Raw genomic sequence first — 144179 nt, forward strand, 5'->3', positions numbered from 1 at the left:
AGCCTGCGGAGCTTTCATGCAGCATCTGTCCTAGAAAGTGGTTGTCGTACTTTATGATCTTCTGCGTGGGCTGAGCGGGCAGCTTCATCGGCCCGTTCATTGCCGATGATTCCGCAGTGACTGTGTAACCAGTGAATTGTAATTTGGTGCCATTTCTCAGTAAGGTAGTGTATAACCTCTGTTATCTCTAGTACCAGCTGCTCGTGTGGTCCACGGCGTAAGGCTGATAGTAGAAACTGCAGTGCCGCCTTCGAGTCGCAGAAAACAGTCCACATGCGTGTAGGTTGATAAACGAAAAATTGCAACGCGGCATGAAGTGCTGCCAATTCTGCTGCCGTTGATGTTGTTTTGTGAGATGTCTTGAATTTAATTTGCGTGGCCAACCTTGGTATCACTACTGCTCCGGTAGAGCTGTCCGGCTGAACCGATCCGTCAGTGTATATATGTGTGAAGTCTTGGTATTCCTCGTACAAGAGAAGTAGTGTGAGCTGTTTAAGAGCCGGTGACGACAAATTGACCTTTTCCTGGACGCCAGGTATGTTAATATTATTCATTGATTGAGCGAGGCACCATGGCGGAGTCACAGGTCTAGCGGCAGGGGAGAACGAAACTGGGATCGACTTGCCATGTGCGGTCACTGTTTTGCAGTAAGATGTGCATGATCGGTCCACTAGTAGAGAGGCTAGGTGATGTCGAGGAGTTCAAGCAAGGTGTCATATATGTGTCCTTGGCACTTCAACATTAATGTGGGTCTTCATGAGGTGGTCCCTTGGGATGGCGATAGTTGCCGCTGTTGATGTACGTTAAGGCAAGCCTAAACAAATCCGGAGTGCTTGAGCCTGGACACTTTGAAGCATTCGTATGCTTGTTTTACTTGCGTTGGTTAACGCAGGTAGGTGTACCGAAGGAATCCAAGAAAAAGAGTCCTGTATAGTCGCAACGTAGCAGCTGTGTGCATTCCCCAGTTCTTTTCAGCGAAGAGCTTCAACAAATGACAGATGCCTGTCAATTCCCTTTTTATGTATGATACATGTGGGCTCCATGAGAGGTCTCTGTCAATTTTAAAAACTAGGAACTTGTATGATCGGAGGTGACGTATCCTTTCGCTGTTTATCAGAACGCTGCAATTCTGCATTGGTTTGCGCGTAAATGCCACAAGTGCACATTTCTCAGAGGAAATTTCCAGACCTCGTTGATGGAGGTAAATAGCAACTTAAGTGGCAGCTCTCTGAATTCGCACTCGCAGCTGTAGACGTGTTACTGCAGACGTCCAAACGCAGATGTCGTCCGCGTACATTGACAATCTGACAGTACTTGGCAGATGCTCATTGAGAGCTATTAACGTCAGGTTGAATAGTACAGGGCTAAAGTATGCCACCCTACGGTGGCTGTAATGTAGCGAACTGTCACCGTCCTCGGTTCTCACGAAAAAGGATCGCTCAGAGAGATAGCTGCGTAGCCACTGAAACGTCCGACCACCCACTCCTACCTTCTTGAGAGCGGTGAGGACAGCTTCATGTGTGACGTTATCGTACGCCCCTCTAACATCAAGAAATAAAGAAGCGCAGAGACACTTGCGGCCTTTTTCGTGTTGCACGTAGCTGACCAGGTCTATGATACTATTAATTGAAGACCGGCCACGGCGAGAACCCGTAATAGCATCCGGGTAGATGTTGTGATGCTCCAGGAACCATTCTAGCCGTCCTAGTACCATCCTCTCCATCACTTGGCTTAAGCAACTAGCCAGTCCAATCCGGCGGTACAATGTGATCACCAGTGGTGACTTGCCAGGCTTCAGTAATGGAACCAAACGGCTGGTCTTCCAGTTAACTGGGAGGGTGCCCTCTCGCCACGAATCATTGTATATCTCGAGGAGGGCACTCCTCGAACACTCACCAAGGTGACACAGTGCTCTGTATGATATTCTATCAGGCCCGGGGCTGATGTCCGTTTACGCAAAGGCAGTGCTGATTTAAGGTCATGGATAGAAAAAAATGGTCCATGTGGTGATCACGTGATGTCGTGCCGCCACGTGAGAGCGTAAAGATGTTGGTCTCTACGAGCTGACCAGATAATTTGGCACCGAACTCTTCTGCCACGTCGACCTCCGATCTCTGTTGAGAGAGGGCTAGAGCCTTGAATGGAGACCACTGAATGGGAGCTATCCAGAGCCCTCTTATTGTCCTTCACAAGTGTGATAAAGGCTTCCGGGGATCTAACGACGCGCAGAAGGCTGCCCAACGTTGTGACTCTAGCTTGTCTATGCGGCGTTGTACCTTCTGAAGACGTCTAGCGATTCGTAAATTGTCGATTGCTTTCGTGCGTCGGTACATTCGTTCCACACACCGTCGGACAGCCCGAAGTTGTTCTAATTCCACATCAAATTCGGTTACTCTCGAAGAGCATGTGAGGATGCACACCGTGCCTGGCACTGTGAACTTGATCACCTCTTATAAGTAAAGTGAGGTGTTCTCTTGACAGTGTTCTTCCATGAGAGATTTAAACTTGGTCCAGTCCACTCTTTGGATAGTTTCGCGTACCTTGCAAGGTGATAATCCTCTGATCTTGACATATGTGGGAATGTGGTCGCTCCCATGTGTTTCTATGTCCGCAAACCATCCGGCACATCTGACAAGACCTCGAGAAACAAAAGTCAAGTCAAGGCAACTGCTGTATCCAGGGCCACGTAAAAATGTTGGGCTGCCATCATTTAACAAGCACAGCTCGTTGTCTGAAGCAAACGTTATCAGACTTCTACCTTTTGCGCTGATCTTCAGGCTCCCCCATAGCGTATGGCGGGCGTTAAAGTCTCCGATGATGACCCATGGGCCAGGAATGGATGATAGGATGTGTCGTAGTCTTCTGTGGTCAAATCTACTTGATGGCTACAGGTATGCACCGACAACAGAGATAGTAAGACCCTTTTTCTTTACTGTTAAGCATATATATTGGTTATCGTTGTCAGGTGATACAGACCGAAGAATGTAAGTCAGGTAACAACGAATAAACAGCAGGACCTTGCCGTTTCCACTATAACAAGACGACATAAATGATTTGTATCCGGAGAGTCTGATAGCGCTAGATAAATTTGGCTCGCAGATGACGATGATGGGAAACACATTGGTGAAAACAAACCGACGGAAATCTGCAATGCGTGATGTCAGTTCCCGTGCATTCCACTGAAAAATTGTTGCTTTTTTGACCTCTTCACTGAAAGACAGTAGCTGGTGGGCCATTGTCTACTCAAGAGCTGCCAGTACTGGACTCAGAGCGTCCAATACTGGCATAAAAATTATGCATAAACTTATGCATAAAAATTAAGCATTTTACTGCAGGACCACGCAAGGTATCAGAGTTTCTTTTCTAGTAAACCCTAATGTACATGAACCTCAATTGTGGTTCCTGTGCTGGCAATCTAATTTTATGAACATTACATATACACTCCTATGATGCAGTCGTCACGTCGGGTTATTGTGAATTGTCGTTAGGTGTCATGCGCTGAAGTTTATTTATGTAGTAGTGTCCAGGGATACTATCCTCACCAGCCCCACAGCTTTATATCAGCTTATCACTTCTGCTGTTTCTAATACTCATGTTGCTGTTCGCATGGTTGCGCAAGTGAAAAACAATGGTTATATAAACATATACAGCTGTTCAACTAATGTCTACGCGAGCCGCATTTGTACCGTAAGTTTAGCCTCAATTTATAACCTACTACTTAATAAACAAATTACAACACGGTCACCTTAGCGCCATATAATTCGCATAATGTCAATTCCTAATGTACGTGGGACCTGCCAATACTTTTTTTTCTTTGATGGTTTTATACAACGTATTATATATATTTTTCGTAGTTAGCTCGCCAAGTTTGAGCAGCACCAAGGTAAATTTTCTTTTTCCACTCTGAGCTTTTCGATGACCTAGCCCTATATTCAGCATCAGTTTCAACATTGATACTGAAGAGCTCGAAGTATAACAACGAAAATGTAAACATAAAAAGATAAGCAAGAAAACCCAGTTTTGTCGGACCGGAAGGCTGGTCTTTCGCGCTGCGAATGCGAAGCTTACAGAAATCGGAACTCGAGAACAGTTCCTGTGAAGCCGTTCAATTTTTGAAACGCAACGAAGTTCCTTCTTTCCACTGAGACAAAGTAAAGTTAAGCACGGTACCTGAACGGAATCAAAGACGGTCAGGCAACTTCTCTTCAGAAAGATGTGCCCCTACACCATCTTGTGACTCGAGTGCTTGGTGCTCATCCTCTTTCATGGAATGAATTCTGCTACACAATAAAATGAACAGAAAAAAATGCAACAGGGAGGATGAGAAAAACCATACTGATTTTTATAATGAAAAGGTTCACCCAACGGCAGGAATAAATGGCCACAAGAGTAAATAACTTTATGCTTGTTTAGCCCTGTTAATGTGAAAAGCAAAAAAAAATAGCTGAAATAACTTTTCTTCATTTTCGAAACACAACCCAGTTGTAGAAAAGCGTTTTGCTGCTGAACCGAACGCCATGACTATAGAATAGTGCTATACAATCTTTTCCTACGTTGGCAAGCTTGAATTCAACGAGGTTACAGCAAATTCACCATAGACATGGTGGGAAGTAAATGAAACTTCCTAGTTTATGGTCTGTTCGCCAACAATTCTCTGTTTCATAAGCGCCCCTGAATCCTTCTGCGTATACAAGGAAAAAGGCTCGTCGTGCTGTCGCAAAAAGAGGCATCACAATGAGGTAACAGTTCAACACTTTCAGCATCTCCTGTGCCTGTTAGCTTAATCTTCACGAAACGCCAATTTAGGCAAAAACCAGAATAATCGCGGCAAGATACAGTGCGACAACTGCTATATTCTTGCCGAGTACATGCCTGAGTACCTTTTGTTTTACATGGTGTTCAGAGTTAAGCTTCATGGCGATCTCAAATTTAAGTCCCGGGAAGAGCGTGAAAATAATTTTTGCAGATAACCTACGTATCCAGGGGAACACAAAGTAATATAGGTGGCCGAAATAACTAAGACTTATTATTTATTTTTTCAGTGGCTTCATAAAGCAAGTATACTTGTATTGAAAAGTTGGAGGCACTTGTGTTTCTACACAGTCACACATGGAATAATTCTTCTGGCATGTATGTTCTCAAAAATATCCTGTGGCAAAGTTTATTTGTGCAGTGCCTTACTATGCGTGCAAGGTGGTGAAAATCGGCGTAATGTTCCTCCTTGATGTCAAGAACAATCATAGCTTGCTATGGCCATCCGGTAGTAAGAGGGCAACCGTTATCATCTTTGTCAATGCACTGGTCAATGCCTTCAGCCCGTTATCAGATTAAACGACGGCCGCTACTGCCGCTGCCCATCGGGGAGGAGCTTCGGGCCAGTGCTGACTGTTTTGCATGCGTAACTGATCATGCAAGATACACTTTTCCGTGGGACATCTCGGAGCACAAATATGCTAGAATGATTTTTCAAAGTGGAACTGTGTAGAAACGCCACTGCCTCCACCTTTTCAACACAAATATGCCCGCTTGCTGCAGTCACTGAAAAGTTTATTAACAAATTTTAGTCACTGACAGCCATATTTATTGTCTAACTTTGTGTTCACGTGGATCGATATGTTATCTGCAAAAATGATTTTTATGTTTTTTCGTTTGCTTAACTTCAAGAAAACCATAAAGCCTAACAATAAATACCTGGTGAATTAAGTAAACGCCGCTAATGAGTTATAGTCAAGGTTTTTGATATTGACCCCCAGCAGACATATTGACCAAATATTCGCGTTGTATTCATAATATTTATGGCTGAAGCGCCTTTTGCAAGCGTTGTGGACAATCTCAGCGTTCTAATTTTAGCACACCTGGCACCCTCTTGTGCGTGGTAGTCCTTACTCTGACGACAGAGCGCGTTCATGGAGCTGGTTAATGTTACAGCCAAGTTATTTGTTCCATTTTTCACTTGCCGTAGTCATCCTAAAGATCTGCTAGATTTGTAATGTGGAGCACTCTTACACAACACGCGCACAGTTCAGTAATGAATAGGTAACCTGGAACGAACCCTCTATGAATAATGATGCACGTGTATGCTTAGTTCTTTGCCTCCTCTGTATATTCACACTAGCAGACACTGGTAGACATGAGTCTTTCGCTTTGATTTTTTCACCCTGAAATGAGGTAGGCAAGTAGTTAGTGTCTGAAGTTATGTGGTATGCCACAGACAAGTTCAGTACGTGAGACTTTTTTTTTCTTGTTTGCGATGTGACTCAACATTAGCTTTTTATTATTTATGACAGCATATTTTCTCAAAGCCTGATCGGAAGTTTCATCCTCTATTTACTAGGTGAAGTTCGAGCAGCTACTTGAGAGTTAGCTGGAAAAGTATGGATACTGAGCAATTTCATGGTTGCTATAAGTAGAAAATCTTTCCTTCCCAAAACAAACAAATAACAATTTTAAAACTTCCCACATAAACTGTTTCGAGGACAAACACAGCGCAATCATGTACATGCCATATTTTGATTTCAAACTCTACAAAGAGAAAACGGAGCTGAAACGACTGTTCAAAAACAGTGGGTTTGCACAGTGATTTCATGACAACATATGCCAGGAAGACAGTAAGCTGATATATTGAAGAGGGAATATGTTCTCCAAGAAAGAAAGCGTCTTCTTTCTCAAAATAAAAGAAACCATCAATCAATTTAATCAATCAATTTTTTATGTGCCCTAGAACAACCATTTAGTGCAGACGCGCACAAAAATATTACAATACAAATAAACAACACAGTATAGACACTATTCAAAAAGAACAGGTAAGGAGAGTGAAAACACAAAGACAAACAGAAATCAGTGCAAACTAGGAACAATAAGAAGACAAGACGAGAATGATAGAATCTGGTTAAAAAATAAATAAAGGGAAATAAGCACACTGCCGCGGAAACCTTCCCGAAAGACAAAAAAGAAAACAATCTGTACCTTGTGAACGACCATCTTAAGACAGTGCAGAGCTGGGATGAAAACAATGAAAGCAGACTGTGAAAAACAACAAGAATATGAAAGCTAAATGTATAGAGAGCTTGTATTCTGCGAACAGTGGAACATTAAAAAAAGTTGGCAGGTACAGGAAATAGTCTATTCTCTCTCTAGTCAACTTACACGGAATCCGAAAACTTGCACAGCTGAGAAGTAAAGGGCAGCATATCCTATCGTGAACTAGTTTTTAAAGAATATCTGGCAAGCCGTCAGCGTCTCGGTGAAGACGAAGAAGTTGTGCTGCAGCTGCTCCAAGTTTTCGAGCCAGCACGATGCCACTGATGTGCCGGATATCACTCGTGAGCTCCGATATGTAGGCAGGCTGGCGGATATCACGTGGGGTGTGGGCAGAGTTGGCAGCGGTCGATTGACGCGTGCGCGGCTTGTGATCGGTGAGGATATGGAGCTGCCGACCTTCTAGGAACTATTGAAAGTGCTTGACAGCCAAATAGGCCGCGAGCAGTTCGCGACTGAATGTGATATAACGACGCTCGGTATGTGAGAGCTTCCGTGAGAAGAAAGCGACCGGCTGCCAAACTCCGTCGACCAACTGCTGCAAGACTGCTACTATGATGACGTCGGAGGCGTCCGCTATGAGTGACGTGATGGCGTCACTCTTTAGATGTGCGAGGAGCGTTGCGTTAGCCAGAGCTTCCTTGCTGGAACTGTAAGCTGTTTCTGCATAGGCCGTCCAGGAGATGGAAGCGTTGGGCTTCGTTTGACCGGATAGAAGTGCGTGGAGTGGTTGCAAGATGGCAGCGCAATGAGGAATAAACCGGCGGTAATAGTTGGCAAGCCTGAGGAATTCACGTAGTTTATTCGTACCTGTTGGTCGTGGAAACTGCAATATAGCTTTAACACGCGCAGCCGGTGGAGAGATCTCACGCGAATCTACGTGATGGCCGAGAAAGTCCAGTGCGGAAACGCCAGAATCGCTCTTTGATTCGTTGACGACTAGTCCATATTTGCGGAGTCATGTGGAAACCTGACGCAGGTGAAGTTCGCGATCTTCTGCAGTGGTGCTGAAGACAAGGATGTCGTCGAGGTACGCGAAGCAGAAGGTCAAACCACGAAGTGCTTGGTCCACGAACCGTTGAAAGGTTTGTGCGGCGTTTCGTAGACCGAAGGACATACGCGGGTATTCAAATATTCCAAAAGGTGCTATTATGACAGTCTTCGTACGTCGGAAGGCTCGACAGGTATTTGGTAGTATGCCTTTACAAAGTCGATGTTACTGAATACGGTGGAACCATGCAGCAATGCCGTGAAGTCCTGGAAGTGCGGTATCGGATAGCGGTCCGGTACCGGCACTTTGTTTAGGGCGCGGTAGTCACCGCATGGTCTCCAGTCACCTGAGGTCTTGGGAACCAAGTGTAGCGGTGACGGCCAGCACCAGGAGAGGGGCGGACGTATCCGAGTTCAAGCATGTGCTCGAATTCTTGGCGTGCAATCATGTAGCGGTCAGGAGCGAGACGACGAGCCCATGCCAACACTGCCACTACTATTGTCAATATATGATGAGTGACATTGCGGCGTATTGAGTCTTCAAGATATGGAGCACGAAAGAGGTAGGAAAATTTTTGCAGAAGAGTAGAGCACGGCGGGGAGACTTTGGCATGAGCTTGCGCAAGACACAAGGGTGGCAAATTTGATATCACGCCCTGAACTGTGAGGGGGGTCTCAGAATTCACGCGAAGGCTATGTCGTACTAAAAGCTTAAATTGCCTAAAAAATCCGCACCGATGATGGGTACACGCAAGTCGGCGATTAAGAAAATCCACCGAAACGTGCGTCTCATACCGATGTCAAGCGTGAAAGACCTCTGTCCGTGGGTCCGTATGGTCGAACCATTGACCGCGGTGACAGGCGGCTAGGTCGGGCGTCGTCAGCAGTCCTTCAACGTAGGAGGAACAATACACACTTCGGCACCTATGTCGATGAGGTAGCGGACTTTGGTGACGCGGTCCGTCACGTGGAATAGGCGGCTGTATGTCGGGCCTGAAACACTGGCCGCCGTCAGTGCGTGGCCCGTGCGTTACCCGCAAACTGGCATGGTTGTTTGCACTGACGAGCTCGACCTCCGTATCAATGGTGGTACCAGCAGACGCTGAAAGGCAGAGTTGGCGATCTTTCGCGGCTTTCGCGCCGTTGTCGTGATGCGTTCTGGCGGTGGTCTACCTTGAGCGCGCTAAGTTCAGTGACCAACTCATCCACCTTGCGCTTGAGCTCCTGGTTAGCTTGAAGAAGGTGGTCCAAGCGGTCGTCGCGTACCGGTGCACAGAGGGTAGATTCACGTGGTCTTTCTATCGCAGATATGGACGGCATACCGATATCCATAATCTTGTCAGCCATCCGTGCTAGCGAGTCTAGGGTTTCTGTAGACGATACACTCAAAATCATCCGCACCTACTGTGGCAGTAGCTAAAATAAGAGTTCGCGTAGGATGGATGCGTCCAAAGCAGAAGAGTAGTCCCCGATCAGGTGTCGCATGCGATGCAGAAGCTCCGCAGGCGTTCGGTCACCGAGTTCTTCCGAAGTGAGTAGCTGCTGCAGCCTATGCTGTTCCGACTCAGTTGTCCGGCGTATGAGCTCCTCTTTAAGGGTGTCGTAGGTATTGTCAGGAGGTGGAGAACGCAGAATGTCTCTTACGGTGGCGATTACAGCAGGCGGTAAAGCGCCGATGACGTAATCGTACATCGCTGTTTGCGACGTTACGCGGTCTCGTCGGAAGAGTGGCTCGACGCTCAGAAACCAGAGTTCCGAGTCCGCTTGCCAAAACTCCGGGAGCCTGAGGGTAGCGACGACAGGGTCAGGTACCCTATACGATTTGGCGTGGCGTCGCTGTGGGGAGTGGTGTCCATAGTCAGCCCAAATGAACGGGGCTGAAAAGCAGAGTTGGCCGTGATGCTCGGTGAGAAGTGATCGTTATGATAATAATCTGGTAGTGTTAGAACGAGATCAAGAATCCTATCTAGCGAAACGATGATTGTAAATGTCACGAATTTTCTCTTGATTCGCTAAATGGTGTCACTACCATATTTAGCAATGTCGTTACAGATCACACATGCATATTCAAGTTGAGAAAGATTTATGACGGTGTACAATTTGTGGGAGGCTGTAGGAGAACTGAATTCTTGAGAGATTTTGCAAACACAGCCGCCAGAATGAATTTCATGCATGTCAGCACGTTTAGTGTGAGAGTAAATATTTAGTATGCTATCAAAAAACACCAAAATTACTATATTCTTAAACCTTACATTGATTGATTGATATGTGGGGTTTAACGTCCCAAAACCACTATATGATTATGAGAGACGCCGTAGTGGAGGGCTCGGGAAATTTAGACCACCTGGGGTTCTTTAACGTGCACCCAAATCTGAGCACACAGGCCTACAACATTTCCGCCTCCATCGGAAATGCAGCCGCCGCAGCCGGGATTCGAACCCGCGCCCTGCGGGTCAGCAGCCGAGTACCTTAGCCACTAGACCACCGCGGCGGGGCGTTAAACCTTACATAAATACATGGCATTCACCGAATATGTAAATGACACGATGGAAGTTTTGTGAGATATACTTATGAATTTGGTCTTTGAGGTATTTAGGGAAATCTTATTGTTGCCACACCATTCGAAGAAACAACACAAATCTGACTGCAGGAAGCGACAGTCGTTAACATAATAAATTTCCATAAATATCTTGGTTTCATTGACATACAAGAGAAAAGAAACATAATCAATTTCAGAACAAACCTTGTTAACGTAAATTAAAAATAAGAATGGGCCTAATCCCGACCCTAGAGGGACTCACTATTGACTGTCTACAAGGAAGACGTTTAGCTATTTACGGCCACATAACACAATCTATTAAGCAGAGAACTGAGCAGGAGATTCAAAGAGATGAGTCAGCATCAAAGCTTGCAAGTTTGACGAAAAATAGTAATTGGCTGATTACGTCGAAAGCCTTGCTCAGCTCACAGTAGACTACGTCAACCTGTCTTCTCTGAGAAATATGTGGGCACATTTGCGTCATGAAACTAGAAAGATTTCTGGTAGTTGATCGGGCAGAGGAAACCCGTTTTGACACGGAATCAATGAATTTTCGCTAACATTAAATATTTCTGGAAGATCTAGCTCAAGTATATTCGATTTGCCTCACAGTAAAGAAAGAGGGCGATAATTAAAACATCAGTTTGGCAGCCTGATTTGAAAAAAAAAACGTGCAGATTTACATATTCTAGAAAACATGTAAGCATTCAGGCAGTTATTAAATATTGTAATCAGTACTGGGGCAAATCTAATATCTTAAGCCTTAAGTATGTCGGAGGGAATGACATCTGGGCACCATAATAAGGATGGTTTTAAGCGTCTAATTCATGTGCAGATGAGCTTTTCTTCTAGCGATAGGCCACTAGATGTGCTAACTGCCTTGGTCTGTTGTCCAGAGTCCTCGAGTATGAATCCTCCTGAACGAATGAAAAATGCATCGCAAAACAATCTGCAGTGGCATGCACAATGACACCGTCCGAATCTGGTAGCCTGACGGACTCCCCACTTTTGCTAGACAGTTTGCGCAAATTTGTCGCATGCTTGGTGTGTTGCACTCAGACAGTGTTAGACTGCGAGCCAGTCGACGAATCTGCCTCGTAGAGTCCGCTCTTGAAAGCGGAACAGAAAGCGGAATTAACTTGACGCTTCACCACAACTGCGGCCTTCTCCCGGCCTACTTCGACGTGAGGCTTCGCATCTCTATCGCCTTTGACTGAAAGCTCGTACATCGGAATGACTGACAGTGCAGCATGCGATGTTTGCGGCACCGATGAAAACATCGAACACCTGCTGTGCAACGTTCCTCGATTCGCTCCAGAGAGACAAGTACTTGCCAACGCATTGCGGCGACTGGATGATCAGCCTCTTTTTGTGCAGGAACTATTACAGCACCGTCAACATCCCTCGACAGCCCACAATGCAGTGAAAGCCCTCTTGTGTTTCTTGGGGCAGGTGGGTTTATGTGAACGCCTCTGACTTGCGGCGGAGTTCTACACTCGGCAGTGAATTTACTGTCTGTCTCTGCTGTATTTCTTTTCCTTCTCCTCCCTCTTTTTCATCTTTCTTGTCCCCTTCCCTTGGCCCTCAGTGTAGAGTAGCCAACCGGATGTCTTTCTGGTTAACCTCTCTGCTTTTCTGGCTTTTGTTGCTTCCTCTTCCATCCTTGTGCACATACTCAGCTGGCTTGTCAAAAGTAGTTTATTGCGATATCAATAATATGGACACTCTCGGCTGGATTTTGCCACCGGCGTCGGCATTGGTTTGGGTGTCGACGGGGACTTCGGAGTCGTGCACTGTTGACGTATATGTATCGATATATAGAAAAACTCAAGAAAGAAACGAATCCAGAAAAAAAGACTCTAGTGCGCGAAATAAAACATGGGATCTCCACGTCATGAAAATGGGGTGTTAACCACTGAGCCACCGAAGGGGGCCTCCGTCAACATTTAAACGGCAAGCTATTTATATGTACCGCCTACCGCTGTTGGCGGGCATCTCGGGGGAAGGTATCGTGTTTTCAGCATAAACTGATAGATGGAACAATGAGCGCGCGGCGGCTCTCATCTCTCACACGTAGTTTGGCCCACGGAGATCAGGGGAGTGGACGATCTCTTGCTCACCCTTATCTGCCGGTGGGTATGATCATACATCTTGGCTGGCGTTGGGTGTGCATGGAACAATTCTGTTGTAGTTACTGGGCGCACAAAGCTCACTGCGATTCTTGCACAGCCTCCGTTTGCGAAAAGGGCCCGCTTTTCAGACACAGCGAAGTAAAAACTGAGACGCTTATTCGCGTTCATCTGTACCTGTGAGTAGGTTTCGTGTGTCGTTATTGCGTGAGAAACTTGGGGCACGTTTTGATCCGCTTTCCATTCTGCGCGTGACCTTCTAATTTGTTGCTATCACGTTCATTGCTTCGCCTTTGCGGCAAAGCTGTGGCTTTTTATTGCGGGGGCAATTATATGGCTAACTCGTCTGGATGTTGCCGCGCTGTTGTCAGCATTGGTGACTGCCGTCATTGACCGCATATGTATACGTATCTATATAGGAATATGCAAAAAGGAAAATTATAAAGAGAAAACACCGGTACGCGGAATCGAACGTCTCACCTCTCGTGAGTGCGTAATGTTAGCCACTGAGCCACGAAGGGGCACCTCCTTCAATGCAGTGGCAATCTGTTTATATATACCATTTACTGCTGCCCATGGCGATCTCAGGGAATCACCATAATTTCAGCATTATCAGTGAGATGGCGCACAGAGCGCGCGTCGCCAGATTGTCACAATCTGGTGACACGGGCTGTAGCAATTATCTCCCACGCATACGTTGTGCCGTGGAGGGGCAGGGGGGTTGACGCTCACACGGGCGCGCACTTGTCTCGCTGTGGAAAGAATCATATGCCTTAGAATTTCACCGGAACTATTCTGTTGTTATAGATATCGGGCGCACAAAGGTCGCTGGATTCCCTGCACAGTCTCCGTTAGCGAAAAGCGCCCGCTTTACAGATACTGCGAATAAAGACACCTATTCGCGTTCATCTGTACTTGTGAGCACGTTCAGTGCGTCATTTGTGCGTGAGCAATGTGGGGCGAGTTTCGATCTGCTTGCCATTCTTCGCACGGCATTACAATTTGTTGCTATCACATTCATGCTTAGCCTTTACAGCAAAGCTGTGACTTCATTATAATAACGCAATATGTCAAGTGTGGTCACGTAATAATGATAATATTATTGACAATATCTTATTCATATTATATCAAAATAATAATAACAGCAATAGTAGTAGTAATATAGTAGTAGAATAATATTATTACGCCAATTAAAGGTTATATTACCAATATTATCTTGTGAGATGCCATGCCCTAAAACCAGGATATGATTATGAGAAACATCGTAGTGAAGGGCTCCAGAATTTGTGTCCATCTCGCGTTTTTTCACGTGCACTAATATATATATATATATATATATATATATATATATATATATATATATATATATATATATATATATATATATATATATATATATATATATATATATATATATATATATATATATATATATATATATAAGCTTTGTTACCACACAACGGGACATGCTTCAAGAGGATAATCAGTCCGCCCACAAACAATGCATGCTTACTGCGATCTGCGCTTGGTAATTACCTTGCTTCTGCCAGAAATCTTGTCGCTCTTCCACGGCCGTAAGAAGAGCTGCGTGTGGGAGAAGCAGCCGCGTTGCTACTTTGGAATGCACATCTGTTTACCCAAGCAATCTCGCTTGGGGAGGACCACGTATATATGGGCGTCTTAATGACGCAAGAAACGTGTGCGCCATGTCTCAGTGTAATTACTCGACGCTACCGCTTTCTGGTGAGCCTTGGTTCCGGCAAGCACTGTAGTATGATGTACAGCTGTTTCAATGAACATCTCGCAATACGAAGTCTGGTTCTCTAAGGCAATCCTCAGTTGAGCTAGGTCCATGCGGATTTCGCAATCGATCATCCTTCATAGAGACTTCCTTTTAGCATCTCAAAACTGTTAAATACCCATTTATCGCATATTTTATGGCATTTGCCAATTCTGGAGGCTTTTCCGCAGATTAGTACAAATTAACAAAGAAAACGATAAACACTAAAAGAGGAATAATGAATTAGTTGTTTCAGGGCTAATGGAGCGTCATTTTATTGGGGTGCCAGAAGTTTGGAGCCACGAAAAGCTCTGCATGTGTTAGTTTCAGGCGTTAAGAGATGAGAAATCTCTAACAGGGTTTTCTGCTCGGTGTTGGTACCTTGTGCGTGCAGCGCCATGATGACCAAGAAGGCAATTTACAATGAATAATCATCAAAATTGCATATAATATTACCTTCGCTAAATATTTCATTATTGAGGTGTACTGATACACAGTTTGCTGGTAACTTCCATCGATTCTGTGAGTAGACTGTGTGATGTTTTTTTGTAGTCATCACCCAAAGCAATCGAACTTCTGGCAACTCAGCGGCGTCAAACATGGGAGCTCTCGAAATCGATGACTGGTCTTTAAAACATAAAGTATTTTCGAAGTCGTTGATGAATTCGAGATATACGAGATAGAGATGCCTACGCCCATTATTGTTTAGTTCATAATGACATCAGTTGCTCACAAATCGACTCAAAATGGTCTTGTCCGAGAGCCATTGCTTCAGTAGAGGCTGCTGCATTCGTCTGATTCAAAGCTTTTGTAGCAGGCTTCGAAGCTGCCACTCGATTTGAGAAATAGCACTCCAAATGTCAAGCCAAGCCCAAACAATGTTTGAGCCTCGCTCATGCGCAATGGTCTTTGCGATGTTTCTTCGGGGCTCCAAAGCAGCCCTGTTTCTTGAAAACTGCCTAATGTTTCTAGTAATGTATGCCGTAAAGCCACTTGTTTCAAACGTGAAAGGAGTAACCGACACGGTATCAAGCGAAGCTAAATACGCGAACATGTGGCAGAAAGCTCTTGGGAGGATTTAACGTCATGAAAGAGAGCCAACATTACCCTCATGGAGAAAAAAGCAAAAATGATTAGCGGGCGTCAAGGTGGTGAAAGGGTCTTACGAGCCCGACTGTGGATTAGTCGGATTCGGCTCCCTAAGCTCATCGTTATTCCTCGTAGGCATAATTTTTGCTTTTTTCTTCTACGTGAGCAGAGCCCAAATAGTGTGGTCTGTGCTTATGTTACCATGTTCCTTCATTTATTTCGTTCACCTAAAAATTATGGCCGTCAGTAATTACGAGCAACTTCCTACACGTATGGCACCTAATGCCGACTGCGAGAAAAATCTTGAGCCCGTATTTGAATAATTATAACACTTGCCAACAGTGCTAACTGCAAAATGCTGATACACCTCTTGATGCACGTTCTAAACAATTTTCATCTGCCAAAATAAAAATATCTTATGGCAAACACATGAGTTGATTAGCAACGTGGTCTGGGCTACAGTGAACGAGAAAAAATATACTTTGTGAGAACAATTGCTTTGAAAACAGGACAACAACTTGCAGCCGTCAAGGCCCCTTTACCTTGATATTTTTTAAGCCTATCGCAACTTGTTTTTTTTTGTAAACGATACCAGTTAAACTTCTTGTGTAGGTGTTTTTCAGTGACAATTCCACCTTGTTAGTAGATTAATGTATTACGTGGTCACGGAGCTGCATTTCTCCTATATCTTCCCTCGTGATCTTCCTCCGCATCTTTTTTTTCTTCTCAGCAACATCAAGCCAGTATCCTGGCCGATACGCAAAAGAGACAATGCGGATGCAACAGATCCAGTGGGGGGCACAATTTGTATTCAGTGTCTCCAAAAGACATTGGCTACGCGCCATAGCAAAAACCTTGAAACCGCTACAGACAACGAAATCAAATGGTTCAGCATCAGCCTCACTTTCTTCGCTAAATGCGAAACGTTCCTGAAACAACCGCGCGTCCGTGACATGGTAGTTCTGTAGGCCAAGACACAGTGAATCAGAAAGAGTCCACAGAAGCGCTATAGCACATTTTTGTTTGTTTCTATTTACAGAGGAGCAAAGAATATGGCGAGTTGTTTTGTGCTTATAAGATTGCTTACTGAAAATGAAAAGTTTATTATGGGCTAGTTCTTATTAGGCAACACAGAATAAAACCAACAAATTATGAATCTAAGGGAGGCCGGGTCTCAGCACTGTTTGTAGCATTTATTGTATGTGTACTTTATAATCTGCGAGCAAATAAAGTGGACGAACAAACAAGTTCCTACCGGTGTGGACCGAACCTCGACCTTTTATATAACGCGATCAATGCTCTGCAAATGATCACTTGTCACTGGACGCCAGCTACTATAAAAGATTTTTACACACTAGCTCTCACGGCTACGTGTAACGCTGGTTAGCACTCTTAGGATTACACACGCGGAAATAGAAAAAAAATAGAGGTAAAAAGCACGACCGGTGCCGTACCTCAATCGCTAGAGCACCGTATACGCGTTTATTGATTCAGCGCCTATCGGCTGCAAGTAAAATTTTCATTCACTTAATTTTTTTTTCAAGTTTGCTTAACAATGCTACAAATATTGTCTCACATTTCTTCCTTGGCATCTCTGTTTTTCAGTCCATGAGGTTATGTGAAACACTTAGACTGTTTATTGCACGTTTTCTTTATTGTGAATGCTCGTAAGTGTAAATTACAGGAGGTACGTGGGAAAAATGAGCAAAATAAGCTCGCGATTCCAATGCGGGTCATTTCAGAGCTAATTAAAAAACATGGCTGAAGTCTGACGAAATGAGGAAAGATAAAAGGGATATATTTTGAAAAATAAACAAGTTTTAGACACAGACACAGTACTAAGTGCGTGAAATGGTAGTCGCACTTGTAGGGGGATCCAATGATTGTTTCGGGCTTTCTATTAAGCCTCCTAAACCGTTCTTTAGCCATCTTGTCCTCCACTTAATATGAGGTGAAAGATCATAGTGAAAGGCTGATGAATTAATGACCAATAAAATTTAATAATAATTGTTAAGAAATTGTATATATCGCTTTATAGCTAATGAAATGATAGGGCGGAGGTTCAGGCGACAGAATCCCATGGAGCAACACCTGACACCTCGTAACTTCGGAATTCACTATCGCACCAAAAAATACCTCAGTGACAACTAACCGAATGTGATGCAAGGAGAAGTATAGCGGATGGAACTGGACGTACTTGTGCTGTAAATGGGAAGAAAGTAGAATGGAAGAAACGATGATTCGCCACCGACAAGATCCGAGCCTGCTACCTACATATAACGCGCCGGATGCTCTACCACTCAGCAACGGCAGGGGTCATTCCCTCATCCACGTGTGTTAGGGGGTCCTGCTTTATTGCAGGCCTGACGAGAATTGCTTCTATGCAACCACCAGACCCATACGGTCTAATCTCCAACGCATATACGAGTATGATTTCTCCCTTCACAAGAATTGCTTCGACAGTGGCCTTCGTAAAAGCAGCTTCATCCAAAGACGAAAATCCTCCTAAAAGACTTCGTGTAGACTGGAAGTGCCTGTGATGAGCAGCTAAGTACCGCTACAAATGAAATAATGTGCTGGTATGTGCACTGTGAATAAAACTAGGAATGTCCACGTGCGACCGTTTTTTTTAATGTGAATTCTTGCAAGTGAATAATACTGCGGATGAATGGATGAATGGATTTTGTAGCCCTTGAGAACACGCATTAGCACGTTGGGCTGGACTCATGACTGAAAAGAAAGACCAACTCTTTCTGCTGCATCGCGGGTTTGTTGGACTGTCCATAAGTCTCCGAGTCTGCCGCTGGTGATAGCAGCCTCCTATTTGGGCGGCGTTATGACGTCACCACCAGGCAACGCGGAGCGCCGCCAAAGCATGTGTTCTAGAACAACATCATGTTATTTTTATTAAAACATCTATATACATTTTAAGAAGTTGTTTATATTTTATCGTTATACGTTCATTTTTTAGTGTTTGACAACCACTTTCTTTCTTAACTGGAGAACATGTAGCAAAGAAAAAGTGAGGTGGTATACCAGTAAAGAAAGGTCACTGTATTAATTTCTTGTGTACTAATTCATTCAACAATTATCTTGCTCATGTTTTGCGTTTGCGAGTTACTCTAAGCTATAACAGAACTTTGTCACCACAGACGTCCTTCGACTCTGCACCGCGCGCTTCATCAATAATGGACGTACGTCATTCTCAGCGCGGTTCCATAGTTGCCCCTCCCCTGCTCACAGTTCACACTGAAAAGCCCTCCAAACATTCTGGAACGTTTTCCTGTTCTTTTTTTTTCGGGCTTAGCGGCTACAAAACAGTCCGCACTCTCAGCATGAAGTCTAGCTGTCATTATTCAAAAACCACGACTTTGGGGGCTCAGAGTTTAGAACAAATGAAGGGCCCGGGCATGTATCAATAAAATGGCAGCACGAGTGAAAAAAAAACAATGACGTAGAAGTTGAGAAACTAGAGCGGAGCTTTAGAGGGGGAGTGATAGAGTGGAAGAGAAAAAGAGGAGGGTGTGAGAAGGGGACCACCTCCTGAAGAGAACCCTGTCAATTCCAGAGACACCCGATCGAGCCGCTTTGTTACTTCAATCGCCAGCATTGAACGAAGGGAAGGATCTATAGTTCCTCTCAAGACACACTTCGGCAAAAACGGCAGCAATGTCTGCGCGACTCTTAAGTAATGAGCGGGACTCGCGTGGCACCACCAGTATTAGCAACTAACATTTGTAGTGTACTCACATCCCGTATCGGGCAGATTGAGAAGTATTAAATGGGCACAGGCACGCGCTCACAGACACCGTTGCCGCAGTGGCAGCAAGCGATCGATGCCGAATAGCCGCTTTGCGGAGCAGTACCACTCGACGGCGGTACTGCCAGGCAGGCGTGGAGGTGCCGTTCGTTGGCCGAGCGCTACCACCAACGCCGCCAGCGCTCTTCCCGCGCTGCGACAGCGCGCGAGCGCTCAGTCGCTCTTCGGGACGCGCCGCCGAGAGTCGCTTCTCCGCAAGACACCGGCGTCTATTGCTTAGCGCGCCCTGAAGCGCTCAATAGGACTTCTTCCAGACCTCCTCTCTTTCTTCAATAGATGACTCGCTGTGGTGTTCCTCCTTTTCTAGAGTCTTCCCCGTGTTAAGCTTCTTCTTTACTAATCGTGTGTCGGTGAGAACGGCAGCAAGAACTTTTGCCCACTTGGTCTCGACTGCTGTTTTCTCATCGCAATTTGTCCGGTCATGTTCTTTAGAGATAACAGAAGTGTTTCTTCGCTACTTCAACGGCTGCATTTGCGAAGACCGTGGCAAAAAAGGAGCTCTGAACTGACTTTTCTCATTTGGCTCGTCGTGCTCAGTGTGATGAGCACAGCCCCGCGACCGGGATATTGTTTCGGCGATGACCATTTCGGAGGAGGTAAGCTTGTGCGTTTCATTACAGCGCGAATTTTGAGACTATATTTTGCACAACTTTTCTTCGATATCTGCATGCTAATCGAATGCCTAGTTGAGGAAAAACACTTGCTCATTTCAGGAAAATTATTTCTTTCTGCCATAGGCTGCACTTTCTTACGCCAGTTATCAGCACTAAAACATTCGTTTTTTTTTAAGTATGGAACTTTTGTAAACGTGTAGTGAGGTACATTGTTTAAAAAAAAGCAAATTTTTCGTCACCGAATTCAGCAAACGTTAATGAACCTATTGTTACGCAAGTCGTGATTCTAAATAAAGATCATGTGTTCTTTCATTGGGTTTTGAAGTCTTCCTAGCAGGAATAATAGGGTGTAATTTTTCCGTTTATGTAAATGCATTGTAGAGCATAATCGGCTACGATAAAAAATTGATTTATATGTGAGGTTTGACGTCCCAGAAACTACCATATGAATAATGAGAGACATCTTAGTGGAGGATTCTAGAAATTTCGACCACCTGGGGTTTTTTAACGTGCGCCCGAATCAGAGCACATGGGGCTACAGCAATTTCACCTCCATCGAAAATGTAGCCGCCGCAGCCAGGATTCAATCTCGCGAACTGCAGGTCGGCAGCCGAGTACCTTAGCTACTAGACCAACGTGGTAAGGCAGCATAAGAGGATGCGCAGAACAACATGCGCAGATGTACCACCTATGCCTGCGCTGTAATTTAGGTACCTTTGCATTATATGGCTTGAATTCAGAGAACAGAAGTCATAAAATTGTGCAACGTCGTTTTAAGGTTTCTCGCAGTTAACTGCTTAAATGCAAAAAGGGCAGAAACATTTATTAAGTACCTGTTCACATTAGTTGTAAGGGCACAATTGTCATTTTTCATTACCCACAATGTTCGCTTTTGTTTTGTAGCTCAATGTTTTATAAACTTCATCTATTACTTTGAGTGAATAAAGTGCAGCGTGCTTAAAAACAACTTTGCCTTGATGTGCTCAATTATAATTTTCGATCTTGACGGAAAATGTGACATTCAGAAAGCGCATGGTTAAGCAGATGGTATGATGTGATCAGCTGTGTTTTTCGACCTTACCAGCGTGATCTTCCTTGAATAGTAGTGCCCCTTGTACACGTTGCTCGGGAGCGTCTCAGTTGGGCGTTATTTTTCTTATATATAAAGTGTTATTGGGAAAGCCAACACTAATGTCGCACCGCAAGTCCTGTCCCCTCGTCGGAGGGAGAAAAAAATTAGCTCACGCATAACTTCAGGAACACAGTATTAAAATATGCCATTAGTAATTGAAGAGTCATTGTTACTGTCCTTTAAACACTTACACAACATGAATACGTTCTGGTTATGTTGCGGTCTAAACTGCTGCCTTCAAGCTGCTATAGTTTTTCTATTACGAAAAAGGTTTAATTTTACGACACCAATTGGCATCTTTATAGCAAAAGCAGATTACGGTAGCTTAAAGACAATTAGACAACAAAGTTAGGAAGCGTTAACCAGACAAAGTCGAAAAAAAGTGCTTCATAGCAGTAATATTCATTCATATTATCACATTGTGTGTTCCTACGGTTGTTCAGTTTACTGAAACTGTAACTCGTTAAGCTATATTGCATATTAAACACAAGATACATAATTACCAAATTTTTATGGGTACAACATAAAATAAAATATATGGTTGACTCTGGTGTTTTAAAAAGTAAATACAGAATGGTGTTTTAAAGAATAAATAAAGAAGGGTAAAGAGAAAAGAAAGGGGTTGAAGTAATATGCGCGTGCGTAATATGTTCTTGTATGTCTCAATTATGTCACGGAGAATTTATAAATAAATGCGGAAGTGCAAGTTATGTATGTAATGTGAAACACGACACCCGCCAGTTGCCAGATAATATGTTAGGTACGTTTGCTAAAATAAATGTAAAGCCGAAAAGAAAAGAAAGCTTGTAAAGAGAAAGGGCAAATTTATTATCGAACAATATTTAGCATTTTAAAATGAAGGCCCGGTTGCTTACACAATTAATCAAATTCATTAGTAGCAATGAAAATAATCAAGTTTCGTCTGAGGTAAAATTTCGCTCATTTTCTTCCTAAAGTTAGCTCTGCAAAAAAATAGTAAAAATGGTCAGCGTTTTCTTACTTCATCATTGTTTTGCGTGCCGTTTACTTCTGTTGTTTAATGCTAGCATACTTATTTAGGATATTGCGGAGTATTTCACTATCATGTTGGAAATGTCCAAAACTCCGTCTATTATAAGCTTCATGATAGGCATCCTACAAGCAAGCACAATCAATGGTTCATGCTTTCACAGTTCTTATTGTTTAACTGGGTATAAGAGAAAAGGTGCTTCAATGAACGGGAAGCTCTTCAAGTTGGAACAAACTTGTTTTCGAAGAGGGTTCGTAAAGGATAATATTAGGCCTCATTCTTGCCTTTTCCACTGTTTAACTTATCAATAATTTCTCTTCCACAACGTAGTGGCCTACAAGTGTTGAAGAACCGCCGAGTCGGTTTGTCGTATTTGAACTAGTATAGCGCATTACAGCCAGTGATGTTCCGTGCAGAAATTGCCCCTTTTTAGGGAAATTTTCACCTGTCGTATTGAGCCGAAGGGAAAAGGGAATCTTCTTAATATTGCAGAAAATCTAAGGAATGGGTTGATTCTTCTTTGATGACCGATAATTAGCAGTCAGAGTGCGCCTTCATCTGCTGTAATCGGTTAAGTAAGCATGACCTTTGAGATTTGTTTCTGATATTTACAAGGGACAATTTCTTGTTTCCTAGTGGTGTTAGACTTGAAGCCCACAATAAGCAGTGTACTAACAGTACAAAAATAATAAAGTCAAGCTTTTGTTCGACGGCAGTGCAGGGGCTAGTCACGATTTCAAAAGTCGCCATACGTGAGACACATGTAATTATAGTATGCGTGTGCGTGGAAGGGGGGGGGGGGGAATTAGCTACTGTTGTGCAGGAAATTTCACTGGTAATTTCGTCAACGTTTGGAGGAGAAAATCTCAGAAATCAAGAATTTTCATGCCTCTGAAGAGGAATTCTGCGGCATAGTACGGAACATCATTACGGCAAAGGAATAGCCGAGCCGGCCGACATAAGGGGACATAGTGCTCGGGCAAATCTTCTTTGCCGTATTAGTTCAAGTAGAGGTTTAGACCTCATTTGTGATAATAATTTGAAAGGTCGTTTTTATGTAATTTATTTTCGACGCGTGCATGGACATGTATCATTGGGGGGGGGGGGGGGGACTCTTTAACACACTTGAATATTTTTTATAAGCTCCTGTGCGGCTGATTTGTAAATGCTGTTGTTTTACGTGTAACTGTTATTTGTAATGAAAGCGCAGTCAAAGTGATGAGTGATAATATCATAGTTTCTATAGCGAGGGTCACAGTATGCGAGATATTTTAATTTGAATGAATGTTGATTTCTTAATCTATTTACAGATAACAAACACTTGTCGGGCCTATAGCCAAAGTCTAGTTGAAGGTCCGAAAAAACAATACCTATAGGAATATTCTCACAGCGCGGAGAAAAATACAAAAAATACTACGATAAATTTTCAAACACACAAAAAATCAAGATTATTTTATGAAATAAATAGTAAATATACATATGAAACAACAAACATCACAGAATAGAGTGCCTAAGAACAAAGTATACGGGCTACATACAGATACAATAAAAATATGCGATTAATAGCCGTTTGTTCACAGCTACTGAAAAAGCCAAGTAATAGTGAAGATAAAATATTATTGTCATTACAAGGATAATGGCAGCCTATATTAAGGCCGACTTCAAGCCAATTGTTTTGTGCAAAAAGCCATGTACTAAGACCTTATAAAAATTAGGCGACAATCAAATAAAAAAATTAAGTAACCTTCCATTTGCTAGATGTTGCGCCGAGGTTCGACCTAAGCTGACATATATGGCCTATATAATCTTTCATAGCATGTCATAAACGCATGATAGATATGCTTTTATCAAGAAACCTCCTGGAAATAGTGTCATTTCGACCGGATAGCAAACCTACGGACTTCTATTGAAATGCATAGCCACCGCAATAGGTGAAACAGTGAATGGTGCTGATAACAAGAGTTTAATATTTTTATTTATTAATATTTCAAGTACACCAGTATGAAGTTTCCTATAAACGATGGGCTGCTATGTGCTAAAATGACTCGATAAGCAACTTAAAAGCTTGCGGGTTGGATTGGAGCACAGCATCTCTGAGTAGTCGGTTCCAGTCTCTTGCTGTGTTGGTAGACCACTTTATGGGGTAGACCACTCTGGCGTGATTCGTGTGCCTACTGCGATTCATGTACCTATTAATGTACCTATTCTGATTCGAGTACCTAATGCACGAGGGGAGTTCCCGTTCACCTATATTTAAATAATACAAACGCGTTATATGTATAAAGGATATATTGTTCGACTGAGAAACACCAAATTTCAACCAACGTTTTTTATAGGAGTCATTTTTTTCAAGTAACCATTGTGCCAGGTCCCATAAAAAATTAGGCAGATCCCACGTACCTGCGAATCTACGTAATGCAAAGCTTGCGTAGTAAAACATGACCGTGTCGCAATTTTTTATTGAGCGACACATCATGAAATGACACCAAATTAATGTACAAATGTCGCACGGACACACATATGTTGAAGAGCTGTAGATGTTTATATAACCAGTCGTTTGCACTTGCGCAACGATGCCAACTGGAAAATGCGTATTAGCAACATCAGAAGCTGATATATAAAGCGCTGATGCTAGCGAAGATGCTGGCCCTGGACACTGCTACATAAATCAACTTCAGCGCATGGCAACTAACCACATCTGACGTTAACCCGACGTGACGGCTGTATCAAAATAGTACATATGTAATGTTTATAAAATTGGGTAGGCAGCAGTGAAACCGCTATTAACGTTTCACGAAGATTAGCGTCTATTTGAAAAGTAGTTCCGAGACCTGGCGTAGCTCTGTTGTAAAATCCTTCATTGGCACCTAGAATACTTGGGTTCGATTCCACCTGGGACTCGTCGGGTTGACGCTACCGACGTCGGGTATTTCTTAACACTCGCGCGTTAAATTTGCCCGAGCGTGTTCTTGTCGTTCCTCGGCAGATACCAAGTGTCAATCACCTGTGGCACATACCCGCATACCAGCGGCACATGCCCGCCCGTGGGTATGTGCCCCTGTCTGGCGGGAAGTGTTTGACGACGTACGCGATGGGATTGTGACATTATTCATGTTTTGACAAGCACGTCGTATTTGTCAAACCATCTTGCCCTCCCATGCGAATTATGGTTCACGCCAACTTAATGGGGCGACCACGAGAGCACCCAAACGTAAGCGGCTAGATAGATAGATAGATAGATAGATAGATAGATAGATAGATAGATAGATAGATAGATAGATAGATAGATAGATAGATAGATAGATAGATAGATAGATAGATAGATAGATAGATAGATAGATAGATAGATAGATAGATAGATAGATAGATAGATAGATAGATACGCTCAATGTCGCCGAAGTTTGCTAGTTAGATTGTTGGGGAAGGAGAGCGGAACGTTGGCTCATGAAGCCCACGTAAACACTTGGATGACTCTTTCCGTGACCAAACAACCGGTCGCCAAAAGAAATATTCCCCGGGCTAGTCTACGAAGTTCCCCGTGCTGGTTGCTAGTAACTTACATTGGCGACATGAAGGACTTCAGTATAGAACACCCCAGTAGCGTACACGGCCTTCGAAATTAATGGAGATGGCACCAAATATACAAGAGCAGCGGAGGTAACGACGGTACACAGGGAGACCAGCGATCACTACTAAAAAGCGCTAGCTTCGAAGCTAGTCGATCAGTCAATCTTTGAAGAACAGTTCGAACGGGCTTTGACACGTAGGGTTAGTGTTTTAAAACTAAACCTGAAAAAACAAACATCAATACCAATTACCCAATAAGTTCCCTTTAGGAAAACGGTACGAATTTTTTGGCCTCCACTGTCTAAGTTTATCCAAGCCTCTCGAGCACTGCGCATAAGTATATCACCTTCCAAAAGATTAGAACCCAGCTCCTACATGCCCCAGTTAAGTCTGATCAACGTGTATTTCTTATGGCTATTACTAATGGTACTAAGCAATGATCACTAAATAAAAAAAGGTGGAGATTGTTGTCACTGGCAATCCGAACTAATTCTAGTGACAAATAAGCGCTATCTAGGCGTGCCTGACTGGAGCCTTGAATACGTGTATACAGGGTTAGTCCTGCACTAAGACACTCTGAGACATCATCAAGATCAAAGTCAGTGATTAGGTTGTTTCACACTACCATGCTTAAGTTTTTAAAAGCGGTGTCACTTGTTTTATCACCGGCACTGACAACACAATTAAAATATCTTATTAGAATAACTACGCGATCGCATTCACAATAAGCACAAACATTCAAAGGGTTTGGGAACATGGCGGTACTTTTGCTGCAAAGTAACTGGTTTGGTGCAGTGCATGCGAAAACACGAAAATATTTTGGGTGTAGGTGTGTGTGAGTGTGTGTTTATTCGAACTTGTTTTTCTTGGCGGGTTATAACAGTTCTGCAGTCCCTGAAGTGATAGAAATTTCTGCAGAAATTGAGTGAAATTGTTTCTGGCGATTCCCCACTCATGCACTTCGAAAAAAATTTCTTTATAACTTCGTGATTTTCTTTGTGCGTTATGGCAATCCTTTCTAAAGCGTTTGAAGCATCATCCATTTCTGCTCAAATGTAGTGAAAAGCCAGTAATGTTTTTTCAATAAATAAAACAATCAGTCATTTACTGCTTTTCAGCTTTATTGAATACCGTATAGATAGAATGCACAGTGACATTTCAATTCAATGAGACGAAGTAGAAGTGGGAGTGCTCTTGGACCTAGAAGTGTATCTTGTCGACAAACACAGATCATAAACTGGCTTAGTTCAGGGTCATCATGTACAATCATTCGTCGTGTTGGCCTAGAAAAGGTTTGTCGAGGGCATGGATTGATTGATATGTGAATTTTAACGTCCCAAGTCAAGGGCATGGAGCCGATTCACTTTCACGAAAGGAAAAGCCACTTTTCCGGCATTGTTCTTCTATGGCATTGGAAGGAACACTGGCCTAGTGCTCGAAACTTTCAGTAGGGACATTGCTTTCTTTTCATTCTTTAGGCTCGGGGACAATCCTGTCATTTCCTCCTCTTTCTACAAGGCAAGCTTTTACCATGACTCTTCTTCGCTGCGTGATTCAGTCCCGTCTGTTCAATTCCCGTGTTGCTCTCTTCAGTGCTTTCGGCGGAAAAAGGCACAAAACAGACAGTCGCGGGAGTCTTTCGAAACAGTGGAGTTCTTTGTTTTTTCTCCCAACTGTCCATTAAAGTACGGTTGTAGCATGATGGACTCTTTCCGGCAGTTCTGGCACTGGGTAACCAAATCTTGCTCCAGGTCAGTCCTTCGGGAATTCATACACTTTGTTCTGATTTTTCTAAGATCAACAATATTTGGTGCTTTTATTTGGCCTGCTTATGCGTCTCGTAACGCGAGATCGTTCTTCTTGGTTTTCGATTGCTGCGTCGCTGGAACGTCTCCCGCAAGTTTGACAGTTTTTTGTTGCGTGTACATCGAATGATGCGGTGGGGCAAGTTTTCTGTGCGCTGTGACTGTGCGGTTTGGACTGCACTGAGGTTTCTAAATGCTCAGCGACCCAATAGTAACACCTTTATCACAATTTATTCTGTATTGAGTTTACGAATAACTGCAAAGCGATGTTGTTATTTATCACAACAAGTAAATGAGTGAAAAATAAAATGTCTGAAAGGAGAATGATGACGAATCTACGCACTATGTGTGCATACTGGAACAAGTGACGCAAATGCCTTTTCCCTCTTCCTTTCTCTCCTTCTCACACTGTACATGGCTATGCTCTACTTTACATTTTTTGTCTCTTTTATCTCTCTGTCTCTCTCTTTCTCCATCTTTTTATCTTTCACTCTTTCTACCTATTTGCGTATTTCTCTATTTTATCATATATATATTATATATATATATATATATATATATATATATATATATATATATATATATATATATATATCACTGAAAGACAACACTACGCTTCTGTGAGTAGTAATGATCTCAAGTGAACTTCAATTTCAACCAAACTGTATCCGCAACGCAATAAAGAAGAGAACGCCACGTTTAAGTACTTCAAAATGCCATCTGCTGTTGTGGCCGTGGTTCAATAGAAGCCACATTCAGTGTCTGCTAATCAGGAGCTCTATTCTGAGGAACACATAACGCAAGACATCTCTTTATTCTCCGAGAAGTTGAAGTCGCTTTCACAACAGCAAACATTCGCACATCAAAACTTGCGATATACTCTAGAAAGTGCGTCTTCACATGCATTTCACTTCCGCAATCTGGTAGAGGCTCATGATACAATATCGATTTAGAAAGTGTTGTCAAACTGAAAAAAGAAATTCCTATTCATGGTGCTAAGGTTAATGACAATAGAAATTTCGGTGACGCAACGAACGCTTTGAATAAGTTGCGATAGCGTCTATATACAGCTTTTTTTCCTTTATTGAAGCCTACACGACGACGCAAAAAGAACGTAAAATGTCTCTTGTGATTTCGTTCTGAACGACTTGAATGCGAATGCCATATTCATTCTTTATTAGTTCTAAATAGATATGTCGTTCTTAATCTATCCCTCCTCAAAATGTTTTGCTCCTAACGTACTTTAGCACGGCCTCCATGTTTGGCGCACTTTTCAGCAAGCGACGCTTTCATGCAATGCCGACCTTACAAGAACGTCATGATGCCAGCACAAACTATGAGTATCTGTGATGCCAATAGTGACGGCGTCTTGTGGTGCTTTTTTTTTGCATCCCTCATGTTGATGCCGCGGACGCACGACGCCGACACCACCGGTGATAATTTCTCGCACTTCTTGCATTTGGTGAACCATCCTTTTTTTCTTCTTTGAAGAAACTAAAACGCTGCCCTTATATATTATCTACGTTTCACGAAGGTGTCCATTGCGTTGTGTAATGTTAGAAGTTAAACGAAACTTCTCGCTATCGCACAAGATGGTGTTAGAAAGACAATCTTTCTCAAGCCCAAACTCTTGTTTCGCGCAGCAATGTTCTTGCGCTATAAACAGTCCTGCGCGACCTGAAATGGCAAACGTGCCCGGGAAAAATAACTGGCTCTGTAATGCCCTCAAGGACATTGCTACGGATTTAAGAGTCGTTTTTCTTTTTCATGGCGGGCCCTAAATATTTCGGTGAACATTTTTTATCGTTCTTCTATTAACTGTTTATTTTATTTTTTGAAGATTTTTTTTAGCTGGCCACGTACCAGCAGCAGCCAACGAAGGAAGATATTACAGCGGCTTTTGAAAAGGAAGTGTTGTACATTTCAGAAGAGAGACACGATGAGACGGAATGACCCACAGTTTTTCTCAAATCAGAGTTTTAAAGACAGGCCGTTACGGCAAGACATATAGCACGACGAAACCTAAAAAATGTGAAATCAGACGATGGTTGATCCAAAATAAGGAGAAAAAATGTAAATCTATATAGGGTCAATGGCAAGTCGAAAAAACATTCCCAAAGCCAAGGCACCAAGAAAAAGGTAGGTTTACATATAGGAAATGACCATTTAAGAAAATATATACTGCCCCAAGAGCGTCAAATTTATTTCATAGAAAGCGTATATAGACGGTGTAGATTGCATGACATGTTCTCCCAATTCCAACACCGTTGGAACATTTATGGTTAATTTCATTGCCTGTTTAAATACCAGCGTGAAACGATGTTTCTAAGTGCGAAAGATGCATAAACTGGTTTTTATAAGGGCAGTTCCAGCTGCAACAAATACTGCTGAGGCAGAAAAGCGTGGAGACCCCAGGAAACCGTTTTTTATTACTTGCTACTCCTTCATGATAATTAACCTATGCAAAGCATAGCGTGACTTGATTCTAGGCAAACCAGTTGTACAATAAACCCAACGGCGAATGCCATCTTAAACAAAACGTACATCATATTAACCCTTCCGCCAGCTTGCGGGCCTTCGCTCAAGTTATTTGTATATATATATATATATATACAAATATTATTTGTATATATATATATATATATATATATATATATATATATATATATATATATATATATATATATATATATATATATATATATATATATATATATATATATATATATATATGGCCAGCCTTCCCTTTCTGCGGAGCGAACATCGCCTTCCCGGCCGAAGTAGTCCGTATACGCCCTTATCTTCCGAGCAAACAAGGAAGCGGGGCGGGGGCGTTATGGTAGCCATGCTATCGCGGCAGCGATCATCGCGCGGATCTTGCCACCCCAGCAGGCAGGAGCTTCTACGGGCTGCGCTCTCAACACGAAAAAAACGGTGCCAAAAGTGTACCTGGAGCGGTCGTTCACATATAGACGTGCTCTACACATAATAAAGAGCCATCAGCGGCGACACACGATGCATAGCCCCTAATAATAGCATACGCTGCCCGCGGGAGGTGCTTCTCATCAAAGTCGTCACTACGCACCAGCCTTTTTGTGGTCATCTACTGGGGCCGCACCGCAGGAAACTTGGTTATTTATCAAGCGCATGTTTACTGCAAATATATTGCTCCTAAAATGGCCAGCCTTGTTCGTAAAACATTTGGATATGTTTCTATCGCAATAATCGCTTCGCCCTTTGGGTGGAACTTTGACTTTTTTTAAATTGAACGACACGTTACGAAAGGACGATAATTTAGACGTACAAGTGTTGTACATAGGAACATATGTTGAACAGTCGCATGTTTTTATATGACCAGTTGTTTACACTTGCGCAGCGATGCCAACAGCAACATGAGTATGAGCGACCCTAAAAGCACTATAAGCGGATATGCGACACTTGTGCTGGCGAGTATGGTAGCACTGGGTACTGCTGCCTACACCAGTTCAGTGGACAGCGCTTTATTACAATTGATGTAAATTCGACATCACGGCTGTATGATAGGAGCACGTATGCACTGTTTGTAAAATTTGATAGCCTGCATTGCAACCACAATGAACGTTTCAGCAACATTATGCATGAATAGTGTATATTTCTAAAGCATTACGGAGACCTGACGTGTCTCTGGGGTAGAATACTTGATTGCCCCGCTGAATGCTTGGACTCAATAGCAGCTGGAGCCATCATATTCATTCTTTGCATTTGTAGGATCTACGCTACTGGCAGATTTTCTATTGCCTCGCCACAATGGTGTAGTGACTATGGTACTCGGCTGCTGACCCGCAGGTCGCAGGTTCGAATCCCAGCTGCGGCGGCTGCATTTACGATGGAGGCGCAAATGTTGTAGGCCTATGTGCTCAGATTTAGGTGCACGTTAAAGAACCCCAGGTAGTCGAAATTTCCGGAGCAATCCACTACGGCGTCTCTCATAATCATATGGTGGTTTTGGGACTTTAAACCCCACATAACAATCAATGTCAGCTTTTTGAACGCTCTTCTGTTACAATTACGAATGTCTGTTCCCATCATTCCACATAAGCTGTCAATCAACTGTGGCAAATACCCGCCCGTGGGTATGTGCCCCACGTCTGGCGAAATGGATATGATGACGTATGAGACGGGATCGTCCCATTCTTCATGTCATGACCACCACGTCACATTCGTCAAACCATCTTACCCTTCCATACTAATTTTGATTCACCCCCAGTCAACAGGGTTCACAAGAGCACCCAGATGTAGACAGACAGACAGATAGATAGATAGATAGATAGATAGATAGATAGATAGATAGATAGATAGATAGATAGATAGATAGATAGATAGATAGATAGATAGATAGATAGATACATAGATAGATAGATAGATAGATAGATAGATAGATAGATAGATAGATAGATAGATAGATAGATAGATAGATAGATAGATAGATAGATAGATAGATAGATAGATAGATAGATAGATAGATAGATAGATAGATAGATAGATAGATAGATAGATAGATAGATACCAACACTACCTGCAATATACACAAAACAGTGCTATCGCATTTAAAAGGGTAAATGGACTTCAAGAAAGCTTGCCGTAACTCGGTGCCTAGCAAGCAGCTTTGAGTTGACGGATGACTTGTATAACTACGTCATGCATGAGGTCCCAAGCCCGCAATACTCAGTCATCGCGGTTGTTGCCTTTGTGTCGATTTCATGGCAGCCTGCGTGTGTTTTAAATAAAATTGGGAATGTAGTGTCAGGCATGAACCCCCCCCACCCCCACCCCCACTCCTACGGCCACTTTGGTGATGAATTTACAGCGGTCGAACCACACGTCCCATCGTATTACGTCCATTTTTTGGGGAGAAGCTACTAACTTACAATAGCAACGACCTAACTTAAATTCCTAGTCTCTCAATTCATCATCTTATGACTTTTCTTCCTATGCTCATTCGAAAAAAGTGTACATATAAAAACCTGTCACTTGCGTCTCGGACCTCGAAAATACTTTTAATAACTTTGTTAATAACGTATGAGTTTCAGTCACTATCGCTCTTTTTCTTATTGCTCATTACTTCCATCGTAAGTGGCACGTCTCCTGCCAACATAATTCGCTCATTGGTACTTCGTTTTTGTCGGCCCGAATGTATAAACTGCATTACTTCCAACTTCTTCACAGGCTTGGGCAAGAAAAAAGAACACTACCAATTTTATAGAATTTAGCTGGCGTTCTTAGCGAAAACGAATGTTTCTAATATTACGTTATTCAGTTTACTTCATCAATATTACTTTATACAATAATTACATTATTCAGTTTCCGTGTGTACAACAAGTAATAAAAGTACTTCGTTTTGTCGTTGCGATCGCATCTTGCATTTATGCAGAGTGAGTGGCGTATTTTGTGGTGCAAAAAAAAAAGAAGCAGCTAGAAACATGAGAAAATTGAAGACTATTTTTAAAACCTTTCGAAGACGGTGTATTCGTGAGGCTAGCATTTCCAATATTAAACATGTCTTTTTCAAGGCTGCAAATTATGAGTGCCAACACTTTCTTCAATGGGAGTTAAATTCATGAATAAAAGAAGCCCGCTTGCTGAGGCTCCAGTAATATGGGACTGTAGGGCTTTTTATTAAGCAATAATATAATGATATCCAACGATGACGCTCAAGTTTTTTTTCCCCACATGTGACGCTTGGTTGCGTGGTGATGTCACAGCCCCAGTTATTGATGGCGTGGGTCACGTTTTATGTCTACGCATGCTACTCTATCCCCCCCTCAACTCTTTTTGCTCCTACGAGGTCAGGCGCGTTTTTGAGCCAATTTATTCGCCTGTTATTTTTAGCATGAATTCCTCGCATAACGCCTTGAGGAAAAGAAGCGATTCTTTCAAGGAACCACAAAGACAAGCTATCCGGTGATCCTATGGTGTTTAAAGTAGACTTTTCAGGCACCTTTTTTTTTTGGTAGCTAACCGGCGGCGCTCGAGAAAAACGGAGGCAGCACAACGCACTCTTGTGGAAGTCTGCCGTCGCGCGTTACGTCAAGAGCGGGTGCGCACAAAGAGCACTCAAGCATGAACATATTGATTACACCAAGTGACGTGCTGCTACGGAAGCCTCTAGGCTCTTGAACCTAGTGCCTCGTTGCTTGAACACAGCAAGCATAGAAACAACATAAAAAGAAAGTAGTTAAGGCACGAACGCATCAAGCACACCCACACACCCAAAAAAGCACACCAAAAAGTATTTACTGGCAGGCTTCTATAAATCCAAGTGGTCGCGAGAAGCAGCCACCGTAGGAGCCTAGGCAATGCTTAGGAATGTCTGCTTTGAAGCGAAAGTGCCAAAGCCGAATTAAACCGCATGGGTTGATGAAGAAAAAAGTGTCACGTATCCGTGACGGGAAAACACTACACCCAAATAGTTAGAAAGGCTAGCATATTGGTGGTTGCATCCTCGCGTATTTAATTTTGTCGTGGTTGGATTAAAAAAATTCTTTCGAGTTAACACGACTAAGAAAAAAAAGAAGCTGCACAGTCAGCCATGCACTCACCAAAAAGGTCGTCTTCTTGTTCTTTTAACAGATAAGCTGTTTAGCAAGATGATGATGATGATAATGAAATAACCGCAATGGCTCATACCCACTCAAGGGGATCAGTGAGAATTGATTACTTAATTTAGTGAGATTTTTTCTGTATTCAATATCTATATGCCCCCCCCCCCCCAAAAAAATAAAAAAACCCCTATACTCCGTTTCATACATCAGGTGCTACGCAATGCAGGCTATGCAAGGAGTTTGGTGCGCAAGGTGTTTGACTACACGTGTCTCGTGCTTGGCTTTTATTGTCGTAAACGCTCGTGCGAGACAAGCACGAACGTGCTCGCACAACGTCGTGAAACATCAATAAGTGAAAACAAAGAGACGCTAAGTGATCCTGAACAACTTATAGGCGGCCGTATAAGGAACGGTTCACGCTAGCGACCCAGACGGCGTGGTGCCGTAGACCGCCGGCCGGCACCGTCCGCAGGAGAACTCCTCCGACTAACATGACTGGCGTTCCGAATGCTGTTGTCGACCGCCTCGAATCTATCAAGCGACCGCCGTGCGCTATGTAGCTCGTAAGCTCCGAACTGATGCTTCCATTTGCTTCGGTACTCATGTCCTTTAGCTTCGACAACACAGTACTGGAATCAATTCGGCATCGTTTTTGAAAACCACACTCAGATAATTGATGTTCCAGGCCTAAGCAATCCTTCCTAAATCTCGGAGGGCATACATTACACGTTTGCTATCTTGTTGGTAACGCTGGATAGCCGGCGTTACTTGTCCAAACGCCTGCTTTGAGTACGTCATTTTAAATTCTGTGCGTTTTTTTTTTAAATACTGGATTGGTGAAATGCTCTATTCACTGTTGGAACGTAGTCTAGGAACAACACGTAACACATGCCGTGAAAACCGTGGAGCAATAAGCAAGCAGATCGAATTGTCCAGTGGCAGGTGCAGACAATGCGGAGAGGCGAAAGCAGGCGACGCGACTCAGCCATGTCACTCCTTCGTCGCCGATTGGTTAAACCACTCTCCGGTAAATGGCAAATGACCCAAAAATGAGTCTTAGACCCGTTTTTCAAGCGGTGAAGAACGACAGACGGGCGCGAAGCAAACAGCCGCGCACGGCTGCTTGAGAACGTCAAACGCCAAATGGCGAGGCATGCTTGCCGCTAGTGTGAACCGGCCTTAACGGGGGGGGGGGGAGACGTCTTTACCTTCCGACTATCACATCATGTTTATTTAATATAAGACCAAAGATCAACTAAAAGCATGCCTCAGATGGAAAAAATTATCACACTATTTGTTAGTGCAAACGCATTCATTGCGAGAAGTCTCGCTAGCCTCCACAGCTTTGCACCTGATCTGCAATAAAATCTGCAGTAAAAGAAAACCAAATTAAAAGCAGAGTAAGTGGTAGCTGCGTCAATTACTTTTTTTCGGCGTTGTTTGTATGCTCTGTCCACGGGGACGCTGATCAAGGAAACCACCATGGCAGCATAGCACGTGTGGTGTCGCGCTGGTATTCTTGAGGGCCTCGGGATAGATTAGCGACCACGGCGGCCACACCTCGATGGGAGTAAAATATAAAAACACCCGTGAACCAAGGTATATAAGCGCATTGGAGAACCCCAAGCAGTCACAATCTTGATACGCACACTACAGCGTACCTCAAAATGATATCTTGTTTGGCACCTGAAAGTCAAGCAATTATCGATGCCGAACAGACACCTTCATTTTAGGCGGTGTACAGACAAGTGGAAAAACTGAAACTGTGTGTTAAGCGTACTAAACCACGAATAAAAATCGAAGACATTTGATACTTTTCTAGCAAGGCATAAATTTCGATGTTACTTAGCCATGGCAGGCACTGACAAAAACGCTGACCGCATCAGCTCACTCCAGAAAGCGAAGCTTACAATAGTCCGCTGTTTTTTTTTTTGTAACAAGAACCTTGTTTTCTGCCCAAATTAAGACATCTCGGCATCGAGTGTTCACCGCGAGAGTATCTTTTACAGCAGCTCAGAGGCGTTTGTGAAAGTGGCCCCGCACAAGTCTTGTGGACAAGGCAGGTAACTATCCTTCAAACGCAACTGTTTAGAAAAAAAAAACCTACCTGCCTATCGCATTCTTCACACAATGGCATCAGATGGAGTTTGGTGGTGGTAGTCAGATGGACGGATGCATAAAAAGTTTGTTAGTCCTGAAGTGCATGACTCAACGCTCAGTGGGCCAGGTGAAAAAAGACCTTACATACGTCCTATGTTGCATAATACGCTCGTTTTATTTCCGGAAAAAACGCCATGTGAACTCGACTGTTTGGCCCTGGTTTCCACTGGTGGCTGTCTTCGAATAAATATAGCAGACACACGGCTTTTCAGTTCAGAAACGAGCCCGACAGCACTAGACAGGAGACTGAGAGCAGCGTTTTCCTCGCCTGACCGCTTGGATTCAAAGCCACCTCCTCTTTCTACGTCCTCCCTCTTTTTATATATTGTTGCACTTGAATACGAAGCAGTACCGCTAGCGCCCTTTAATTTTGTTACGGCGATGCGCGCACGCACTCCCTCTACCAGCCGCCACTCACGTCTGCGGGAGCAGCTGAAAAGTGCGCGCTCTCACCGCCAGGGTGGTCGTGGAAACTCCAGCGCTGGTTCTCTCTAGCGTTGCGTAGCCTCCGGGGTCAGTTTATCTTTATCAAGTGATTATGTCACGTTTACCTCGTCCGATAGCGTAGCGACGATGCCTTGAATTTAGTGATTTGTAGAGCACTATGACATCAGTTCACAGATGTGTTATTTTATAAATGTATCCACTGATTTGCGCGTCATGATATTGAACTTTCGCGTAAACCCCTGATGGAGTTTAATTCACTTTCAACTTTTGGCTTGTTAACCTGGGATGTACCAATTTTTGTAGCAAACTACGCAGAATACAACGTAAAAATGAACAAAAAGAGACCGAATAGCGCAAACTCACAAATGATTTAACAAAAACGACTGTCTCTTTCTTTTTTTGCATTTTTTTCTATGCTGCTAAGTTTGCTAGTTGATGAACCTTTACCAACTACCTCATTAAGAGACAAAAACCATGGAAGCCTCCAGTGCAACCCATGATGTAGAGCTATTGCATCTTTAGAAGTGAATCAATAGGTAAAGTACCCGACATCAGAAGGTACAACACGGAGAGAATTGAGCAGGCTGTATATTCTGGCGGAAGCCTAAAGGCTGCGAAGGCAAACCTGTGCATAGAAAACAAAATAGGATGTATGCATGAAGGGACAAGGAAGGCAATCTCATAAGTTCATAAGCAATGTGGATAGCATAGTTGAGGTGGTGGAGGAGTTATACAGAGAGCTGTACAGAAGCCGAAACAACTAGAATTTCGTAAGAGGCAATTATGGCCCAGAAGAATTCTACATCCTACCAGTAACGACAGAGGGAGTAAGAAAAGCCATAGAAGGAATACGAGGAACAACAAGCCTGCTGAGAGATGGCGGAGAAATCGTTTTAGAAAAACTGGCCACTTAATATACGAAGTGTCTCTTGACGGGAAGAGTATCTTAATCTTGGAAGAATGCCAGCATCATCTTAAACCATAAGAAAGGAGACGTCAAGGACTTGAAAATTCTCAGCCGATCAGATTACTGTCCATTCGTCACACACTATCACAAAAAGATTAGCTAATAGAATTAAAGCGACAATAGAGCTCAAGCAATCAAATCAGCAACCAGGATTTCGTACAGGCTTTTCCACAATAGACTATATTCATACTATCAAGCAGGTAATAGAGAAATGTGCGGAATACAACCAACCCTATACATGGTTTTCATAGATTACGAGGAGACGTTTGACTCAGTCGAGACATCAGCAGTAATGCAGGCACCACGGAATGCGGGCATCAATGAAAACCACATAAACATGCTGGAAGAAATATACAATGAATCCACAGCCGCCACAGTTCTCCATAAAGAAAGTGACAGGATCCCCATAAAAAGTGTGTAAGGCAGAGAGACACAATAACCGTGTAATTACAAGAGGTTGGCCCTATATTTAGAAGACTTAAGAATAATAGGTAATAAAGAATATCATAGTAACCTGTGACTTACTGATGACATAGCCTTAATAAGTAACTCAGGTGACGAATTACCGATGATGATTACTGAACTGGACACGGAAAGCAAATTGCAAGGACTGAAATTTAATGCGCCAAAAAGTAATTTAATGTGCAACAGCCTCGGCAGAAAACAGCACTTTTCGATAGGTATCTGGCAGTTTTTTTTTTTCAAAAAACAAAGCGCGTGGCTTTTAGATGGGTGTGCTCGCCCGCCTCGGAGGTGATAAGATGTAGAACGCAAGACGACGGGTAGGTGCCACCATCGTCTCGTTTTAGCAAAGCGTTGCAAACACTCGCCTTTCCGTGCAAGCGTTGGATGGTCAGCGTGGCGCGATAAGCGCTGCGGTGTTTGAAATTACCTATGTATGCCTTTTCTAGTAAAATGTGCACATGCAGAATATATACGGGTTGTTATGGTGCCCCGCGCAATACACGCGCAATAATTGTTATTTAATCGACAATTGCGCCAGTATGAATGCTGAATCTTGAGCAACATAAGTGGGCGCTGCGGATGGTGTCGGCCGTTTCAGATACCCGACGCTGTTAAGAGTGGACAAACAGACAAATGTACAGACAGACAGACAGACAGACAGACAGACAGATCAAAATTTTTGCGTCAAAGGTCCCCAAGAAAGACTATCGTCTTTAAAAAACACTCCGGGGTGCAGAATTGAACGTGGGACTTCTGCGTCATGCAAGCGAGGCGTTATCCACTGAGCCACCCCGGAGCACATCCTTCACCGTTCAAACGGCAAGCTCACGAGCATCTCGGGGGAAGAGGGGGATTGTGTTTTCAGCCCTACCTTCAAGATGGCGCAGTCAGCGCGAGTCACCACATCGCGCGGCGGTACCCGCTTTGATCTCCTACGCGTACTTTGCCCGGCTTAGAGAACAGGAGCGACGCTCCTTCACGTGCCCTTATCTCACGGCGGTGAGGAAGGGAAGGACGTGCGCCTTGGCTGGCCTCGCGCTTTACCTGGAACGATTCTGTTGTAGTTACCGGCTGCACAAAGGTCACTGCAATAATTGCAGTCACCGTTTGCGAAAAGCGCGTGCATTTAAGACACAGCAAAGTCTCCAGTGAGACGCTTATTTGCGTGCATCCGTACCTGTGAGTATGTTTTGTGCGTCATTTGTGCGTGAGGGACGCGGGGCATGTTTCGATCTGCTTTCCATTCTGCGCGTGACCTTTGAATTTGTTGCTATCACATTCATTGCTTCGCCTTTCTATCAAAGCTGTGAGTTTTTCTTTTTTTGGTTGGAGGTTTGATATGGTGAATCAAATAAACAGAACAGTAGATTATGATCTCCTATTTGTTTTCTTTTTCCTGCGTGTATGTCTCGAATTCATATGTCAGATGAAGTTTATAGAAAAAGCGTATATGTGAGAGGCTGTCGTAATAAATTACACCGGCGGGGCCTCCTTTGGGCGACGATGTTTTTTTTTTTGTGGCGACAGGATTTCTCTGTTTTTTTAGCCAAGTTCATGCAAGCAGTACGAAAACTTCGCATGGCATAATTCCTCACAAACGGTCAAAGCTACATATGTAACAAATTTGCATCTGCTCTCTCGCGTAAAAAGAGAAAGAATGAAATATAACAGATCGATTAGTTGCGTGGCTCCAAACAGGGAGACGTTTCATCGTCTTTATGGTCTGCGCGGTGGCCGAAGACTGTCTCGGCGAAGCTGTCGCCAACCGCGCCCTCGCTGGTCGTGGTGCAGCAACCTTTATCTCCCTCTTTTGCTCTCTCATCCGTCAAACGAGAGCGTTCCGATCGCACCGCGTAGAATGCGTTCTGTCTGCCCAGTTCGCGATGAAGCCATGGTTACGAGGCTACACAGAGGAGGGGAAGGAGGGACGGTAGGGAAGACAGGGAAGGGGGGGGGTTAGAAAATAGGGAGTAACGGCACTGCCGAAGACCGTGCCGTGGCTTTTCGCACCTCGTATAAGAAAAAGGTGCTGCTTTTTCTTATCGGGACGTATTGTGGGGAGAGATCGAGCGGCGGAGATGCCCCCCCCCCCTCCACGCAGCTCCGCAATGCAATCTGCCTCCGTTTCAACGGGTCACGTCGCTTCGCCGAGTAAGGCCATTCTTATACTCACCCTCCAGGAAGGCCCGGTGTTCAAGCGAAGCTGAGGCTTTGCTGTCGGAAAACGTCACGGTGAATTTCCGGGCAACTGCGCCGAAATTCTCTATTTGGATCAGTTTCAATGCAACGTACGCGGTGATGAGTGGGAGTAGCCGAAATATTTGAAAGCGCGAAGCGCCGGAAGTTGAACCTGTATTACGTTTTTTTCTTTGTTTGCTTCGTAGTTGCGCATGTAAAGTAAAGCACGTTACATTAGCGCAGACGATCCATATTCTTAGCAAAGATGGTTTAACCACTCGTATACCTAGAAATATAAATACGTTTGCTGAATATCTGGACAAGCTACACGCACTTTCTACAATAAATACAGACAAGCAAAAAAAATACCTAAAGGAATGGGACCAAACAGAACCAAGAGAAGGATGATGAAGAAGAAGAAGAAAATGTGGGATGGTCAACCAGAAGCACGTCCGGTTTGCTATCATACGCCGGTACTAAGAGAAGTGAGCGATATGCACACGCGTTCAATGCCGTGAGGTAAAAAAAAACGAATGTGAACAAAACGAGTTGTACGGTGGAAGAGGAAGAATTCCACTTTCAAGCGCAATCCTTTCGCCAGCCACATAAGCGTCGAAGCTCGCCAGAAAGTTCTACAGTATCACTTTCGGGAGTGTTTTTGAATATTACCCGAATGTTGGGTCTCATGAGAGCCAACATTTGGGTATTATTCTTCAAGTGGTGAAGCATACACCTCTGCGTGAGGAGATCAGAAGGCCTATGCATCATGGTATACTCATATTAATCTATCTTGGGGGCTCAGGAATTCACAGCCACATGTAGTTCCCCCTAAACATTTTAAGTGAGTAGGGAACGTAATTAGTGCGGCGTTCTGAACGATAGCGCAACCTTTACTTAAGTCGATAGTGGATCGCAGTAAACGGTGAAGGACTAGAGCAGGAAATGTTGCTGTGGGCCTCATCAGTACATATTGTCACGCGCTAAGAGCTCGAACGAACGTACAAAGGGACGCGACTGTCCAAAATCTCAGAGACAAAGAAGGACGTCTCCGCTGGCACGGGTTGCTCGTCTTCGTCTTCCTCGTTCACCGGCACAGAACTGACCCACTGTTCACTGGCACAGAACACCAGGTGGCATTACTCCTCCTTCCAAGAGAGCATCGACCCGACGCTCAAACAAAGTGTGCACAGCAGTAGGTCAAAGTCGGTAACATAAAGAAACATTAAACAAATCAGTGCACGAGAGAAAATGCGTCCTGGGCCCGGCAATCGGAAATAAACGGCATTCACTGTTCACATGAAGAGTTCACTGGCACAAGAAGAAAATTCGCATCACCGCGTAAAGTATGGTTTTAGACGGACTACGTGTACAGTCTCTGGGCGTGGTAACCTGCGCTGGGATGATGGCGAGCCTCCGTCTGAAACCACTTCGTAGTTCACGTCGCTCACACGTCTGAGTACTTTGTAAGGTCCAAAGTACTTCCTCAAGAGTTTCTCACTGAGACCTCGCCGCCTAATGGGTGTCCAAACCCAAACTTGGTCACCAGGTTCATAACTTCTCGATGGTGGGTGTTGTACCGCCGTGCATCTGCACACTGTTGAGTTCGGATGTGCACACGGGCCAGTTGACGTGCTTCCTCAGCGCGCTGAATGTACTCATTGATGTCGGGGGCCAATTGGTCGAGCTTGTCGATGTCCTCATATGGAATCATGGCGTCCAGCATAGTTCTAACATCTCGACCATAAACGAGCCGGAATGGTGTGAAGCGCGTACTTTCCTGCGTTGCAGTGTTATACGCAAATGTTACGTACGACAGGATGTCGTCCCACGTTTTGTGCTGCACATCCACGTACATAGAGATCATGTCAGCTAGCGTTTTGTTTAGCCTTTCTGTTAAACCATTACTCCGAGGGTGATACGCAGTGGTCTTTCGATGGGTTGTGTAACTCAACCTGTAGATATCATCCAAGAGTTTCGCTGTGAATGATGTCCCTCGATCAGTGATAACATGTGACGGGGCGCCATGCCGTAGCACAATTTGATGCATAAAAAAACTGGCAATTTCAGATGCGGTCCCTCGTGGCAACGCCTTCGTCTCAGCGTAACGCGTCAAATAATCGGTTGCGACAATAATTCATTTGTTGCCAGAAGAAGACAAAGAAAACGGGCCTAGGAGGTCCATCCCCACTTGTTCAAATGGTGTACGTGGTGGATCGATCGGTTGTAGATGACCTGCAGGCTTTAAATGTGGTGTCTTGCGACGCTGGCATTCACGGCATCCCTTCACGTAGCGTTTGACACAGGCAGACATTTTAGGTCAGTAGTAGAGTTGTCGCACCCGATCCATAGTTCTCGAGTAGCCCAGATGGCCAGATGTGGGCTCGTCATGTCAAGCTAATAAGACGTCATCGCGGAAGGCTTCAGGCACGACGAGAAAATGAGATCTGTGACCAGCACTGGCGTTCCTTTTGTATAAGACGCCATTTCGTAGGCAAAATGATGGCAACGTTCGCAACATCGGACAAAGAAAGGGCGCAGCGCCACCTTCTAAATGATCTATTATCATTCTTAGATTGGCGTCATTTCGTTGATGCGACATCAGATCCGGTCCGCTGACAGTTGCCACGAAGGCGCCGTCCTCTTCTGCGCTAGTACTGGCGGATTGAAGAGGTGCTCGTGATAGCGTGTCGGCGTCTTCGTGCTTTTTGCCTGACTTGTACACGATGATGACATTAAATTCCTGAAGGCGCAGACTCCATCGTGCTAATCTTCCTGAAGGGTCTCGTAGATTGGTCAACCAGCACAAAGCACGATGGTCAGTCACCACTTTAAATGGTCTTCCATAGAGATATGGCCTAAACTTTGTAATTGCCCAAATGACCGCGAGACATTCTTTATCTGATGTGGAATAGTAAGATTCTGCGCGAGACGGTGTGCGACTTGCGTAGGCTATCACCCGTTCAATGCCATCTTGTCTTTGTACCAAAATAGCTCCAAGACAAATATTGCTGGCATCAGTGCGTACTTCAGTGTCAGCATCTTCATCGAAGTGGCCGAGCACGGGAGGGGAAGAGAGTCGGTGCTGTAGTTCCGCAAAGGCAGTCTGCTGTTCGTCAGCCCAGACAAATGGTGTGTCATCACGCGTGAGGCGTAATAGTGGCTCCGCAATGTTAGAGAAATTTTCAATAAAGCGCCGGTAATAAGCCCACAGACCCAGAAATTGTCGAAGACTTTTCTTGTCAGTTGGAGGTGGAAAAGTGGTGATGGCAGCAGTTTTGTCAGGATCAGGCCGAACACCAACGGCGCTCGCGACATGACCAAGAAACTTTAATTATTCGTAGCCGAAATGACATTTCTCAGGCTTGAGTGTGAGATCGGCCGATCTAATGGCTTCGAGAACATTCCGAAGGCGACGAAGATGCTCGTGAAACGTTTCTGAAAACACAACGACATCATCGAGGTAGACGAGACAGCTTTTCCACTTGAGGTCTGCCATGACGGTGTCCATCATTCGCTGGAATGTGGCTGGAGCGGAACAAAGGCCGAAAGAGAGCACTTTGAATTCATAAAGGCCATCCGGCGTTACAAAAGCGGTCTTTTCCCGGTCACGTTCATCGACCTCTATTTGCCAATAACCGCTCTTCAAGTCGACAGACGAAAAATACTTCGCGCGTCGCAGCTTGTCCAGAGAATCATAGACTCTGGGCAACGGGTACACGTCTTTCTTTGTGACATTGTTCAACTTTCTGCAGTCGACACAAAAGCGAAGCGTGCCATCTTTCTTTTTCACAAGAACGACTGGTGATGACCAAGGACTGCTTGAAGGCTGTATCACGCCATCCTGAAGCATTTCCTTAACTTGCGTTTGAATCACGTGCCGTTCGGTTGGCGAAACACGGTAAGGCTGCTGCCATATGGGATGCGCGTCGTCGTAGGTGATAATACGGTGTTTCGTTATCGGTGTTTGACGTATCTTTGAAGAACGTGCAAAGCATGAGTGGAAATCCAGCAACAGCTCGCTCAAACGCTGCTTGTTCGCTTCAGAAAGCGTGGGATTGATGTCGACGCTGCGGAAAGGCGCTTCAGGAGTGACGATGGCCTCGGAAGCAAAACACTCTGTGACATTGGCTACTGGGTCGGCGTAGGCGATGACAGTTCCAGGAAAAAGGTGCTGGTGCTCGTAGCTGAAGTTTGTGACAAAAACGTTGCAGTGATCATCACGAAGGTCGACAAGGCTTTTCGCTACGCAGACACCCTGAGACAGCAAAAGCGAGTGATTACTTTCTACGACTGCTTCCCCGTGCATCACTCCGTCCCATGCCACCTGAACCACAACATTTGCACGGGGTGGTAACGTGACAGCGTCGTCGACGACGCGAAGAGACACTCGGGAGTGGCTGTGGTTGGCGTAAACTGTTGTGGCGTTTGTGGTCGCGAAAGTGACTAGACGTCGTCGAATGTCAATTATAGCACCATGCTCCCTGAGAAAATCCATGCCAATGATCAGGTATCGAGAACGCTGCCGGAGAACGCTCAAACTGGCAACAAATGTACAACCGCGGACTTGCAGTCTTGCCGCGCACATACCGAGTGGCGTGACGATATGCCCGCCAGCTGTACGAATTGGCGTTCGGTTCCAAGGCGTCGTTACTTTCTTGAGAAGGGTGGCCAGCTTTTCGCTAAATATGGAATAGTCCGTACCAGTGTCCACTAAAGCGCTGACTTCGCGACCATCTAGCAGAACAGGAATATCTAAGGAAACTCTTCCGCAATCAGCCGGTGGTGTCGTTGTCGATGTATTGTCGGTATCTTCAGTCCGCCTCGATAGGGGGTCTTGAGTATGACCAGTCTGAGCGGCCTTGCCCCTGATGGTCGCTGAGGCTAGTTTTCCCGACGCGGGCTAGGTGACCGGCCCTGCACCATGCCCGCATAGGCGCGATGATTCGGCGGGAACCGCCGCGGTGATGGAGAGCGTGAGTGGTGCCTAGATGTCGATCCGCGCTGCTGAGCAACGTAGTCAGCGATTTCCGGAGGCCGCTGGCCGAACCAAGGAGGTGGGGAGTTGGCAGAAAAACTACGAAGTCCCAGCTCTCGATAAGTGCACTGTCGGTAGATGTGCCCAGGTTCACCACAGTGATAGCAAAGGGGACGTGGATCGGGGGCCCGCCACACGTCCGATTTTCGCGGAATCGGTCGGTGGTCACTGAGGTACGGGCCCGCTTGGACTGCCTGAAGCATGGCTGGGGCTGTGGTATAAGGTGGACTGAAATGTGGTGCAGGTGGGCGCAGAGTTTGATCTGCCGGAACCACGGCAGGGGCCGCGGTGGGAAGCGGAGGCAAAGGTGGTGCTGGCTGGAGCAGAGTTTGCGCATACGACATGCGAGGGAAGTCATTTGGGGGCCGCGGCTCTGTCTGACAGGACGGTTCTCGTAGTGCCTGCTGAACTTCATCTCGGACGATGCCGGAAAAAGAACTGACAGTGGCCGCCGAGGGTACAGATAACTTCTGCAGTTCTTCGCGAATTACAGAGCGTATGAGCTCTCGGAAGAAGTCGACGTGGGCCCCAAAACCACCCATGTAGTCCGTAGCAGAAGCAAAGTTCACTTGTCGCTCGTACGTCTGGGTCCGTTGCCGAAGCGCGCTTTCAATCAGGACGGCTTCAGCAAGAAACTCTGACGTAGTCTTGGGGGGGGGGGGGGGGGGGGCTGCGTACAAGACCACTGAACAACTGCTCCTTCACTCCACGCATCAGGTATCGCACCTTCTTCTCTTCCGGCATGTGAGGGTCGGCTCGTCGAAAAAGACGCGTCATGTCCTCAACATACATTGCTACGCCTTCATTTGGCATTTGCATACGGCACTGGAGTTCACGTTCAGCTCGCTCTCGGCGATCGGGACTTGCATACGTTTCGAGAAGCCGGGGTTTGAAGTCCACCCATGACGTGAACACACCTGCCCGGTTTTCGTACCAAACACGTGCCCCGTCATACAAACTGAAGTAGACATGTCGGAGCTTGTCTGCGTCATCCCACATGTTATGAGTGGCAACGAAGTCATAGTGGACTAGCCAATCTTCAACATCCTCATGGACAGCACCATGAAAAGGATTCGGCGTTCGTGGTTTGAACAGTGTATATTGCAATGGCGTTGCGCCTTCCATACCGGCTGTGTTGGAGCCGCTTGGGACGGCGCTGCCTGGAATAGTTGGGGCCGTCGTCTCTTCTGAGAGAAGTCCGAACTCAGGGTCCAGTCCACGGATCCTGCGGCTAGCACGGTGAACAGGCGTAACCACCGGTATGGGGCTGGAGCTTCTTGTACTGGGAGGGGTTCGGTGCATCGGGTACCAAGTACCTCCACCAGTTGTCACGCACTAAGAGCTCGAACGAACGTACAAAGGGACGCGACTGTCCAAAATCTCAGAGACAAAGAAGGACGTCTTGTCTTGTCTTGTCTCCTAGGAGATCTTGGCTCATACCCACATGGGGGATTGGCCACACTGTACCTCATAATAGATCATTGTTTACAACGCAAAAAAATAAAGATTGATTGATTGATATGTGGGGTTTAACGTCCCAAAACCACTCTATGATTATGAGAGACGCCGTAGTGGAGGGCTCCGGAAATTTAGACCACCTGGGGTTCTTTAAAAAAAGAAATTAGATGGGAACAATAATATTGTTCCTTTGAAGAAACGTGAAATATTGCAGAAGAATGCGATAAACCAGATTATATAAAACAAATTAACAAGAATGAGGAAAGGGGAGAAAGAATGGCATATATATGGCAGTACCACTAGCAGCGTATCCTTCCGGTTGCCTGAATGAATTTATGTAGCGCTGACAGAATAGCACTGCGGCCCACACCCAACTGACTGGCTCCAAACGATAATAGGGTGGATGTATTGACTGGCAATCCGAGCATACCAATCGGTCTTTCAAGAATTATTCGGCGCAGTGAGGCGAAGCGGCGGCATGTGAGAAGAAAGTGATCTATTGTTTCTGGTTCATTGCAAACTACACATAGGTTAGTTAATGAAAATCCTGATTTGTTGAGATAAAAATTTAACAGAGGAATTCTACAGCGAAAGCTTGTGAGGGTCACCTCACATTGGCGGGAAAGGCATTTTGTGGTGTTCCATGTGAATTGCAAGTGGCGAAATTCTTCAGATTGTGGAAGCGACGTTTCGTTGATTTTTAAGATTAACAGGCGTTTGAATCGTTCGGCAGTAATAAAAGGAAACTGTGGAGCTACTAGCACCACCGGGAAATTTAATGATGCCGAAACGAGCGAATCAGCAATTTCATTTAGTTCAATTCCAGCATGCCCGGGGACCCAAATAAACCGAACTTCCGATAGGCTATGCGGTACGAGAGACCAAAATATCCTGAGAAGAGGAGAATTCTTTGCGGACGTGAGATGTGTACATACAGACAAAGCATCCGAAATAATAATAGCTTTTGATTGCTGATAATTTAGTTTTCGAAGAGCCAATGTAATAGCCAGGAATTCTGCGAGATAAATTGGTGTGAAGTCAGGCAATCGGAGCGCAAAAGACCAATTAAGCTGATGAGAAAAAATACCTACTCCAGCCTTCTGAAGATTTTGCGTTGCGTCCGTCGAAATTACTACGTATTTAGGAAAATGACTGAGATGGTCTTGAAGGAGGCCCTCCAGAACATGCTTTGGAAGTAAGTTGGCATTTTTCGGAAAAATATCATCGAAAATTAAGTCAACTGGCACCGAGCATTAGGTTTGGGGGGTTAAATGCCGTAGGGAAACGTGAAGATTCGATAACAGAGACTCGACGAAAATGACTTGGGGTCTTTGATTACGAAACCACGGGCGCTGAAAGAAAGAAACTGGATGTTGGATGAAAACTGTCTGTGACCAGAAGAAGGGTGCATCGTAAAGTTTTAAAAATGTTTGCACAGTAAGCTGTCGAAATCTAGCATCAAGTGGAATGATTCTAGCTTCCAAATAAAGCACGCTATTCGCGACACACCTAGGTAGCCCGAGACACAGCCGCAGAACTTGCCTTTCTAGCAATATAAGAGGTCTTCATTTGTACTCAGCACTTCCAGAAAACAGAACGCAGCCAAACTCCAGAATTGGGCGTACGTAAAGTTTGTATATCATAAGTAACGTATCCCTGCGCATCCCTGACTTCCTATTGCAAAACCGGCGAAGCAATCCTACGGCACTTTCTGCTTTACGGGTGTTTGATTCTATTTGTTGCTGCCAATTTAAATTGTCCACGTAAAAAATACCAAGATTTTAGCGCTGTTACTTGTGGAATCAGATCATTTCGATAATGCAGTGAAAGAAATACGGGAACGGATAGAGGGAATACAAGCAGAGCTAACATTAAGTGAAAAAGACAGCCCGCCAAGCCATACCTCAAGCTCACTCAAATATGACTGTAAGATTTGATACAAACTATTGATATCTTGGGATGACGAGAAAAAAGCAATATCATCGGCGTAGACGTAAAGAGGAACTTTTTTATGAACGGGAATAGATGATAATAATATATTAAATAGAAGAGGTGACAGGACTGATCCTTGCGGAACACCTCTTGTTTGCTTATATAAAGCCGAAGTAATTCCCTCGTGGCAACAAAAGAATTGTCTCTCAAAGAGAAACTCCTGAATCCAAGATATAATGTACTTGGGAACCTCACAGTCCACTAATCTTGAAATTAATGCACTGTATTCCACACTATCGTAGGCTTTTGCGATATCTAACGTGACTAATGCAGAAAGCTCACCAGATACTTTTGCAAGGCGAATTCGGCTTTCCAAATCAACATGAGCCGACCATATAGAGCACCTCTGTCTAAATCCTACTTGCCTTGGTGAAAGGATGTCCTGACGAGCGATGAATTCACTGAGCCTTCTATGAATAATTCTTTCAATTATTTTAACTAGGTTTGAAGTAAGCGAAATTGGCCGAATGTTATCCAGGACATATCCGAGGCTTGGATTTTTTCGCAGCAACACAACTTTAGCAATTTTCCATGCGCTTGGAATCCATGCGTGCTGTAAGGAGCAGTTAACAATAATCAAAAGCTCCTCGGGATGGGTATTAAATATCAATTTAATCATAGAGTTTGTAATCTGATCTGGACCGGGAGCCGCTTGCTTTACAGTTAGTATGACATATGCCAGTTCAGCCATAGTGACCTCCCGAAAGTCCGAGGTTGCGCTTTTTAATGTCGCAGGTCTCAAGCATGACGAAGCGAAACGCGCTTGAAGTCCTTTCCGATGCCCTCTAACAAATCTGTTGTCTCTTTAGGAGACAGCACTACTGAACGCGAATGTGCTGGTACCGGCGTCGATTTTTTGTTCTGGAGAAACCTGTACAGGGCAGATCTTTTATCAGGTTTTGATAAATGCGAATGTAAGTCAGAATTGTGTTTATCTTTAGCTATTGCAACTGTACGTTTAAACAGCGCTGCGTGGAATTTATAGTCTACCCAATTTTTCGGAGTATGGTTGTGGCGTAAACGTTTCCAAGCAGCCTTACGTCGCCTATACGCAAGCGTACAATCTTCATTCCACCAAGCTGAATTTGACGGTGTGCTGCCGTACTTAACAGTAAACTCTGCCGGCTGGACAAACTCACTTAGACACTCTACGACTGAAGCAGCTCTTTGCTGTCCGACGCGTCCTCTCAATGACGAGAGCGCGGAGTTTAAAACAGTTTTATAAATTTTATAGTTGGTGAACCGTTGTTGCCGGATAGCAGAGGTAAGTTGTGGTAGCATGATTTCATAGGTAATTGGTACATTATCACTACTTGTCCTATTATCAAACGTTTCCCACGATGAAATCATAAACTGGCAACACGAACATGTTAGGTCTAATGTTGATGAGCTTATCCCGCGTAGAAAGGTAACTTGTCCAGAGTTATGACAGCGAAAATTATTATCCTGCAACCAATTCCACAATCTTTTGCCACAGCCATCTGTTTTAAGCCCCCAAGAACTGTGATGCGAGTTAAAATCCCCAGCCAATAAAATTGAATTTGACGAAGAATTCTTGATAACGCAATCTAGGTGATCTGTGCGTCTTACTCCATTCGGAAAGTACGCATCAATCACTGTAATCCTGTTGGAGTCAGGTAACAAACAATCTATTCCTAACAATTCACAATCCGGACATATGTGTTCGAAAGTTACAGTAACATGATGACACATTTTTGAAGATATTAGAACCAATAATCCACCTCCTCTACCTGGCCGATCCAGTCTAAAAGTTCGAAAATATTTCAGAGTAAATGTTTGGTTTACTGAAAGCCAAGACTATTGAAGTAAAATTATATTAGGATTTGTTTGCTGTATGAGATAAATAAGATCTGTGTAAGCGGAAGATACGGAACGACAATTCCACTGAAGAACTTTTACAGGCGCTATGATGGACTTCTCCGCTGGCACGGGTTGCTCGTCTTCGTCTTCCTCGTTCACCGGCACAGAACTGACCCACTGTTCACTGGCACAGAACACCAGGTGGCAATATTTTAGGTTTATAATGGTCTCGCGCTGCCCTGAGATGCTGTATGTACCTATGCTTGCAAGTGCTAGAAAAGACGTTGGCGTCCTGCGCTGCAAGTTATACGGTTATGTGGGGGGGTTCAACAGGCTTAGCGAGCTGATTTGGCTGGTAGCATTGTGCGAATGATAAAACTACGAAGGCTTTATGGCTGTCACTGCTATCAATTCCCGTGCTGCCCATTTAGGATGAAACGTACTTTTTGCCTGCGTGTAAACTCTTTCTGATTTGAATATTCTATTATTCTGTTTTTTTAAGGGAAGTCGCACTGCTATAGCATATAGAACATTGTCCTCGAATAAAATTGTAGCTGCATATGGTTTCATTGTATGTTCCCACCATAAGCACTTATGCTTTCACTTACTTAAGCCCTTTGTTCATTTCTAAAACTACGTGAGCGTGTTTTATTTGTTTACTTTGGGAAATCGTGCCATGCTGCATGCTTAGCCTAGTATGTTGGTGTGCCATTTGCCCAACTTGTCGTGTTCATATGCAATTTTTTCTCTTCTTCACCGACAACTCAGCGTAGCCTACAACAGTTGAAGATATATATGTCGCAAAATTTTTGATATCAAATAATTTCCTATATTTGAAGTTTATTTCTACTTATTCAGCATACTGAGTGCATATACGAAGCTGTGCCATGAATTTTTATCTGCAGAAATGAAGTCCACATATGGTTTTCCCCGCTACATTTGTTAGTATTCAGAACTGCACTCACAGCTTTCGTTCCCTGCTGCATTACTTGAACAGAGCACGCATTTTCCACCAAAAGTGCATTTGTTCTGACTAAGAATTCTAAAGGGAAAGCGAGATTCTTATCAAAAAAGAAACATAGACACCTCAACACATCTACATAGAAAAGACTATTTCAAGTACAAACAATGAAGAAAGACTGCATTTACGCCTAATATCTCTGCAGAACACTTTAATGCACTTGCGAAAGGCGACTGCGTGGCGCATCTATTTTTAGCTCGTGCGGGTACTGGACCTACATTTTCACCAGACTTTCCATATGTTTTTTCGATTGCGTTTTAGGGGCCAAGCTTCTTATAGCGGAACCCGTTCGCCCCTCGGAGTCGTAGTCGTAGTCGTAGTGTGTAACCAGTCTTACGTTTTGACCTGCAATGTGGTGCCAGTGGGAGATTTCTTCTGTGCGTTGTTGAACAATTAAATATTCCAAGCGTGCGCGTTACTAAAAGCCGAATTCTCCTGTTTCTCATTCCCCATTAGCAGCTGTTGGCATGTACATTGAGCACTATCTGACAAGAAAGGGTTGCTACGTTAACTCGCTGGGCATAACCTCCTTGGTTTTAGAAAGGTTTAGCGATCGTTGAGCCGCAGTGCCATATATAGTGAAGTACTATATGCCATGAACTCAAGGTGGTTAAAGATGGGAAGTAAGTACGAAGCGCAAGCCGTAAGAAAGTAAAAGCTGGATTCCCCTGTCTCTCATTCCCCACTAGCAGCAGTTGGCATGTACATTGAGCACTATCTGACAAGAAATGGTTGCTACGTAATACTAGCAGGGCGTAACCTCCTTGGTTTTAGAAAGGTTTCGCGAGCGTTGAGCCGCAGTGCCATGAATACAGTGAAGTACTATATGCCATGAACTCAAGGTGGTTAAAGATGGGAAGTAGGTACGAAGCGCAAGCCGTAAGAAAGTAAAAGCTGAATTCTCCTGTCTCTCATTCCCCACTAGCAGCCATTGGCATGTACATTGAGCACTATCTGACAAGAAAGGGTTGCTACGTTAACTCGCTGGGCATAACCTCCTTGGTTTTAGAAAGGTTTAGCGAGCGTTGAGCCGCAGTGCCATGAATACAGTGAAGTACTATATGCCATGAACTCAAGGTGGTTAAAGATGGGAAGTAGGTACGAAGCGCAAGCCGTAAGAAAGTAAAAGCTGAATTCTCCTGCTCCTGTCTCTCATTCCCCACTAGCAGCCATTGGCATGTACATTGAGCACTATCTGACAAGAAAGGGTTGCTACGTTAACTCGCTGGGCATAACCTCTTTGGTTTTAGAAAGGTTTAGCGATCGTTGAGCCGCAGTGCCATGAATACAGTGAAGTACTATATGCCATGAACTCAAGGTGGTTAAAGGTGGAAAGTAGGTGCGAAGCGCAAGCCGTAAGAAAGTAAAAGCCGGATTCTCCTGTCTCTCATTCCCCACTAGCAGCCGTTGGCATGTACATTGAGCACTATCTGACAAGAAATGGTTGCTACGTAATACTAGCAGGGCGTAACCTCCTTGGTTTTAGAAAGGTTTAGTGAGCGTTGGGCCACAGTGCCATGAATACATTGAAGTAGTATATACCAGGAAGTCGAGGTGGTTAAAGGTGGAAAGTAGACATGAAGCGCACGCCGCAAGAAAGTGTGCGTGTGCCACCTCTCATTAAGTCCTTGGAATGCCCGCTGGATGGCGGTGCTTCTATATCGGGAATATATGATGAAAAGATGCGAGATCGTGGTACTTGGAGTGTTGAATAGATGGACAAATGGACACACAGACAGATGCATGGACGGACTCACGGGTGCCTACACCGACGGATGGACGCGCGGACGGACGCAGGGGAGAATGCATAGACGAACGCAGGGACGGACGCATAGATGGACGTGAGGACGCACGAACAGACGCACTTGTGGACGGGCGAATGGACGCACGGACGGGCACACAGACGGTTGCATGGAGGGACGGAAGCAAAAACAAATAAACGGACAAATGCATCGCCCCACTCTCCATCATTCACACCGTGAATATGCTGCCATTTTTTTGATGCGAACTAAACTTGTTCTTCTTTTTCGTTGTGTGCATGGCTAGGCTCCTACAAAAACATGTATTGTTCCCCAGAAGAAAATAGTAAGCGACAATCTCCTGAGACTGACGTTAACGAGGTCATTTATCGAACTTACACAGAGAAATATTGTTTTAGCACTGCATCTTTCATATTTGTGTTGCGACAACTTGTTCACTACCCTTGTCCAAAAGGCGCATTTGGCGATTTTTTGTAGTTCTATATGTCGGCATAAATTGTGGTGTTCGGCATATACTGCTATCACCAGCACACCTTTAAGGAACACACTGACATTTAGAAAAGCCGTTTAGTCGAAATCTTGACGGAATTATGCGGACGTTGTAGAGAAAGTCAACCGAAGTTTGTACGGAATAAAGAAATTACAGGGAAACAATTTATACATAATATGTGATGTAAAAAATAAAATAAAAATCTCATTTCTGATACTTTCGCCGGAATAATAAAGTGCACTCTGGTTACCTTAATCTGTCATTCTATTCCTCTAACCCGTCCTAATAATGAGCACCTGCAAACGTTATTAAACAAGTTCAATGAGTTCCACAGCATGGCACACGAAGCATTAACCAATTTGAGAGCTGAACGTTCCAATTAGCCCTCATTTTGCAATATCTTCGTCAAAAAATGCCGCAAAAATTCCTGCGGGAAAATGAAGTATTTATACAATACTTGGGGTCTAGAACGAGAAGTTCAGTCTGCATTCCCTCTCTCCTATAAAGGAGGGATAGACGTTAGTTGTCGTATTTCGAGCTGCTCTGAAAATGCCGTTGAGCACACACAAAAACTGCACCGCTATGCGTTTCGTGTGGGTCGATATGAAGGTGTGCTCCAGAAAACGTCGCTGATCAAAACTACCGTGTTCAGTTAAAAGAGAAAAGTACGAAATTGTGCCTTCGTGGCATCGTCTTTAAAAGCGAACTCAAAAAAAAAATGACCAAGGGCCTAGTGCTTGTCAATTCAGGAAAACAAAACAGGGTAAAAATTGGGACCTGCTTAGGATCACTAGAGGAGCGTACAAGAAGAAAAACGTGGCCCTCTGCGCGAAGAAAAAAAAAGAAAAGGAATGTTGCAGCTGCTTCGTTGCTGTGAACTCACCGTTCACAAAAATAAAAAGATCGAGGCTTTCACGGCATCAGTTCGATTATTTTTCTTTATTTTGTCAGTGTAAGACAACAGAAGGGTTTCGTTTTCTACCTATATTTTGAATGTATTTAGCGTTTAACGTATCTTCTCTTTCCTGTAGTCTTACCTGGCAAGATCATCGTGACATCAAGTATCAACTATCGTGCAAATGTCAGCGAGCAGGAAGGCGATTTTTGATTGTTTTCCTTGACACTGCTTCCTTTTCAATAACCCGCCAGAATCCCTGCTGTCACATGAACGTGCCTTCGTGTGAATCTGAGAAAAGGAAGCCATTAGGCTGACACGGCACTTCCTAAGTGAAAAAAAGGTTTGTGGTCGTTGCGACTTCTCTTGCAGCGAAGGTACGATACAGCAAAACTGTTATATTTGAATCTCTTTATTTTTTTTCAAGACATCGCATATTTCATTATGATTATTCTAATTGATAGTGTTTGTAAAATTTACTGAAAAGAAACACAACAGAGAAATCTAACTCGCAGCATTTCTTTCACTCTTGTGCCTATGACAGCAAGAGAAAATCGAAAGAGAATCTTGACACTATTGGGTCAAAAAGAATACCCTGAGTAATTTTTGAAAATAAGCTTGAAACTTACAAGGCATGCGTGAATCAGCCAGCAAGCAAGCAAACAAACAAGCAAACAAACATGCGTATTTCGACGAAATATAATTATAAAGCATATAAATTTATCCACACTTTTCCTTTTTTATAATGTTTCCTGACCCGTAGTGTTAATCAGGCGAAGACAGCAAGAACAGACAAAATTCAGGTTAATGAAATCCTGTCTGGTCAAGAGAGGGTATTGAAAAAGATGAAACACCGACCACAACAAAAAACTTTCAAACGAGCCTTATTCTCAAACCGAAATTGCGAAGAAAGCTCTCCTGTTAGAGTCTAACCACCTGATTTCGTTTCTCTAGGTGTATTGATTAGGCTGGGCGTGTTTATTCTTTTGCACAGCAAGAACAGGTGATCTCTAGCGCAGCGGGCTCCTACTTAGTCGTCCTCAGCTTCATCAGCCAGATGAAACCTTATACATATTCATAAAACTGTCATTTCACCGTCATAATATCAATCAACTGTTATATATTTGCCTATTCATCGCCATAAAAACGATATGAAATAAATATTTTTGATGAAACAATAAATGCACATCAGCGTCTTGTTTTTACACTCAAGTTGGAGGAGAATAAGCTCTAGTCATGATCATGATCTGACACCGCAGTTCGAATCAACTAGCTTTTCAAAACACTCATTTTTTCTACAGACCATATTTCCAAATAATTTTCACGAACGTGGCGTTCACAGTGTCGGCAGTAGGCAAAAATCCCTAGAATTTAAAGAAATATGGCATTCACTGAAACCTTTCACACGCGGCACACGTGTGCAACGGCCGAGAGCATGATAGTGGGAGAGCAGCGATCACAGCGGCGGTGAAGGCGCGAATACATTTTGAATATTGATGTTTTTCTTATTGCAATATAAACACTCTTCATTTACAACTTCACAACTTGGGAGGAACGTCAGCATGATTGATATGTGGGGTTTAAAGTTCCAAAACCACTGTATGATTATGAGAGACGCCGCAGGGGAGGGCTCCGGAAATTTCGACCACCTGCGGTTCTTAAACATGCACCCAAATCTGAGCACACAGGCCTACAGCATTTCCGCCTCCATCAGAAATGCAGCCGCCGCAGCCGGGGTTAGAATCCTAGACCTGCGGGTCAGCAGCCGAGTACCTTAGCCACTAGACCACCGCGGCGGGGCACGTCAGCATGATCGTATTCAGTGGTTAGAGTGAAAGCGGCAAAAGACCGTGAGTATATACGGATATTGTATTACACAGTGGCATACGCACTGAGGAATGACGATGATGATAATAATAATAATAATAATAATAATAATAATAATAATAATAATAATACCTTGCTTCATTGTGTCTCCAAAAATCACGATATGATTCTACTGACCAATCGCGAAGCTACTCACAAAGCTAAACGTGAACGCGAGGGAAACAGGTGAAACGCTCGGAAATTCGGCAGGCAAGTTTGGCAAGTTGAGAAACTATGTTTAGAATTGTTTAGAATTGTTCAGAAAAAAGGCATACTCTACAGCGTTCAAAGTTTGGCCAGAAGTGCGCCAAGGCCAAGCCCGGATGAAATCGCTTCGCACAACTTTGACCTCATCTGTTTGACTTGCACCGGCATGAAGAAAGAAATGCTAAGGATGAGGTCAATACAAACAGCAGCTAAAAAAATAAAGGTACGTTTACAAACTTTAACAGACCATGCTAGAAGCCATGTTTACGTATGTTAGCAGCATTAAAACTCTGGCAAAAGCCATCGCCTATTTGGAATGAGTTCCACTCTTTTCAGGTGCATTGTGCCGGTGCTCGCCAATTCAGAAGGATGATGTGCATGCGTATTTACCTGCCACTTTGTAGATGCGCCAGCGTAGAACCTTGTTTGCAGAGGACGCAGGCGTTCATGCTTGGCTGGTGTGGACACACACCTGGGATGGTTTACTTGCTCGTTTAGCTGCAAGCAGTAAAAAAGAAATGAATACTGGCCTTTCCTTCATTTATGACGCTTTTTTTAGAACCCTTACGAGTACTTTAGAATGAGTGAGCTTTAGTACGTAAAAAAAATGTTTGTCGAGTTGCCTAAACGCTGGTTGCTGTAAAACCAAGTAAAAAAATGAGGGCTGATGACCAAGTGGGGGCCAAGTGGTAGCATTGATATCTTGATTTTTGGCAGAGAAAGCTTTCGGAAAAAAGTTTGAGCGTGATGGCAAGGAAGCTACATTAATCTTACAACCGAAAGCAAACTTTTGGCCTTAAGGTGTACAAAAAGGGCATATGAAGTTCCACCCGAATGCTGACTTACTTTCTTAATGTTCCTTACGTGCTTTCTTTCGCCTTTGGCATGTGTCACCCGGCGCCCTGTAAAAGCAGTAAACGATGGTTGGTGCCTGCGGCTTTTTCGAACATCCCTGTCCACTTTTCACTACTTGCTAGAGTAACCCTTTGGAGGATATGTGCAGTTTGTTTCCTATTAGCGTTCGAAAACACAGCGCACTGCATGTGATGAATGACTGCTTTAAAAGAAGAAAGAAGGAGTTCGGGGATCCGTGAGTAGCATGCGACGTAAATGACGCGTCTGCACGCAGAGACTGAGAACAGATTGCCTGTTTACTTCTAGATTCCCGATAGGCAAACTTTTCGGTATCACGCTTGACTCTAACACAAAAACTGCAGAATTTGAACATTGATCAAACTGTTTGCTGATAGATTATACGGACTATTTAGAATCAAGAAAACAGGAAGTAGTTTGAAAATGATCATGTTCACTATTAGTTTCTGTGACACCAAGAATACCACATGGTTCCGTATTGGATCCACTTCTCAACACCGTGTTTAAAAATAATATTTGATATAAAATAAGGTGTCATATCAAAATGTTTGCTGATGATTGTATTTCGCATTCTAAGTTCACCCACCAAGCAAACCCCCCCCCCCCCCCCCCTTACAGGATGACCATATTCACTTGGAAGTGTGGTCAAAAACAATGACATGGTACTGAACACTAATACATGCGCTCATGTCGGCTTTACTAAAATTTCGATAGGTTCATAAATTAACACTCCTTAAACAATCAAGTTACTAGAAAACAAGACGAATACAAGTATTTATGGGCTTTGTTTTCTGGAAACGGGGGATGGTCTGAGCTCATTAGCACCATTGTGAGCAGAGCTGGGAAAGCCCTTGGCTTTTACAAAAAAATGTTCAACATGTAAATACAAAGCTCAAATAGGCCGCCAATTATGCTGGCGTTAGACTTATACTGAAATATGGCTCTCCTGTGCGGAATCCGTCACTCTTGTGCGCATTCAGCCAATCACAGCAAGCTTTATACTGGAGAAATATGACGCACGTGAAAGCTCACATTGTATGAAGATATACCTTAATTAGCAATTATTTGCAAGATCAAATGCGTCATTCAAGAGCAAAACTTTTTTTACTCAATCTATAACATAAAAAACGAGAATACATGCTTCAGAATATATAAAAGCAGGTAATTAATAATTCTAATGATCACAAGTATAAAAGACAGCTTGTCTTTGTAAAAAGGACTGACCTTTTCAAATATACTTTTTTTCATCAAGCGATTGCCGAAGAGACTATGTTACCAGCCGAATTTGTTGGAAGTGGGACTACGAATGAATTGTATGTAGCTTTATGTCACCCGCAATAGCGCCAAAAAAGCCCTGTGAATATTGTTCCAAATATTATACAATTAATCAATAAATCATTCATTTAACGTGCCCTGCACCAACAATGTTTTCTAAGTGCAGGAGCACGCAAAAATAAAACAATTCAAATACACGAAAAAGCAAATAATAAACAAAAACAGTACAAATAGAATTACAATACAGACAGTTGTGAGGAAAAGAAATCAAATAATAGGAGAGTAAATGCACAGACAAGAAGAAATAACCACAAAATGGGAACAAAAAAACAAGACAAGATTTATGGAATGAAAAATAAACGGGAATATACACAACTACGTGAAGATCTGCCTAAAAGACTCAATAGAAAAGAATCAGTGCATTGTAAAAAATATGTGAAAACAGTGCAAAGCTAAGATAAAACAATGACATCGCACTGTGAAAAACATCAAGATTGTGAACGTTAGCAGTATAGGCACTTTTATTCTGTGAGTGGTAGAGTGTTAAAATAAGTTGGCAAGCACATGAAATGGTAGAATCTCTGTGGTTAACTTACGCAGAATCCGAAAATTTACACTAATGAGAAGTGAAGTAAAGGGCAGGTTATTATACCGCGAACTACCGTGTAAACGGCTAACAAGACAGGGTGATTTCGTCGGCAGTGAAGGAATGGCAATGACAATAATCTGGCAATGTTGGAACGAGATCTAGAAACATTTCTAGCTAAACAGTGGCTGTAAATGCTGATATTTTTTGGCCTCACTCAATGGCGTTACTGCTATATTTTGCAATGCAATTGACATTGCAGATGCATGCTCAAGTTGAAGAAGACATATTGTGTTGCACGATAGTGTAAGACTGTAGGAAACATGAATTATCGTGAGATTCGGCAAACGAACCGGAGAGAGCGAAGTCTACGTATAACAACATACTTAGTGTGTGCAGAAAAGGTTAGCATGCCATCTAAAAGAACACCATAATATCTGAATTGAAAAACCTTACGTAACAACACGGCATTGACTGATTATGGAAATCACAAGACGGACGTTTTGCGAGAGGTACTCACGATTGTGGTTTATGACGTATTTAAAAAAGGGCTATTGTTGTCGCCATCATTCGGAGAAATAACAGTGATCTGACTGCAGCAAGAAACAGTTGCTAACTGAATGAGTTTTTCTAAGTATCTTGATGTTCTTGAGGCACACAAGAAAAAAGGAGAATCACGAATTTCAATGAAAGATCATTCACGTCAATTAAAAATAAGAGTGAGCCTTACACCGACCCTTGAGAGATCTTACTACTAACTTTGTACAAAAAAGACGCTTCGCCATTAACGGCAACACAACATGAATATTAAAGAACGTAGTTGTGCAGGAGATACTCAACAGATGAGTGCAAGTTCAATGAAAAACAGTGAGTGACTGACTACGTTACAAGACTTGCTCAGGTCAAACTAGAATACGTAAATCGCTCCTCTCTGAAAATTAAGGGGAGAGATTTGCGTCATGAGGGGAGATTCGTGGTAGTTGAGCGCCCAGGAGAGAACCAGTGCTGGTTAGGAATCAATAATAATAATAATAATAATAATAATAATAATAATAATAATAATAATAATAATAATAATAATAATAATAATAATAATAATAATAATAATAATAATAATAATAATAATAATAATAATAATAATAATATGCTATCAGTTTTATTATTATTATTATTATTATTATTATTATTATTATTATTATTATTATTATTATTATTATTATTATTATTATTATTATTATTATTATTATCGGCTGGCATGATCGGCTGGCCCGTTTCCGGTTCCCTCCAACAAAAAGTTTAAGTGTTCGTGCCTAATGCGCAGCCGATGTGGTGAAGTGAGGAAAGAATCTATAGACATTACTGCTCTGAATATACTGCGACATTTGCTTTAGGTGAGGGGAAATTCGCATCTGTTTCATGAGATATACACAGGTGCCTGTACATGTCACAGTAAAAATTTCTTTGCCAACATCCCAAGCATTCGTAGATGCTGGGTACGTTGCCTTTATGTTGACCCAGAAAAGGTGGAATTGAATTGCATTATATAGCTAAATCAAGTCGTAGAGTGAATCAAATGCTTCTCTCATGAAATATTAGGTTAATATTTAGAGAAAACATCATTCATATTTAAAAAAACAAGCCCAAGAAACTGAGAGCACACAGAAAGACGCAGAGGTGTGGAATTACGTGCCTGACGTTCGCTAAATCAAAGACAGCACAAGATAATTATGAAGGACCGGTTAGTCTACATTCTTCGAAAGGTCTAATACATGATAATAAAATAAAATTTAGCTAATTAGAATTTTTGAGTATAGTTTCTTCTCATGATAATTTTTTGCGCTTATTTTCAAGAAGGAGGAGGAGGAAGGGAACACATGAAAGGCAGGGACGCTAACTAGACGCACATAGAGTTCGCTACCCTGCATTTGGGGAGGAGGGAGGGGAATAAAAGAGAAGAAAGAGAGCAGAGGGGAAGGGCACTGTTTGGGGACATACGAACTTGCCCACTGTACGCCTATAAGCGATCACTTAGTCCAGTCAACTTTCGAAAACCGAGCAATGCCCGCGTCGCTTTGCTGACCTGCGAAGCGTAACCGAGGATCTTCTCTTCGAAAAAGGTGTATTATCCAGTTTGTTTAACGTTGCGCGTATCACGTGGCGTTCTCTCGCAAAACGGTCACATAAACACAGTAGATGTTCTATCGTCTTGCCACCAACGCACTACTCACATCTGGAGCAATCCGCCACTCCTTTGCGAAAAGAGTACTCCTTTATGAAAGCTACTCTTAACCACAGGCGGCAAAGTAAAAATGCATCCCGGTGGCAGAGGTTCGATGGAACTTGAAACTTTCTCGATGGGTCCAATTTACATAGGTGGCGGTTCCCTACACTGGGGTCACTCAGCAAAGTTTCCGACATTGATTTAGCGAATGATCGGAGGCTCCTTGCAGCGTCGGTTCTCGACAAGGATATTGGGGTTGTCTAGGCGTCCTCGTGGGTGGATTGGGCAGCATCATCAGCAAGGTCGTTACCGACGATGTCACAATGTCCTGGTAGTCACTGAAACACTACATCATGTCTTCTCGACAAAACTTCGTGAGACACTTCTCTCACTTCATTGACTAGTAGTTCATGCACCCTTCGTCGTAAAGCTTTGTCGCCCTTCTGATCTCGCGCTGTAACAATCGTCATGTCATACCAGCTTGCCTAAACCGCCACGCTTCTAAGCTGATTGCAAGCTCTGAAGGGATGCCTTAGAGTCACAGAACACAGCCCATTTTTGAGGCTGGGATTCCGCCATATAAAGTATAGCAGCACGTAAGGCGACAAGCAGCTCTGCTGCAAATGTTGTCCTGTTGGACACTTTTGAACTTGGTTCGCCCGGATGACAAGAGCACCTGTGAAGCTGTCAGCCAAGACCAATTTATAGGTGCAAATGTGGGTACATTGACCGTAATTTTTGTTGAGATTATAGCGACAAAGTCGCCTGTCGCAGTACCACTGTTCAAAGTGGTTATTAGATCAATGGTGTTAAATAACTGCTTTAGCTGAAATTCCGCGTTGGCGTCAGTGTCATTGGTTGTGAGAGAAAAATTGTGTCTGTGACGAAAAATTTGGGAAATATATAAATAATAAAGGTAATAAAAATTGCGGTTTAAAGTGAGAATCGCACCCAGCGTCTCTGAGTGGCATACCGCAAAGCCCCAATAACGATTGTAACTGCTCTAGAAAAGTAAAAAAAATACGATATGAATGTGGTGTAGTTAAAGGAGTCTCCTTAGCACAATGTGCAGTAGATTCCTAAAACCGCACGGGGAGGTAAACGAAGTGAATTGCACAACCAATGGGTGCTTTTAAGCTGCCCACCCATTGCAGTGTGTGCAGCTGCTCAAGTACATGCGGGACATTACGTACCAGCAGTGGATCCGTACCAGCAGTGGATCCAGCAAAAGAAATAGCTATGGCGTAGTTGGCACTTAGCAACGGTGTATATCATGTGGACAATGTAGAATACATTGAAACAGCCAATGTTTCTTGCGCAAATGCTCTTGCTTTCTCCCAGGCCTTGCGGTATGCATGGTTAAAATAAATGTGCACAGGGCCCGTTTACGCTCTTGAAGGCAAAGCTCAAGCATCCAGGGTTTTATTTGAAATACATATTTAATAAATAATGAAATGTTCTCAAATAAAGCTATTTGTAGAGTAGCATGTAACGTACTAAAAAAGACAGGTATATAGAAGGCTTTTTATTGTAAGCATAACAATCAGCGAGTGCATATTCACTTTTTGTTTATCTATTTATTCATAATGTTAGCCTTAACAAGCTCTTACAGGAGTAGGTTCAAAAAATACAAATTGGTCACTATACATATTCACCCTTCAATCGAAGAGTGAAATAAATAATGATCAAAACAAGGAAGCATAACGACAAGACGACTAGATAGGACTACATATTGCAAAAACAAAAAAACTTACTTGCAATTACGATACACTTCTTCTACGAAACCTTAATACAATGCTTCAAATCGAAGTATTATGTGCTAAATATTTTATTAATTTTTATTTCCGTTTGCTACAGATTATCAATAACTACAACGCTATGCTAAGTGGACATAACCACAAGTATAGTACAATCACTAAAAGTCCTCTATACCACGTCCATGTCGTTATAATAATGAATACTGACAGCTCTATAGTGTGTAACGGTCAATTAGGCGTCGGAAAAACAGGCCACACGTCGAGACACGGTCGACATGCATATTGAAATTTGACTGTCCTACGAAGCACGAAAGCATAAAATGATTAGGTGATATACGTCTGGTGTGTGGCATTTTGTATATTATCCACAATACTAACAGCTAGTGACGAATAACACGCAAGTGCAGCTAGCTATCTAAAAAAACAAAACACCAACAAACATGCATTGAGCAGACTGATTTGACTAAGTTGCTTACATTCTTGAACTCGCAAAGATGGTATCAAACAAAATAAACGTGTTCTACTCTGCGTAATGACAAAATATTTATTTTTGTTACAAGGAGGTAATAAACAAATAATATGGCAAGTGGGATTGAGTTGCGGACATTAATAAGAGATTGCCGAGAACTACACGGCTTAACAAAACGTTATGAATAACTTTTTGTTGACACGTATGTGGGTGAGCGCACACGCTATTTACGTGCATATGTGATCAGTTATCACTCTACTATATTCAACACTCGACACTTCAAAAAGCGAGTCAGGTGACGAACCAGGCTGACATGTATTGGGTAAATAAAAAAAAACTACCTGTTACTGTCAAGTTGTCTGTTTGAATATTGTTCCCGAACTGATGTTACGAAGCAAAACATGCAGGCCCCCACCTAAATGCAGTGGAGCCTTCGAGAGGGTTTTCAATTTTCCCGACCAGCACGCTACACCGGGTGCGGTGGTGGGGGACAACAATAGAAACCTGTTGTGATCCTATAACAGCTTTCTCTGCAAAAATTACTTTAATGTTTACCTGCCTGTGTTTTTCACGTTCTTCATCATCCGAACCACGAGAAAAAAACGCCCGTACTGCGCGTAAGGCGCCGCACAATCACAGCTAAACCTTGAAGAGCGGCATTTCATCGCCTTTTCTGAACATTGATTGGGTAAATACTGCAAGCACACTTGCTTGATACCCACTACGGCATTAGAATATAATTTTTTTGGTAGTACGCCGGCACTCGCTCTGCTATTTTTTGTCATTTTTCTGAGAAATATGGTATCTGCTAAACACTTGCAAGGAATTTGGTGCCATTTGTTCATGCAGTGGCTGACGACGATGAGGAATTATGGCGTAAGTGGGTATGTGCCACAGTTAGTAGCTGAACAAAAACAAGCCTTGTAGTGAGTTGGAGCATAGGACGACCCATTCGTTACGCCATTCGCATTGTGCGACGACTGGTTGTTCTTTCGCTTTATTAAAACGTTTTAGAAGTCGTATAAATGCGATTATTTTCCCGAAATCAAGCCTGCCTAAGACAAGTTTGCCAACAAGTCACAAACATCGGCGTAGCTCAGTGGTTTTTCCATATACTGTGCAGGCCCAGAAGCATGATAAGATCGTAACGTACACCTGCCTCGTTTTTAACCGAAAGAAAACGGATGCCATGTGGACTTTGAAAACGCGGATGTAGAAGTGCTAGCTGTGCGCCAATATGTTTGCAAAGCAGTGTGCCATTTTCTTGAAATGCTGAAAAGCCAAGAGGATGTGCCAGACTGAATTGGGTGCATTGAGCGATTGTTACGAATGCCCAAGTATTGATTAATAGTCAGCCAAGAGCTGACGGTACCTCAATGAATTCTGTGGGTGTATTTTGTGACGCACTTGAATTTGGACCAATATGTAAATATGTAAAATGTGAACAGTCATGATATGCAAGGCAATAAAGAAAAAAAAAACCGGCGTAGCTCAGTGGTGGAATACCGGGCTGGCACTCAGCGGACCAGGGTTCGAGTCCCACTGTGTAAATTACGCTAGGTTTTTTTCTCATTTCGTGCGATGTGGTTACGGTCACCGGCGGTAGCAGTGGTGGCGGCGGGCAACTACGGTGGCGCGTGACCCGATTTGTTATCTCCTACAGCTTTCACTGTAAAAAAAAACTAAGAATTGCGTTTACTGCTTTTAATAAGTAAAAGTGAAACAACGCTTGCGTAAGCGTTATTTTGTGCCCGCCGTGCATGAATGTGTCCTTTTGTGCGTCGCTTCTTGAAAATTATGGCTCGCCAACTAGAACATATTGAGTGAAACATAGTTTGCAAGATAGCCTCTACATAAGACGCCGAGCAGCTGACTCTATCAAACAGACAGCAAACACAAAGGCAATAACTAGCGCTTTATGGTACATTGTGAGTAAAGTTAGCGATTTTGTAAGTGTGCTCGAAATGAGTTATCATTTGGTTTAGTGAGACCATCTAAGTGTATGCCTTGAAATGGTGATGAAATGGCGATAACATGGTGCCTTCCTGCAAAAAAGTCTAAAAAATCTAAAAGGGACATGAAAAGCAGGATTGTTAAAAACTACGCTTGACAGTGTTAACGGAAAAGAAGTTGTGAAGTCATTTCGGCAATGGCGCTTTATCTTTCCCTTAAAACGTACGTCAGCAGAACGCAAACGGCCAAATCCTAGATGACCATGGTACCTCTTAATCTCCTGGAACTTTCTGCTGATGCGAAAAAACAAGGACAGAGCATTTCTGCGGCTCAAGCTCTCTATATTGCTGCGCCCTGTGAAGTGCTGAACCGTAAAGGCAGGAAACAAAGGAGCTGAAGGCTGGGAGGTTAAATTCATTACTATAAGTAGGCGAAAATGGTGACGTTCTCCAGCTGAATACATTATTACAAAATTTAAATATCTGTAAATTAGGAAACAAATACTCCGAATAAACGTGGTACTGCAGCGTGGTATTGCTCTCACTGATAGTAATCTCTCTCTCTCTTGATATATATATATATATATATATATATATATATATATATATATATATATATATATATATATATAAGGGAGAGAAGTGTATACCTAAGGGCTCGTATTTCCGTGTTTTAACACAATATCAATGAGATATAACAGACAGTAATGTCAAGGAATGTACAGGGGAAGTAATTAGAACCAATGGAATGTAAAAAAGAAGAAAGAAGAAAGAAAAGTGGATGAAAAAATTACCAGCTGTGAGCAGGAATTGAACCTACGACCTTCGAATAACGCGTTCGATGCTCTCGAACGCGTTATCGATGCTGCTAACGCGTTCGGTGCTCTCGAACGCGTTAGCATATATATATATATATATATATATATATATATATATATATATATATATATATATATATATATATATATATATATATATATATATATATATATATATTCATTGGGCTTTTTTAATGAACCTAACTTTATTTTTTTATTTCCAATGGTTTCGACGGGTGAACCAGACTTCGCCAGGGTTTGCGAACAAGTGCGGTGCACACGTTCGCAGAGAGAGAGAGAGAGGGGAGGGGGACAGAGACCACCGCGGAGGCCTATGGCCCTGGTGGTGTACTGCGCGTCCGAAGGTCACGGGATAAAATCCAGGCCATGGCAGATGCACTCGATGAAGGAGAAATGCTATAGGCTGCTACTGTACTCAGATGTAGGCGCACGCTAGGAGTTTAAGTGGCAGAAATTTCCGAAGACCTCCCGTACGCATCTCGTAATTATGTTAGTAATTTGGGGCGTTAAACACCGACAAATATTAATACTAATATTACGCACATCCATTAAAGCCATTGACGAAAGAACAAGTGAAGTAAAGGGGTCCTCCACCCCCTTTTTTTGTGTACTTCTTCTCTGTACTTCTTCTCTGTTGTGTGTCGTTTTTTTCGCGCCCCTTATCATCATGAACCCTTTTTTTCATTTTCGTGCAGGTGTCGATCCCCGAGGCACCACTGTGCTGGCGACGGACGGTGGGCGCGCCGTGATACCGTGCCTAGCGAAGCTCCGTGTCGAGAGCCGAAACGATTCGGCGGTGCTCGTACGCTGGTTCCGTGGCGGAGACAACAGCACCGAGCCTTTCTACAGCCTCGATGCACGGTCGCGCAGGGGTGGCCTCTCCAAGGGGCACCACACCAGGGGCGAGGCATGGAAAGGCCGTTCTTTCTTCTCGGTACTTCAGGAGCCTCCTAGTCTGAAGGTAAACCGAGTGGACTACGCTGATCGCGGCACGTACGTCTGCGACCTGCTCTACGCCAGCGGCAGGAGATACAGCGCGACCGTCGCTCTTGCCGTGTTCGGTATGTATTTCACTCATTGAAGTTTTTCGCGAATTCCACTGTTAGCCAGTAATTGGTTACAGTCTCAGAGCACAGCTATTACACGGGCAATCTTGATCCCGATTAAAACGGATCTTAATCCCAACCAGATGCTGCTAGAGGTTCACATTTAACACGACACTAGAATCGAAAACAATTTTTCGCGCAATATTTTTGAAGTGCAATTTCACAAACCCACTAACACCATACTGACACCACGCTCAGTGAGCAGGAAAACGTGGAAAAAGGAAATGGTAGTTGGCACGCCACCCTGATATTTCCGCATCAAACACCAATACGTCATAAAATTAGAGAGAGTCTACTGGGTCCAACATAACTTCTAATTGATAAATATGAAGCACATTGTCATCAGTTGTTGCCATAGACCTGGCATACGAAGTTTCATAAATTTTAATCGAGCCAGTGTCACGGGAATGCGAAAAATAAATTTAAGAATTTTTGGCAAAACGTAAATATAAGCTTTAACCTGAGCTTTCTCCGCTAAAAATGAACTCATGGTACTGTACCATATAATGTTAGAGTTCTCTGAGTTGAGTTTGTTAAAGTAAACAAAGTCACTGATTCTCTTTATTGTCATTAAGCCTTATCATGCCCAACCGGGGTCAAGGCGATTGAGATCAGTGCCAAACTCGACCTTAGCATGTAGCAGTGACGATCTTGGTTCGCGAACAAAAGTGCCTGTGTAACACCTGTGTACAAGCTCCGTCCACAGCCGCCACTTTCCAGCCTAAATTAACCTCCTCACTTTTATGACGTTAAAAAAAAACCGCCATCCCACCCTGCGAAAGGGAATGTCCAGAAAAGCTGTATTGGATTCCACACACGCAGCATTGGAGAAGGGAAGGTCAGAATGCTTGAGTATTGATTTAGTGTATTTGTAGCGATAATTGCTTTGTAGCCGCTGTGGTAGACAGTGATTGGTTCAACAGCTACTTTCAGCAAGACGAATTTGTTCCTTCCGTCAAGCCCTGTATTCACAATGTTCTTGTGGTGTCTAAGACGAGTGTCGGGTTTTATGTATGGAAGCGGAAAACATAGTGGCGAAACGTTTAACGCCATTTGAAGCCCCCGTATCGATATTTAGGCAGTTGCTACTTAATCTTTACCGGGAACGCGTGAGAGGGCATTCCCGTTGTTTACAGGTGCATTATCACCCAGCATGCAGATTTGATGCTGGTTTCGTGGTTTTAAATATTGAAACGTGTAGTGTACGCGTATCCGGAAAGAGTACCTCTACTAGCATGGGTTCGGTCTGAGCGAGCAACAGGGCCGCCTTGACCGTCGCCTCGCGTCACTAACGCCGCTGCACACACGCGTTCGAAAATCCAAGGCGCCGAGCGCAGCGTGGCAACTACACAGTACATACTGCTCTCAAACAAGTCACTGCACTTTCTTGCTTGCGCTCAAACCAAAAACTCAGTGCAGCGCCCATTGCAAATGGCGTTGGGAAAGCAAACGAGGCTTATTGACGCCACGTGCGAAAAGTGACACGCAACGGGGGCCGCTTGCACGTCTCCTTGGGCAAAAGGATTCACGGTGACATGCGGCTGAGGGAAACGGGCTCTCGTGACTATGCTCCGAGCTCTCACGATCAGGGACAACAGAGTCCGATTGTTCTAGCAAGGGCAAACTGCGCTCGTGTTGGCTTTGAGAGGTACGGGTTGGCATAGTATCACCACGGGCAAAACCCCGCACCGCTTTTCGGCCCGTTCAGAAGAGACAGCGAAAGATAAGCGTTCGCCGATGGTGCAAGGCACCCTTGAAAAGTCCAAGAGAGCTCCAAACAAAGGGAGCCAATGAACAAGAGAGAAGTGCGTGCTCACCTTTCATTGTCCGGAGTGTTTCTCTCACTGGCTTCCATCACGCGCGCCAGATACGTCCCGGGAGGCTTGAGCGCAGAGCCATAGTCAACTTCCGCTACCGGAAGACACGGGTTGACCATATAATTTCCTGAAATCAACTAGAGCCAGGCTTCCCTCTAGTGTATATTTGGGAAACTCTATGCGGTTCACATCACTCCCACTATGCTTCGGACCGCGCAGGAGGAGAGTCACATTAGGACATGATAACGGCGACAAAGCCCGCACAATGGCGGCGAGCTAGCTTCAATTCCCACAAACTAATTAGTGAAAAGGTATGCTGTATGCAGGATAACAAAAAATATGTCTAGATATGTCATTCGCCTTTAACCACTTAGAGGTGAAAACTGAATTGTAACGTTGCAGCTGCGCACGAGTCTGCCGCCAACCTCCAAAAGGGGGAAATGATACAAATAATGTACGTCCTGGCCCACTCCGCCATAGAAGGCAACGCGTTGACCCACCAACAGGCCCGAGCGCAATTACGCTGAGCAACTCTTGTGATATTCGAGGCCTAGAGCGAAAATAGTCAACCAGTTGTGTCATTAAAAGACTTATTTTTACCATAACGAGTTTTATCGCAACGTTTTGTTCTTGAATATATCACAATGTTGCTGTGCGCCTGAGTGGTAGTCCGGGACACCTTTGGAGATCACCGCTGCCCAGGCACTCGCCATCAAGGGGCATTGCGCACACAAGGTAGAGCAGCCGAGCAGGTACTCCTCCGAAGCCTTCTCTATTTGGCATGCAAAAGGGGGATAAGAAAGGGAGTTGAGTGGCAGCACACGAAGCCACAACGTGAGAGGCGTCAGCTAACACCTGACAAGTTGGACATGAGCCAGAGACTTGCTGTATTAAGTGCCGGGTAGCCTCTGGACTAAGGAAAGTATTAGTCTGAAGGCGGCGTATAGCAGTCGTTTCTTCGCTTTCGCCAGACCACGTGCGGGGCCTCTCTGTAAAAACTTTCGCGTTAATGAGGTTGACGCTATTACCACAGACATGTTCGTGTCACTGGCTTTTAGTCTAAAACCTAGATCAGTATAGCTTATGAAAAACCTAGACCCATTTCTAATCAAAGTATACGCTAAACTATCTTTTGCCATGTTCCTTGATATGAAAGGAACATACGACAACATTCTTCGGGATACCATACTCGAACCCATTGAGTCACTGGGCCTGGGTGATCAACTGTATTGTTGGGCACGCTGTTATTGACTTTGGTGTACATCATTTGAGAACAATGCATATAGTCCAACCTCCCAACCCCCGACGCATTGTGGAGTTCCACAAAGTGGCGTCTTGAGTACAACCTTCTTCAAAATCGTTCTCATTGGTCTTGTGGTACGACTACTGAACGTGGTCAAGCAGTCTTTGTGCGCTGAAGAGACATGTGGGTTTGGGCATCTGGCGTGACAAGATCTGAGGTACGCACAAGCCTTCAGAAAGCTGCGACCTTGTTGTCGGTGTACCCCAATGAACAGGATCTGAATATTTCACCTGCAAAATGTGCATTGATTGCTTTTAGTCGAACGCCAATATGACAATGCTCTCTACATACCGGCGGCCAAGTAATATATTTGTCAGGACGCACAGATTTCTAGGCTTATTAAATGCGAAGCATTTCTTAACGAAGTTCGGCGACATTGAGCGTATCTATCTATCTATCTATCTATCTATCTATCTATCTATCTATCTATCTATCTATCTATCTATCTATCTATCTATCTATCTGTCTGTCTGTCTGTCTGTCTGTCTGTCTGTCTGTCTGTCTGTCTGTCTGTCTGTCTGTCTGTCTGTCTGTCTGTCTGTCTGTCTGTCTGTCTGTCTGTCTGTCTGTCTGTCTATCTATCTATCTATCTATCTATCTATCTATCTATCTATCTATCTATCTATCTATCTATCTATCTATCTATCTATCTATCTATCCATCTATCTATCTATCTATCTATCTATCTATCTATCTATCTATCTATCTGCCTACGACTTTTAGCTCTCCTGGCCGTTTCGATAATGGTATCGATACCAAATTCGGTATGGCATAACATGACTGTATTACGAGCTTATTTAAGTAGTCATAACATGAAAATAATGACACTTATGTCATGAATGTCATGATTTACAGCACTTCAAGGTCCTTCAGCTGTTGTGGTGGTTCCGTTCACATGGCATGTTGCAAAACTGGTATGGTATGACATGATTGCATGGCAACCACAATGACAGGCCCTAACATAAATATTATGACATGCGTGTCATCTAACAACATGATTACATGCCACGCTCACGATGCGCTCGCGGCCGTTTCGCTAGCATCACATATACCAAATTTAGATTTACGGTACGTGAATGGTTGACGAAGGTATGTGACTGGTGCAAACATGATAATCATGAGATGCATTTCATGTAATGACATGACTACATTCCACACTCATAATGCTCTCGCGGCCGTTTCGCTAGCTTCACTTATACCAAATTTGGTATTACGGAATGGAGGACGAAGGTATGTGACTGGTGCAAACATGATAATCATGAGGTGGATGTTATGTGAAAACATCTACATGCCAAACACCAGGCGCCGATACACTTCGACGTGACCCGGCGCGCCTGCGTGCCGGCGTTCGTTTTGTCGCTTCACGCCGACGCCTCCATGCCAGGCGCCGATTTCGTGCTGCGTTGCGTTGACGCATGCACTAGGCGTCCCTCCGTCACGAAAAGAGGCAGACGCAGTGCCGTCTTGGTAACGTCATCCACTTGAAATGAAGCATGTCGCGATTCGCGCTGCTTGCCACCGGGCAGCGCCGACGGACGCTGGTCGTGCCGGTCGCGCCTGGCGTCAAACTATGGAGTGCTGCGCCCAGAGAGCACGCGTCAACGTTGCGTCAGAGTATACATGGCCCTTCACGAGGGGCTCGTGGCCGTTTCGCTAGCTCCACGTATACCAAATTTGGTGTTACGTGACGTCAATGGAGGACGAACGTACATGACTTGTGCAAACATGATAATCATGACACGCGTGGCATGTAAGAACACGACAACATACTACGCACATGATGCGCTCGCGGCTATTTGGCCAACTACACATATACCAAACTTGGTATCACGGGTCGTGAATAGGCGACGAAGGTGAATGACACGTCCAAACATGATAATCATGATATCCGTGTCATGTAAAGCATGACATTGTATTCGTTCAGTTCTGTCACGCCAAGTGCGTTTCGCAACTTTCAGATGCGTGTTTTTTTTTATATAGACACATAGATGTTCATGTTGCTGGTTTTTGGTCGTAAACGTGAAATTCCTGACTACATTTAGCGATTATTCACCAAGACTTCTAGGGTACACATCAATATTGTGAATAGGAACAATAAACATTAAATTAATGATACGCGTAGTATTTACACTATCAGCGAAAAAGTACTTATGATATGAACAGAAAGCACTTAGAATGGCTCTATTGCACAAATTATTCGCAGACATACCGCAGTTATTGGGGTGTGGTTTGTGGAGATATTCTTTGTGTCTTACTCTAAGTCTTCTGCATGAGTAACGTAACAACCTGATATATTGTGCCGTAGCGTGCGGTATTCTGTTCCTGACTACTTGGCGGGTGAAATATATCTAACTACTCGCGCTAATTTCATACCGGAAGCCCTCTATTCAAGTGTCCGTCGCATCTGCTTCAGTGAGTGACGACGTACAGCAGTGTGCAGTCTGCATCAACGTTAATCCCGAAACCAACATGAGAGCTCTCTTTTGAAAGCTACTGATTCGCATGTTTTGAATAGGAGTAAACTTCAGTTTCGCGATAACTTTATTTTTACGATTTCTACACAGTCTATCCCGTATGCCAAAGCGGTGTCACTCCTGTATAAAGTAAAGTGGAACCAGATTCCACCAACCCTACTCCGGGTGCGTGTTACAGAGAGCAAGTGAAGTTATGTTACATAGACCAGTACAGTATACCGTGCTCCATAGCTACAGCATTGGTTCCATATGGACCTCTCTCTTGATGCAAGCCAGAGAAAGGGCGTCTTAGCCAAAGAGAGAGAGAGAGAAAAAGAGAGATAAATAGAGAGGAAAGGCAGGGAGGTTAACCAAGCCAAAGGTGCAGCCACACGTCGCTGTACTCAGAAACCGGAAAAGAAGACACGACAACCCGTCTTCTAAACAAAGCACGCAGGCACCGATCGACTACCGCGCGCGCAGTCGGCAATGACGCCATACCAAAACGAAAGCAGCAAGAGCAACGTCAACAAATATTCTCGACAGTGCGAGGTCGTAGGGCATAGTTTCTTACAATATTTACTAGAAGGAACTCTGGCGCTGCTATCATGCAGCCTCTATCGGTAATACAGGTAATATACATCAATTTGCCTAACCTTCGTTCTTGCGGATTCGACCACTCTTGGGGTACTGTTCATTTTTCTGCGCTTGTTTCAGAAAAACGAGAAGATTGTCGTGAACTTCAATGAATGATTGAATGACATGTGGGGCTTAACGTCCCAAAAGCACCATATGATTATGAGAGATGCCACCCGGGAGGGCTTCGGTAAATTCGGCCACCTGGTGTTTTTTCAACGTGCACACAAATTTGGGCACACAGTCCTGAAGCAATCTCGCCTCCATATAAAGTGCAGCCGCCGCAGCCGGGATTAGATACTGTGACCTGTGGGTCAGCAGCCGAGTACCTTATACAATAGACCACTGTGGCAGGACGTGTGAACGTCATCACCCGATTCGTGTTAATAAGCCCAAAGCAGTTTAGAAGGGTGAAGTGAAACTGTTGAAGTTTTTAGGGGCCAAGCTCCTCAAGTCGTGGATCATGCATCCGCAATGCATGTAGTAGTGGTAGTCATTGTCCTAGTAGCAGTAGTAGTAGTGCAGCGTATAGTAGTACGTAGCCGCCTCCACAGAAATACTAGAGGAGCGGCACGCACACTGATTTGAATTGAGAAGGAAACCCACGCACATTAATCATAAACGAAATATATTTGTTTCTGAATAAATAACCTACAGAGACGAATATCGGCGTCTTAATCTGCAATAAACTTTCCCTTGAATTTGATTCTGACTAAAAAAAAAACAATATCGGATGGATGCATTTTTAGCACTATGTTATTGCTACGTTGAACTCGCTGAGCATAACCTCCTTGGTCTTAGCAAGGTTTAGCGAGTGTTGGGCCGCAGTTTCATGAACTAGAGGTGGCAAAAAGTGGGAACTAGACACGAAGCGCAGGCCATATAAAAATGCGCGCGTGCCGCTCCTGTAGTCGAGCCGTGCCACAACTCGTTTAATCCCTGAAATGTCTGCTGGATGGCGGTACTTCTGTATGATGAAAATATGCGAGTAGACGGTACTTTGAGTGTTCACTACATGGAAGAACGGATGGACAGAAGCACGGAAAGAGAGACAAGTAGATGCACGGGCGAACCGACGGACGCATGGATTAACGGAATCACGGTTGCTTCAAGCCATCTCATCATCATGTACTCCGTGCATATGCTATGATTTTCTGAACTTCATCTTGTCACAAAGTGGTTGCAGGCCACAAGGAACCGAATGGAACCGATAAAAGGAAGCTTAGACAAATCCAAGTACTAACTCAAAATCCAAGTACAAAATCCAAGTACTAATGCCCATGCTGGCTGAAGCTCGATGCGTTGCAGCTGCCGCAGACGCTAGCTCCAGATTTCCCTCCCATACATTATTGCACCCGGCAACAACTTTCTGTGGCAGCACAGCCAAAGCTACGTGGGTAGACCTTCTGTACATGTGTTACTAGGCCGAGTAGTCCGTTTTTGTCCGATTTCGGTTTCGCAAGCGCATCCAACATGTGCCTTTTCACGCGACCACCATGCAATAAATCTTACATTTATTTGGGAGGCTGTATGTAAATGTTAATTTTTAAAAGAAAAGAACACGAGGCTTCTTTGAAGCGTTCTGATTTATATCAAGAAAATTCAGCAGATTCCACGTATACGGGAATCGGTGTTGTGCGAAACATGCGGACAGAAGGTGATCGTGTTTCAATTTTTTTTAATTAGGCAACGCGTCATGAAATGACGTTGAATATATGTGCAAATGTTACGCGCACAAACATATCTTGAAGCGTTGCACGTGTTTATATAAGCAGTTGTTTGCACTTAAGCAACGATGCCAACTAGAACATGCGCATTAGCAACACCAGAAGGTGATATGAAGCGCTTATGCTCGTGAGGATTGTGGCTGTGGACACTGCTACAAAATTAACTTCAGTGCATGGCAACTAATCACAATTTCCGTTAACCCGACTTGACGGCTGTATCAAAAGAGTTCATATGTAATGTTTATAAAATTGGGTAGACATTACTGCAACCAATATTGACTTTAACGAAGTTAGCGTCCATTTGAAAAGTAGTTTCGAAGCCTGGCGTAGCTTTTTGGTAAAATGCTTCATTGCCACGCAGAATTCATGGGTTCGATTCTACCTAGAACCCTGACATTTATTCTTTGCATTCATCGGGTCGACGCTACCGATCTCTGGGATTTGGTATTTCTTGACGCAGGTTCATTATATTTACCCATGTGTGTTCTCCTCGTTTCCGGGTTGATTCCAACTGTCAATCACCTGCAACACATACCAGCATACCAGCGGCATATACCCACCTGTGGGTATGTGCCACTGTCTGGTGGGAAGTGTTTGACGACGTACGCGACGGGATTATTCATGTCTTCAACAGCGCATGATATTCGTCAAACCATCTTACCCTCCCATGTAAACTTTTGTTCACGCCAAGGTAAGAGTGACCATGATATCACCAAAACGTAAGCGGCTAGATAGATTGATAGATAGATACGCTCAAAGTCGCTGAAGTTCGCTAATAAATGCATTAAAAAAAAGTAAGGCCGAGCAGGTACTGGGCGATTGGAACAATACAACGCCAACAAATATTTTCTTAAATTTCAGTGCATACTTGGTCGGTATCATTGGTTTACTTCTTTTCGAGACGCAAGAAGATTATGGTGACGCTCACGTTATCTTTTATGGGACGCGAAGGCATCGATGGGAAACAAAGATCTTGGCACTATACTTGGAACCAATCAGTCATGAGCGGGCGTCTGAAGTTCACAAATCCAAGTGGGTGAAACGAAATCTTCACTCGGCCAAGAACGTTGTTTTTGCACAGTTATAAGGTTAATATACATGAAGGTGTATTTTGCCCAGGCAAAGCGTATGTAACGACTCCCTCCGTAGGCACAGATGGAAGCAATGTCACGGTGTGCAATCGCCAGCGCTATCGTATCAACAATATTACGCAGCTTAAACACCGACCACGTATGCAACGCTATTTAGGGAAAAGGTTATTGGTTTTACGTACAGTTTTCAACCACACTTTCTTCCAAGCTGCTGGTGTTGCTGAAGGCTGGCAGGTCGCCGGCGTCACTTTCAAGGTGCTTACACCGATTATAGTCCCACTTTCGCTGATGATATCACTCGCAATAAAATTCTCAGTGATTGCATGCGCGGGAAACAAAATATTTCCCGTTGAACCACTGTCTTCATTTCTCTCTACTCGGTGAACATAGATAACCTACCGATCATCGTTCTTTACCGGGAAGGAAAAAGGAGAAATAGCAGCAGAAAACCAGAAAACTAGAAATGGCAAGGAATGAAAATCCTGCATGGTGTAGGCTTCCTAATAATAATGCGAACAATCTTGAACATAATTTTACATGTTTTCTTTTTATATTTTACTTTATGCTATGCAGTATACAAAAGTTAGCGTTCGTGGACTACATGTGAAAGCGTAGTGAAAAACACCAGGCCTGCGCGGAAGGCGCAGCACAGTCACAGCGAAAGCTAGAAGAGCGGCCTTTCAGAGCCTTTTCCAAACACTCACTCGGTAACTACTGCAAGTACACTTGCCTGATAACCACTAGGGCATTAATAATCAATTTTTTGGGGTAGTCGGCCGGCATTCGCTATACTATTTTTTGTCATTCTTGTGAGTGCCCCGCCGCGGTGGTCTAGTGTCTAAGGTACTCGGCTTCTGACCCGCAGGTCACGGGTTCGATTCCCGGCTGCGGCGGCTGCATTTCCGATGGAGGCGGAAATGTTGAAGGCCCGTGTACTCAGATTTGGGTGCACGTTAAAGAACCCCAGGTGGTCGAAATTTCCGGAGCCCTCCACTACGGCGTCTCTCATAATCAAATGGTGGTTTTGGGACGTTAAACCCCACAAATCAATCAAATCATTCTTGCGAGAAGTGTGGTATTCGCTAAATACTTGCAAGGAATTTCGTGCCAATTGTTCATGCAGCGGCTGACGGCGATGAGGAATTATGGCTAAAGTGGGTATGCGCAACAGTTATTAGGTGAAGAAGAACGAGCTTTTGTGATGGGCAGGAGCAATATACGGCCCACAGTGTTTTAAAACGCTTTATACATCGTATTAACGCGATTGCTTTTCCGACATCAAGCCCGCTTAAGGCAAGTTTGCCAACAAGTCACAAGTACTGACGTAGCTCAGTGGTAGAATACAAGGCACTCAGCGGACCTGGGTTCGAGCGCCTTTGTGCCTTTGGTGCTTTTTTTTTTTTCTAGTTTCGCAGTTTCGCGTGATGTGGTTAGAGACACCGGTGGCGGCGCACAGCTGCGCGTGACTCGAGTTGTTATCTCATCACAGCTTTCACTGTAAAAAAATAACAGCATATCCACGGAGTGAATGATGATGAGTGGGGCGAAGCTTCCATCCGTCCGTTCATTCTTGCTTCCGTCCATCCGCTCGACCGTCCATGCGTCCGTGCATGAGCCCGTCCGTCTGTCTGTCTGTTGGTGCGTCCACACGTCTATCCATTAATCCGTCCGTCTGTCTGCTAATCTGTCAGTCTGTCCATCCATACGTCCATCAAGTGAACACTCCAAGTACTGTCATCTCCCATCTCGCATCCCCTGTGGCACATATCCGCTCTAGAGCGGGCATGTGCCACCGGTGGCTACGTACTACTACATACATACAAGGGATGAACGGATTCACGCCTTAAGGAGCTTCACCCCTAAAAGGGGTATGCTGGGACTTCGAAGCCTTGGCTATGCTGCCACAGAAGTTTGTCGCCGAGTATAGTAAATGTCGTCGCAGGCGATCTGATCGCGGAGCTGGGAAATGTCCAGTGGTCTGAGTGCGCTGAATTTCGACCTATTTCTAATGCGGAGCGCGTCGTATAGAGCTCTGGCGTTGTCAAAAACAATAAGCTGAATGTGCCACAAGCTCTTTTTTTGCCATTGTTGGCGTCTCAGAACAACAATATTTTCAGACTTGGCAGAAAAGTAGTATTCTGTAAACTATAATTGAGCTGCTGGTGACACATTGTTTTTTTACACCTTGGCTAGAAGTTCCATTTGCGCACGATTTCCGAATTTCTAGAGTGCCCTTGCCGGACAAATATGCCGCTGATCACGGGCACCTCGGTAGTAGATGTAATGCAAAACGGCCTGCTGTAATCTGGTATAAACTGCTTTGCTTGACTTTGCACACAGAGTTACCAAGCGAAGCGACATGGTTGTGCAATTCACTTGTGTGCATGACGTGAATGGGCAGTTTCGCACGACACAAGCGTAGAAGCCACGCGATAGCGTCTAAAGGACAACGGGTATTAAATTCAAGTTCATTATCCTTATACACAGTTTTTGTGCTTCATGTATATTACCAAGCAATTACATAACCACCAACCATTGAGGGTGCATGCGATGCCGGTGTTTCCGCATACACTGCTGTGTAGCAAGCCTCAGGAAATTGCGAAGCTCATCGCCTCTGTCATTTTTTCCTTACTGTCACTCTTGCATCTATTAAACTTTCTTACACAAATAAGGAGAAACACCGAGGCACGGAACACAGTTGAAGCCTTCTGGCTTTTCCGATATTTAATTGCGGACGCCCCAATTGCGACCAGGGCTTTCTTGAAGGCTATCTGGAACAATTTTCAGCGTGATCTATGCGTCACTGACAAAGAAGAAACCTGCCATGTCATTCCCGCTGCTTTTGCTCTCCACGATGTTTAGCGTCAAGCTATGGCTCAAAGCCATAATGCTTTCTTTAGGTATAAATGGCGCAAAGCAATTTCGGAAAGTGGGAGCACAACAAAATAGACGAAAACTGAAACACTTGTTCTTGTGCAGTAAAGAAGAATTGAAGTCACTTGTTGCAGATATGTGTTTTATAGTTATGATAAAAAAAGAACTTCCCCGGACATGAAACAATGAAAACGCCTACCAATTAGAGCGCTCACGCATGTTGGTGTGTCAGAAAACAACCCGCGTTTTCGCAAAGTATAAGGCCCGTATGATATGATATGCTGCTGCTTTATGTTGGTATGATATGGCTGCTGTTTTATGTTCACAATCCCGTTGAAGTCGGAGATACGACGTGTTCTTTTTGTAAATTAGTGTGAGTGAAGGCACTCCACAGTGAATATTTCGGTAAGCTAATACTGGTTGATTTCCGGTAACGATATACATATAGCTGGCTTAATTGTGAAGCTATAGTGAAGGAGAAGCTTTGTTTTGTTGTGAATACAATTACTAACGTAGCCGACATATACTTAATGACGATGTACTTTTCCATCCCATGATATAAGCTTGCATTTATAATTCCCTGTACGTTATACTTTTTCAGTGCCACCAACGGAATTTGTAATCAAGGATGCTAACGGTAATATTGTACGAGATTCGGTGGGGCCATACACACAGAGTGAAAACCTTTTCCTGGTGTGTGAAATAATTGGAGGTAAGTCACCACTTGTGTGTTGTATTTATTTTTTAGCACACTAGCTACTATATGGCTCTGTCTTGTGGCCCAAAAATAAATTTAAATTTATCATTTCAGAATAATCTGGGGAAACTTGCGAAGTTTTGCTGTAGCAGTCTATCTTCGTAATTGTTAGCACTCGTATAGTATTTCCATACTTTTTGATGTTTTTACGGTTGAATTTCTTCATCTTTTTCGAAGTTTATTGTTGAAGTTAGGTTTTGATAATTGTTGAAGTAATTGGTAGATTTATTTTAAGAGTAAACAGTTATATAAACAATTCCTTCACTCCTGAGGTACGAAACATCTACGCCTTCGTTTTGACTATAAACATTGGGTTCGTCTTGTACTATATGTCTTAAAAATTATATATTAATCCCCGAAACGGTAATGCGAACATGCGTAAAGCTGGGGCGGGAAGAAGGTTGTGTGGCTGCGCTTGAATTTTAGCCAGCTGAGGATATTTAACTTGCCCTTATAAATAAGCATGATGAACGTAATCCTTACTACAAAATGGCCGCATCCAAACCACCATATTGAATCTCGTGCTATAGCTCTACCTATTATTTTTCAGGCTGCAGCTGATGGGGCATCTTGAATTTTAGCGAAGTTTTGCTGTAACAGACTCACACGTAACGTCCTCCGTGTCATAAGATGTGCCGACGCCTAGTTTTTCCTGCCAAGTGTTTCTGTGTGCAAAACTGTGCAACGCGTGTCGTGTTATCGTTCCCGGTTAACGAGACATAGATGCAGCTTCACACCGTGGTGTTGCCATGCGAAATGCATCGCAGGAAAGCCGCGGTTCCTTACTACGTGGCAGAATAACTTGGGCGCTGCGGCGAACGTGAGCAGCGTGGTGGAAGAGGACGACGTGCATCGGACGTTTCTTCGCATTGAGCCTCTGCGGCGTCACCACTGGGGCCTGAACGCCACGTGCACGGCTTCCATTTTGGACGGTCTTTTCTCCAAGTCCCTCTCGGTTCACGTACTCATACACCGTACGTATTGAGGTTTATGTAGGCCTTGCGAAGCAAGAAAACAGAAAAAGAGAAATGCCTAATGCAGTGCTGGATTGCTTCCTTGGCAGAGCAGTTGTTTTCAACAGAAGTATTTGAAAAAAGGGCCACTTGTATCCCACCTAAAATATAATACATCCACTCGGTACATTATTGGTACTTGTGTGAATAGAAAAAAAATAATTGGAGGCAAAATGATTTGATAGGTTTCTCTTAAATGAAAGTACCAGCAGATGTCCGCTTGTTACGCGTAGGCGTACACTCGTATCGAGGTACTTACGTTGCAACGTTCTAATGATATCAGGATCATTATTACACAACGCTTCACAATCTATATCGAATGCAACAGTACTACTATACACGATCATTTGCTTGGAACTAGCGGCATTATGATCAATTATCAACAAAATAAATGTAACGGAAAAACCACGTTGCATTACAAATGGCTGAGGCTATCGTGTTATGAGGTTCGTTATATATGTCGACAGTAGCTAGAATGCTTCGCTGTGTAGGGCTCTCCAACAAACCGGATCAGTGTTTCACCAACATGAAGGAATTTTGTGTTATCTTGCCACTGATTCTTCCTAAAATGGGTACAGTTATCTCGTTTTTCTCTGAAACCAAGGAAGCCAACACTATTTGAGAGAAACATAGAGTAATTGTGTGGGAAAATTTTGTATTCTCCAATGCATAATTAGCTTTCATTGTATATCATAAAATTTAGCATCTAAAACCAGTGCCATCGAAATTCTGTGATAGGATAAAGATTAAAACTGAGAACACTTGCACTCTTCCCAGTGCCGCCAGCGAGCACCGTCATAACGGCAAGCCACACGGAACTCTACTTCGAAGAGCCGGCCGAATTTGTGTGCACTAGTAGGGGATCACGTCCCGCGGCAGAAATACGGTGGTTCTTGGGCTCGAGTCCTGTCGAACCGCTCCTGTACCGCACCACGACGGACGGCAATGTCACCACGAGCTTCGTGCTAGTCACACCGACGAAGGAACGCAACGGAGAGCGGCTCAAGTGCGTCGCCTTCAACAAGAGTCTACGGGGCTCAGAGCTGTCGTCTGAGACGCTGCTAGAGATAAAATGTGAGTACGCCACCATTTGACTAGTGTTCGCTTACCATTGTTCCCAAGTTCTTGGCTGGCAAAACAAAAAAGTTGACCTCAGACGAGGCATCTTGGTTATCAGAGGGACGTGAATTAGGTGGGGTGCAGACTAGTTTTAAAGCTTCCGCCAGCCAGTATGCGTGAACGAAATATGGGAGGACGGAGGGTCACTCCTCACCTGAGGAAACTATTCAGCTTCCCTTCAGAATGATTCGAGGCGGACTCGAATACACGTCAATCTATGCATTCACTCTACGCCTTGCCTTCTTGCGTAAACGCCTGCCAAGGGAAGCCAGACGCACCTGTACTTGATAGCCCCAAAGAGGACAATCTCTGAAATCTAATCCCCATAACTACCCGCACTTTTCCCTATTTCTTTTTTTATGCTTTCCTTCGAAATCATCCAAGCACGCTCAGTAGTGACACCACATTGTTTTTTTTTTCTACCAGCCAGTGGCATATCTAAAAGGTAGAACAAATAGCCCGTGGCACCCTCCCCCTCTGAATTTTCTTCGCGATGGCATAAAAAACAGAAAGGAACCGTTTTAAAAAAGTGGCCCCTCTCACCCAAGAAAAAGGAGCTGCCTCTTTCTCCCCTTCGAAATAAATGGCTGCCTACTCCAATGCCCTAGCAGAAAGATTCTCTCATTGTACTTGTTGCGTTGTGGTTTGTGGATATAACGCACTTCTTATTAGTATTGATAATGTGCATATTTGCATACTTCACGGAGTTTAATGAAGCCCTCTCGATTTCGCAGACGTGGAGGTCCCCAAAGACTGGACGTCGATAGGTAACATGCATTAGTTAACGCACCTAACCAAGTTCTAATACTAAATGCTCTTTCCACTTAGTCCGATTAGACGTTACCATTACTTAATCACAAGCGTAGTTAAAGAAATTATTGTGAATAGCGTGAAACTAACGCCATGAAGAAATGCGGCTCGGCAATGCAAGCCCTGTCCTGTTTGTTTAATTCCCGGCCTTCTGTTGGTTTTGCCATGTGTACAATCACTATGAAATACCAACTGTACTAACTCATATTTATGTAAGCCTTGTGAAGCAAAAAACCAGAAAAAGAGAAATGCCTAATGCAGTGCTTGATTGCTTCCTTGGAAGCAGTTGTTTTGAACAGAAGTATTTGAAGAAAGGGCCACTTGTATTGCACCTAAGATATAATACATCCGCTCCTGTCGTATAAGTACCGTGCGCTAACCGATTGCGTCACAGGAGAATACAAAATACATCCGCTCAGTACATTATTTGTACTTTTGTGAATAGAAATAAACACAAGTGGTACTTGTGTGTGTTTGTCATTGTGCCATTGAGTTACTATTTTCATTTTATACCAGGACAAAAGCGCCAGCGCAGAACATAAATGAACAGAGTAGGATTCACGAAAAGTTTTAGCAAGGTCTATCAATTTCAGTTTCTGCTGCAATAACTTATTTACTGTCTGCGCTTGAGGGTATAGACATTAAGTGAAGAACATGATTAAAGAGTAATAAGGTAGATTAAGCAGGCCTTTGCAGCAGCAGCGTTCGATCAATCACGAAATGAAGAAGAAGGCACATCGCCCAACCAAGGTGACCTAACTCAGCCACCTCCATTATTCAAAGAACAGCAAAAACAAGGCAGGCTATATGTCTAAGAACCAGTAATCAAGACTTGCATTGAGTCATATTGTCTTCTTTAAGAAATTACGATATCTCTGTTGTTACCTTTTCTTTGCTCGACCAGACTAACAAGGATAGCAAACAAACAGTATCACCTTTAATGCATTGCTAAATTCATCAGGGTAGACTCGACATGACTGCAATTTTTTATTCAGTCGACATTACGTTAGGCAGAAGATAATGCAACTGTTAGAAATGCTCACACACAGCTGCTTTCAAAAGGACCCTACAACACGTCACGAATTTACAACCTTGCTTATGATTAAAAATCCGTAAAAAGTGGTTGTGTCAAAACATAAGCCCCACACAACCTCTGCTTACGAATTTTTCATCGCAAGCTTCTATTTCTCCATTCTACCATTTTTGAACAACCATGCTTATTTGTCACAAGTTTAGGTTTCTTCATGATGTCATTTTCCTCTCTCTACGACCGACCTTTCCTAACATTACTGAATAACGTTATTAGGCGTAAAAATCTTTTTTTTCAAGTGTGATAAAGAAAACTACTCTAATGTAAGAAGGAGCAAGCCTGGAAGTGCATCAAATGAAGTACGTGCGCGAACAATGAATGTGTGAAAAGGCGAGTGATAGGGTTCAAGTGCGCGTGTACGTATGTTTCCCTAATGCGCACACAAGTGAGTTAGTGCAAGCTTTATGTGTATCGTGCACTGAGTAGAAAACCATTATTCATCCTAATCATGTGGACTAGTAATATAAGCCTATACTACAAAGCAAAGCTTGATTCTATGCTGAGTTCCTTGGCTTCATTTAATGTAAAGTTGACATATACGTAGACAGTGCTTCATAAATCGCACCTGAAGAGGATATGAAAAAAATTGCGCGAAAGATTGCACGGTATGTAAGCGAGTATGTGAGATGCGATTCATATGACAGTGTTTGTCATTGTGCCATCCAGTTACTATTTTCATTTTATACCAGGGCAAAGGCACCAGCGCAGAACATAAATGAACAGACTAGGATTCACGAAAAGTTTTGGCAAGGTCTATCATTGCCAGTTTCTGCTGAATTAACCTATTTACTGTCTGCGCTTGAGGGTATAGACATTAAGTGAAGAACATGGTTGAAAACGTAATAAGGTAGATTAACCAGGCCTTTGCAGCAGCAGCGTTCGATGAATCATGAAATGCAGAAGAAGGCACATCGCCCAACCACGGTGACCTAGTGTGCGGGCACCTTAGAACCCATTATACCCGGCGACAACGTTTCTTCGCACTGAGGCGAAAACTGCAGAGGTGGTGCTTTCGCACATGCAGCACTACGTGAAATAGTCAGTACTGGCGCACGTCTCGTAACGCTGTGGAAAGTGACGGGGGGCGCACCGTCAGGGTTTCATGAAGACGCAGACGTTGCTTAGCGTTTGGGTTGCACGTAAAAAGCACGTGTTCCTCGCGCGTTTAGAGACGCGATGTCACTACGAATAAATTAAGGCGAATACGACTACCTTAATTCAGCGAGCTGCGTCCTGTCTCGAATAGCTCCACATGCAAAATAAAGTAGGAACTTCTAAATTTTATCGTAAAAAATGGCAGGATATCCACGGAGTGAATGAAGGAGAGTGGGGCGAAGCATCCATCCGTCCATTCGTTCTTGCTTCCGTCCGTCCATGCGTCCGTATGTGTGACCGTCCATGCGTCCATTCGCCCGTCCGTGCGTCGGTCTGTTCGTGCGTCCGCACGTCCATCTGTGTTTACGTCCCTGCGTTCGTTCATGCATCCGCCCCTGCGTCCGTCCATGCATCCATCCGTCGGTGCAGCCATCCGTGAGTGCGTCCATGCATCTGTCTGTGTGTCCGTTCATCCATCTATTCTACACTCCAAGTACCACCATCTCGCACCTTTTCATCATATGGATGGATGGATGGATGGATGGATGGATGTGGCTGTACCCTTTAGATCGGGTGGCGGCTAACGCCACCTAGCCGTAATACTTAGAGAACTAACCTTTACATTTATCTTTTTTTTGAAGTTGAGGATTCGTACTTCGCAGTGAAGGGTTTAATTTTCACTCGTGCCCTGACTTTAGCCACCAATCAGATAACCTTCTTCTAGTTAAGTCTACCCGCTTAAAGTCTATTTTGCCCTCGCTGTCCCTAAATCCCAGTGCTTTGAAAAACTCTGCGCCATCATCCGGAGCTATAGGGTGAAGCCCTTTACAGAACATTATCAAGTGTTTGGCAGTTTCTTCTTCCTCTCCACACGCTCTGCATAGTGTGTCGACCCCTTCGTATTTGGCCCGGTATGTCTTGGTTCGCAGTACTCCCGTCCTGGCCTCAAACAGTAGAGAACTACCCCGAGTATTATCATAGATCCTTTCCTTGGCAATTTCCTGCTTAAAAGTTCGATAGATCTCTAGTGCGGACTTCTTAATCATGGCCATTCTCCACATGTCAGTCTCCGTTTCCTTCACTTTTTTCTTAACCGATAGTTCTTTTTGGTTTGGCCACCTGCTGTTTTCTAAGTATTTACCAGTCAACTTCCTGGTTCGCTTCCTCCATTTTGTATCGACATTCTTCATGTACAAGTAGCTGAAAACCTTCCTAGCCCAACGCTCTTCCCCCATTTCTCTCAATCGCTTCTCAAATTTTATCTTGCTGCTAGCTTCCCTGCCCTCAAATGATGTCCATCCCATATCACCTTGTACTCCCTGATTTGGTGTATTCCCGTGAGCTCCTAAAGCAAGCCTACCTATTCCACGTTGCTTAATTTCTAATCTTGCTTGCACTTCTGATCTCATGCACAAGACCGCATTGCTGAACGTCAGCCCAGGAACCATGACCCCTTTCCATATTCCTCTCACAACATCATACCTATTGTAATTCCACAGTGCCCTATTTTTCATGACTGCTGCATTCCTGTTACCTTTAGTCGTCACGTATATTTCGTGTTCCCTCAGATACTCGGACCCATTGCTTATCCATACGCCCAGATATTTGTATTTATCTGTTATCTCAAGCGTGACCTCCTGTATTCTAAGCTCACTACCTTCGTTGTCATTGAAAATCATGACTGCTGATTTTTCCCTACTGAATCTAAAATCTAACCTATCTCCCTCATTACCGCAGATGTCCATCAATCTCTGCAAATCTTCCTTGTTGTTGGCCATTAGCACTATATCATCTGCGTACATTAATGCTGGTAGTGCCTGATCAATAAGTTTTCCTTGTTTGACTAAAGAGAGGTTGAAGCCCAGTCCACTTCCCTCTAATTTTGCCTCTAATCCTTGTAGGTACATCATGAATAATAAGGGTGACAGGGGGCACCCCTGCCTAAGCCCCCGTTTTACCTCTGCAGGCTTGGATACCTGTTTTTCCCACTTTATAACTACCTTGTTACCTTTATAGACACCCTTTAAAAGATTAGTGACTACATGTTCCACGCCTAGTGTGTCCAGTATTCCCCACAATTCCTCTTGAACCACGCTATCGTACGCTCCCTTGATATCCAAAAATGCTAGCCACAGGGGCCTGTGTTCTTTTTCTGCTATTTCGATGCACTGCGTCAGTGAGAACAGATTGTCTTCCAACCTCCTGTGTTTCCGAAACCCATTCTGCAGTTCCCCCAGCACCCCCTCATCCTCTATCCACGCCTGCAGTCTTTCCTTTATAATCTGCATCGCCAGCCTGTAGACCACTGATGTCACTGTTATAGGACGGTAGTTGTTTATGTCAGCTTTGTCCCCCTTTCCTTTATAGATCATGCTCATCCTGCTAAGTTTCCATCCATCGGGAACTTCACCATCGATTATTATTGTACTCACTGCCTCTCTCAAAGCCTGCTTAGACTTCGGACCTAATGTTTTTATCAGCCTAATTGGAATGCCATCTGGGCCTGTTGATGTACTACTAGGAACCCTTTTCTCAGCCCTTTCCCACTCTTGTTGTGAAAATGGAGCCATTGCACCACTTGATTCGTCTTTGTCTATTGTGGTGCATAAAGTACTTCTTTGTTGAAATTTTTCTGTCACCCTTGTTCTTATATATTCAATAGCTTCGTCTCCTTCTAGCCTAGCACCTTGGGCTGTAGTTATAAAGTTCTGCTCTAGGCTCGTCTCATTTCTTAGGGAGTTCAGATGGTTCCAAAATTTCGCAGCTGCCTTTCTATCTTTTTTATGTACTTCTGCCAGCCACTGAGCTCCCTTCCTTCTAATCTTTTCATTGATCAGAAGGGATGCATCCCTTCTACAGCTTAGAGAGGTTGCCCATTTTCTTTCCACATCATCTGTCGGTTCACCCCGCTGCTTAGCATGTCTGTGTTCCCTAGAGGCTTCCTGACGTTTTGCTATGGCTCTCTTAACTTCCTCATCCCACCAACTTTTGGGTTTGTGTCTTCTTTTCCGGGGTGACTTGTCACGCGTCTTAGCAAGCTCTAGTTCAAAGAGTCTAATTAGATTCGTGTATGTCCACACTGTCTTATTATCCTCCGTGATTACTTTCTCAATTTGTATAGTGGCTATTTCACTTTGCATTTCTGGATAAAAATTTTCCTGTAGTTGCTCATCTTGTCTTCTTCCCACTTTCACTGCTCTTCCAAAACTTAGCTTGATGCGTTTGTGATCGCTACCCAGACTTCTGGAGCCACCTTCATCTATGTGCATTTCCCTGAGCTTATCATACATCCTATGTGACATCAGTGAATAATCTATCGTCGACTGAAGCCTTCCTACCTCCCATGTTATTTGCCCTTCACACTTCTCGGTACTGTTGCAAATGATCAAATCAAGCCTTTCACACATATCCATGATCATTTTGCCTGTCGGGTCGGTATACCCATCTATATCTTCTATGTGCGCATTCATGTCTCCTAGTATAATTATCTCGCCCTCTCTTCCTAACTCCTGAATGTCCTTTGATATACACTCTACCATTGCCTGGTTTTCCTCTCTGGCCTTTGCTCCCGTCCACAAGTACACGAAACCAAGGAGTGTCATTTGACCTGCCACTTTCCCTTTTAGCCATAAATGTTCCTTGCACTCCTACTTGACCCTTTGCCAGTCTGTACTTTTATGAATGAATGCCCCAATACCACCCCCCTTTCTGCTGCCTTCTGTTCTATTACAATACTCCCACGCGTAGTCCGGATTGTTCGGAGGTTGTTCCATGTCCCTGAGATGTGTTTCTACAAAACCGTATACCACCGGCCTCTCTTCCCTTAGCTGTTCTTCTATCTCTTCCCACTTCAGCCTGTTCCTACCACCCTGCATGTTAATATACCCTATGTCTGAATTGGCTCGGCGCTCGTGGCTACGTCTATTTATGCCCCGGACTCTACCTATCTTAGATATTGGTGCCACTTTGAAATCGTATCTGTCCATACCACCTGTCAAAGAGTCTTTCTGGTTGTTTTCCTCGTTGCTAGCTATCCTGCACCCCGAAGGGCTCGCTTGCCCCCCAAAAAAGCTACTGCGCGTCCTGCAAGTCGCCAACCCACCTCATGACCTAGCCGCCCATCGAAGTGAATTCTGTCTCGTTGAAAACCCCCCCACCTATGCACCTCTCTGTTTATTTCCACCACCTCAAAGCCTTTCTCTCGACTCATCCGCCATATCTCTTGGTTTGCGTTGACCACCGCTCTTTGCAGGTTGATATCACGCACCGGTACCTCCGGTATCGTGCATATCACTACCTGCACCTTAGGAGAAGTGGCGCGCATGTCATCGACGCCTTTCGCCAGTGTGGCTGCCAGTCCTGCTGCATCTTCATTTAGGACATCGTTTAAACCGCCTGAAATTATCACGAGGTTTCGTCTATCAGCTGTCGTTTTGAGCTTTGCGCTCGCTTGCTTCATGACTGCTTCCATCTTGCGTCCTGGGAACGCCCCTACTGCAACCCTCTTGTCACCTCTTACCCTCTCTTTGATGGCTTCTGTGCATCGATTTAAATTTGAGTCCCCGGCGATTATCACATGCTGTGACTTTTCCGCTGGAGCGTTCTGCACCTGGGGGCTACTTGCACCTGTGACGCCGGCTGCTTTGTTCCCTCCCTGCCCCACCACTACCTCGCTGAAGCTGGGCCTTGCGACAGTTGAACCGGCTAAACCTGTTTTTTCCAAGCTTGCTTGCTTTTCCTTCTCCACCGTTCTGGTTGCCGGTTCCCTACTGTTCTCTCGGTAGGTCGCTTCTTTGTTCAGCTTCGCTAGCACTTCCTCGGCGGACTTCAGTCTTTCTCCCATTGCCCTCGTTTTCTCTTGCTCAGTCGCCAACGCAGTCTCGAGTTTGGCGATTCTCATCAGCAGTTCACTCTGGGCAACCATCATTTTCTCCATTTTTTCCTCGACCTCACATTGCCTACACTTCGCGTCAGCCTTTTCTCCATCCGCTTCTACGCTTGGGTCCACTTTTAAACCCACTCCACATCCTGAACACATTACAGTCTTTTTAACCATGCCTTTCTGACACCAATTGTCCCTATACTCGATAATTACTAAACTCGAGCCCTGCACTACGAGAAAAAAAAGAAAGTCCAAGCTCTACTACAAAAATTTGCGTGTTCAATGTACGCGCACCTCCCCAACGGGGTGGCAAAAGAAAAAAAACAACAACAAAAATTCAAACACACACACCCGCACTAACTAATAATACCTGGTGACTGGCCCCCGAAAAAGCCGTATACCCTAAAATAAGTGCTACGAAGATTTCAACCACAGCCTTATAATTATAGAGACAAGCTCAAAACATGCAAAAACACTTATCTGCGCAGTCGATCCGGAGCGCTCAAAAAACACGTCCATCCACCTTGACAGCCTGAACTGAACTGAATAACCATATATTCCACATATGCACCGCCATCCAGCGGACATTCCAAGGACTAAACGAGAGGTGGCACACGCACACTTTCTTACGGCTTGCGCTTCGTGTCTACTTCCCACCTTTATTCACCTCGAGTTCATGGTATATACTAGTTCACTGTATTCATCGCACTGCGGCCCAACGCTCGCTAAACAACAGCTTGTCATTTCACGGGCAGTCCAGGCAGCAAGAGAGCCGTAGCATTTACAAGAACGCAGCGCCCGTAAGAGAACGCTGGTGGTGGAAACGCTGGTGGTGGCAGCGAGGTTCAGCCGTCATTTCACGGGCAGTCCAGGCAGCGAGAGAGCCGTAGCATTTACAAGAACGCAGCGCCCGTAAGAGAACGCTGGTGGTGGAAGCGGACAAGGTGTCTTCGGAAGCGGTCAGCGCTACTGGGAATCAAGTGAGCAGAACCGGGAACAACGCCCCCTGAAATACGTCACAGCTCTGCTATAAAACCACCGCTCCAGCGAGGATCAGCCGTCATTTCACGGGCAGTCCAGGCAGCAAGAGAGCCGTAGCATTTACAAGAACGCAGCGCCCGTAAGAGAACGCTGGTGGTGGAAACGCTGGTGGTGGCAGCGAGGTTCAGCCGTCATTTCACGGGCAGTCCAGGCAGCGAGAGAGCCGTAGCATTTACAAGAACGCAGCGCCCGTAAGAGAACGCTGGTGGTGGAAGCGGGCAAGGTGTCTTCGGAAGCGGTCAGCGCTACTAGGAATCAAGTGGGCAGAACCGGGAACAACGCCCCCTGAAATACGCCACAGCTCTGCTATAAAACCACCGCTCCAGCGAGGGTCAGCCGTCATTTCACGGGCAGTCCAGGCAGCAACGAGGCTGAACGGCAGCAAAAAATTTACCTTGCTTTACGCAGGTACGTGAACGACTTATACTTTGGCTTCTTTGTTCCTGGACTGCTCAGTGAGTGACGGGTATTATGGGTGATAAGCCGCCCACTACTGTGAAGGAACTAGTTAAGGCCTTGTCAGATTTTTCTGCTAGAATTGATACCAAACATGATGAGCTAAAGAAAGACATCACAAAGGTTATTGAAGGCGAACTACAAACTCTTAGACAGTCAATCAACTTCATGAATGAGCAATTTGAGCAATTCAGGGTGGAACTTGGCGAAACAAAGAAAGAACTTGCTGCGGTGCGAGCAGAAAACCACGCGATTAAAAGCGAAAACAGTCGCCTCGTCAAGAATATTAAGGAAATAAAACAGGAACTCACTGCTCAGCAACAATATAGTAGACAGAATAACCTAGAAATAAAGGGAGTTCCTGTGATGGAGGGGGAAAACTTGGTCTCCACAATGCAACAGCTTGCCAGCTACCTGAAAGTTGAAATCAAAGAAACAGATATAGACGTCGTGCACCGAGTGCCATCAAGGAACGCGTCAACACCTAACATCATAGTTAGGTTTCTTTCGAGAGCTGTGAAAGATAATGTTCTGAAGACTGCTAAGAAGCAACGACTTAACACGACAGCTTTAGGTTTTCAGGGCATCGCATCTCCAGTGTACATAAATGAGCACTTGTGTCCGGCAAACAAGGAATTGCTAACAGCCGCTCTAAAGACAAAGCGGGAAAAAAAGTGGAAGTACACCTGGGTAACTGGTGGAAAGATTTTGATGCGGAAGGCGGATAATTCACGTGTGCTTCACGTCACATGTGCTGAGGATCTTTCCAAAGTTGTTTGAGGATTGCCTGCTTGTTTCTGTAACCTGGAGTTTCCTATACTTTTAAATGGCGTTTTCTTTTTCTGAGGTTGAAAACATATGGCTGCAGCAGGATCATTTCGCAGTATTACATTGTAATATTCGCAGCATAAAAAAGAACTTCGATCATCTGCTTTCGTACTTATCACAGCACTCGTTTAAATATGATGTCATCGCTATAACTGAAACTTGGCTTCGAGAAAGCGAATCAGTTCATTTACCCGGCTACGTCATGCTTTCGCAACCTAGAAACAGTGCTACACGAGGAGGGGGTGTGGCGCTATTTATCAAAGACTGCTTTAGTTTCGTTCACCTTAGCAATAGCTCATGCTGCAGTTCATCGGCAGAGACTCTTTTTATTCATCTTCAGAATGGTGTCATCATCGGTGTAATATATCGTCCACCAATTTCCAGTGTGGCTGATTTCATTACTGTGATGGAAAGTACCATGATACCCATTGTGGCCTCTAAAGCACCTATTATTGTCTGCGGTGATATTAACATAGACGTGTCTGGAGATACATGTGATGATTACGTGTTTTTGCTACAATCAGTTAATCTGAGAAATGTTATTTCATCACCCACTCGCATAACAGACCACTCGGAGTCGATTATTGATCACGTGTTGTGTAACGCTGACCTGGATGTATCGGCAGGCGTATACGCTGTTGCTATTGCGGATCACAATCCCACCTTTCTATTTTTACCCCAGAAATACATTTGTGCTCCTGCCATACCTGCCATTAAACGAACAACACGTGTCGACTATAATTCCGTGCAAAAACTACTACAAGGAACGAATTTTGATGCCCTCTATGATGAAGACGTGGACGTCGAGTGTGATAACATTGTAAAATGCATTATGGATGTCATTGAACGATCAACGCGTAGCTGTTCGCGCCGAAATTATGACCATGCCATATGTCCATGGATGAATAGAAATATACTTGAGGTTTTGAAGCTGAAAGATTTTTACTACGACAAATGGAAAAATAACAGGAGCAATGAATACTACCATCAAAATTTTAAGCTTTACAGAAACAAGTCAGTAGCAATGATAAGAAAATCCAAGAAGTGCTACTATACCAACCTAGTGAAAACAAATGATGGTAACACGAAGAAAATATGGCAGATTGTTAAAGACGTCACTGGCATGGGTAGCAAAGAACGCATTACACCTGATAATCCAACTCGTGAAGTGGCCGACAACTTTAACGATTACTTTACTAATATTGGTCTCAGCCTTGCGAGGAAGTTCCCTACTCATATGCAGAATTTAAATGCACCCTGTACTGTTACCAATAATTTTGATTTATGTGATGTAACTGAGGATGACATCCGACAAGTAATTAATAAGTTACCAGGGAACAAGGCAGCTGGACATGACGCCATATCATCAAGGATTTTAAAGGAGAATATTGATGTATTGTGTGGTCCCTTATGCCATATATTTAATCATGCATTTTCCTCTAAAACTTATCCTAGTATACTTAAGACCGCCAAAGTAATACCAGTGTACAAATCTGGTGATCGGAATCTTCCGGACAGCTACAGACCAATATCTGTTCTGAGTAGTATTAACACTACGCTTGAAAAACTAATATCGTCGCAATTAAGGCGCTTCCTGGGTGAACAGAATGTACTTTGTCCCCAGCAACACGGCTTTGTTGCAAACAGGTCCACTTCAACTGCTGTTTCGATGCTTACGCAATATATTAATTCCGCGCTACATGAAAACAACATAGCAATAGCAGTATTTTTAGACATACGAAAGGCATTTGATGCTATTAGTCATTCCATTTTACTGGAAAAAATGCATTCTTATGGGATAAAAGGTAACTCGCTTGATTTTTTTTCTAGTTATCTATCGGCACGCAAACAAAAGGTAGTCATTGGTGACATCAAATCATCCTACGGTTATATTAAATGCGGGGTGCCACAGGGTTCAGTTTTGGGCCCTATATTGTTCTCTCTTTATATTAATGATGTCCCGCGATCCCTACAAAGGTCAAGGGCACTGATGTACGCGGACGACACTGTTTTAGTTTTCACAGGACACTCCTTAGCAGATTTACAAAATGACGCGATGACCGATTTATCGAACATTTCGAAATGGTTTGCCAGGAATCAGCTGACTGTTAACTGTACTAAAACAAAGTATATGGTGTTTCACTCTCGTAGGAAACATATTGACGCTGAATCTCTTAACCTAACAATAAACAACACTCCTATTCAACAAGTTCCTTGTTTTAAATATTTAGGCGTCACTTTTGATGAACACTTACACTGGCATGAGCAAGTACAAAGTGTGTGCGCAAAGCTAGCCTATGGCTGCTATTCTCTAATAAAAGCTCGCCAATATTTTCCACAAGCTATTCTCCGCACACTCTACTTTTCATTGTGTCATTGTCACATAGGTTACTGTCTGGAATCGTGGGGTGTGACGTACAACAGTTATCTAAAAACTCTTGAGCGACTTCAAAAGCGTACACTGAAAATCATAAGCCAAGGTGAATCAGTAAGTAATATTTTCCAATCACAACGCATTCTCTCAGTTCCGATGTTGCGTGACTACAAAATTGCTGTTTCAGTAAATAACATAATTAATAGAAATTCACCTTTGCCTGCTGATCTTTTTTCAATTCCTAAACGCAATACGCGACATGCTTCGAATGGTAATTTCAATCTGCCCAAATGTTTTAATGTTTACGGAGAAAGACTGATACAGTTTAGTGGAACAAAAATATGGAACACGGTCCCCCTAGAGATTAAAACGGCACGTAATTTCAGCATGGCATGTAAATCATTTTTTCTGTGGAGTCAAGACATGTAAGCATGTGTGTGTGATTCGATTTTCATTGTATTTTTTTAATAAGTGCCTATGTATAGAAACTAGCTGCAAGCTAATAAGTATGCATATCTGCAAGAAAAAATGTATTACTGTGTTATCTGTATCACATGATTGTTTTTTTTATGTTGTTACCTCAGAGCTGACCTGTACACTTTTTTATGTTGCACATTGTATTGGACCGTCCACTAGCCACTTTAGGCTATCGGTCCAAATAATCCCTGTAATTGCATATATCTATTTATGAAAATAAAGCTTCATTGATTGATTGATTGAAAAAAAAAACCTTCCTAAAACCAAGGAGGTTATGCCAGCGAGTATAACGTAGCAACCCTTTCTTGTCAGATAGTGCTCAATGTACATGCCAATGGCTGCTAGCGGGAATGAGAGACAGGAGAATTCGGCTTTTAGTTAACGCGCACACTGCGAATTTTTTATTGTTCAACAGTTCACAGAAGAAATCTCTCACCGGTACCACCTTGGAGGTCAAAATGTAAGACTGGTTACACACTATGACTACTACTACGACTACGAGGAACGAACGGGTGCCGTTATAAGGAGCTTCTCCCTTAAAATACGAACGCTATTGTCTAACTATACATTCACTGGTGGTATATATAGGGTCCCCGCGATATGGCTCCGTAGCCTTCGCTCCAATGCCAAAAAAAGTTGTCGCAGAGTACAGCAATGATTTAAGAATAACAGCGCACGCGCAGTGCCTGAACAGTGTTAGGCCGGTGCCTTACTGAACGCCATTGCATGACACGCATAGTTTTGTTGAATTATCATAATGAGAAATGAATACCGTAGTCCATACACTCATAGCATTTCTTGATACCCATTGTGAATGACGATATAATACTGTTAATGAGCTATGCTTGGTGTGCGCAGTATTACGTATATTCTTGTTCCACCAAACGTGGCCACGTGCTTTCTGAACCAGTGGTGAGAGCAGTTTTGCTGGATTCGGCAACTCACGACTAGCAACATGAACGATTGTAACCTAACACAAAACTTGTAGCATAAAAAACGTGAATGTATAGTGCACGAAAGACATTTTCTTACTTTTTGTAGTTTAAGTAGCACAGGGCTGTGTGCCGACTTGCTTATTCACTGACTTGGGCGTTGTTATACAGCATTACTTTTATATCGATGAAAATCGAATATATGGCACATGACGCACAATTTCGCTATTGCCGTTAGTGTCACCTTTTTTATGTCACAATTTTTAACTTCTTTCCTCGCCTGGTCTGTCCTATGTGCAAGCGAAAGCAGCAGACAGGTGCATTTAAAGCAGAGATGAAAGGCCCTAGCTGGCTCCCTCGGGCAAACGAGCAGGAAAGGGTAAAGAAGGGGGGCGGGGGGTCGATAAGTAGGCTCTGGACACAATGGTACAGTAGGGATCGCTGGCGCCAGCGCTAATTCTACTTAGATCAACAGAAGGCTCACACCCTTGTACGTGCTGCTCTCTCGCCGCTTACTTCCCGTTGAAACGACAGACAGCATGAAAGGTGGTTCAATGCCTGGAAAAGCCGTATTCCTTTACGTCCGCGTTTTGCTGAGTGACGCTGAATTGTAGCGTAATGCTGTTGGCTGCTAGCGTTATAACACTTCAAATTGTTGCCATAGCCTTCATTGCTGTGCCCTTGCGGTGAAACTTTGACTTTATAACCACTTACTCATTTGCTTGTTTTGCTCGTTATATCAACTGAATACGCAGACAAACCTCAGGTTACTCTCGAGTTTGGAGCGGGCCTCAAGGAGTCAATGATCTACGAAGGCCACGACATATTCTTTGTGTGCAATGCGTCCGCCTATCCCAGCATCACGGACGTCGTGTGGAAGCTTAACGGCGTCCCTCTGGAACAGCGGCACGAGCAGCACAGGTTTCTGCCGCAGCAGTCGGCCAACACTTCCAGCTCAGCCTCGACGGCTCGGGGACCGCTCATCGTCAACCAGCGCTACCTGGTGTTGCGCAACGTGCAATCTCCCGACTCGGGAAACTACTCGTGCACAGTGACGAACCCCGAGGGAGTGACCACGTCCAAGACCCTTCAGATACGCATACAACGTGAGTATGGCGCCATTCACCAACGCCCGTTCCGAAGTACTTTTTATTTGCTACAGTGATGATTATCTGAACAACAGCGATCATGACTTCTCACCGCCTATTGCGATTGTTACCGATGCTTGTACTGCACCAGAGAAAGAGTGTAGCTTTTCAGCGTTCACTTTTGTCACACAAAATAATCATAGCTAATTTGCGTCTCTTTCCTCACTTTACGCACGCGCACTTGGTAGATAAAAAATGGCGAAATCACCAATGACACAGTTTTTCTGGCAGGAATGTGCTGAGCAAAGAATTTCAAAACGGCAAATTCAGGAAATTCAGATAGCATCTATCTTTGCTGTGAGAAAAACTTTTCAAAGTGAGCATTTGCTTTCAGATTTCGCATGGAAGCACTACATCTAAGATGGGCCCTTGGTTGGAAAACATTTATTCACAGTCAGTGGACGTGAATTTCGTAATCCATTGTTGCTTCCGGTTGCTACGTTCTGAAGCTAGAGTTGCACTTGACACACCTAAATCTCGACAGCCGCCACAAATAGGCCTGTTTATTGCAGATATTCATAGGGATATGAGCTATATTTGAAGAGTCAACTGAATCATTGTTTTTATAGACTACACTGTAAGCTCTGGTTGACAATTGTATTGTCAGTGATAAGGCCTGAGTGCTGTACGATGCCAGTGCACGTTTAAAAAAGAAACAAAAGGCGGTAAGCATTTCCAGAGGCCTCCAGAACGGCCTCTTATAACTAAGTTATGGTTGTGGCACTTAAAATGGCACATATAAAAATGAAAATCACTCGTGCTTTTCGCTAGTATTCAGAATAGATTGTCGCGAAAGGATTAAAAATATCAATCTCTGACTGAGTTGACCATTAACCTTCGATTTTGTGTTACTATTGTATATATCGTGCTTCTTCAAGTTAGGTATAGAATCGCATAAACGTTCGCAACAAACGAATCAAGGAAAACACAGCTGCAATAGTCAGAACGTTCTGTTCACATTACTTGCATTAGAAGAGTTCAGCCAAAAGTTAATTGAAAAGAAGAGGGAGAGAATAAGTCACAACATACAACACACGAAAGGGAAAGTGAAGGAGCCGTCAAACAATAGATAGATAGATAGATAGATAGATAGATAGATAGATAGATAGATAGATAGATAGATAGATAGATAGATAGATAGATAGATAGATAGATAGATAGATAGATAGATAGATAGATAGATAGATAGATAGATAGATAGATAGATACTCTTGTTTGTCGATAGTGAGAAAGTGCTCGTAGTGCAACATTTGTGTGAGGAAGATTCGCTATATCGGCGTTATGGTGGTACACGCTGGGTCTTGAGAAGCACGTATACCCGCACATGTGTGCCCTTCTATTTTTTTTTCCACATGCCGCAGATTCTCCTCGGTGTCAGAACCCACAGCAGCAACACCATGCCAAGGTGGTCTACACGGCTCCGTTCGAGGAAGTGACTCTGTCATGCGATGTGGAGGCTGACCCCAGCACCAACCTGACGTTCCGCTGGTCCATGAAGGAGAGCCACAGAGCTTCCATCGCCACGGCGTCTTTGTCTCCTGGAGACGCAGTGCTGCGAGAGGCGGCGTTCGCGCGCGACTTCGACGGCATGGCTAGAGCGTTCGCGTCACGCAGCGTGCTCACTTTCGTTCCTCTGCCCGAAGAGCTTCACTCGACCTTCCAGTGCTGGGCAAAGAACCCCGTTGGCATCCAGAAAAAGCCTTGCCTGTTTCGTCTACTTCCGAAAGGTTAGTTCTAACCAGTTGGAAAGCAGCGACAGCCTTGATCTATCTATCTATCTATCTATCTATCTATCTATCTATCTATCTATCTATCTATCTATCTATCTATCTATCTATCTATCTATCTATCTATCTATCTATCTATCTATCTATCTATCTATCTATCTATCTATCTATCTATCTATCTATCTATCTATCTATCTATCTATCTATCTATCTATCTATCTATCTATCTATCTATCTATCTATCTATCTATCTATCTATCTATCTATCTATCTATCTATCTATCTATCTATCTATCTATCTATCTATCTATCTATCTATCTATCTATCTATCTATCTATCTATTACTTGTTCCTCTGAATCATTCTTGCTATACTTTATTTTTATCGACCCTTTTTATTTCTTTTTATGTGTCTATATTTCTATATTATCTATCATTATCATATTTTCGTATTATCACAATATCTATTATCATACTATAATCGTCAATTCATTTATGTTCTTCTTAGAGAGGGACTGTCTATTCGCAATCTGCAACACGCCACTTTGAGTTCCACGTCCGCGCCCGGGCCTAGAGACAGCACGCCTTCGCCACCTCAGAGCAACTTGTCACTGTTCGCATTGCCATCCGGACTTACATGGGATAATACAAGAACAGTCCCCGAAACCTTGTTCGACATCATGCAAGAAGTCGTCTTGTTTGTTTATTTTGTTTCGGCCGCAGGTGCGGCCTTCATCAGAAGGATTCTGATGAAGGCCGGACCCGCGGCGAAACGTCAATAAAATCACTTCGTACGTGCATCTTCTCCACTATATATATGCCCTAGTCAACTACCTTTTTTTTTTGTGCCGTATTCGCAGAAACACCGAGTCTTGTGCGCGAGTGTCAGCTCCTAAATAAGACGCTGACGTCATTGCTGATTGAGTGCCAGCGGCGTAGCGATGACCATCACACGTTCGTCATGGAGCTGCACGACGCCAACAGCAACCTGCTCGTCCGACGTGTCACTTCCCCGACGCCGCGTTTCCAGCTGAGCGAGCTTCGACCGACGACGTACTACACCATCCTGGTGTACACCACCAATGGTGTAGAAACCAGCCGTACTCTGAACATCTCCATCTCTTCTACGGAAGCCGCTATGGCCAAGACTTGTAAGTGGTGTCATTATTTTTTTTAGTTATCTGCACTGTGACTTCTCGAGTTTTGTAATGCACCTTTGGCCGATGTCGACACGGAGAAAAAACATTAAACAGTCACACTGAAAATAAATGGGATGTACCAATGAAGTCCAGCTAAACTTATTTTCGAATGTCTCAAACTACGGCAGATTATAATACAACGGCAGTATCTTTTGTCCTTGCTAAGTATCTATACGTTTCTGGCATTCACTGTTTATGAAGTGCAACGTATGCCACCTGTATGCTAGATACAACTGTATAAATAAAGAGGTTTGTAATATCTATGCTGGTTTACTCATCTCGAAAGCACGGAATTTCCTGTCCTCTGCAGCAGCTGAAGTTTCACTGTCACGTCTATGATTTTGTGTGCCAGAAGAAGGAGCATTTTCATGAACCAGGCAATTAAGAATGATTCTCATTTCTCGATTCAGCGGCGTAGCATACCCGTAGATTGATATCATTGTTTTGCAGTTCAGCTTGCATTTCAGGGTCTGGAGAGCTTTTTTCTTTGAGAAGTGGTGTCCTGTGAGTAATCCCAAAGAAAAAAAAAACAGTCGCAAGGTTTTCTAAACATCGCTACGCGGACACAATCGAGTGGTGATCACAGTTATTGTAGACTAAACCGGAATTACGTCAAAATAAAGACGTAAGCCTGCGTAGGAACGTTGTTTCTTAGTAAAATAACCGCTATAAGTAAATATAAAAACCGCTATATTATAAAAATACTTTTTAGTGATGAGTAAGAAAAAGAAACAGTATTATGTTTACAGACTAGTTTCTAGCCTCGGCCAGCAATAAATTCTACACGCTCGGGTTGCTAAAATAACTACATCCATACTTGTCCCCCTTAACGAAGCTATTCAAGCTTGTTATGGCATAATAAATGTTTAAAAAAGCAGCGTGCGTCAGCTACATTGAAGATGTATAACATACGCACCGTTTCTCCCCGTTTTGTTTCGTTCCCTCAGATGAGAAAGAGGGCGCGCTATCCAGTCTTAACCTGGGAGCCATAGTAGGACCCGTGGCCGGGAGCATCGCCATCCTCGCAGCTGCCGTCTGCATTGCATGTTTCTGCAAGAAGCACCACAGACGAAAGGTAATGCATTGCCGAACGTGGAATTTCGTTTTTCTTCTATGTTGTTGTCAATATGTTATTTTTTGTTTTGCATGTGTGTTACAAGCGCTGGTTTTTGCAACCACATTAGCATCACTGCTAGTTCCTTTCGCGTGTCCAAAGATTGGCTAGGGAACTAGTAGTTAGTCTGATGATGTGACGAAATCACAGCAATGTTCAGCGAGGTGTTCTAGTTCACTGGCTGTGCAGTAACGTAGCAGCAGCCGGAGTGTTATATTAAGCTGAGACACACACCTTGTGCAAGTGTGCAACACACACCTCGTGCAAAGACACACACCTTGTGCGAACCTTGTACGACACCTAGTCGCGCTTTGTACGCTCCCTCCACCAAGATAATCGGATCTCCACACATATAATGTTGAAGCTCAGGTTATCCAAAAATGACAAGCAGCACAATGTGCTCGTTGACTTCGTTTACTCCCGCTTGCTCACCATGTGTCCGTTCTGTTCACGTAATTGTTATGAAAGACAGATATTAGGTAAAATACATTTGTGCTTGTTTGTGCACACATGACAGACCGCCAGTGAATTTACTTAGGCGGATACTAATTGTGGAAAATAAAGCCGATAAAACTTCATTTTTGTGATTGTTTAATGTGCTACCATTTTTACGAGTGCTTTGACTTGCGGTAGGTTTCAATATTGCTACGCAACACAGTACACCCCCACCAGCTGCTTTAATTGTTGCTTCAAAATTGACCCCTCAGGAGAAGCCTGTGGTTGAAGAGGCACCCGCTACCAGCCAAGGGGTGAAAACCGAGATGTTCTCCATACCACTGGGCACCCAGACTAAAGTCGACTGCAAAAGAGATGACATCGGCTCCGCAGTCGAGGTTGTGGCACACTACAACCAGGACATCTCCGAGAAGCTTCCCCTGCAGTGCTATGGAAGTGTGCTATGAGCTTCCACGCCACTCAGCCTTCCGTCTTGACCACCCACTGGGTCATTGTGTGAATAGAAAACGTTGGTGCGCGGGACTGGGACTCCTTCCGAGGACATGATATACGGACTGTTACTTCAGTGATATCACTGTCGAGGCTATGGCCCGTATTCACAAAGGCTCCTCAATTCGAAACTTGACGTCGAAGGATCCCTGGGGACTGTGTTGGGCTGAGATTTCTGCAACGCGAAAACACTCAAGGATCTCTTGAGGTCGAGTTTTGAGTCGGAGAGCGTTTGTGAATACGGCCTATGTTTCGCTATTTTGTTTGGACCAAGCGCACGAGGTTGGCGCTACAATGAAATACCCAGCGCCATTGCCTGAAAAATATGTCCAGTTTGGTGCTTCCCTGAAGAAAAAAAAACAGTACGGAAGCTGCAACCTTGTTTACTAAAAGCAGTGCTTCTGTGGACCAAGTACGTGAAAGTGCGGCAACAAGTGTGTACAGTGAAGATTGTTACTCCAGCGTAGAATGTCACTTCAATCACGTAACACTTGTTCGTTCATAACACTAAGCCGGATACAAATAATAAAGTATTTTTAAGAACACATACACAATCTCATAATTTGCGCGTTCTCATTGTGCGAGTTCACTTTCTCGTTGTCAAAACAGTGATATCTTGAATAAGCAATGGCAACGACGTGCTGAAGCTATCATTCTCTCGGAACGTTTCGCGAACGTCGACACAACAAACGAACTTTCGTTTTTCAAGTTCTCGAAGGAAGCACATGAAAACTACGGATGTTCAAACTATGTACAGGATGTCCCACGTAACTTTAGCCAGAGTTTAAAAATATGCCAGAACACGTAATTACGACGCGAACAAACGCATGTTGCTCATTGTTGCCTGGAGTTAGTCTGACTACTTTTTGTGTTCTCAAATATTGTTTAATTAAATATGTTTAATAACTAACTTTTCAAAATAGATAAAAATTTTAATGAGAAAGTTGTAGATCGGTTTGCAAAACGTCCGATTAGACAGTTTTGAGCTTTATATCTGTTAGTATTCGTGTTTTTCTGCGAATTACAAACACTCGTCAAATACAAAAATACCATGTGACAAACCCGCTTAAGCGTCAGTGCACACGATAGTTCTAGTGCTCCTTAACGTTCCGCGTATGAACGACACGCTTCCCTCGCACTGGTTCATGACAGCGATAAGCAGTCACAGTGGTTATCGTTTTTGTGACCGATAGCAATACGTGTTCATCGTAAAGCCATCACCATTGTTGCGGCCCTGCAGAGACAGCACAATGGGGCAAATGCTATGGTGATTCCTGTGCGGAACGTTAGGGAGCACTAGAATCATTGTGCGCACTGGCGCACGAGTGAGTTTGTCACGTGTCAAATATTTTTGTATTTCACCGGTTTGTGTAATTACCAGAGAAGACACTAATACCTAACAAATATAAAGTTGAAAACTTTCTAATCGGACGTTTTGAAAGCTGATCTAAACATTCTCTTTGAATTTTTATGTATACCTTCGTTTCTTGAAAAGGTATTTATTTAAACATATCTAAATAAAGAATATTTCAAAACAAAAAATATTGCGACTGACTCCAGGTAACGGTGACCAAAATGTGTCTGGTCGCGTCATAATTACGTGTTCCGGCATATTTTTAAACTCTGGCTAAAATTACGTGGGAGACCCTGTATGTGTTGTACACGCATCGTGGTTACTGCAACAATGGTAAAAATTTTCTAATATGTTCAGTTACCGTACTAAAGGACATTTAATGATATATATTTTTCTGGCTATCATAGTGAAAGTTTACTATTATTTACGCAATTTTATATAGGTCGTCGTATCGCAAAATAAATGTATATATCAAAACTATTGAACCTCTAATCAGACACTACTTGCAGGAGCAGCCTCGATGACGCCATTCGCATAATGTTTTTACTGTATTTTCAGTTAATTGGAACAGCCCACCTTTCAATACCGCAATCACATTACAAACGACGGTGTATTACATGCGCCATAGGTGAGCCAAGAGAGACGTATGTGCGATGAAAACGTAGACTAGAGTGTTTCCAGCTGTTTTTCTTGGTTATGTTTTGAAGTCGAGGTTATTCAGTAATAGCAATGTTCAGTGGTAAATCAAAGTTTTGCCTCTATGAAGTTTGGGCACTGTTTCCAACCAGAAATATGACCCTATCATCGGCTGTGAACGAAAGATTTCGTGAAAATTGAGTAAAAGTACAAAATACTGGGACTAAAGCAATGATCAATGCGCGAATATCAGTGACCCACGCCAAAACCTAAAAAGGCTAATAATACAAAGTGGGGCAATTCATCGAAAGGATAGCCCTTGATGAATAGGGAAGGGACTTGAAAATTCCGTTTCAGCAGTAAAACACCAGTATTTAAAAGTTGTTTCAATGTCTTTAAAAATAAACTGATTTATTGCGGCATAAATTCCAGGCGTTTTCTTCCTCCAACAAATACACTTATATTTAACGGCCAACAAACATTTTGGTCGTGCGCTAGGGTGAACTAACCCTTCCTGAAGAAAGAAATATCGAAATCGTTGCATGTGAAGGTATTTCATGCTCAGTCCTTTTTTCTAGTTCTGTAACACACCTGATCAAAGATACTTGCCGTTATCGACCTCATAACTGACTGTAGCTTAAAAGCCGCAGAACTGCAATAGCACGGAAAGTATCTTCGCAGATGAGAATCTAGGAATACCGAGTGCGTGCACCTGATATTCGGGACTGGGAAGAGGATCCCTGAGCAAATAATGCAAGAGCATGTTGATGTTCATGGAGCTTATCCTAATACTTAAGACAAGAAAACAAAAGAGGAAAATGAATTGAGTTGTGTGTGGGCGAAATGCATCGCAATGGGATGATGACATGTTGGCAAAGCAGGAAACGGCAAGAATGCGTGACCAGATGCATGTTTGATGTAAAAGTGGAGCCGGCCCGTTGAAAAAAAAAAAAGGATGAAAAGCTTCTTGGCATAGGCAGGACAAGAACAAGAGACCATACTAAGCAAAGAAAATTGACCTGCTTAAGGAATATAGATTATTATCTCAGGTGAGATCGAGGTGGAAATCGGTAGAGTGCTTGTATTGGGATCGATAGTAGCTTGTCTGCTTTGCAAGTAGGTTGGGGGCATCTTCATCTTCTGTCGGTCGGTTGTCCATAGCTAAAACGTATTAGTTTATGCAGATGTTTCACGGCAGCATCTGTCATCGCTTTCTTGCGTAGACTAGCTGCATCATAAACTAACCCTTGAAAACATACGAAAGCAGCTTTCCTTGAACACTACTGGCTGGAACATGAAATTATGTAGCAGGAACGCTTTCTCTGTTGTGCGCTTTTTTTATAGCACAAGAAAGCCGCAGCAAAATAATCCTGGCCTGCATGATATAATGTCTTTTTCTTTCATGCGTTTTGGTTTGGGCACACCGAAACATTTGTTACTTTTTTATGTAATGCGGATGCTGCTTTCTAAAAAAAGCACACTTCAGGTGAATGCCTTGTGTAACTGCTTTAGAAAAGAGCATGAATTATTTAGCAGCTCTTATTTATAAAACTTTCATTCCTAAAATGGTTGTTGTCACTTGAAGAAGAAAGTCCATTACTCTATCCCATAAGCCGAACGGGCAGCCGGCGAAGCGAAACAGCTCTGTTTAGAAGTTTCCGGGCTGGCTTGCTTTGTTATGCGGTCTGCCAAGAGTTATTTTACGCGAGATGCATGAAGTGGACAAGCGATAGCAATGCACGAAAGGCCAGCGTACGCTCTGCTTCAAGAAAGAGCAACGAAGAAGCACATTCGAGCACGAAAAAAGACAAGAGGCTGAGTTACTGCAGCAAGAAGTTCAAGACTAGCGCGACTGTCTACTCCAATGAGATTGGAAACAAGGTGAGAGGTGTGCTTTTGTAGTGATGAAAACGTACCAAAGGTGATGCCGAAGGCACTGGCCAGGTGCGTGTACAGTACCATATTGTAGCTCTTTCTATAGCAAGCTGCTTGTATATACGTGTTTGAATTTTCATTACCTTGATACGTCTATTCGATATACGTTACCAGGGCATCTAGTGTTGGGCCCATACAGTTCATCTCTAGCTCAAACAGAGTTGATCGCTCTCCACTTTCGGAATAAGAATTATATAGACCATTACCTGCTCTGATTGTGGGCTGTCAGGGTGGTGTTTTTCTCTTTTATCCCCTGTGCGAACGTCTGACTCTTGAATGCGAGTGCATTACAGCATAGAGTTTTCTCATATACACTAGAGGGAACTGTGGCACTAGTGTCTATGAGAGCTGCAACGCACGGCGCTTCAGCGAGCATGGGAATGATGGGTAGTACACAGATTTGTGAAATGTTTGTACTTCTGACCTGCTTCTGGCTCCGTGTGTGTTCGTCTGGTTTGGAGTTATTTTCTCAAGAAACAAAAATCAGCAAATCTTCAGTGGTTGTTCTTCACCACCTTAATGCTTTAGGCTGACCTTTTGAAATCGGGTCACGAAGTTCAAATGGGTTTGGTCTTTCATTCGAAGCGAAACCAAAACACAACAATAAACGACGCCACAAGTGCGATTCGTCGCCCGCAAGTATGAAGACTAGGCAAATCTCTGTACTAACCATTATTCAGATGGTCGCTGGACGATCGCCACGCCAGACTTCCCTCTAGTTAATTTTAGGAAACTCAATGCATTGCAGGATACAACATATTCAAAAGAGCCACAAAAGAGCAAAACGCTTTTTGGCATATTACTGAAAAACAATATCAGAATTTCGAAAACGCTACTCTTACCGCAACCCTTGCTAAGCGAGAGAAAAAGCGAAAAAGAAACTGTAGGTGCAGACGCCGCCTTGAGTTTGCCGCACCAAACACTGTGACGTCATCAACCTATGAAGGCACCTACTGGGTCTTACGTAACATCTAGTCGACAAAATGAGAAACGAATTGCAATCTGTGGGTGCCAGATACACAGCTTGCGAAATTTCAGACAATTTCATTGAACCAGTGTCGTGAAAATACGAAGAACACACTGTGGAACTACTTACGGCACGCGTGGAGATAACTGCGCGACATTTAAGAATGAAACTTTACCCTTAGTTTTTTCTCCACCAACAATGAGCTTATGACAATGAAGCATACGACAGTGGAGTTCTCAGAGGGCAGTTCATCAATCTGAAACAACTCATTATTTTTCTTTAGTGCCAGGCTTTTACACATGTCTCTGCTCAGGATTGTTACAGCATCAGAATTTTCTTTTGATGGCATCGCAGGTAGGTACTTTGAGCACTGATCAATGCACACCAGCGAGGATTGTGTTTTTTTAATTCTTTTTGTATGGTGGTCATCACAGAATATTTCTGGGTCTGTTTGAAGTATTTAAAGTAATGAAAAAATACTGCTCAAGACCTCAAGACCATGAGCTACACGCCAAAAACCGTGTAACAAAAATTGCAGTCATTTCTAAGGCTTCCGGGATGAAAGTAGCGCCCGTTCTCTACTCTTGTCTTGTGATTTTATTTTTGCGTTGAAAAATTCGCATCAACTACCCACCATCTCGCCGACTTTAAAGTTTAGTTAAACCATTGCCAGGGCCATCCCTATAGTTTGCAGTGGAGGGATGAAAGAAAGCGTGGGAGAACTGGGTAAGCTCATAAGACGAAGGACTTATCTGGCGAAAACGGGGAGGGGGGCAAGACAAAGAAGCACAATTAAAAGATAGTGCTTTGAATCTGTACATGGTTCTTGAGGAATGGTTCTCCAGGAATTCTTCTGCAGAAGTCACTTCGCGTTTTCACCTCATTCTTTTCCTATGATCAATATACAAGTTTTCATATGGTAATGAACCAACTAGAGTTCAGCAACAAGACCGTTTATTTGTCAGTGGTATGGCGACTATTAAAGCAACCTCGACGAAATGGAGCTACGAAAAAGCTGCCTTTTCAGGCGCGAAACTCCTAAAGCCGCATGCATATCTTTTGTGACGGGTTCGTAACCCCCTAGCTGTATCACACGCTATGCAATGTGCGTAGTTTAATTTACCGACCGACCGAACTACCGACCGACCGACCGACCGACCGACAGACAGACAGACAGACAGACAGACAGACAGACAGACAGACAGACAGACAGACAGACAGACAGACAGACAGACAGACAGACAGACAGACAGACAGACAGAGAGACAGTTAGATAGATAGATAGATAGATAGATAGATAGATAGATAGATAGATAGATAGATAGATAGATAGATAGATAGATAGATAGATAGATAGATAGATAGATAGATAGATAGATAGATAGATAGATAGATAGATAGATAGATAGATAGATAGATAGATAGATAGATAGATAGATAGATAGATAGATAGATAGATAGATAGATAGATAGATAGATAGATAGATAGATAGATAGATAGATAGATAGATAGATAGATAGATAGATAGATAGATAGATAGATAGATAGATAGATAGATAGACGGAAGCACCGATGAACGTATGGACTCACGGATGGATGGATGGAAGCAGGACTGGACGGACGGATAGAAGCACGGACGAATTGATGGACGGGCGAGGGAACTGACGCACGGACGCTTCGCCCCGCTCATCATCACTCCCTGGATATGCTGTGATTTTGTTTAGTTGTACAGCTAGAAGATACTCTTAAGTTCTCTTAAATTCAGGAATTCGGACCTTTTGAAAATATAAAAATACGGGAAATCTGGGCTAAATCACGCAGAGCTTTGCCGAAAAAAGCATGGGATCTTAGCCGCTCATCTAGCAACTTATTTCACTATCTTTTTTATACAGCTTGACGGCCTTGTTTGTTTCCCTTCAACTACTTTTCTCTCTTTCTTCCTCTAGTTATTACATTTTTTTCTACTTTTTTTGTAGTTCAATCTATTTCGCTCTTTGTCTTTCTTTTCCTACCTGTTTTTTTTTATTTTTCCAATATTTGTCTCACTCTCTCCATATCTCCACATTTTCATCTTCCTTTCTATCGATTTTTTTATTTCACTCTTTTTTCTCTTTCAGCATTTTTTATCTTTTTTCATTTCAGCATTTATATTCTATACTTCATTCTCTGTCCTCCTTTTTTCACCTTCGTCTTCACTTGCCTTGTCTACCCCCTGGCTTTATTGTGCTTTACTGTTACGTAAAATATAAATGCCATCACAACGCCACAACATGTTCTGTCAGCGTGCCTTCATAGCCAAGTGATTAAGACACACCTTCCGTGGGATCCTGGATCGGTGGTATCATAGAATATCACCGCTTCCTGGAGAATTCAGTTTCCGCAATGTTTTCTCATTTCTCTCTGTCTAAGTTTCTTCCTAGGCGTCTTCTGTCTCTGTTGCAATTTATTTCTATCCTCCTTTATTTGCCCTCCTCCTGACCTTCACACGTTTTCTTCGCTTTGTTCGTTAGCCTTGTAATACGTCGCACATATCGGAACATGTGTTCAGTGAGTGAAGAAGAAAGAGAGAATGAAGAGAGATCGCAACGGTTTTTTTTGATAATTTCGTCTCACAACATTTTACGCCGACATATCTGCATGCTTTGTTTATAAAACGCAATATTATGCATTCATAACTCCACACACGCTGACGTCTACGGAAATATTTTGAAGAGAAAGGTTCTGAAAAGCTCTCTGTGTACGTAAACCGCCATACTCATCGGTCACCATGCTTCGCTAACCTATCCAACACAATGTCTTCTAACCGGCCAGGTAAAATGGTCATCGCAAACCGAAACAAGAGAAAAAAAATGAGTGTCGGTGAAACCTATGGCAGCTATGTTCTGAATACGTATATAAAAGTGTATCAACAGTGGAACAATTGTAAACTTGCGCATAGCCTTTAAAATTAGGCAAGTTAATCAAAGTTCTTTGCCTCTATGTCACCTGTACATTATGGCGCAGGAAGTATCCTTTATATGCATTATTTTACATGAGTGGAAATGTGCCCATGAGGATGCGTAGGCGACTTCATTGTCAAATGAGGAGGAGGAGGAATAAATGAAGAACGAAATGAGCTGTGTATACTGCTACTACCTCAGATGCACGTGCGGTGGTTGCCGAAAACATGCTCACTGAATATAGAATGGAGAATTGAGAGCAGATGTACTATTACCTTTCCATTAGAGCATAGACAAATAAAACGTATTGAAGAATATGAATACAAATTACATTCAGCATTACATAATGTTTTTTTTTGCGTAGCTTGCAGGTCAATTTGCATCGTCGAATGAAATTGCAGTTTCGAAGGTTTTTTATAAAATGAAGATATTTTAAAGTTTTCATTTAGTTTCACCTCATTTACGGCTCTGAATGATAATTTTCCTGTTCTGTGACCACAAGAGATAGAAGTGCCATTTTCGTGCCATTGCGGATGCACCTACCATGCTTGTGAAAACGTAAAGGTCACTCTTTTGCTTCTTAATTCGAAAACTATTATACCGCATGATAATGATTGTGACGTATATTATGTATTTGCTTGAAGAAAAAAAGTATAAATAGGGAGAAACTGTGCTGAAAGCAAAAAAATAACAATTGTAAAACGCCAATTGTGCACGAAAAGATACACTCAAACTGTCCAGAATTATGGCATTTAGGCTTTTGATTATGGCATTTTAGCAAAAGCAATCTTTTTCAAAAGGTATAAAATTGTCACTGACGGGAAGCACTGGAGGGCTTCGCCAAAAAGAAACAGTTCCATGAAAAGCCTGTGTAACATCTATCTGCATTTTTGCGAGGCTTCAGTTACTGCGTCATTTTTTATTTAAAAGTATGAGTGAACTTGTCGAAGCACCACTTCATGTGAAAAGCGTTGATTCGCTTCAAATGTCACAGCCCACAGAATTAAAAAAAAACAGCTTCTTTGCTTTTAAAACCTACTCCGGAGAGTTGTGAAGATAAAATTTTTGGAATCAGCAACAATTTTATAAAAGCCGTTTCTCGAAATCAGCGAGCAAATATAATGCGAATTAATGCTCACGTATTTTAACACACGCCCACGTGCGCTTTAGAAAAAAAAAATGAGTAAAAGTGATAGCGCTGAAATCTAGATTTCCCGAGAAAAAAGAAGTTCACTAACGACTCTTGTCGCCAAATTTTCATTTTGGTGCCGGAAGCTCTCGGCAGTGTGCGCACTGAATTAACAGCTGGAGCTATCCGTTTATTGACTTTTTGGCACACGTAATTGGGCTCTTCGCCGCAGCTATCTTTAAAGTAACAGCATTATATGATGCTACCGCTGCTGCACCTAAAGCGTGACACTGAACTCAGTGGTGTGGCGTATTACCAAGAGAGGGGGAAAAACACATTTCTAACCACTTAGTATCGATGCTGATGCGACTGGTGAAAATGAATTATTCAACTTTCAAAGAAAACAATAAATATAGAACATTTTTTCACGTTTTAGCAAAGTACAATTTCACAATCTCGGAAACACCACTCCAATCGCGACCCGATATTCAGTAAACGAGCGAATGAGTGAAAATACGGTGTCGAGATTTCCGCACAAAATAGCATGACGTAAGAAATCTCGAAGGCGTCCTCTGAATCTTACGTAGCTTGTATGCAATCTACAAAAAAGAACCACACTGAAATCTGTGTGTCCCATAAACGTATCATACAAACTTGATGAAAGTTTCACCGAACCAATGCCACGAAAATGCCGAAAATACCTTTTGAGAATACCTATGGTACGCCCGCAAATTTCAGTGTGAAAATAAAATGAAACTTCAACGCTAATTTTTTTGGCTAATAATGAACTCATAATATTATGAAACGTATGGAATCAGAATCCTCCGAGGTTTGTCAATCAAAACGAAGTTTTTTTTGTTTTTTCTTAGTGTGCCTTTAACAATAATGAAAACAAATTGAACCATAGAAGAAGGCAATAACAAATTCTAGCGTTTCTTTTAATTTCCTGTCAGTGTCATGACTACAGCTTATGGTTGACGACAATGAAATGGGACTTTCGAGACACAGCAAATAACGACAAGAAAAAGTAAGCAATAGCTGAAACGATAGGGTGCTTGGCCAGACCCTGTGCTGGGGAAGGAAGTTGCACAAATAAGAAAAATAGAAAAGAGATTCTACAAAAATAAACAGTACTAAACGAAGAGGAAATGCGCAAGACGAAAGTGCGAAAAAAAAGGGAGAGGAATACAAAATACGACACTGTTTTAAGTCTATCTCGAAGACCAGTCATTTTCAATAAACGCAACAACGCTGTTATACTGCTGGGGATGGTCTGGGCCTATTTCTTGAGACCCTTTCCTCTGACAATGGGTGATTGTCAAGTCCATCTCACACTTTTGGAAGTTATTTTCTGGTACACCTAAGCGAGGACATTCGCCGAGAAGACGAGTGATTTTATTCTCGCAGCAACACCTATTACAGGTTAACAAGCGTGCTCTCTGTTCTCGTGTAGAATACGATGTTTTGAGTATTGATGATTTATTTATAGGAAGCTGATACACCCTGTATCTTCCAGAAGAGGAGCGAAGAAGGTAATGAAAAATCGAATACGTTAAAGATTTCAATTTTGCGACCATCTAGAATATACTTGCCTTCTGTGTTGTAGCTGACTCTGGTTAATTTGGCAGAAACTCTAAAAACACTGCCCTTTATTTCGCCTATGTTATTTATAGTGTTGACTTGCATATTTCAAAGGTGGATCAATTACCTGGAGTGAAAGAGTCAACGTTCCCGCTCAATCCTCTGCACTTATTGTGCGCACAAATCATTCTCCATCCCTGTGGCGGTTCTACTAAAGCTGAAGAATTCAGTTTTAAAAACTAACAAACTTGGGTCGGGTAGGCGTTATCTGTTCGTATTGTAGTGAGATAACAACTGGATTTAAATTCTCAGGAGGAGGAGGAGGAGGAGAAAGGGAAGAAATGAAAGGCAGGGAGGTCAACCAGACGCTCGTCCGGTTTGCTACCCTGCACTGGGGGAAGGGGTGAGGGGATTAAAGGAGAATTAAATTCCCAGCGATACCATACAGCAATGCACCTTGCTTAGTGTAATGTGTTAGAAATCGATTAGTAATCTAAATACAAATAGAAAAGTGTGAAGTATGGGTAGCGTTGATACGCAAGCACGGTTCGACAGTTGCTTCTCTTGCAGGAATGAAGGCAGGCCACATTTGCACTACAACGCGTCGTATGAGTAATTATTGAATAACGGCATGATCATAATTTGTCTCTATCAAATGAAATTAAATGTGCCAATACAAATATATATGATGTATGCACATGATCCAGCGAATCTCCTCGTTGCAATGCAAGAGTACGAAGGTACTGTTATGCCACAAAACGCGCAGAAATGAATGCCGTAGACTAATTGGAAGAAAGAAAGAGAGCAAATAGAAAGGGAGAAGGCAGGAACGTTTGCCAAAAAGAGTTTCGGTTGACACACCGTACACTGGGGGATTATAGAAGAGAAACATAAGAATGAGACAGAGAGAGATTGAGAGAGAGATAGAGGAGAGAATGAATAATAAAAAGGGGGAGAATTATGAAGTATAACACCAGTAGCAATTTCCATTACATTCCAACTGGGGCATCGTTATTATTATTATTATTATTATTATTATTATTATTATTATTATTATTATTATTATTATTATTATTATTATTATTATTATTATTACTATTTGTTTTGTATACGCACAAAACACGAGGACAAAGAGGAAATAGGGAAGAAGCAGGCTCTGTCGACTGCCACCTTTATGGGCACAACGCTTGGCTATCTTTTGTGACTGTCTAGAGAATAGCGGACGACGACTATGCCTCCGCAAGAAACTCGGCAAATCAGATAATCAAAAGAGTGGCTACTTGAACTGGTTGGTAATGCATTTTTGAAAGAAATACACTTTATTAGTGCGCAGAAAACATCTTTAGAGAGGACAGATAGGACATTGTGCGGTCTGTCCTATCTGTCTTCTGCCTAAAAACGTTGCCGGCACCCTAATAAAGTGTATTTCCTTAAAAAATAGATAATCATCCTCTGTCGAAGGAAAGAATTTTACAATTTTGACAGGATTGAACGTCACAAAAGAAGGCCCTGCAAGTGCTACTGCGCTTTTCACGATTGAGCAGCCTTTCTGAACGATTGTAGCCAGAACGCCGTTCCTGAGTGCATTTTTGTTTTCTCCCGAGTGCACATGCGTTTTTCTGTTTCTCTCTCTCTCTCTCCCTCTCTACACCCTCTTTTTTGCCCCTAATTCCCCACTGCCCGTACTGGGTAGCAAACCGGATGCCAATATCTGGTTCATCTCTCGGCCTTCTTTGTCTCTCTCTCTCTGCTCCTTCAAGAAATAGACTCACAGAGAAAAGGAAGACAGGAGGAAAAAAACAGGAGAGAGAAGCAGACAGAAAAAACACACGCAAACACAAATAAATAGTCACATGTAAAAACGACTCTAAACGCGAGGCAAAGTCGGTTTTTCTTAAGCAGTGCTGGCACAATAATACGTGGCATTTCAGCGACTGAGAAAACTTTCATCCTGCCCATTACTGCAACGTGAACCTAGACTTAAGAACACAGTCTATATGACTCTGAGGTATCGAACCTGAGAGCCGCCCTTGCTGGGGGTATACGAGACCATGTGGTGGTTGCGGCATCTGATTTCACTCGTGTTGAAGCGTACGTCGCCTAAGAGACATTCCGACTTGCAATGCATGAGTTACAATGGTTTCCTTTTGCGAAAACACCCTAGGATTAGGGGCACGCCACATATCAAAACTAAATAATTACGTACTAGGGCTGATAAACCACGCCCAGTGTTTTTTTTTTTTAAGTAAACGATAAGTGCTTTACGGCTGTTGCGAGATACGCGGGCACATGCAAGAGCGGTAAATTCAGATATTGCGTACAATCTGCCACACAAAGGCACTTACCAAGGTCATTCCTGTTTGAAAGTTGTATATATATATATATATATATATATATACATGTCTATATTCATGGTGTGCGACCGATGGCGGCGCTGCGAACCTTGCTTATATGACGTCAATTCGAGGATTCACGCACTTTCTAGGCGCGGCTCAGTATGGAAGCCACCGGCGCAATAAACTCGACAAAGAAGCAATTAAATTCGTTATCTTGGGTGGGGTGGCTACCTACGCTCTTTTAACAACCATGGGTGTCACTTTAAACGCTCATTTTAAAACACAGCTTTTTGTTTCTTGAAATTGCGGCCGCTTGTCTCCGCGGTGAGTGCAACGTAACGATGATGTATTGCTCTGTGCCTTCATATAATCATAGACCCCTGAAAATGGCGTTATTTCAAAACTATCATAAGGACCCGAAGGTGAGGAAGAAGTGGATAGTCAAATTCAGGGAGAGAAAAGGCCCCGTGCCTTCATCGACCGTGTACAGCAAGCACTTCGCTGACAGTGACTTTTGCTATACCCGCCCTATGGTCCCCTTTTCGCTAAGCATTCAACCTTGTTCAAGTCAGTGCCTCACCAGTAATTCGGCGATTCAGGGTACGAAGGCTACAGCCATAGGCGACTTACACCTCAGGTGAGATGCAATCCTGAAACCTAGTGCGAAGGTCAGCGAGCCGACGACGCGGCCTCCGAATCACCTCGGGTATAAGCGCCCCTCCTGAGCGTGGCGCAGAACATTTGAGACAACAGCTTTATTTGGTTGGTGTACTCGCAGATAGATATACGTATTTACCGAGCAAGACAAGCGCGCGCTTAGCGCAGTGCTTAACACAAATTTATTAGTGAAACCTGCTATCACTGTTGTTTACTGCACATTCACTAAAGGCTGTCACATATTATTTGTGGCCCTGTGCGCAACATATACAATCAGCAATAGCTATTTGTTATATTCCGATAGCGAGTGACGGGCCTGTGTGGTATACTTATAGGCTACTTTATAACGTCGTTCTTATAGACAAACATTGCTGAGACAAACAGAAGCCATTTTCATCAGCCAGGGGGAGCATTAAGGATGAACTTTCCTCTTTCCTGAGTCACACAAGCACCTCTTTCTCAAGGCTTTTCTTACTGCGATACAACACGAGCTTGTGTCATGCCGACACCCATAACTGCAATCCAAGCAGGATAATCTCAAATTCGGTAATTTGATGGCCCTTTTCAATTCTAGTAGATGCCATAAACAGTCTATTGACTGCCAAAACAGCAATTTAAACTGCTGCTCTGCAGTAATTATCTCATGTGTTGTTTGCGATTGCCATGGTGGCAAAATCAGCGATTCTAACACATATACCCGTGTTGACTGTCACTGTCGTTGCACTGCAGAAAAAATATGCTGAGAAAAAGCGGCATCCTCTTCTCTTTAAGATTGTTGTGAAATCTAACCTCCTCTTGACGGGTGGACGAAGCACCCCGAGGCACCGTCACCACTGCGCAGATCACCACGGGGACGCTGAGTGGTGGGTTCGTGAGGGCACGTGTTTTCAGGACCAGAGCCGCGACGGGGATGCGACCTCCATCGACAACATTGGCTGCGCAATTCAACAACGTGGCTGGCATCGATCACCACCGCGCGGTCGATGAGACACCGTGACGTTTCGCTCGCTGTATATACATGAATTTATGCTGAAAAAAGGCACGCTGATTTAAATTTTAAATTTACATTTAAAAAGCAGCGATGGCGTAGTGGTTAGAGCATTAGCCTCGCATGAAAGAGGTCCGCGGATCAAATTCCGGTGCCGCGCAGTTCCCAACCGGAGTAAAAAAAAAAAAAAAAACCTCGTGGGGATGGAACTGCTTTTTAAGCCTGGGGTGCGGCCTCATGGGTGACCGCCGCTGGTAACACACTCCATCACCAGAGAAGGATTGGCCACCCTGGTGCAGCATATGGCCACTACCTCCCACATGCATACGTCAATTAATTCACAGCCCTCAGTCCCCAGCGGCTCCGAAGCAAGTGAGCACGATGGCGGTCAGATCTGCAACGCAGCCGAGGGTGCTAAGAATCTCTGGGTGCGGACAGGCCGCTACTGGAACCTGAACTTGGCAACGTTTAAAGCTAGAACCTTATCTAGTGAGCCAAGTCTAGCTATACTATTTGAGGAGCTAGAGAGTGTTAAATAAGATGTAATAGGGCTCAGTGAGGTTATTAGGGCAGATGAGGCCTATACAGTGCTACAGAATGGGCACGTCTTGTGTTATTGTGGCTTGACTGACAGAAGATAACTGGGAGTGGGGTTCCTTATCAACAGAAACATAGCTGGCAACACATAGGAATACTATATATAGCATTAATAAAAGGGTGATAGGTATCGTAATTAATCTCAATAAGAGATACAAGATGAAAGTGGTACAGGATTACGTGCCTACATTCAGCCATGATGACGCGTCAGTTGAAAACTTTTATGAAGACGTGGAATCGGCAAGAAGGTAAAAACACAGTATACTATACTGATGGGAGATTTCAATGCCAAGGTATGGAAGAAGCAGGCTGGTGACCAGGCAGTAGGAGAGAGAGCAGAACAAGATGGAATGGAAAGGAGATTACGGCATTGGTATTAGAAATGCCAGAGGGGATCTATTAGTAGAATTCACAGAATGCAATCATTTACGGATCCTGAATACCTTCTACCGAAAACGAGGGAACCGTAAGTGGACATGAAGGAGCCCTAATAGCGGAAGTAAGAACGAAAAAGACTTTATACTGAATGCACACGCAGGCATCGTGCAGGGTGTGGAAATGCTGGGCAAGCAACGATGCAGTGGCCACAGAATTGCACGGTCTCAAATTCGCCTAGACTTGAAGAAGAAGTGTCAACTGATACACAAGAAGCCAATCAATAAGTTAGCACTGAGAGGCAAAGTACAGGAATTCAGAGTCTCGATTCAGAACAGGTACTCCGCTTCTATCGAGAAACCAGCCTTAGCGTTGACACAATGAATGATAATCTGAGGAGTATCATCAGAAGTGTGCAGTGGAAGTTGGAGTTGTGGTAGCTAGACAGAACACCAGCAAGCCGTCCCAGGAAATGAAGAACCTCATTAAGAAGTGTCAAAGCATGAAAGCCTCTAAACAACAGACGAAATAGAGTTGGCCGAGCTTTTGAAGTTGATTATTAGGTGTAAGGTTTCCGATGTAAGAAGGTATAGAGTGTAGAGAATTGAACACGCTTTGAAGAACGGAGGAAGCGGCAAAGCAGTGAAGATGAAACTTGAGATAGGCAAATATAAAATGTGTGCACTAAGGGACAAGGAAGGCAAATTAATATAGATAGGATAGTTAAAATGGCGGAGGATGTTTACAGAGATCTGTATAGTAGCCTGAACAACCAGGATCTTACTGTAAATAGTAGCAGTAACCACAGAAAAGCGTTGGAGAGCATGCAAAAAGGCAAAGCTGCTGGTGAGGATCAGGTAATATAAGATCTGCTGAAAGATGGGGGACAGATTGGGTTAGAAAAACTAGCCACCCTGTTTACGAGGTGTCCCCTGACGGGAGAAGTAGCAGAATCTTAGAAGAATGTTAACATCCTCTTAATACATTGGAAAGGAGATCACAAGCACTTGAAGAATTGCAAGCCGATCAGCTTGCTCTCCGTCGTATGCAAGCTATTGACAAAGGTGATTGCTAACACATTTAAGGCAACATGAGACTTCGACCAACCAAAGGAACAAGCAGGATTTTGAACAGGCACTCAACAATCGACCACTGCTCAGAATACAGCCAACCACTATACACAGCCTTCAAGATTACGAGAAGGCGTTTGATTCAGTAAAAGTATCAGTTACGCAAACACTGCGGAATGAGGGCATCCACGAAGCATATATGAACATCCTGAAAGAAATCTACAGGGGATCAACTGCTACCATAGTGCATTAAAAAGACAGCAACATAATACCAATAAAGAAGGGTGTAAGGCAGGGGGATACAATTTCCCTAATGCTATTTACCACGTGCTTACAGGAAGTTTTCAGAATCCTAGAATGGGAAGAGTTAGGGACAATAGTTAATAGACAGTACCTTAGTAGCCTGCGCTTTGCAGATGACATTGCATTTTTGAGTAACTCAGAGTTATTGCAACTCATGATTACGCAGTTATACCAGAGGAGAAGAACGGTAGGTCTTAAAATAAATCTGCAGAAACCTAAGTAATGTACAGCAACCTCGGAAGCGAACAGCGCTTTGAGATAGGTAATTGTGCCCTAAATGTTGTAAAAGACTATGTATACTTAAGGACAGATAATAACCGCGGAGCTGAGCCACGAAATTAAAGTAACTAGAACAATAAGAATGGGGTGGAGCACACTTGGCAAGCACTCTCAAATCATGACAGGTTTATTGCCACTATCTCACAAGGGGAAGGTATATAACAGCTGCATCTTGCCGGTACTTAGCTACGGAGCAGAGACTTCGAGACTTACAAAGAGGGTTCAGCTTAAATTGAGGAAGACGCAGCAAGCAATGGAAAAGAAAATGGTAGGCAGTAACCCTAAGAGACAAAAAGAGAGCTGAGTACATCAGGGAACAAACCGGGGTTAAGGATTTGATAGTTGAAATTAAGAAGAGAAAATGGCATTGGCCGGGCTTGTAGCGCGTAGACAGGATAACCGCTTGTCGTAAAGGGTAACTAACTGGGTGCCCAATGAAGGCAAGCCGGTTAAGGGAATGCAGAAAGTTAGGTATGCAGATGAGATTAAGAAGTTTGCGGTTATAAAATGGCAGCTGCAAGCAGAGGACCCAGTTGACTGCCGGAACACGGGAAAGGCTTTTGTCCTGCAGTGAACGTACTCAGGTTAACGATGATGGTGATGATGACGACGACGACAAGGACGACGAAGACGAGGACGATGATGATGATGATGATTTAAATTTCGAAACCCGGAACTAGTCAGTATCGCATGGTGGAAACTGCTGATGACGAGCGAGAACACTCACACATAGTTTTACTTCCTTACCAGCAATGTTGTCCGTGGCTCCAGTGCACTTATCGGCTGTTTGGGAGGTTTCTTGGCCCTTTGAATTGGGCCGCAACTAAAACTAATTCATAATATTAGTCGAAAACATTCGTTGCGGGCGTTTTTTGACCCCCACGAGGCTGGTATGTTGCCAAAGTTCCCGCCAGAAGCAGATGCTCCACTCACAGGAGTAGTGCCTGCCGCAGCACAGCTGAGAGTGGAGTCTTCGAGCTGACGTTACACGCGATAGAGTCGCACACGAAGATGCGAAGGTCAATAAGGCTGCGCCTTCCCCTGGGCACACGACTTTCGAACCCAGAACTGGCGCAATGTTCCGCACCACAGAGCAAAGCCGGCTGATAGCGCACTACACTGAAATGAGGACTGGGCTCTGCAAAGATATGAATCATGTGCTGATCTCTGTAAAGATGGGGTTCGTGTGACCGCAGCCAGTCACTCAGTATAGTTCTCTCGAAAGCCACACACCCCTCCCTCCTTTCCTGTGAACGACGGAATATAGCCGGTGCATTTATACTCCGCTTCAGCCGCAATTATCGGCTTCGGTCCCATGTTTTTACCCGTGCACGGAAAATAGAACATTAGAAGCGATATTATCTCTATTAGAATTTATATGAAACCTCAAGTTGACGCTATTGCAAGCCGTGACAGCGTGCCTGAAATGCGCATATATTTGCTTTGATATGTGGACTTTAACCTCCTAAAAGAACCATGTTGTCTCGGGTATAGAAAGGTACCTCAGGCACGGGTGCAGAAATGACGCAGAAGGAATGAAGACGACGATGTTCTTGAGGGGGCGTTTCTGAACTGCCCGGTTGTCGTGCATCCTTGCACACTGTGTGCTGTGTTAGCCCAGCCGGCGTTAACTTAATAAATACTCCCTGTTACATATTTTTCGTGGAAGTGCCGGGTAACATTCCGACTATGGATCTCCGTAGCGGACGTCAGCTTCGTCCAGCCACAATGCCTGAAGGCAGTGCGCCGTCCGTTCAGTCTACGCCTGCTCCGTCACCTGTTATCTCTTCCCATCTTCTCGATCCAGATAAATTTGTGGGACAGACACAACTGACCTTGACGAGTGGCTCGCCTTATACGAGCGCCTCAGCAAGCAATACAGGTGGGATGAGACGCTTATGCTGCCCAACATCATATTTTACCTGCGAGGTACTTCACGCTGGTACGAGACGTACGAGGAAGACTTGACGAGTTGCGACATGTGCAAGTAGAAGCTCCATGACTTGTTCGGCCGGTCAGTTGCTCGACAAATGGCAGCCAGGCAGGAACTCGTGTCACGAGTTCAATCTTCCACCTAGCCGCACATCACCTATATCCAAGACGTGCTCGCCTTCTGTCTGAAGGCCGACAAAGACATGACCAAACTAGACAAGGTCCGCAATGTGTTGAAGGGCGTAGTCGATGATGCCTTCAGCATTCTTATATGCAAGAATTGTACCATCATTGACTCAATTGTCAGTGAATTTCCACTGTTCGAACAAGCCAAAACCAAGAGAATCACTCATAATTTTTCCCGACTCCCGAACACCGCTGCGACTTCTTCCTGCAAGGATCTTGTGGCGCCACGTCAGTTCGTTAATCCTCCAAACATCACAATAATTGTCCGCTAGGAGCTTGAAGCCATGGCTCCTTCCACTTATCAACCCCCTGTGCCCAAAACATTAGACCCGATATCTCTTATTCAGGCAGTTGTGCGACAAGAGTTTGCCAACATGGGCGTCTTAGTTCCCCAAAACCTCAGCCACACAACAGCCCATAAATCCTAACGCTTACTACCACACCACCCCCACTTGTTGCTGCTGCCGCGTCGGTCTCGCGGCTCTCATCGCGCTACCGAAATCCATCTGAGTGGCGCACACAAGATGATCGACCGATATGCTTCTCTTGCCATCGCGTTGGCCACATTTCCCGCCACTGCCGCAACAGATGGCCTTTCCGGCAACGTTTTCTAGACGACCACCGACAGGATCGTGGGCAGTATTCGCCACCTCGTTTTGCCGATGACCCCTTTCAGTACACTCCACCTAGCCGTTCTACGCTATACGCTCCGAACCATCCTACGCCGATGTCGTCGCCCAGGAAACCCGGTCTAGCCACTTGCCGTCGCCTCAGGGTCGCCAGCCTCGCTCCTATCAACGCCGTCGTTTTCCGTCACCGGCGTATTCTGGGCAGTTCTCGGGAAACTAACAGGTGCAGATCCTGGAGGTGGCGCTACATTGACAACTCGGACTTAAAAACCTCTACCAACCTTTAATTCCAGACGAAATTTACTTGGTGCTCTTATCGAAATTTACTTGGTGCCTGAACGTTACAGCTTTAATAGACGCTGGTGCCCACATATCCGTTATGAGTTCACGTCTTCAATTCCACCTGAGAAAAGTTCTTGCCCCCTGCCATGTCTTCGACTGTGCGAGTAGCCGACGGCAGTTGAACAACAGTTCTTGATATGTACACTGCCCGCGTTACTGTTGCTGGCCTTCACACTTCAGTCCTCTCCGCTGTTCTAGACGCTTACCCACACGACGTGATTCTCGGCATTGACTTCTTGGCCGCACATTCAGTCCTCATCGATTGCTCAACCGGCACTTTACAGTTAGAGTTGCCTTTGTACTCTGATGTCCCTCCTGCAGCTCGCACACGGCTACGGTCCGGGGAGTGTCTAAAATTACCGCCTCAGGCCACTGTGTACCTTTCTATGTCGCCGTTCCCACCTGTTACTGATGGCGACTACTTCGCAGCCACACTCATTGACCTGACCTTTTCCCGGAACATCATACTTCCTCATACCATAGTGAGGATTAGCGACAATAAAACGCTTCTCCCTGTTCTCAACTTCTCCGTGTCGACCCAGGTCTTTCCTCAAGGTATTGCCTTAGCAGAACACTCCACTCTGGAGCAATGTACAATTTCATCTCCCACTCCTAACATCAAGACCGTAGCCGAACCTGTCGTAGCCGCACAGAATAGAGCTTTCCTAGACAAAATGATATCAAACGACCTGTCACCGTCCCAAGTTGAAGCGCTCCGTGGTCTTCTATTTTCTTAACTCGACATTTTTTATATGAACGACCGTTCCTTGGGCCGCACGAGTGTCGTAGCCCACAGTATCGACACTTGCGACGCCAGTCCCCTTCATAAGCATCCTCACCGTGTGTCTCATTCAGAGCGCAAAACAATCCAGAAGGAGGTAAAGAAAATGCTCGACAAAGACGTCATAGAGCCTTCAACAAGTCCTTAGGCATCACCCGTTGTGCTTGTTAAAAAGAAGGACAACTACTGGTGGTTATGCGTTGACCATCGCCATCTCAATCGAATACCCAAGAAGGATGTCAATCCTCTACCTTGGATTGATGATGCACTTGACTGCCTTCATGGTGCCAAGTATTTCTGTTTCTTGGACCTACGATCTGAATATCTGCAAACTTTAGTCGATGACCACGACCGCGAGAAGACGGCATTCATAACACCCGACAGGCTTTATCAATTTAAAGTCATGCCTTTTGGGTTGTGAAATGCGTCAGCAACTTTTGAACGCATTATGGACTCCCTTCTTCGCGGTTTTCAATGATCGCCGTGCCTGTGCTACCTAGACAATGTCATCGTTTTCTCGCCAACCTTTGAAAGCCATCTTCCACGTCTGTCGGCCATTCTTGACATTTTTCGCTGTGCTGGCCTCCAGCTTAACGCGTCTAACTGAACCTTTGGGCGCCGTCAGATAAAGCTACTTGGCCACCTTGTTGACGCTACTGGTGTACGACCTGACCCCGATAAAGTCAGCGCGGTGCGCGAGTTTCTGGTCCCACGTTCCACGCAAGAAGTCCGCAGTTTTTGGGACTCCGATCATATTTCCGCCGCTTTGTCAGCAACGTTGCGGACATTGCTCGGCCCCTCACGGATCTCCTCAAAAAGAACGTGGCTTATTCCTGGCGTGAAGACCAAGTACATTTCTTGGCGTCGTTGATTTCTGCACTCACATCACCACCCGTGTTGGCTTATTTTGACCCAGCCGCTCAAACGGAGCTTCGCACCAACGCAAGTAGCCATGGCATAGGGGCAATACTCGCACAAATGCAGAACGGCACAAACCGTGTCATAGCGTACGCTATCCGCCTACTTTCCCGGTCGGAAAGGAACTATTCAATTACTGAGCGAGAGTGCCTGGCTCTCATCTCGGCTATCGCAAAATTTCGTCCGTACATATATGGACGCACGTTCGCAGTCATCACAGACCACCATGCGCTCTGCTGGCTGTCAATTCTTAAGGATCCTACAGGAAGACTCGGGCGATGGGCATTGCGATTGCATGAGTACACGTTCTCTGTAGTGTACAAGTCTGGCAAGCCTGACAGCGATGCCACTGCTTATCTCGACACCTTGCTGATCCACCCGACTCCTCTGAGTTCGAAGCTGATGCCAACATCCTAGCCATAACAGATTTTCTGCAAATAGCCGACGAACAGCGCCGAATCCATGGTTAGATAGATAGATAGATAGATAGATAGATAGATAGATAGATAGATAGATAGATAGATAGATAGATAGATAGATAGATAGATAGATAGATACGCTCAAGGTCGCCAAAGTTTGCTAAGAAATGCTTCACATTTAAAATTGTGAGGGTCCCAGCGAGAATCTCATCCTGGAATTCTGCGTGGCAATAAAATAATCTACCACAGAGCGACGCAAGGTATCCGAACTGCTTTTCAATTAAACCATTACGTTCATGAAATGCCGATTGTGGTTGCATTGCTGGCTATCTATTCTTATAAACAGTACATACGTACTCCCATCATACAGCCGTCACATGGGGTTAACAGCCAATTGTTGAGAAGCGCCATCCCCTGAAGCTCGTTTATCTAGCAGTGCCCAGGCCGCCATCCTCGCTGCCACAAGTGCTACGTATCAGACCACCGCTTCATTTAGTACCCATGTTGCTCACTTTGGTGGTTATTTTGCTGCTGATGTGGAATAAAAATCACAGCATATCCACGGAGGGAATGACGACGAGTGGGGTGAAGCGTCCGTGAGTCCATCCGTGCTTCCGTCCGTCCGCGCGACCATCCATGCGCTCATCCATGCGTCCATCCGTCTATCTATGCGTCCGCCCGTGAGTCCGTCTGTCCGTCTATCTGTCCATTCGTGCGTCTATCCGTCTGGACAACCGCGCATCCGTCCATCGGTCCATCCATCTTCTAGTCTGTCAGTTCATGCATCCGTGCGTCCATCTAGTGAACACTCCAAGTACCGCCATGTCGCATTCCTTGTGGCGCATACCCACTCCACGCGCCTATCCACCCGTCCGTACATCTGCTAGTCTGTCGGTCCGTCCATCCATGCGTCCATCTATGCGTCCATCTTGTGAACACTCGAAGTACCGTCATCTCGCATCTCGCATCCCCTGTGGCACATACCCGCTCCACGCGTCCATTCATTCGTCCGTCCGTCTGCTAATCTATCTGTCCGTCCGTCAATGCATCCGTTCGTGCGACCATCTAGCGAACACTCCAAGTACTACCACCTACCATCTCGCATCCCCAGTGGCACATACCCGGTCTAGGGCGGATATGTGACACCGGTGGCTATGTACAACATCGGGGGATGCACTGACCCACGCCTTAAGGAGCTTCACCCCTAAATGTTCTAGGTATTGTAATGGGTTATTGTAATTGTAATGTAATTGTAATTGTAATGTAATGTATGTAATTGTAATTGTAATGGGTAATTGTAACCCTTATTCGTTTTAAATCATCGTGCCTTGGCAGCTTGTGCTACACTGCTGCCACGCAACATCACATCCGTTAAGAAAATTCTTCACATCGCATGGCATTGGTTTTTTATCGCGATACCACTTATATGGACACTCTCGACAGGATTTCGCCGTCGGCGTCAGCGTCCACCGTCATTCGCCACATATGTATTATACGCAGTTATATATGCGAAAACGCAAGAAACAAGAAAATCAGAGCATATCCACGCAGTGAATGATAATGAGTGGGGCGAGGCTTCAGACGACTTTATTGGTAAACCATGAATCGTCTGTCCGGCCGTACCTGCCGAGTGAGTCATGAAACTAGGCGGTGTTACGACCGTCATCATTATTGAAGTTTTTCGGCCTTTGTGAACGGGACGAAAATATTTCGACGCATTCCAAGCAAGGGTGTGCCGTCAAGACTGGTTGATTTCCTCTCGGCAAAATCTGAACGAGGGGTTCGGGAGTGGTTCGCGCAAAGAAAACGCACGAGCCAAGGAAAGCCATTGCGAGCTCGACTCAAGAAAGGCCATTGTGTTTGCTGCAAGCAAGGCTTTCCAGGCAGACAAAAAGGCAGCTGGGCCATTTTCGAGGTCACCGAGGATCTGGAAATCTCGGAACCAGCATGGTATTTGCAGTTCAGGCTGATAGCTAAGGCCAAACTGGTTGTGGCTGCATCTTGCGAGGAAAGCGGAGCCTTGGATATTTTCAGCTAAGCCCCTGCTTCTAGCAAACAACGAGGAATGGAATGCGGGGTTGAAGGGAAGGAAAATGCACTATCTGCTGTGGCCCTAGCGGGAACCCGTCTGGACGACGAGAGATTAGTTGACTACTCTTCCTTTCCCCTTTCTCCATAAGATCGGCTGAATGGGGTGGCATATTTTGACGTTACACTGGCACACCACTACACTGCCCTACCCAAACAGTCAGGCAAGTTTGACACGTGTACTGGCAGCCAGTTTTTCGAACCTCACCAAACTGCCAGAAGAATCTTGGAAACCAAGATCATCGGACGTGCGCGAAACTTGGTGACATGTGCGAAAACGTTAGTGCAGTGCGTTTGTGACCATATTTGGGCATCGTGTAGACTGTGCCCTCTCCACATGCATTGTGTGGTGTTTTTCCTCTCCTTCGTGGGTGGAGCACCTAGACCATGGAGCGCCCTATTGGTGGAAGCCACGGACAATGCACCCAGGGTTGGCTACGAGGCACTACATAAGCCGAAAACTTTTTGTATATTTAAAGTTCCACAGTTCAACAGTTCTCCTGTACATTTTTTGACTTCTCGTTCTCCTTCTCAGTTACTAACCATGTAAATAAATTGTTGTCGTTTTTACGAGCGCCTCATCTGACTTGTTCGACGATGGGTCCTAGGACGGGGGCCCGCTACCAAACTGAGACCCGCGGGACCCGGAGTCGCAACAGCGGTCACGTACGAGCTACGAGGAACATATGAACGGCTTTAGGAGCTTTGCGCCTAATATAATCTAGAAAAGACTCCGGTGCGCGGAATCGAACGTCGGACCTCTCGCTTGTGAGCTTGGGCTGTTACCCACTAAGCCCACAAAGGAGCATTTTCTTCAACGGCAAAACCACATGCTATTTATATCTACACTTACCACTGGCGATGCTGATATTGAGGAAACTATCATGTTTTCAGCCTTACCAGCGACATGGCGCATTAAGCGTGCGTCGTCAGATTGTCACGACGTGCCAACGCGCGCTCATGCATTTTTCTGCAACGCATACTTTGCCCCACGGTGGGGGAAGGAGGGGTGGGGAAACCCTCACGCATGCACACGCTTATCTAGCAGTGGGCAGAATTGTGCGCCTTGGGCTTTCACTGGAACGATTCTGTTGAAGTTACCACGCGTACAAACGTCACTGCACTCGCTGCACAGTCTCCGTTTGCGCAATGGGCGCGCTTTTCAGGCACAGTAAAGTAACAACAGAGACACTTATTCGCGTAGATATGTACTTGTGAGTACGTTTCGTGCATTATTAGTGCGTGAGCAACGCGGGGCAAATTTCGATCTGCTGGCCATTCTTCACGTGACATTCCAGTTTGTTTCTATCACATAGATTGCTTAGCGTTTGCGGCAAAGCAGTGAATTTTTTTCAGAAACGCGCAGCTCTAAACAATCACAAGGTTTATAGTAGAACACATGCTTGCCTTGCAGGAAGCCTAAGTTTAAGTTTACAGCAAACAAAATATTTCATTATATATTCAATTGCAAATATCAAGTTTCCGATCACAAACGACGTTGACTTTTCACTCACACACCACCATGCCGACACAGACGCCGACGTTGAGTTTTTGTTTAACACTATCGCGCTAACAATATTGACAGCGCTAACTAACTCTTGCCGGCAAAGTAGCAAATGATGCATAAGCTATACCGTTTGCAACACACGCATGTGCATTACAAAACTGAAAGGAAGTCCTGACAGAGTCCTGGCTTTAAACAGTTTTTTATTTAGGGAAGCTCGCTTATTTATGTAAATACCATCAAACGCAGACTATATAAGCCTAAAACACTTCTTTTTTGTGTATCCCATCGTTTTTGTTTTTCCTAATGCTTTTACTGTTTGTTGTGATAGTACCATAGTTGACGCATGAACATTATGGACATATATGTGCCGCCACATAAGTTTCTTACAGGTGCAAAATCCTTTTTGCATGTGCTCCATCTTGAGTTGTGGCAAGACGGGATCAGCCGTCGAAATTTTCGAGGTGGTCGAAGCGTCCCTCGGGACCCACCCGCAGGAAGTTGACACTTGGTCAATAAACCCTGCGCCAAACAAACCCATGAAGACTAACTTGAGCTAGAGGCATCACTTACCATAGGAAAGAAACTAGCGGTATTCGCCGCGTTGCTCTTAGGATGTGCTTATACTTGCAGATCCCAGCAGAGACATTTCTTATTTCAAGCGTATATTTTTCAGCATCGAAAGCACACCTTTTTTGTAATTCTACCGCTGCCTTGACGTGTCAATATTTGCGAAGCAATAGACGACCGCGCGGTTGGAAAACAAAGATAATGTGAATTCCCAATACATCGAGTCTGTCGTGAGGCGTATATAAACGACACGTGAAGGGGCGTGCCAAAGCCGGTTCAAAAATAAATAAATTCTAAGCCGTCAATTGGTTGGCTGAAACACGTGATTTTATTACTTGAGGGGTTCTGTTTCTTTCTCTGGTGACGTGAGGCGCAGCACAGCACCTCATGTCTTGACGGGCTGTAGTGGCTGCCGACGTGTTTTCTCTCCGCGTCCTATTGAGAACACTATTTCGAAGCTTGAAATAAAGATATGCCATATAAAGTGGCCTATCAAGGATACTTGTCTTGTCAAAACAGAGTCCCCTATTTCCGGAGATTGCAATGTGATCTAAAATGCATTTTATAAAGGCAGTGTATCACGCCTGAGTAATTATGCAGCTTGGCTATCAATGAGTACATAAAATACCCAACAAAATGTACCTAACAAGTATTAGTAAGGCATTACTGATTATGCAACCTGAAGTACGTAGAGTGACTCAAAGTCAAAAGCATCTTCTTCTCAGTAGATGGTATGTTTTCGTTTTTCCTTTGGACACACGCACTCTCCACAGAAAGCTTCGCGCACCCTGTAGTCTTGCTGTGCCGTCAGAATAGCGCCACGTTCGTCCACGCGACGGTGATATGTGATGGCGCCATCTGTCGTCATATCATATGACGTCATAGGAACACCACGATGGCGCCACAATTGTTATTGACTTGTGACATTGCAACGATATCACTGGGTTACAGCATTACATCATGATTTTTGCTGCATTCAGCTTGAAACAGATGCCGTCAACGCCAATGGCCACTCGTCTCGTTTGATAAGGCACCTAAGGCTTTTAAGGTTAAGAAAATGTGGCGAAATTATCGAAGAGCAATGTATTACATGAGTAATTGTAGCAGGAGTCATCGGTGCTTGTTTAGCTGACTGGGTGCTAATATGTTCGTATGAAAATAGTTAAGCGATTTTATGAAGTAAATGTTTTGGGTGTCACCGTTCTTCGTGTACTGTTTGTACGCAAACACACTCATGTGGTCATGTAGGGACGTTTCTTTGGGGGGAAGGGGATGCAAAATTGGGCTGATGCTGCAGAAACAAAATGCTGAATATCTTTTCAAGGACAGCAGACCCAGGACCTCTACATAGTGAAGTTCATATGTGACTCGAAACGAAATAATTTTCTACTGACTTAGACAAGTTCATAACTTTTGAAATCATAAGTTATTGTGTGGAGTCGCACTCTTCTTTTAATATCCCAAGATAAGGCAGAATTCAATGTAACTTTAACAAACAATAATTACCTAAGCGTATAACAATATTTTTGCCTTATTATAGCCGTTAATTGGTGTATTTGAGAAATGTTCATTTAGTCATCTGAACTTGTCTGCCTAATTAATGTTTTAGGACGACGGCGGAGATGCTCATTCAACGCTACAAGAATTGGAGAGCCATAGTTAGATCACACGTGATCTTGGCCAACTGAGATGTGATTAACAAAAGCTTCACTGAAACTCATACATAAAAGAATTGAAAGGGAGATGAACGCTCCAAGTGATGGAAAAATTGTCAATGGCTGTGAAGGGGCATAAGTTGTGTAAAAATGTCTCCAGTGACCTTCTTCAATGATTTTTTCATGTCGAATTCGAAACTAATACACAGAGAACAAGTGCCATAGTGTTATCACGTGAAGGTATTTTAAATTTGTCTCATTGTACTCTTCAGATATTAAATTCAAGACAACATGGACGCAAGGCTGGGTGGGAATGCAAGACGTTTTGAGCTGAGCAACTCAATTAATTGTGTCACTTGTTTATACGAGGAATCTTTTTGTTTTGTCTGATGTTCAAAAACGAATAACATCGCCTGCTCCGACACTTTCTGCATAATACATTTTCACGAGAGTCAAGAAAAGTGCATAAGTGCTGGGGCTTTCATTAGCGCTGGGGTAGAAAAAGGATGATTGTTCACTGGCGATAGAGGGCGTAGTACCTGCATTTCAGATTGGTTCACTTTTGGTTGTATATTACGCTACGGCTCGTTGACACTCGCGGTGACATGCGACGGAACGTTGCATATTAGAAATCATAAGCTAAGATGTGTAAGCAAACTATTTAAAATATTGTTACGAAGAAGTGTGGCTGCAATACGACACTGAGGGAAGCTGGAGAAGAAGAGGGAATTGAAGACGCTGCTTGGGCAATCACCACGTTCTTTCGTGCCTCCGCTGATACTAAACTTCGCCTTAGAACCTTTCTTGAGTGTGTAACAGATCGGTGGAAGTATGGGTTGCCACGGGCAACGTATCTCACTCATCGTGCCATGATTATAATGTTCGGACGTATCATTTACCTTCGTCGTCTTCTCACATCCTGTTATACCAACTTTGGTATATGGGAAGCTACGAAACGACCGCAAGAGCATCGTGGGCGTGTCATGTAACCGTGTTCTTACATGACACGCATCTCTTAAGTATTATGTTTGCACCGGTCATATACCTTCGTCATCCATTGATGCCACGTAACACCAAATTTGCTATGCGTGAAGCTAGCGAAATGACCGCGAGCGCAACATCAGCGTATCATGTAGTCATGTTTTACATGACAGGCATGTCATGATTATCATGTTTGCACGTGTCATTTACCTTCATTGTTTGCCCCACCGTGGTGGTCTAGTGGATAAGGCACTCACCTGCTGACCCGCAGGTCGAGGGTTCGGCTTCCGGCTACGGCAGCTGCATTTTTGATGGGGGTGAAAATGCTGTGGGCCCGTGTGCTCAGATTTGGGCACAAGTTAAAAGACCCCAAGTGGTCGAAATTTCTTGAGCCCTCCACAACGGCGACTCCCATATTGACATGGTGGTTTTGAGACGTTAAACCCCACGTATTAATATATCCACCTTTGTAGTCTGTTCGCGTCACGTATCATCAAACTTGCTATATGTGAAGCTAGCGAAATGACCGCAAGCGCACCATGAGCGTGGCGTGTAGTCATGTTGTTACATGACACGCATGTTATTCTTTTCACGTAAGGGTCTGTCACTTAAGTTCGCCATGCAGTCATGTTTCGCACTATGTCATATGAAGGAAGCCACCGCAAGAGCGGCAAGACCATGAAATGTAAATCATGACATTTATGATATACGTCATGGTTTCCATGCCATGAATAGTCACTTATGCTCTTAATACAGTCATGTTATGTGATACAAGTTTTGGTATAGATCCGATTATCGAAACGCCCAGGAGAGCTAAAAGTCGTAGGCAGATAGATAGATAGATAGATAGATAGATAGATAGATAGATAGATAGATAGATAGATAGATAGATAGATAGATAGATAGATAGATAGATAGATAGATAGATAGATAGATAGATAGATAGATAGATAGATAGATAGATAGATAGATAGATAGATAGATAGATAGATAGATAGATGGATAGATAGATAGATAGATAGATAGATAGATAGATACGCTCAAAGCGCCGTAGTTCGCTAATAAATGCATCGCATTTAAAAAATGCATTTAATTAAAAGACACGTTTTGTTGCGTTTCTTTTTCTAACTATATTATTCAAAAGTACCCGTCGCATGGCGTTATCCTCCCCCCTCTCTCAGTCCAGTTGGATGTGATCCTATAAGTTGAATGAGCTATATTAGCAGTTAGTATAATAACCATCTTTCGCGTAACACACAGTAGCTTAAAACGGAAAGATGTTTGTGTTCGCATAGTTCATAACACATGCATAACAAATTCGTCACGGGGTCAAATGTATTTACTGGTTTATTTCTTTCCCTCAACGCTTTGTATTATTACGTTTTCTTCGTCGATTTACTTTTGTAAACGCACATCTCTGGTAGCTACTTTTGCACTGCTGTACACACACTGAATGAATGAACAAAAACAAATAAATAAGCGTATCAATATCGTAAAAGAAAACAGCCAACTTTTGGCCAGATGCCTGAGGCAGCGTCTATATGCACCAACTAATGAATGTTGCTCTTTTAGCCGCTTTTAGAATCCATGTTAGCCATTGGACTCGTTATGCGACATAGATATTGGGTAAGAAGCTACACACAGTGGCTACTCCCGATGCGATGTCAGAAATGACGTTAAATGTAACAGGAACGCCACTCCCACGCATTCTTTATGACTTAAAAATCACATCTAGAACCGGTAGTTATAATATCAGATGCTGACTGCTTTACAATCAGTACCTGTGATAAGCTAACCAAAGTACTGAGTGACCTAGAATGAATAAACAAGAAACTGGAACAGTGGGCTAACATAAGTGAGTACTAAAGGAGGAAGGAATCAGACAAAGGGACAAGGCAGGTAGGTTAACCAAAAAGACATCCGGTTGGCTACCCTACACTGGGGGAATCAGAGAAGGGACCAAGCAAGGTGAGAAAGAGGAAAGAGAACGAAAAAAAAGGACACACAGACAGTAATTTCACTGCAGTGTGTAGAACTACACTGCACGTCAGAGGCGTTAATACAAACCCGTGGACCTCAAAAAACTCAAGAAGGCTTGCACTGCCTGGTGGGCTGTCAAGAGATGTGGACGGCGCTGTAATAGCACATGCTCAAAAAGCGGCAGATCATTCAGTCGCCTCAATGCGTTGGCAAGTACTTGTCGCTGTGTGGCAAATTGAGGGCACTGTGGCACAGCAAGTGTTCGATATTTTCATTGGTGCCACAAACATCGCATAACGCACTGTCAATCATTCCATTCATAAAGTATATGCTTTTTTTAAGCAAGTAATAAAATGTAGCATTAATATAGGACCCAGATGCCCCACATAAGCTGCATTTTTCGGCCAGTGTCGCAGCGCTAACAATTTTCAGTGTTTGCCTTAACGACTGACGAGATCCTGCACGTGGCCCTGTTATCGATCATATTCACTTAGTACCTGAGCATGGTCGCGGATTGGTCGGTTCTATTTCCGACCACTGCTTCACACAGCGAGCTGCAACGTACCAACAAATGTATAGATTCTGAGAAAAGGTATCTTCACGTGCTTATTGACTTTTTTACGGTGTTAGTTTCTTAACTTTAGCAAGGTGATGTTTCCACGTGGTGAGTAGATAAGTACTCATATAGCCCTTGTTGGTTGCCATCCTGCGTACTACGTCTCATGGAGCGGCGATTATGCACAGCCCTGCATGTTATTAAACGCACCATTAGGTCCAAAGAAATGCGTTACTGCAGTACGTAATTTACCAAGGCCGAAACTCCTCTCTGTGAAAATTGCATGCACGGTAAGAATTGAAGAATGCTTAAATGTACAGTATAATTCGAATAAATACGGAGAGAAATGCGATAATACAGAGCTTTGGCACTCACTCACAAAAAAAAAACGCGTACAACGATGAAGACATCGTGTTGTCTTATTACGTAGAGGCAATAATGAAATGGCAGTGCAGTGAAGAGAAATTGTATTGATGACAAGTAATGCACACCGACAGCAAAATTTTGGCGTCAACTATCTTTTTCATTAAACAATTTTTGAGAAGTTTGCCAGTGTTCCTACGCGTTTTTATTCGTTTTTTTCCTACTCGTCTGCAAAGCCCCGCGTCTCGAGCTTGTGAATATTCATGACGCTTCGTGCACAGCCAGAACCCTCGTACGCATTCGCTAGTTAAGGTGACTTGATTATGCGAGGGGAAGATCTGACACGTGTTAAGAACCTCGGCTGCCAATTCTCTCAAGCACTTGAACGTAGGCGGCAGCGGTATTCGGCAAAGACCACGACATCGATCGTGCGTCGTATTCTGGTCAAAGCTTCAGCAGTAGAACATTAATTTGTTCAAATACATCACATCAGAGCAAGAATGAAAGATCAAGCAATAGATTATCAGGAAATTGTAAGTGCTGTAGAGAAATTAAGGGCTTTATTTGCTTTCGAATAATGAATAATATGTGACGTTTAGCGTCTCAAAACCGCCATATGATTATGAGACACGCCGCAGTGGAAGGCTCCGGAAATTACGACAGTCTGGGTTCTCTAACGTGCAACCAAGTGTGAGCACACAGGCCTACATCATTTTCGCCTGCATCGAAAGTGCTGTAGGACCGCACATCAATCCCGCAACCAGCGGGACAGCAACCGAGTACCATAGCCACATGACACTGTGGTGGCACCTTTTCTTGGCTTTCGTCGTTAAAGAGAAAACAATAATGTAATTGCCAGAAACAGGAATAATATTATTGCGGGGCAGCAGCCGAGTACCTTAGCCACAAGACCAGCGCGGTGGGGCATGAACTTGTATTATGAATATCTCGAACTACACGTAACTCTTGCGATTCCTGAAAAAACAGGCATGCCATAAATTTACATACCCTAAAGCTCTGTAATACGAACACCTTCCCGACATAAATAATTGGAAAGTTACTTGACGAGTTTTGTTAATTAGTGGAACAGTGTCCTGCTAAATGGAGCAAAGTATATTGCCACGGCTCAACGTAAGCAGTGCACCGAGACGTTGAGTTCGAGAACCGACGGCGTGTGTTTTTATGCAGGAGCCAAGAGCAGGAGAGCAAAACAAAAGCACGTCGTCTTTTTCAGTCCCCCTTTTCGCGAGGCTGTTGGCACGCACATCGTCTTCGTTCTTTGTTTCGGGCGCGGCAATATTCTGTTTGACGAAGAGTCAGTGTGTGAAATCGACTGAAGCCGAATAAATTCTTTAAAAAACTGCACTGCGAAAAAAATTATGCAACTCGCTGGACGTTTGTTTTTCAATAAAGTTGTGTCTCTCTTATCTCTCTCTCCCCGAAGGGAATCCTGATGGGAAGCGAAGCAGCAGTGGTGCGCACGGCGTTGACCCGGTCGAAACGGGCGTCGACGTGGTTGCTGGTAAAACGGTTTGAAGCAAAACTCGGTGTAGCGTTTACTGTGGGGAGGAAAGCCACAGTTGGGGAGGATAGCCAACTGTGGCTCTCTTCCCCAACCAGTCGCTGGCCACCCCGTACATGGGTGTGCTCCAGTACCCACCGTAAACGACTAAATAGACAGTTAAATAGACGGCGGCCTTATTAAGTCCCATTCCATTTCTCACGTAGCCGTCAAAATAGAAGCTCCGAGAAGACCGCATCGTAGACAAATACGATGCAGGCTACTTTGCTGTCCAAACAGGAAGGCGGCTGAGTGAATCAGTCAGATAGGTAAAATATCGCCGGAATGGTCATCTGCAACAAGCACATGCTTCTCCAGACGCTAAATGTGAGTAACGTTTAATATTTTAGATCTAAACATGAAATAAGCCAGAAAATACAACAGTTGCTTGTTTACTTTAGCTTTTAGGGGAGAAGCTTCTTAAAGCGGCACCCATTCGTCTCTGGTAGTAGTGCGTAATACGTCCTATGCTTTGACCTGCAAGGTAGTGCCGGTAGGATATTTCTCCTGTGCGTTGTTGAACAATAAAAAATTCGCAGCGTGCGCGTTAACTAAAAGCCAAATTCTCCTGTCTCTCATTCCCAATTAGTAGCCATTGGCATGTACATTAAGCACTATCCGACAAGCAAGGGTTGCTACGTTATACTCGCTGGGCGTAACCTCCTTGGTTTTAGAAAGGTTTGGCGAGCGTTGAGCCGCAGTGCCATGCGTATACAGAGAACTAGGATATATCATGAACTCGAGGTGGTTAAAGGTGAGAAGTTGACACGAAGCGCAAGCCGTAAGAAAGTGTGCGTGTGCCACCTTTCGTTTAGTCCTTGGAATGTCCGCTGGATAGCGGTGCTTCTAAATGCGGAATATATGATGAAATTATGCGAGATGGTGGTACTTGGAGTGTTGACTAGATGGACGAACAGACACACAGACAGATGCATGGACGGATGCATGGATGGCTGCACGGATCGATGGATGCATTGACGGACGCAAGGGCGGATGCATGGATGAACGCAGAGACGGACGCACGGATGGACGTGTGGACGCACGAACAGACACACGCACGGACGGTCACATAGACGGACGCATGGACGGACGGAAGCAAGAACAAACGGACGGACGGATACTTCGCCCCGCTCTTCATCATTCACCCCTGGATATGCTGCCATTTTTCAGCTGTCTGAAAGGTCAATACTGTGTGAAGCGTAAATGTCTGCGGAATAGGGTTTTTTTCTTCACGACGCGAGGTGGCACCTTATGACGGAAAAGCTGTCCAGACGTGTTCCATTTCTCGAACAGCGTGGGCTCGGTGCTGTCTTCTAAGCTGTCTGCGTAGACTATTTACGTGCTGTATAAGAATTAGAACACAGTCTGTGTTGGCACTGTATCGCGCCTTCGAAATTCAGTCAAGGGCGCCTTTACTTGGCTTTCATTAGATTTGACGCTTTGCTTGACTCGAGTGCATGCGATGGATGCAACAATACCTTCAACCAGTAGTGGGGCGCAACCCAACATCACCATCCCACCACTCTTTGAAGGCGACGCTTCTCCTCAACGCCGACTAAATTTCAAGGCCGAAAGGCTGCCGCAGTGACGTCAGAGGTTGGGGGCCCAGTTGCCCAACTGAGCATGCTCAGTAAGACTTTTTTTTTTCACATCTTTTATTCGGCCTAATCAAGCCGCAGCAGCTGCGACAGTGGGAGCGTTGGTTCTCCTAAAACGTGAACGAAACACAGGCTTTCCGCCGTGTTCGCGGCGTAGTTGGGCCCCCACCCTCTGACGTCACTGCGGCAGCCTTTCGGCCTTGAAATTTAGTCGAAGTTGTTCTGCTTCATTCAATAAAAAAGAATAACAAAGACGAAATAACAATAACATTCACGTGATGCCCCCTCCGCTCTGCGACGCAATTATTTGAGTTCCCCCCGGAGAGAATTCGGGCGGCTTTTTTGCTGCATTTAATTTGTACGTTTTTTTATCATAGTTTATTTGCGGCGTTTTTTTTGGGGGGGGGGGGGAATTTATGATGAGGCTCAACTGTATTAAAGATCCGGTGTCTCACGGATACGATGAAAATTTCTCTCTCGTTCCACAGAGGACTCTCGAGTTTCACATATGTGACTTGTGTTAATGTGAACTGTGCTATCTACGATTTATTGCCTTACATGTCACCTGTTCACATACGTGAGCGACTTAAGTCTTAGCGACCGCTATATCTTCAGCTGTCTCTTGGCTTGTTGCATAGCTGCATAGAAAAATAACCATTCTTGGTTGATGGGAGTATAGCTTCAGATTTGCATAGTACTGGAACATAATCAGAAAGACTTGCTCTTTACAGTGCACGTTTTTCAAGCCACTATTTTTTTCGAAAACAAAGTGGCTTGAATCAAAGAAGTTCGAATCACAAAATTGTTGACAAAAATAACACAATTTTTTTGAAAAAAAAAACAAATACATGCACGTAATTTAATAAATTATGCCCTATACATCGTGCTAAGCCTCGATTTTTTATGTGAAAGGAAAGTAAAAAAGACCTGTCTCTGATTTGAAATACTTCGTTTGGTCGAGATGATCAAAATATATAAAGACAGACAAAGCAGCGACCATACAGAAAACACGCGTGGCGTAAATTCAACACCTCTGTGTCCCGCGTCTTTAAGTTGATCGGTTCATATGTTGACAGCTTGATACCATCTAAAAACGACGTAGAACTACTCACGTGGCTGATGTATTTGGTAGTGACAGAAACAGATGAAAGATGGCGCCTACAAAGGCTTGCAAGACTTCGAGCTCCTAATACCTATCACGCAAACTGCACGGATAGATTATTGAGCTTGCCGATTAATATGCGAAACGTTTCATACTTGACTGAAGCATAATGATCCCTGGTTTCAGGGGCGAAGCATCTTAGAATTTAGGTTTGTAGGCGTATCATGTAGTCATGGTCTTCCATAAATGGCGAGAGAGAGGGTTGCATCATATACGTAGGAACAACAATACCAACGAGGAAGGATTTGCAATGACGCGCGTCGCATGAGTTTCTTCGCAAACGCACGCTACGAGGCTTCGCGACATCGACGTGTCGTTATGGCGTGCAATGTAGTTACGGTCATGAACGGGTACGCGCCTCAACGAATGTGTCGTCTTCTCTCGCTCTATCAAGAATACCACGAAAATTGGGTGAATCCCACTACTAGGCACCACTCCACTGCATATCAGCGCAAGAGTTGGCCTAAAAAATGGTCGAACGTGCCGCAGGGAATCAAAATTAGGCATGTTAAGGTCCTTTTTTTTATTTTTGGGGCACGAAAGTGCCGCACTCACTTTAAATAAACTTTATTCATTCATTGAGGCAGCTTGTGCCGGAGTTAGAGAAAACTTATCTTATATATAAATAACAGTGGTGATAAAGTCTGGCCTAGATTCTTCAACGCGCATGTAAACCGCGCACACGTGAAAGTGGCCAGACCCAACAAAACCTAGGAAACCTCGAAATAACGAAATCATAATGGCTGCGTGCGTGTTTTTTTCAGTGATTCTGCCTTTTGGTTCGCTCTCTATTTCTAATATCTGTTGAACGCATAGTCAGCACCATACGCGTGGTTTGGAAACTACTCTAAACCTGCTCAGTGTACCGCATGAGACGGCGATGAAAGGATGAAATGGATGACGAAATGCCGCCTTGGGGATGCTGTCGTCAGCGGTGCTCAAGGGTATTCTTTGCCTAACCGAATTCCATCGGTGCCAGAGACCATGGAAGAAAGAAACAAACAAGAAAACGTCGTGAGTATGCCAAAGAATCTCAAAGCGCACACGTTTTTCCAGCGCACAATTTTCTCTCAAGGATCAATACGACCACGGGTGAGTGATGTTCCCTCAAAAACGGCTGGCTAGGTTGGTGCCGCCAGCCTTTGTCATTCAGTGCGCATGCCTTTGATCCCGAAGATCTTGTATCTGTTTTCTTATGCATGTTCAAACGAATACTTCACCTCCGAAACAGCATTCATAGAAAACAAACGCTAAATATGCAGGGCGAATCATCAGCTTGAAGAGGGAAAACATAAATGCAGATTTTGTTCTGCGTTTCTCTATGCATTGTAGCTGATTCTGGTAGCAAGCATGCAGATAAAATTCTAGACCATTTGTGAATAGCAGAGTGACTGTTGCTGTCAGCACACTTGATGCAGTGAGAGCCCCGCAGCCCTATCATCTCTCACAATTCTCAGTTAGAGTCTACTAAAGAGGCAAAATTTTAAATCAATTGGGTATACGGACTAGTGTCACAAGAATGTTTGGGGCACGCTCAAACTGGTGACACTGATAGACAAAGCATAAAATACACCACTCTCATAGTACAGTTTGTGGCACTGTATCTGAGAGTGCTATATCCCAACTTTCTCCTCTCTCTTTGTAGGATTGATTACTGCCGCTACCCTGCTCCTTTTGGCAAAAAAGGTTTAGGCTTACTGTGATTTATGCTTTGATGTCAAAGTCGTGAAAAGTTCGTTGTGTAACCCCTTTTCAGCATCTGATTCAGCTTTTTCCATCACGTGTGAATTTATTCCGGTTCTTTTCGACTACTGCACATCTTTATAATAGGAGTGCATGTGAACACATATGCACCTACTCTTTCTAGCATGTATTGAAATTGAAATCTAGTTAGAATATAAATTTATTCCGCATCGGGAACATGATACGATTAGGGCAGGTAAAAGCTGTGAGAGCAGCCTTAGTAGACCTGACCCTATAGTATACAGGGTAGCACAGAAGACATGCAGCTTAATACAACCAAATAAAAGTACTGTATGGTTTATAGTGTGCCCCAAAAGTTTACAATGAATGAAGAAATTAAAAAAAGAAACGTAGTCATCCCATCACATCGTTAAACAAAAACTAATTGCAGTGGGTTTGGTGATGTGCTAGATATGTCAATGCCATGTTCTCTGAACATTGTTATGAAGCTTAGAAATAGCAGTTGAAATTTTAACATACGATTTCCGCGATTTGTTCTACATTTCAATATGTATCATTCAGGTTGACGCACATAATAAGCAGGAATATAGCTATTCTGCCAACCGCATCGTTATTTTTTATTAAACCGAGTTTATATAGACGTCTTTCTAATCATGTATGGACTAAGCTTGAATGATGCTGTATTTTTTAAGAATAATTCACGGTGTGGCAGTGATATGGGCATTAAAAGGTAGAGTCAGTTTTCTACAAGAGGGTAAGTTTACTCATGTTTACTTTTGTCGTTGTGGAGCATAAAAGCAGGAAAGCCACAATTCAGTAAAAAAAAATCAAACAACGAGTTCTATATGACCATGTTAACAGAAACAGGAAAGTAGTGGCGATGATGGCGCATAACACCGATGTTTCAAGATAAGTAATAATATTATTCACGTGAAGATCTCATGTCATAATATGTGAAAAAGACACGCATATTGACTTAAAAGTTTTCTCAACTTCAGTTTCTGAGGTATTCACCGCAATTATGGGAGAATGAAGTCGGGTTTTGCGGTGGTGAAACAAAATAGTCAGTTTTATTTGTTTTTAGTTTAAGGAAGTTTACTTTGGCGCGTGCAATAATGACAGCGAAAGCTGTTATGAGATAAAAACACAATTAACGTACGCGCCGTAGTTGTCCACCTCCACCACCGCCGCCACCGCCCTCGGTGTCCGCAACCACTATCGCACGAAATAAAAAAAAATCTCAGTAAAAAACACCAAGGACAAAATGGGATTCAAACGCGGGTCCCCTGCGCGCCGACCCAGCATTCTACCACTGAGCCACGCCGGTACTTGAAACACATTTGAAAACTGGCCTTAGGAAGGCTTGATTGCGGGAAAGTAATTGCGTTATTACGAGTAACAAAACGTTTTAGAACATCAAAAGAATAGCCATGGGATACATAATGCAAATGGCGCAACTAGTTGGTCGTGGAATGCTTCACCCCTTCACAAAAGCTTGATCTTGTTCACCTATTAATTGTGACACACACTCACCGTAGGGTATTGAGGGGACTAGAAAATCTTCTGGCATAATTTTTATTGTATTCAGCCAAAACAAAAAATTCTGTTTAAGTGCAAATGTGCAGCGGGTATTCCACTCTCTGAAGAAGGACGAAGCATCCTGCATACTACACAATTATTTATGACGTATATGGGTACCCTGCAAGTGTGCTTGGAGCAGCTACCCAAAGAGTGTTAAGAAAAGGCTCTGACAGCTGCTCTAACAGCTTTCACTGTGGCAGTGCTGCGCGTTCCATGTCACGCAGGCGTGGCGTTTTTTTTTAGACAGTGCGTTACTTGCTAATTACCTACATGGCGGCTATATCAATTTGAAAAAACAAACTCGTATTATCAGCTTATATCCTTCCCGTAACATTACTTTCGGCTATGGCGCAGTGGAAACAGAAGCCACTGCAATTCGACCTTGAGGAAACCTTTAAAAAGTTAATGGGGAGTGACATTTTTATAAATTACAGCTGGATGATATCAAAAATTATAATTGAACGAGTGATATTGTCAACCTCGATCATTTACTGGCTAGTAAAATTCGTAACTAATCAGTTCATACACAAACACATTGATGGTGTAAAATTTCGACGTTTCATTTGGAAAAGTACGTCTGTACAAAGTTAAACTTTTCTAATACAATTCTATTGATAACATAATATGCAAAACTTCACCCACGTATAAGCTATCAATACCGCGAAGATTGATTTATTTATTTGTGGGGTTAACGTCCCAAAACCACCATATGATTATGAGAGACGCTGTAGTGGAGGGCTCTGGAAATTTCTACCACCTGGGGTTCTTTAACGTGACCCAAATCTGAGCACACGGGCCTACAACATTTCCGCCTCCATCGAAAATGCAGCCGCTGCAGCCGGGATTTGAACCCGCGACCTGCGGGTCAGCAGCCGAGTACCTTAGCCACTAGACCACCGCGGCGGGGCACCAATACCGTGAAGAACCCGCAGGGAAGTTTTGTGCAGAATTCGACTACATCTAGTTATCTCGCACACGAAATCATTGTTACAGCAGCAGTCAGAACACAGCTACAGGAAGCCCCGTTAGGTGAGTTCTGGGCAGGTAGGAAGGGTAAAGTAAAGCACGAAATTGTGCGAATGCTTTTATCGCCAAATAGTGGATGCAGGTTCCGGCAATAACAACAACAATAACAGCAAAAAACGCGATCTCCGAAAGTTAAGAAACCTTGAGACTTTGGCCGGTGAATAAAAAGGAAAATGTGCCAGCGAGAAATATCTATGAACCACAGATTCAGTATGGAAGACTGGTTTTTCATTACTGATTTGAGCCTAGTCGTCTTATACCTTTGTTAAGCACCAGCAATCCCCACCATTCTATAAAATTGCATTGAGCTACTGCTGTGTCCTATCCTGTGTCCTCGTTATTTTTTGTTTTGTTTTTCTGCTGTACAAACATGTTCATACGATAAAACTGTTTCTTACGCACACAGCTCATCAGAAGCAGTTTCTTGTGCTTTCGAAAATTCGCAGCTGAAATAACAAGCGGCATGTTCTTACAGCCCTGCAAAACGCGTTTGCAGAGTTATTTGCCTGGAAACACTGGAAACACTGTTTTCTGTACCTTGTTTATTTAAGAGAATCCGCAAGGCTTCACGGAATTCAAATGGGGGTCTTTCACAACCTGTTAAGATTCAACCAATTTTTTTCCCATGCTGTATGGGCATGCCTGTCCGTGGTTTG

The 144179-nt window shown here is 43.8% G+C and overlaps 1 protein-coding gene across 1 annotated transcript; it reads left to right on the plus strand.

Moving 5' to 3' along the window:
• Positions 1-19556: 19556 nt before the first annotated feature.
• On the plus strand, positions 19557-102927 carry LOC119171533 (uncharacterized). The gene is made up of 10 exons (XM_075892206.1): positions 19557-19981; positions 67523-67888; positions 80436-80546; positions 81359-81565; positions 82382-82678; positions 97464-97814; positions 99218-99583; positions 100443-100733; positions 101729-101856; positions 102603-102927. The coding sequence occupies exons 1-10, from the start codon at positions 19807-19809 to the stop codon at positions 102795-102797; spliced, it is 2487 nt and encodes an 828-aa protein (XP_075748321.1). The 5' UTR covers positions 19557-19806; the 3' UTR covers positions 102798-102927.
• Positions 102928-144179: the final 41252 nt, after the last annotated feature.

The sequence above is a fragment of the Rhipicephalus microplus genome, chromosome 4 (genome assembly GCF_043290135.1).
Source record: "Rhipicephalus microplus isolate Deutch F79 chromosome 4, USDA_Rmic, whole genome shotgun sequence".
In the NCBI taxonomy this organism is placed as follows: Eukaryota; Metazoa; Arthropoda; class Arachnida; order Ixodida; family Ixodidae; genus Rhipicephalus; species Rhipicephalus microplus.

Bases quoted from the DNA above. Each gene is read 5' to 3' on its own strand.
- LOC119171533 (XM_075892206.1), top strand. From the start codon at position 19,807: ATGTTCTTTAGAGATAACAGAAGTGTTTCTTCGCTACTTCAACGGCTG. The intron at 67,889-80,435 runs GTATGTATTTCA...ATACTTTTTCAG, and splicing joins CGTCGCTCTTGCCGTGTTCG to TGCCACCAACGGAATTTGTA. The intron at 82,679-97,463 runs GTGAGTACGCCA...CTGAATACGCAG, and splicing joins GACGCTGCTAGAGATAAAAT to ACAAACCTCAGGTTACTCTC.